The sequence below is a fragment of the Mesoplodon mirus genome (assembly GCF_964341445.2).
Source record: "Mesoplodon mirus genome assembly, chromosome: 9".
Classification (NCBI taxonomy): Eukaryota; Metazoa; Chordata; class Mammalia; order Artiodactyla; family Ziphiidae; genus Mesoplodon; species Mesoplodon mirus.
The window spans coordinates 9,533,628-9,677,806 of record NC_138985.1 but is presented as its reverse complement, the minus strand read 5'-3'; the positions used below and the strand labels follow the sequence as shown (position 1 = coordinate 9,677,806).

General features: G+C 47.2%; 1 protein-coding gene across 5 annotated transcripts; it reads left to right on the top strand.

The window, feature by feature from the left end:
* Window positions 1-51,926: 51,926 nt before the first annotated feature.
* Window positions 51,927-141,697, top strand: IKZF1 (IKAROS family zinc finger 1). Of its 5 annotated transcripts, none has more exons than XM_082632633.1 (8): window positions 51,927-52,081; window positions 65,407-65,460; window positions 73,628-73,747; window positions 118,087-118,347; window positions 123,937-124,104; window positions 127,188-127,313; window positions 130,088-130,222; window positions 137,310-141,697. In XM_082632633.1, the coding sequence occupies exons 2-8, from the start codon at window positions 65,421-65,423 to the stop codon at window positions 138,017-138,019; spliced, it is 1,560 nt and encodes a 519-aa protein (XP_082488759.1). In that variant the 5' UTR covers window positions 51,927-52,081; window positions 65,407-65,420; the 3' UTR covers window positions 138,020-141,697. The 5 variants fall into 5 exon arrangements, with proteins under 5 accessions (XP_082488759.1, XP_082488757.1, XP_082488756.1 ...); XM_082632629.1 differs by having other exon boundaries at window positions 51,986-52,095; XM_082632631.1 differs by lacking the exon at window positions 118,087-118,347 and having other exon boundaries at window positions 51,947-52,081.
* Window positions 141,698-144,179: the final 2,482 nt, after the last annotated feature.

Sequence of the window (144,179 nt, the reverse complement as noted above, 5' to 3'; positions counted from 1 at the left end):
TCTGTCTGTCAGGGATTTACCAATTTGATTGGTTTTTTCAAAGAAGTAACTGTCAAGCTCTCTGTTTCCTTATATCCAAGGTGTAAATCTTACGTATTTCATTTTTAAATTCAGTCTGACAATCGTGGTCTTTTTATTTGCAACATTTTCCGTTTTTCTTTTCCCAACTACTTTTATATGTGGGTTTGAATCAAACATTTTACAATTTATTTTCTACTTCTAGCACCTGTTCTTTGCTTCATTTTTCTCCTTCCATTCTTCATGTGGGCTTGATTCAACTGTTTTTAAAAATGCTTTCTCTTCTTTCTCTATTTATTTGATAGTTTTACAGTCTTTTCTTGTTCTTCAGCAGTTGCCCTAGATATTACAACACTCTTCCTTGGCGTATTTATAAGTATTTTACCACTTCCTAAGCAATGTCAGAGTTCCCTTCCTGCCTTTTGGCATATTGTTTTCATGCTGGGGGGAGGGGGGTAGCTAAACTTTTAAATGTTGAGGTAATTATAGATTCATATGCAGGTGCAAGAACTAATACAGAGAGGTCTGTGTACCCTGACCCTCGTTTCCCTTGTGGCAACATCTTGCAAAACTATGTATAACAACTACTGTACAGACATTGATACAGTGCACTGATCTTATTCAGAGTCCCTGGTTTACTTATACTTTGTGTCTGTGTGTGTGTGTGTGTGTGGTTCTATCAATTTTATCACATGTGTGGGTCTACCGGCAGCAGTCAGGACACAGAAGACGTCCATGGCCCCAAGCAGCCCTACAAGCATCCCTCATGCTGTATTTTTGTAACACCTCCCACCCCATACTGCTGCCCACCCCACCCACTCCTAACCCCTGGTGACACTAATCTGTTCTCCATTTTATTAATTTTGTTATCCTGATTTATTTTTTCTGTTTTTGAGTGCATTTCTTTGTATGGTGTTCTTACTGACGGTGGCTCTGGGTGTGACAAGACACACGTGGGACATACCGTCTGCTCACCACCACATTTTACCATGTTGACTGAAGTGTGGAAACCCCACTCCCACTTGTGTCCCTTTACTGTCCCCACTTTTAAGTACCGTCATCTTGAGTATCAGGTGTTGTTATAGTTTTTGTTTCCATTATCAAATATCATTATAAAACTCAATGAGAATGGTCTCTTGTATGTACTGGTATTCCTGTTTTTTCTTGTTCCTCCTTCATTCCTAACGCTCCAAAATTTCTTCTTTTCTCATTTCTTTTCTGCTTGAAGAACTTCCTTTAGACATTTGGTAAGGGTCGGTCTTTATGTGAGTAGTTCTGTTTAGTTTTTCTTCACTTGGGAATGTCTTTATTTCCCCTTCATTCCTGAAAGATCATTTTCCTAAATATAAAACTTATAGCTAACAGTTATTTCTTTCAGCATCTGAAAATGTGGTCTCCCATCTGCCTTCCATGGCTCCAGGTGAGAAACCTACTATCCTCCCAATTGATGTCCCCTCCAGCGAATGTGTTGTTTCTCTCTGCTGCTTTCAAGATTTTTATTTTGTCTTCAGTCTTCCCAAGTTTAACTATGATGTGCCTTAGCACGGATTTCTTGGAATTTACCCTATTTGTGATTCATTTGAGCTCTTGAATCTACAGGCTTAAGTCTCCCTCCAAATTTGGATGTTTTCAGCTCCCAATTTCTTTAGATCCCAAGTTTCCAGAAACACTTCTTTTTTCAGATTTGCTCTCTTTCTCCTTTCCTTCTTGGACTCCAGGGAGGGATGAATCATTTGTTATTGTTCCTCAAGCCTCTGCAGCTCTGTTCACTTATAGTTTAGCACACGGGTCCTGGCCTGTATTTGTGGACGACAGTTCCAATGACAATGTCATTTTCAGAGACTTTGAAATATTATTTCCTCTGGTTTATCTGGTTCTGTTGGTAATTCTGTTGATCCCTGCCAATGCTACCAGAGGGCACAAGGGGAGTTCCCTCCAGCCAGGCTACCTGATGCCTCAGGGTGGGGGAAAGTATTCTCCAGTCCATGGGATCCTCCTTATTGCCCCCCTCTAATTCAGCCACAAGCAACCCTTGACCAGCCCCAGAAGCTTCTTTGTTCCCACTCATCTTCCCCCCCACCCAGAGGTTTCAGGCAGCTTTGAAATTAAGTTGTTTTGTTTTCCCTCTGAATACTCCTAAAATTTTTCTTAGTATTTGGGTCTCAGGTTTTTTTTTATTTATTTATACTATTTTGGCTTCTTTCAGCCCTTGAATCTGGGGGCTGATGCCTTTTATCACATTTGAAAATTCTTGGCCATTACCTCTTTTTTTTAAATAATGATTTTGCTCCACTATTTCTCCTCTCCTGGAAATCTAATTACATATATGTGTAACATTTTCATCATGTCCCAAATGTCTCTGAGGTTCTTGTCTATATTTTCTATCCCTTTTCCACCTGGCTACCTTCGTCCAGCTCATCATCACTCCATCTATGCCTATTTGCTATCAAAGGCATCTCAATAGTTTCAATTATTATATTTTACATTTTAAAGATTTTCCTTGACACCTCATTTCCTCGTTCTCTGTTATTCTCCTTCTTGTTATTTAATTCCTTGAGCATATTAACTACAATTAAATTAAAATCAGTGTCTGATAACTCCAATTCCTGGATTTCCTGTGATTTTGATTTCACTATATGTTACCCCTACTGATTTTTGGTCATTTGGTCTTGACTCCAATTATATGGATATTACTAGTAATTTTGTGTTGTCTGCTGGACATTGTATATGAAAAATCTTACAGGCCATTTATGGCTCTAAATACTTTTATATCCCTCTAGGTAGGATTTATTTTTGTTACTGGCAGGCACTTAATATAGCAGCAGGGCAACTTAATCCCACCAAGGACAGAGTTGTTTCAATCTTTGTGATGCTGATCTGTTTCTGGTTTTGCCCCTGAGAGTCCCAAATAAAATCCTTGACTTAGCAGGGTCTGACTTCTTTCATGGTTTCTGAACTGTAATTTTGGTCTCTTCTACCCCATAAGACTAGAGGGAGCTCTCCTCCACCTCTTATTATAGAGTCCACCTATCTGCAATTCCCTTATTTTAAAAAATTTGAAGCTTTAAGTCTCTCTCTACTCTCCTGATAGGTCTCCAATGCCTTCTTTTTTTTTTTTTTTTTTTTTTTTTTTAGTCCGGCACTTCTAGTTTTAATAGGTGGAAGTTTGTTCATAATAAACTATTGACCATTATCTGAAGAAATTTATCCTTTTACCATACATTTTAATACTTGATTGTATTGGGTTAGCCAAAAAGTTCATTCTGTTTTTTCCAGAATTAATAGTATTACTTTACACAATCTTGGCTCTTTTTTTTAAATTTTATAACCAGCTTTACCTATTAGTGCTGTTACATAAACTTTAGTATAATTATTTCAGCTTCCTAGAATAATTTTATAGCACTTTGGGCTGAGATTTTTCAAAAACTGATATGTTTACTATTTTCAGTTTTTCCACTGAGAAATATGGCATAACTTACTATTAAATTTTTCTGTTAGACCTCTCAATAATGTTTCTTTTATATGTTCTGCACATATTTATTAGTATTATTAACAGATTATTTATTTGTATTGTGCTCTTATGAATAGAACTTTATTCCTAATTATATTAACTAGTTATTGCTGGCAACCAAGCCTGCTTTATATTTGGTAAGTTGGGTTAAGGGTTATAGTTACTTGTTATGAATTGTTTTCAATGTAGAATTTATTAAAGACATTAATATTCTAATCTTAATCAATATCTATGATGTTGATTTAATGTGTAGCTTTCCCAAGGTTATTTGTTCTGGAAAAGATTTATTTTTAACATACCCATTAAGATTAATATCTCATTGAGCTTGTAGTCTATAGACACTATTCAGAAAATGTTTCAACAGATCCTTAAAGTGATTTATATTCCTGGTTTAAGCCATTAGCAAAAGAAATCCCCACCTTGCAAATTTATAATATGTTTTTTATATATACACACACACACATATGACACGTTTATTCTATTGCCTTACATTTTAACTCTTTATAAACTTTTGATATTAGGTTTAGTCAAGATTATGAATTATGTTGACTTTGTTTCCAGGCTATGGAAATGCAAGGTGCCATGAATATAGCACATGAGCCTTTACACCCACTTGTGCATCCAAGGCAGATACCACAGATTGATGATAGAAAATACCTCTAATTCATCACAGAATTATTTCCCTTTGAGTCAAGATGTGGCTTTAGAATCTTTTACAATTTTGTTTTCTGGGCAGTTATAGAAACAGGTCAGAACTGATATACAGGATAAAACGTGTGCTGTCCCAGCAATAATGTTTGTCACTTAGATGACATATTGAATTATTTTATTTTATGTTTCATAAATAGCATTAACATTGGATTTAATTTTTAACTAATTTTATAATAATTAAATTTAATTTTCACCTTTAGTCCTTTGATATCTTTACATTCTCATTCTTGATTTCTTTCAGTTTATTTTTTGGTTGGCTGAAACAAATCTTTATGTTATTATTTAAAGAAGGTTTACAAATGGTATATTTTCTTTGACTATTTGGAAAGGTCTTTTTATAGCCTTCACAGCTTAATAAAAATTTGGTGGCACATCACATTCTTGAATCATATCATGTGCACTAAAAATTCTGTAGACACTGCTTCTGCCTTTTTTTCCTCATAATACTGTTACAGAGGAAAGCGAAGAGATTAAGTATGTTTATTAAACATTTGTGGGTGCTCCATCTCTTCCTTTTTTTTCTGGATATTTATAAGAATGTGTGTTTTTGCTGTTATCTTTGTAGTTCAAAAATATTGCCAGGGTAAGTCTGATAGATTTAATTGTATTAATTTTGCTTGTATATCAGTTCACTCCTTTATTAGTTCAGTAGAATTTTAATCTGCTCTGACTTTATTTGTTCCTTCTACTCTAACTGCTTCATTTCCTCCTTCTAAAACACCAGCAACACTTAGTCAGCTTTCTGTCTCTGTCCTTCATAATCCCCATTTTCTCTTCCATCTTCTTCATCTTTCTCCCTCTGTCCTCAGAAAGCTAGTAGAATTTCTCTCAGTTTTCACTTCACGTATTGATTTAATTTTCAACTGTGTGAGATCTGCTCTTTACACATATAACCAATTTGTAAATGTGCAAATTTAATTGGGTATAAAATTCAGTAAGGTTTAAACCCAGCTTTAAAGATAGTGACAGAAATATATGTAAAGAGATATAAATTATTTTTTAAAGGACCAAATAGAAATTTTGGTCTGAATTATTATCAGAAGTTAATAATAACTTAAATAAAAATTTTCCTTTCTGCAACAGAAGATTTGAGATGGCAGAGAAAAGATTCAGTAACCTTCAGGATAGAGTAATAGGAATTATTCAATATGAATAACAAAGAGAAAAGATTGAACAAAAATGAGCAAAGACTAAGAGACCTATGGTATAATATCAAGTGTATTGATTTATGGGTAATGAGAGTCCTAGAAGAATGAGAGGGCAGCATAAAAAAAATTGAAAAAATTAATGGCTAAAAACTTCCAAAATTTGATGAAAAACTATTTATCTACAAATCCAAGAAGTTTAATAAACCCAAGTTGGATAAACGCTAAGAGATGCACACTTAGACACAACTTAGTTTATTTTTTTAAAAGACAAAGATGAAGGGAAAATCTTGAAAGCATCACGAGAAAAAGGACTCATGGGCAAGAGACAGACAATACAATTACTGTTGTCTTCTCATCAGAAACTAGGAAGGCTGGAAGGACATATTCAGAATGCTGAAAGGAAAACTGTCAACTAAGAATTATATATTTAGTAAAACTACTCAAAAACGAAAGAGAAATAAAAATACTCCCAGCTAAAAAAGACTGAGAAAGGGTGTTGGCAGCAGATCTGCCTTTCAAGAACTACTAAAAGAAGTCTTTCTGGGCTTTCTTGGTGGCACAGTGGTTAAGAATCTGCCTGCCAATGCAGGGGACACAGGTTCCATCCCACAGGTTCCAGTCCAGGTTCCAGGGGACACAGGATCCAGGAAGATCCCACATGCCACAGAGCAACTAAGCCCATGCACCACAACTACTTGAGCCTGTGCTCTAAAGCCCATGAGCCACAACTACTGAAGCCCATGCACCTATAGCCCATGCTCCAAAGCAAGAGAAGCCACCGCAATGAGAAGTCCGTGGACCACAACGATGAGTAGCCCCCGCTCGCTGCAACTAGAGAAAGCACTCCCACAGCAACGAAGACCCAATACAGCCAAAAATACGTAAAAATAAATAAAATAATTAAAAAAGAAAAGAAATCTTTCCAGCTGAAAGGAAGTAGCACCAAAAGGTAACTGAGGTCCACAGGATGAAATACAGAGGACTGGAAATAATAAATATGTGGATAAATATAAAACACTTTAGTTTTTTCTTATTACTTTTCTTAACTTCTTTAAAAGACATAGGGTTGTGTAAAGCAAAACTTTATAATACTGCATTCTTAAATTAATAACCTATATAGACATGATCTATATATCAATAATAGCTCAAAGGAGGGGTGAGGGAAAGGAGATGTATTGGAGCAAAGTGTTTATCTGAAGTGAATTGTGATAAGATACATAATGTAATCCCTAGTGTAACTAGTAAGAACATAAAATTTTAAAATGTGGTAAAAAAATTAGAGAAATTAAAATAGTGCACTAAAAATATTTATCTAACATGAAAAAAAGCAGTAAAAGAGGAATAGAAGAACAACAACAAAAAAATACCTGAGACAAGTAGAAAGCAAATTTTAAAAACTGACAGCCATATATCCATCCATATCAGCAATTACATTAAATGTGAATGAAACAAAATCCCATTCAAAAAGTACAGATTGTCAGGCAATATAAAAGCAAACAATTACATGCTATCTACAGAAAATGCACTTTAGATTCAAAGACACAAATAGGTTGAAAGCAAAAGGATAAGAAAAGATTTAGAACAATAGCCATAAGAGAGATGGAGTAGAATACCATTAGCAGATAAAATAGACAGTAAAAGAAAGGTATATTGTTAGAGATACAGAGCGATATTTCATAGTGATAAAAGGGTCAGTACATCAGGAAGATATAACAAGTATAAATGTATATGCACTTAATAACAGAGCCAAAAATACATGAAGCAAAACTAACAGAATGGAAAGGAGAAGTTCATCAACAATAGCTGGACATTTCAATAAATCCCACTCAATAATTGATAAAGATAGTCAGAAAATGAGCAAGAATAAAAGATTTGGACAAAGCTCTCCACCGAGTCTACCTAACAGAGATTCGTAGAACACTCCACTCGTGGGCTACGAAGTACATATTCTTTGTCAAATACACAGGAAATATTCCCCAGGGTTCTCCATATCCTGGGCCACAAAACAACCTTAATACATTTAGAAGATGGAAATTATATAAAATATGTTCTCTGACCACAACTGATTTTAATAAGGAATGCACGACAGAAAGAAATCTGGGAAAAACTCAAATATTTGGAACTTAAACAACACACTTGTAAATAACAGGTGGGTTAAAGAAAAAACTTACAAGGGGAATTTTGAACTATTCTACATTGAATGAAAATGAAAACACAGATATCAAAATTTATGAACGTAGCTCAAGAAGTGCTCACAGGGAAATTTACATCTTCAGCATCTACATGAGAGAAAAGTGTCTCAGATCAATACCCCAAGCTTCCAGCTTAAGAAACTAGAAAAAGAGAAACAAACTAACCCTCAAGCAAGCAGAAGGCAGAGCACATGCACAAGCTACACTGGGCATAGGGCACTGTCATGCAATATAGGATGGAATACAGATCAGAGATCAGGACCCTTTTTCTTCAAAGGGCCAGAGTGTAAATAGCTTTGGCTTTTTAAGCTTTAGGATCTGTAGATCAACTATTCAACTCTGTAGTTGTAACATGAAAGCAGTCATAGACAGCTATTTAAAAAATGCAAAAACCATTTTTGGCTTATAATAGAATATAAATTAGGCATTGGACCAAATTTTGTCAGTGGCTACAATTTACACATCTCTATATAGATGATAGAAGATCAAAAAGAAAGGAGAGGGAGAGAGAGAGAGAAAGAGAGAGAGAGAGAGAGAGAAAGATGAGGGAGGGAGGGAGGAAGAAGAAAGAAAGATAAAAGAAAGAAAGAAGGATGGAAGGAGAGAGAGAGCAAGAAAGAAAGAAAGGAGGGAAGGAAGGAAGGAAGGAAGGAAGAAAGGAAGAAAGGAAGAAAGGAAAGAAATGAAGTCACTGTAAGCACTGAGCCCCATTGAGGAATGGATTATATCTTCTCAGTTCTGTACCCCCAGTCAGTGAAAACATGAGATAGCAGAGTTTAGGAGAAGTGGGGCATCTTGTACAGTCCCTAGGATGAAAAAGGAGAAGCAGCTGGCTTATCAGTAGTAACAGTTTCTAGAAATGTGATTATTTAGCTTTGGTAAATCCTAGAGGGAAAGAAGAAAAGATGCAAATCAAACAGGCAGTAACTGCCTATTGTACATACATTATTTCATTTCATCTTCACAAGACCCTTCATTTCATAAATATTTACGAAAGCTGAGGTCCACAGAATTTCCGTTACTTGCCCAAGATGCCATAAATAGAAAGAGTCCAAAACAGGAATGGAAGAGCTTTGTAGCTCCAAAGTTCCACTTTTTTTTCATGAAACTGAGACAGGCTGGGACCTCGGACCTGGGACCCTTTGCTGCAGTGCTTGCACCTGGACAGTGTCTCCTCAAGCAAGAAAATACAAAGAAACTATAAGGGACTAAAAATAATTGTGCATGTGCAGTTGGGGCAAATTATGGAGAACAAGGTACAAAAGACCAAAACCCAGCTGCTACTTCTGAAGAACCGGGAGCAAAAACAGGGTGTTGGGAGCCAAAGCAGGGCACTGCGCATTCCCCCAGCACTCAACACCACCAAAGCGGTGGGCAAAACACCTAAGCCACCCCTCTGGCCGTTCCCCTGGACACACCCCTACCCTCACCCCATGTAAGGAACAAGCTTGCCCCTCCTTGGGGATGGAACAAGGGAACCTACTTGTTCTCGCTCCCCACTACTGAAGCAGGGGCCCCAGTAACGCTTTGCCTGAACTTCTTGTCTGGCCACGTACCAATTTCTATTGATTGGGGAAGGCCAAGAACCCCGATTGGTATCAAAACCAGCCTTACTTGCCTTGTTGGCCATGATGCCATAGTTTGCTGTTTCCACCACTGCTGTTCTTAGGACTTCTCTTTCAGTATTAATACAGGGAGATCCCAACCTCCTCTTAGGGAACCATAAGCCTGGATTCTAGCAATGGCTCACTTCCAGCAGGTCTTCTTAGCTGTCACTCAGCATGACTGAGCCTCCAATATTCCCAGCTGTGTAATGGTCATAATGCTTCTGCCTATCTTAGTGGGTGACTAGGAAGAAGATCAAGGAAGATAATGCAAGCAAAAATGCTCTGAAAAGGATAAAACATTATCCAAATGATGGCAGAACTTTTAATCATCTTCAATTGGCTTTGGCTTTATTATTTTTTTTCCAGATATGGACACACCTTTGTGGATCAATCACTGTGCTCTGCAGGCGTGTGCAAGCTCTGTTGCGTGACTGTATGTGGCCCTTGTTTCTGAGCAGGCCTCAGTGTGTGAGAGATCTCTATGTGTGGGTGTTCAGATATCTAGGACGCCGTGTTCTGTTGCTAAGTCAAAATTTTACTGATTGGATTTTAACTTTTTTCCCCCTCTAGTAGCTTCTTCTGGACAATATTTTTTTCCCCTGGAAAACTGAGTACAAAATGAGGGTACTCACCACCTCCTCCTAAAGCATAGCATCATAGGAGGTTAAAAATTCCCACAAGAAGAAGACATTGTGACTCTCTCTGGTTTGGAATCTGATGAAACTCAGAATACTTAAACTTTTAGGCTAGATAAGCATCAAGAAGCTGCACGCTTATCTGGAAACTTTGAACTTTCAGTACCTATTGGGTAGGAAATCTCATGAGATTAAGTTTTGTTGCCCGATTTCCGAACTTCCTGGTTTTGAACAGGCCAGAAATTCTTTGAAAAAAGGAAAAAGAAAAGCCACTGTGGTGCCCGGCTCCTTCTGCCCAGGAATAGAGTGGAGAGAACCAGAGGGAAGTGTTCAGTGACCACCCTGACCAAACCTCCCTCATAGCTACCTTGGCACTGGCCAGATTCTGAACAACAGTAGTTGGATAACCTGTTGTTGGTAATATGGTTTTCCAATTTTTATTATACTTGGTGGTGATATCTTCCTTTGGAAGGGGGGTGGTGCAGCAGGCAGCCCAGAACATCCACTCTCTGAGTCTCAAATTCCTCACCTGAAAAATATGAACAGCGATGCCCACTTCACGAGATTACCATGGTGATTATTAATAAACCAAGACCCAGTGCTTGCAACCTCTCCTGTACTGAAATGCCCATCTCTTTCTTCTTTCTCCACCACTTTCCCACTGGGGGACTTGTTCGGATAAGGCAATTGCCCAAAATAAGATGGGTTATGTAATCCGCCACGTGCATTAGCAACTCCTGTGCATCAGGGTATCCTGCTGGGAGTCTGCATCCCAGAGTGGGGTGGGAGTGGAGGGGTGCATGTGGAGGAGAGGGGACGGTACCTCAGCCCACTCCTCCGTGGGATAAATCTCCGGGCTTCAGAGACGCCTCTAGAACCTGCCTGATCAACTTTGCTTCTCAATCAACATTTTCATCTGGACGTTTCTAAGAATAATTGTGATTATCTCTGGCTGCAATGCAATGATTGAAAAGCAGAATGAGAGGAGGGAGGAGAAGAGGTTTCTTCTTCTGTCTCCCACCTTTCCTAGATTAGGTGAGTGAGCCAAAGAGACATCAGTGGATCTGATTCTCATTTAATAGCTGCAAACCTGACCAAAGTTGGGCAAACAGGAAGGAAATTCAGGGAGAACTACAGAAGGCTCTCAGCACAGATGGTGTATGTTAAACTGCAAAAATCACCACATAATTGCCAATTTGGAATTTTTCAGAATGATAAATCTGGTTTTTTTCATCTGAAAATGTAGTAGGCAATGGTATCTTACTCTATCATCATGTATTATCATCTTCACCCTTCTCATTTCTCCTTATTCTTAAATGCCCCTGAAATTAGAATTGATGTCCATTTGGTGCCATTTCTCTCTTACAATCAGTGTGTGAGTATGTAAGACCTAAACCATGTATGTTGTGTTCATCATAGCATCGTTAACACTGGCAATATCTCAGCACAGAGGAAGCACAGAATAATTCGGTAATGCTGTTTTTACTATGGATTAAAGCCCCATGGACGTACGTGCCCTAAGAACAAATCTCCACCTTCTTCCGCCTGTGTATCCACCACTCTAGGGGTTGGCATCTGGTCTTCCACATAGCAAGTGTTCCATCCGTACCCAATAAGGGACTGAATGGACAGGAGCAGTAAACATTTACCCAGTACCTTCTGGAGAGAAAATAAATATAAGACAAGTTTCCCGCCCTCATGAGGATAGTGGAGAAGGGCTGATGCAGATACAGAGGGTTAGATAACAGTGTCGGGTGAGCGTGCACTCCATGCAAAGGGCACAGATAGCAAATCCTGGAGAAAACTCACCAAAGGAATGATGACAGAGGGCTGGGGACGCCTTTGGGGGAGGCTAAGACTGGAACAGCCCTCACAGGAAGGGCTGTAGGAAATGCACAGTGTAGTGAGAAGGCTAACATGTTGCCACGTTCTTTCTATGACAAAGAAAAACATAAGGCCAAATATAGTAAGTAGCAAGGGCATGGTTTTAATCCAAATCTATCTGACTCCCCAAAGACTATGCCTTTTTCCACATGGGGATGTCTTCTGCAGAAGGAAGAAGGAATTAAGGGAAGGGAGAATGGTGGGAGAAGGGCCTTGACCTAGACGGCACGGCTGGGGAAATAGAAGCTGAAATGGTAAGATGGAGTGGAGTTTGCTTCCAGGGAGACAAACGCTGGAATCAGATAAATGCCAGATGAAAGGCGCCTTCAACAGCAAGGTCTGCAGATTGGACCTTGTTGTGTCTTAGACTAGGGAATTTTTAAGGGAGGTTAAAAGAGGAATCAGTATTCTAGGAATATTAGGAAGGCTCTTACATAAGATAAATAAAAAGAGGAGAATCCAAAGTCACAGAATGGGGATGGTTGTAAGGGCACAGATAAATGGTGCCAAGAACTTTACTGAGTGAGTTATACATTCATTCATCCATTCTCTTAAGTATCTCTCAAGATGGTCTTCTACAGCAAAGGAACAAGACAGATGTGATTCTTTTTCTAATGGCACCTGCATTCTAGTGGGAGAGATAAGATAATGAACAAGAAAAAAGAAAGAAAGGAAGAAGGAAAGAAAGGAAGGAAGGAAGAAAGGAGGGAAGAAAGAAAGGAGGGAGGGAGGGAGGGAGGGGGGAGGAGGAAAGAGAGAAATCCAGCAGGTGGGAACCATCGTGAAGAATAAACAGGACGATGGGGCAGGTGGAGGGGCTGGTGGCAAGTGTGAGCCTGGGGGACAGGGAAGGCCTCTCTAGGAGACGTGACCTCTGAGTGGCTGACAAGCAGCGTCGGTGAGCGGGAGAGGGCGGTGGGGGCGGGTCAGGAGGGCCAGGGTGAGCAGCGCAGAGGGAGGGAGTCTGGAAGCAGGACTGAGGTCTGAGCCAGCAGGATGGGGTCGGATGTGGGGAGAGAAACAGGAATGCGGGATACGGTGGAGGCAGCTGTGCAGGTCCTGTGCTCTCCGCGCAAGTGGCGCCCGGGAAAGGGGCTCCAGGCTGATTTCCGAGTCAGGACAGGAAGGTGGCGGAGGAAGAGGTCAGTGCTTCCAGCCGAAGGAAAGAGGAAGTCTCAGGTTTTATGAAGAAGCCTAGGAGGAGGAGGAGGTAGCCTGTGACTCATCTGTGGCTTGAGGACTCTTTCTTCTAAGGGCAAAACTCTTTTCTTTCATACCTTGTGGAATTTCTGAGGTTGGAATTGCTGATGCCACAGAACCGATTTGCTGAGCTGGGGGCCTCGGGAAAGATGGTCACACCTACCTGGACCCGCCACGTGTCAGTGTGAAATTGACAAAGCTGCCAAATGGACAGGATTCTAGCATTTTCCCATCAGAACACACTTGACAGATTTTCAAGTTTAGTTACATAGAGACAGCTCACCTCGTTTCAAAATTGCTTTAAGGTTGACTCAGAGTTAAACAAAGAGACAAAGCTAGCAGATACATGAAGAACGAAATCAATGAGCATGAAATAGAAAGGAATGAGGGTGGTGGGAGGCATGGGGACAAAACCTCTGCTGAGAATTCTTGGATGAGACATAAAACGCTCAGGAACATAGAAATGGATGAAGTAAAACGTTTTGCTCCAAGCATCCTCGTCTGGTCAGAGTCAGGACAGAGAAGACAAACGTGGGATCCCACTGTCTGGTCACAATGATTCTTGCTGCTTCTCCGGGAAAATAAACTTCCTTGGGCCGGAACTTCAAAGGGGGGTACTTGCATAAGGAGAAAACTTATTACTAACATCCCTGATTAAAAATTTGCCAGTAGGGAATTCCCTGGCAGTCTAGTGGTTAGGACTCAGCGCTTTCACTGCCGGGGGCGCGCGGGTTGGATCCCTAGCTGGGGAACTGAGATGCTGCAAGCCATGTGGTACAGCCAAAAAAAAAAAATGCCAAAAAACAATCGCTCCAAGTAGCTGTTTCCTTCACCAATCCCTGGGGAGAGAAGAAATCGTCCTGCCAAATCAGTTGCTTTTGGGGGTGTTTGAGAGGCAGAGAACGGAGCCACTTCTGGCGATCTGGCTTTGCCCTGGAATAATTATCGGTTAACCTTGAAGCATCGGGCACTGCGGTCTCTGGTCTCCCGGGCAATGCCGCCTCTGAAGGTGTGGGTCAATTCTCAGCAGACAGGTGTTCCACCTGCAGCTCCGAAGAGGCTCAGCTTGTTCTATTTCAATTTGTAATGGAAAAAGAAAGAAAGAAAAATCAGAAGCGGGTCATCACAAGCCTCCCCTGTAAAAACACAGGTTGTTTTCTATCATCAGCAACCTGAGTTACACCAGAGCCCTGACACGTACATTTCAGGAGAGATTAGGAATCGCCTGCTACATTTACATAACATTAAAAAGCACTGTCTCCACGCACAAAATAAAATGAATCTCTTCCCATCTCTCCCAGGGGGCCTTGCCTGCGACAGAGTTCTGCCGGGCTTCCACTTCCGGAGCCCCGCTGATGGATGGGATCTGTGCCTCCTTGGCTTTCCCTGGCAGTGGCTGGATTCCCCTGTGCTCTGGGCAGCGAGGGAGCAACAGGCCAGGCCGGCGGGAGCCAAACCGCCTGAGAACACGCGTGAGGTGAGGCCCAGATTGCGCACCTCCTCCCCGGCATGCCTTGCAGCTGCAGGAAGCCGGCCCCCCCAATTCAGAAACCACAGCCTCCTGCGGGCGCCGAGATCCCCCGTTTTCTGTGCTCTGCAAAACACGCACGCCATCTGCTCTCTTGGGAGTGGCCTCCTTTCACAGTGTTTGGAGGAGCTGGGACTGGGAAAGGACAGCGTGACCTGAGCCCCGGGCCGTTGGCACTCCAGCCTCCCCATCCCCCTGGGCGCCAAGGGCACCCCCGCCCCCCGCCTCGTGCTGGACTGTTCCGTCTCCTAGACTGCAGCACTGAGGACGCTGCTTCCTGTGATGGGATCGCACCCCTAACCGCACGGCAAGGGTGCTAAGCAAACAAGGACCTGTGTTTAGCTGCCACTGTCGCTCTGGAAGCAGGGATGTGTCTCAGTGGTATGAGGAAGCAGGGGTCTCGGGGTTGGGGCCATGGCTGAGAGCTGTCGCCCCCCGCTTCCGCCCAGGGCACCCCCTTCCCACTTCCACCTGCCTGCTTCATCTGCTTGTCACTTAGGACTCAGCCCAGGGCCTGCATTGCGCGCCTTCTCGACCAGATGCTACCAGAGCCCCTCCTGCTCTTCCCGAGGGCCCCACTGGGCTGCCCGGGCCCGGGACCGTAGCTCTGAGCTCCTTGGGCCTCTGTCTCTGAGACCCAGCGAAGGGTCTGGCCATCCGTGGGAGGTACGGGGGCCCTGTCGACCTCAGCCATCGGGTCGCCAAGCAGCCACAGCTGGATTATTCCATACCAGGCAGGGGCCAGAGGTGGACTCCACAGCTGCCTCCTGAGGGCTCCCCGAGGCCTCGGGGTGGGGGGGGGTCCCTCCACAATCACAGCCAGCCGTCCCGACCACGAGGCCAGCCCCCAACCCCGGGGCAGCTGCAACTCCCAGAGCCAGTCAATCCCAAAGGCAGTCACCCCCCGAGGTACGGGACCTCTGCCCTTGAGGACCCCTCCATCCTCCCGGTGCCCTGGGATCGGCTGCCACGTGCAGAAGAGGCAACTGAGGCCCAGAAAGGTCAGGCTACTCTCTCAAGATCACGTGACCCGTAAAGATCAGACAGACGAAGCCATCAACGTTGAGAAATCCAAGGCACTGGGTGGTTTTCTGTTTCCCTGGCCGCCCACGAAGCCTGGCAGCTGGGCCACCTCCCAGGGCCTGCCCACAGTGTGGTCTCTCGGGGCCCGGGTGCAGGAGGCCCCGCCAGTACTGCTCCATGGTTGTGGCCTTGAACTGTTGGTTGTTTCACCTTGACTTTGTATTTAGTACGTGGGGTGGAGGGGGCAGTGGAGGGTGTGCCAGGGGAGCCGTGCTCCCAGCTGTCTCCCCACCCACCCACCCCGCCCTGCCGCCTGCTCCGGGACCACGCCCCGCCCTCATGGCCGCCCTCCACCCTGCGCTGGGACCCGGCCTGGGTGTGGGACACAGGGACCTGGGGACCTGGGGACATGGTTAGGCACACACAGCTGTGGGTGGTGCCCTGGATGCTGGGAGGTCTGCAGTTACTCCCTTGAGTATCCCCGAGGCCAAGGGAGATGACCTCAAATAACAAATAAAACCCTCGTGACAAGTTGAGAGAGAGACCACAAAAGAAAGAAAACACATCTTTCCTCTTTTTTGCAAAGGAGCCCACGTCTTCAGTTTGCACAGGGCCCACCCATTACGTAGCCTGCTTTGCCCACCCGGCGGGTGCCAGGACACCTGCTCACCCGGGACACAAGGTTATGGACGGAGTGCTGGCTCCTGGGGTCCACACTGTCCGGGACTTTGGCTGATGTTCTCCTTAAGGGATAGGTTGGGTCTGGAGGAGACAGACCCACCTGCTTCCTCTCTTGCAGTTTGGTTTCTATACGAGCCAGGGTCCCGGCGGCCAGTAAGTTGGGGTCAGGCCACCTCCTACTCAAAGATGCAAGGTACTGCCAAGGATTTAAGAGCTGCATTCTCAACGCTTGTGGCTAAAATAAGGCTGCGAATTTGCATCTGCAATTATTTATGCCTGGAAATAAGGAAGTGAAATTCCCACCTACTGGAAAGACAGTGACAAGGGCCCCTCCCTGGGGCAAGTGTGGCTTCGGGCCACGCAAACAGTGCCTCACACGTGTGGGGAGGCTCGAGGGCCATGACAGGCAGCTGCCATCGTGCTGGTGTCCAGCAAGATAGGGACCAGTCTGCGTTTCCGCATCTGAGATGTGGAAGGGGCATGGACTTCTCGGGGAAGTGGTGATGGTTGGAGGAGACGACGCAGGTCTGCAGGAGGCCTGTGCCCACGCAGGGACTGTCACCTGTGGCTCGTGCCCTCCAAGGTAACTGGTCACTGGCAATCCTGCCCATACGGGACCTTCTTGTGGTGTCCTGGGCTCTGTTAGGCTCAAAGTCACTTTGGGGAACGCGTCTCTGTCCTTCACGTCCATGCTGGTTTCCTGTACAGGGCCTGCCTCGTGGGCTGCTTCAGTTCCTCGCAGGGAGCAGCCTCCTCTGAGCTGACCTGTGAATGACCTGGATTCCGTGGTCACTGCAGGAAGGGGCCCTGAATGGCTGACACCACCGACCACAGTCATCAGTTACAGGACAGGGATGTGATCCATTCAGAGCCAAGGATGCTTCCTGGGGCCTCTGGACAGAAGAACTTTGTCATCTACAAGAGCTTCAAGGGTCAACATCCTCCCTTCCTCTGAATGGTACGACGGAGCCCCTGGGTCTGGATGTGAGGGCAGAGCTCACCTGAGCAGGAACCACCCTGTGGATTCCAAGGATGACACCATAGAAGGCTGACCGTGGGCAGGGAGGATCTTTGATGTTCTTGCAGATCTGCTGGGTCTTCTTCTTTCTGTGTTACCTGTTGACTTCCTATTTGAGCTGATATATTTCCTATATTGTTTAGATATAAGTTTCAGGTTTGTTTGTTTTTTTTTAATTTAAAAAATGTTATTGAGGGACTTCCCGGGTGGCACAGTGGTTAAGACTGCACGCTCCCAATGCAGGGGCCCCAGGTTCAATCGCTGGTCAGGGAACTAGATCCCACATGCATGCCGCAACTAGGAGTTCGCATGCCACAACTAAGGAGCCCACCTGCCACAACTAAGACCTGGTAAACCAAATAAATAAATAAATAAAAATTTTTAAAAAATGTTATTGACTTGATAGGTATTCAGATGTATCTCAGGGTTGTTCAACTTATATTTCGATTAAGTCATGGGTTAACTATTAGTTTCATCTCTTCTTGACCCCATGATGAAGGAGAGCATCTCAAAGTCCTTAGATGGATAAGTCTATGGACCATGGGATGGACCCAGCCTCTCTGGGAAGAGAATACCCTGTCTTGAGTGTGGTTGCGCACCTGGGATGATATGAACCTGGCGCCTGCATCATACCCATCCCCTGGATAGACAGTCAGTCTAAACTATGAGGCCAAGTGGGAGATGGAGGATGTATGTAGTAAGGGGAATTCTAAGATGATCGCCAAAGGCCCTTTCCCTTATATAACTTCCTTCCCTTGAGTGTGGGTGGAATTTGTGAATATGATGAGATACCCATTAGCATAATTATGTCATGTTATATGGCAAGATCGTTTTTGCAGATGTTATTAAGATTAACCATCAGTTGGCTTTCAGTTAATCAAGAGACATTGTCTGGTTGGACATGGTCTCTTTCGATTTGGCTCTAGAGGCCAGAGACAGGAAGTGAGCGACTCAGAGTGTAAGAGAAATTTGACATTAGGGACATTCTCCACTGTTGGCTTTGAGAAGGGTGGGGACCAGGTTGCAAGGACCACGGGCAGCTGAAAGATGCTGGCAGCAGTCACCTGCTGACAGCGGGGAGGAAAGGGGGACCTCAGTCTTCCAACCATAAGCAGTGACCCTGCCAATAACCTGGACGAGCTGAAGCACGTCCTTCCCCAGAACCCCCAGAAAAGAACTCAGTCCAGCCGACACCTTGATTTCAGCCTCAGAAGATGCTGAGCAGAGAAACCCAGGCGCACTGTGACCGGGCTTCTGACCCATTAAACTGTGTGCCAAAAAAAGGGGGGGGGAATATTTCTAAGACTCAAATTGTACGGCACTTTGAAATACAGCAATAGAAAAGTGATACAGGTAGCCAGACCCAAGGCCCTTCTTTCTAAGCTTCCATCCAGGGGCCTACAAAGCTGTTTGTGCCTGAGCTTTACGGTTACCAGGGAAAATAGAGTCTTTTATATATTTATTGAAGCTGGATTTTCATTATTGGTGACCAAAGCCCTACTATAGCCCTTAAGTTCATTTAATTTCTTATCTTATGATACATTTCAAGGAATAAGATGACCTGGACAAGGAGTATTGACAGTTTTAGAAAGCTTGATGAGAATTTTTAATTGTTTCCTAAAAGAGTGTGTCAATATATCCTGTCATCAAAAAGCCATAAATATGCCAATGTCAGCATAATATTTATCATTATTGACACTTTTATGTCATATGATGTTATATAGGATATTAATTTGTGTCTCTGGGGTTTTTTTTCAACTTTCAAATTGGATAATGTATAATCAACTTCTGTGAATTGTCTGTTCATTAAGTTTGCCCAACTTTCTGTTGGAGCCCTAATTTTTTTCTTACCAATTTTTATGAGAATCCATATTAAATCTCTTATCATACTTACTGAAAATATTGCCCAATTTGTTTTCATTTTATTCCTATTGTGTACTTGCTTGATAGAAATCTCCTATGTTTGTGTTCTATATCTGTTATTTGCTCTCTTTATAATTTCTTATATTGGATATCAAATTTTTGGAATTATGCCAACTTTCTGATACGTGATTTACCTCTGTATGCATTTCTGGGACTTTTCTATGTTATTAGTTTTTCAAAAGTAACTTAGATTTATTTATTAATTTTGCTTTTGTGCATTTTTTCTCCTTTTCTCCTATTTCTCAGGAGTTTCTCAGTTGCCTGTGACAGAAACCCAATTTGAACTGGCATGAACCACCCTAGATTCTCATGAAAAAGATGCTTGAAGAATAAATAAATAAGTAAAGAAATTAAAAGATGCTTGAGTGAGGGACACTGGCAGTCCAGAGGTTAGGACTCTGTGCTCTCACTGCTGAGGGTCTAGGTTCGATCCCTGGTCAGGGAACTAAGATCCTGCAAGCTGCTCGGTGCAGCCGTAGGGAAAAAATAAAGGTGCCTGAGTGGTCTACAGCTTTGAAGAAGAAGCTGGACCGTGGAGCAGGGTGACTGCGGGTGAAGAAGGCTTGGGCAGGGAATGCTCTCTGCCAACCTCTGTCTCTTTTTCTCTTAACTCCCGGATCTTGGTACCTGTTTTTTTCCCAGTGGCTGACATTCCTCTGTGCTGACGAGGACACAGGACCATGAGCAGACACCTTCCAGCCCATCACCCAGGGCGTGGAAAGTCTCTGTGCACAGTAGCGTGCAGGAAAGTCCAGGGAAGGCCTTACTGGTGCAGCCTTAGAGAGTCAAATTCCAGTCGGTGAGTCTTTCTGCATGAAGAAATTTCTTGACTGTCGATATTGAGAAGACTTTAAATTCACCACTTTAAAGCTGAGCCCTCCATGATCCAAGCCTCCTGCACATGAACCGGGCCTCAGACTGACCTCAAAGCTGAAAGCAGAGGTTCCATCCCTGAGCAGCACTGGGGGCTCCATGACAACCCCCGGCCATATCCCACGTTCTCCACAAATGACCACGGTCACCTGCCACAGGTGGAGAGAGGGGATTCCCCTGACCACTGCTTCTAGAGAATTCCCACATCTGCCATTTATTCTCAGAAAGAGATGTGGATCCTTAAATCCGGACTCCTTGGTCAGTGGGCTAGAGTACAGGTTTCATTTGACCAAATCCAAACGTTTTGGATCAAGCTTTTCTCTATTATTATGATCAAGAGAAGGGAGACCAGGAAAACAGCATTCTTTACACAACTTTGCCTGAATATCGCTGTCTGTTTATACTATTTACCACACAAATTCCCTAGGCTCCATTCTTCCTGAACAAGTTGGCCCCAGCATCATAGGGGCCACATTGCGATACGTAATGATACATTTTAAACCACATTTTCTGGAGGAGCAAGCTTTTCTCAACTTGGTGAAAACTTCTGTTTTTCAATGTTAGTTAGCTTTATTTGCATTATTTGGGGCTTTGGTTTCAGTCAGCACCATTAATAATTTACTCTTGGACTTAATGGTGCTGTCGAGGGGATGGAGGAGGTCCAGACGGTGTGAGTGCCCTGTATGGACAGCTAAGGGCATCTGGTGTGAGTTGCCAAGTGCATTGCAGGGTAATAAATGTATAACGAGCTGGGCCGCCTTGCGTGCACAAAAAAGAACTCTGACTTAAGTAAGAGAGGCATTTCCATTGTCCTGCCTCTGCTCTCTGGGAAACTCCCCAGCCGTGGAGCTGCTCAGACCCCACTTCTCAGAAGGAGCAAGGGGTGTGTGTCCACGGCCAGCCCCAGCACCTGCAAACCCTGTGTTGTTTCAGAAACTCTGCTTCTCCATCAGTTATTTTCATCAGGAGAGATCCTTAGCCACGTTCCGGATCGTGCGCCATGTGACGCACGATCCGGACGCACAAACAGGGCTCTGTTCTCCTCCACATTTTCCGATCTCACGCATTTCGCTGGGCCAGGACTAAGCCAATCCAGGGCCGCTTGTGGATGTGAAATGGTTAAACAGTAAAAGCTCACAGGTCTGCAGCTATGGGTGATGGGGGTGACTCTGCCCACTGGAACACATTCACAGTGGGGAAGGATTTGCCCTCCACACACTCAATCCAGAGGAGTCATAGCTGTTCACAGGTCACTCTACTCATGCCCAAGTAACAGAAAAGCTGCCAGAACATTCCAGAATGGGAGGAAAGCCTCTCCCAAAGATTTAGCAACAACCAAAGCCATTTGGAGTGGGTAACTGCACTTAAAATGTGAGTATCCATCACTTGCAGAGAGAGAAACTTAGCGTCTTTTTCAGTCAGGGTAAAAGATGCTACACCAGAAAGATGGCCTCGTGAGGGGGATAGGGAAGGTTGGAGGGAGGGAGATGCAAGAGGGAAGAGATATGGGGACATATGTATATGTATAACTGATTCACTTTGTTATAAAGCAGAAACTAACACACCACTGTAAAGCAATTATACTCCAATAAAGATGTGAAAAAAAAAAAATAAAAAGAATGAGCTGGGAGCAGGGGGCAGCCTGAGCAGCATCCACGAAGGAAGTGGGCCTGATGATTCAAGACACCGGCCAAAAACAGGGCCCAAATATCCCATTGCTCCCAGCTGACAGCCTCCCCCCATCCCCTAACAAAGTGTGAGCAGTGGGTAGTGTCAGACACTCTGCAAACTAGCTACAGTATTTTATACACCTGATTGGCATCTATAGCGAGCCCCACTGGGTAGACCCCCCACCCAGCATTCACTCCGTCTGCAAACGCCACACTGCAATACTTCATGATGACTTTCAAGCCACAGAAATCATGGAGGAAACTTACTTTAACTATAGTAGGAAGACCAGGAACACAGCATTCTTTACAGAACCTCACTTGACCAGCACTGTCCCTGCTATTTCCTATAGCGTCCAGGATTTCCCAATTTTAAAAAAGGTGAAGCCAAAGAATTAGTGCTGGGTTGTTTTCTGCTATTTCAGTAGACTTAGGTCATTTCATTGCATCCAACCCAGCCCTTCTCCCTTAGGTAGGAACCAAGGGGGCATTAGGCCTGCCTCTCTCCCAAGAGGCTAACCCTGTTGGTTAGGGCGGAGACGGGTCATTTTCAAGGGTGGGCCATGTTATGTGCTCAGGGGGAAGTGGGAGGGGCTAGTCCATCACTCTCCAGCCATTTTCTCTGGAGCAAAGCATGAGTTTCTCTTCCATCACAAACCCTGTGGACTTTTGGGATGGCAGCCCTCCAGAAGGCTGGGTCCTCCTGCCCACATACACACAGAGGAGCCCAAGAACTGGAATTAGCCTCCATCTTGAATGAAGGACCCAACCTTGATTTATTCATCCAATAAACATTTATTGAGCACCTGCATGCATGTAAAAGAGAAAAGCTTCAGGATCCTGTCCTTGAACACTGGTAACATAGCCGTGCTCAAAACTGACTTGATTAAACCAAGGTCGGGGGTGGGAGGGTGCATATCCAAATGGTTCCACCCTGGAAGAACCCAGGGTGTCACAAAGGGGGCTTTCTGAAATGTACTCTTCCCATCATGAAGAGCAGAGTTTAAACACTTGTCTCTGAAGATGGAGAAAACATAAGCACAGCTGTGCAGAAGTCAACACATTATGTTCTTAAAGAATAACATGCTTAATTAAGTGCATGCCATGTGCCAGGTACCCTTCTAATCCCTTTATGTGCCTATTTAATCAACTCAACCACACTGATTGAGGCCAGATCGTGTGCCAGGCATGCTTTTATGTGCTTTAGAAACACTAATTCGTTTACCCCTCAAAGCCACCCTATGGAGAGGTACTATTATTATCCCCATTTTACAGAGGAGGACACTGAGATCCAGAGAGGTGAAGTAATGTGCTCAGGGACACACAGAAAAGAAGAGGAAGGGCGAGGACTGGAATTCAGGCAGACTCGCTGTGGACTCCATGCTCTTAACTATGGTGCCTCCTCCCAGGTGAGGGAGCAAGTGCCAGGCACGGAAGCAGGAGGGGGCAGAAGTGGGGTGTCTGCTTCAGTGAGAGCCTGTCCCCGTTACCCGGTATATAAGCAGGGAGACCATGGTAGCACCTTCAGCTGGGCTGTGTGGACGAGGAGAGAGAAGAGAGTGAGAAAAGGAAAAATAAGTTCATACAAAACATATGTGAGTTCAAGTCTAACTTCACCAACTGACCAGCTGCTCTGAGCCTCAGTTTTACTCATCTGCAAAATGGGGATAATAATGTCTGCCTCCCAGAGGTGTCATGGGAATTCAGTGATGCATAAAACCTGTTCACACAAAGGTAGTGAGCAAAACAAATTTTAGTCACTTCTCATAACCCAGGTCCCTCCCTCATGAATGAAGGTTTACTGTGGAGCCAGACAGGACTTTAAACTGCTCCCAGAGCATCTGCGGTGCCTGCAGAGATGCTGCTAATGGGTTCTAACAAGACACAAACATACAGGCCATTCATACAGAGATGTAACCAGGTAACCCTCGAAGACCCTTCTGCTTCAAACACTTGAGGTGCTGGGAGTCGAGATTACCATAATTACGGCCGTTGCATGGTCATTGCCAACACACGGATCAATACTTGTGGAAGAAAATTCACATTTACATTGGGAAATTAAATGAAGACTATCTTTGGGCAAACTTTCTTTGCCTTACATACACTCCATTAGCAGGAAATGAATATATTGCATGTAATACACACATATTTAAATACAAGTAGAAATCAATTATTCTTCAATTCTTTTTTTTAAAATTATTTATTTATTTTTGGCTGCATGGGGTCTTCGTTGCTGCGTGCAGGCTCTTTTTAGTTGTGGCGAGCCGGGGGCTACTCTTCTTTACGCTGCATGGGCTTCTCATTGCGGGGGCTTGTCTTGTTGCAGTGCACGGGCTCTAGTCACCCGGGCTTCAGTAGTTGTGGCACGTGGGTTCAGTAGTTGTGGCTCACGGACTCTAGGGCGCAGGCTAAGTATTTGTGGCACACTGGCTTAGTTCCTCCGCGGCATGTGGGATCTTCCTGGACCAGGGCTCAAACCCGTGTCCCTGCATTGGCAGGCGGGTCTTAACCACTGTGCCACCAGGGAAGCCCCTATTCCTCAATTCTAATAAGTTTGGAAATAACACTTTTGGAAAAATGTTATAGTCACATTAGAGGAAAGGGGAACTCTCTTTGTTTAATTGAAATTTTCATAAAATTAAGTAGAAGATTTGACACATTTTCAGATTTTCCAAATGGAATCGTTTTTCTTTTTTAGACAGAAAATTAGAAAATAACTATCCATATGTTGCTGATGTCCAAATAGCAAAAAATAGCATTAAATGACAATAGCAAGCAGCTCCTAATATTGTCTATAGATGCTGTAGCAGTCAGTACAGAGGATTATATAAGTGAGATGTTTGGGAGAGGGGATAAAAGAAAGGTGAGGCAATGGTGATACATTTTTCTAAACATTTTTCTAATCTGATTTTACAATGGCTCAATTACTCTCTTTTACACTCCATTTCCTCTGTGCCTCTAAATGTATACAACTCATGAATGTGATCCACACCCCCTGGAATATCACCTATCAACCTCTATACCTTAAACCCCAGCACCATGGGGCAGACCTCCTTCATCCTCTTTAATGGCTGGGCTGATCGATCTCATTAATTGGCAAGATCTATTTATTTCTTTTCTAATAAATACTTCTTAATTCAATTAATCTCTTTCCTAGAGGACACGCTAAATCTAGAGATTGTGCTTTAATAGCAGAGGTACCATGATGCGGGAAGATTGCTATAATAGCAAATTCATTCTTTCCAGAACATTAGCCCAGAATTTCTAATAACCTCGCAGGAGCAATCGGGTTTGCACAGGAGCACAATGGCTAAGTCTCTGGCCCAATTTATTCTCTTACACAGATACAGACGCTAATTCACAAGCTTGAAATGTGTCCGTTTTAAATTGGGAATTTGGAGGTCTTCTTGATAGAAAGCAGTAAAGTAGTATGCTCCAATTCCAGGTATGGCTAATGGAAATCTGATTCCTAACTGTTATTTAATTACTTGGATATTGTGTGTTTGGTTTCTGTGACCCATTACATACTATAACATCTTTATTTAAATGGCACCTCAGGTCATATTTTCAACAATCTATTAAAAAAATAACTGAGTTATCTATAACAAAGGAGCTCATTTATTACTAACAGTTCTAAACTGAATAAATTCTTCTTTCCCTTTTAGATGGTCAACAAATTAAGTAATCAACAAATGTTCCTGTATCACTGTAGAGGCAGGAGGACCATTGTGTGCCTCACACTGGCTGGCCCTGGGCTTCCTTGCAAACACTGACAGAAAGAGAATGTACACCTCCTGTGCCTTCTCCTGTTCATTTCTTTATAGATCCAACTGCTGGTTCCTGCATTTTCTAATTATCCCCGACACTCATACTGAAAATGCCATTCCTGAAGCTTTCGGAGAAAAAGAAAACCTACTAAATTTACAGATAAGAGAATTCCACGTAAGAAAAACTTGCATTGAGGTAGCAAAGGGGTTGAAGACGTTTCAGTAAAATGAAGGGTCCAGCTCACTCCTGCGGAACAAAAGGAGACAGAAATTCTCTGGTGTCTTGATAATAGACCAGGATTACAGAGCGTGATTCAGGCTCACAGCTAGGGTCACCCCAGCCTCAGGAGTGACTCACTCCCTTCACCCCCCCACCCCTCTGGAATCTCTCTTCCTTATTCTCCAAGGTCCAAGGCATCAAGTCTTCTACGCGGGGGAGCTAGAAAGCATGGGTGTGTTTGTTTCGTTAAACAAAGACACATCCTTTTCTGAAAAAAAATACCAATTTTAAAAAGCCCTTTTTAGATTCTGTTATATGAGAAATGTCAAAACTTGGGAAAGAAAATCCTTAAATGTACATCAGCAGGGAAACGAATAGATCAAAAATGACGTGTCTGCATTACAGACTAATACGCATTTTAAAAAAGAATGAAGTACAACTGAATATTAGAAGTTGGAAAATTATTCACGACATGTTCAATTTTTCTTAAGTATTGAGTAGACACAAAATTATTAATATACATAAAGTACAATGAATAGCCAACTAACAGCCATGAACCCACTTGGTGCATTAGGAAAACCAACTATATCGTTACTTTGAGGTCCCCCTTCCTAATCTCATCTCCTTCTGTGCTATGTTCTTTAGAAAATTATTCTTATTTCTCACCATCTATAAATAATATATTTAGTTTTTATGTCTTTGGACTTTACAGGAATAGAAATTTACCTTTTATATTCTTTGTGACTTGCTTTTCCCATTCAAGAAGAAGTTCATGACATTCATTCGTATTGATGTGTGATGAAGTTAGTTCATTTTAACTGCTATGTAGTACCCCCAGTTTTTAAAAATATTCACTTGCCAGTGGACCTTCTGGTTTCTTACAGTTTTGTTTTTACAAAGAGTGCTACTTTATATTCTTGAATATTTTAGTTTTTCCAATCTGGTGATATGATAATATGATTTTTAACTTGCATTTACCCAATTACTAGTGAGGTTGAACATCTTTTCATGTGTTCAGTCATTTATGTTCTCTTTTGTAAGTGCCTGTTCAAGCCTTTTGTCATTTTTCTATTGCTTTATAATCGACTTTTAAAATCTGATTTGTAGGAGTTATTTATATATTCTGAAATGAGTAGTACACGTTCTTTATAGATTCTGGAAATGACTATGATATGTATGTATTTGTGAGAGAATCCCTCAGTTTGGAGCTTGTCTTTTCATTTTCTTTATAGAAGTTTTTAATATTTTCTTTTTTTAAATGTGCTTTTTGTGTCAAAACTTTCTTTACCTCAAGATCATGAAGAGTTTTTTTCTATATTTTCTTCTGAAATAAAAGGTTTTTATTTCACAATTTGGTCTTTAATGTCTTCATTTTAAAGGAATGGATTGAGGAAAGGGTTAACTTTCATTTTCTTCCTTCTGTAGGTAACGAATTATCCTCTAATTATGACTTACTGAAAAAACTTTCCTTCTCCATCATTTGCAATTTTAGCTCCATTATAAATTGTTTCCATGTATGTATGAGTCTATTTCTAGGCTCTCTGTTCTGTTCCATTGATCCACTTGTCTATTTCTGTACTAAGACAAGACCATAATAGTCACTGTGTTATTCATAATAATTCTTGTTAGCTGATCAGGAAAATAGTCCTGCATTTTGAATCAGGATTTTCTTAGCTACTCTTAACTTGTGGATCCCTTCCACATAAATCCTAGAATTATCTTTTTGAATTCCTTAAAAAGGTAGAGATCTGACTGAGATTGAATTGAACTCCTCAATCAATCTGGAAAATTGACATTTTTAAAATATTGAGTTATTCAATCCATGAACATGGTACATCTCTCTATTTATTTAAAAGTATGATGGTAAATTTATCTATTTATCTATTTTAGTCCTGTGTGTGCAATTGTATTTCTATATTATGAGGCTATTTCTCAGTTTACAAGTTTATTACAAGAATTATTAAATTTTTCTGACAATGATGTAATAACTCTTATTCTCTCATAATTCCCTTCACCTTAGAGTCTCTTTTGTATGATGGGAATGGAGCTACACTTCTTTGTTTGTTTGTTTTGATCTCTATTTGGCTACAGTATCTTTTCTGATAGTTTCACTTTCAATCCTTCTGAAATCTCTATGTTATATCTATTATTAAAAGCCTATATAGCTTTGTTTATTTTTAAAATCCACCCTCAAAATCTAGTTTAATCTCAACTAGAGAATTTAGCCTATTCAGTTTTATTTTAAGTAATGACATGTTCTGATTTATTTCTATCATTTTGCATTTTCTGTGTATTCTGCCATTTTTTTCTTACTATTTTCTTGTTTCCTTTTGAACTGTGTTTTTCTTTACTACTAGTTTGACAGTTACATACCTTATTCCTGTTTTTTTTTTTTTTAGTGGTCACCATAGAAGTTTTCATATGAGCACTTAACACATAAAGTTAATAAACACTTTTACCTCGATTCAGAAAATGTTAGGACCTGAGGCTCCTCAATTCCAGTCCTCTTCCTTATGGTTTACACGCTATTGTTGTAGCAGGAGCCGAACAGAGCCTGGGGCCAATGCCTTAGAGTTTGTCTGGACGATTTTTTCCTGAAGCTGAAGTTCATTTCCAAAATTTTCTGTTCTCCCAGGATCTTCCATCACCAGCTTTGGATGGAATCAGAGAGCTCATCCACAGGCTTTTGTGAAACCAGAGAAAGTGACAGGAGGAACACACTGCACTTGGATGCATCTTTACCAGGATGAAAATGACCAGGGAATATTCTCCTCATACCTTACCTGCTCCTGGCTAAATCCAATCCACCTGGGCTCAGAGTGCAGCAGTCAAAGGCTGTGTCTGTTAGCATCTTCTAGGTTTGGGGGCTCTATGTAGTTGTAAGAATATTCTAAAGTCCTTTGAAGAGAGGGGAACTCTGAGGCTCTTAGAGGAAGTGACTGAGGTCACCCAGGAGTCAGTTGGTAGGACCAGAAATAGACTTCAGGTCTCACTCAGTTCAGGCAAGACAGAATGTTCGCTTTGATGCTACCAGAGAGAGAGAGCGAGAGAGAGGTCAACAGACACCATATTTGTGAAGTCGATACAAGAGAATTATCCACTTAAGAACAGTTCTTTCTTCTCCCCTTCTACTCAAGCCCATCTGAAACTCCTCTGCTGACTGGTGTCACTATTAGGAATATTCCAGCTACAAGAAGTCCTGAATGGTAAGCACGGCAGCTGCCGTCCCCCACAGCTGCAGCCACGTCTTCGTCTTGTGATTTCCGCAGCGCTCAGCCTGTGCCTCTTGGTTTCTCCTTGCCCTGCGTGCTGAGTGTGAGAAACTTCTGTGTGGGAGACTTTGTCTTGAACCCTTGGGGCGTGTGCCACCGCCGGCCTTTCACTCCTGAGTACACTGGCATGAAGGACAGCTCTGAAACGGCGTCAAGACAACTCTAGGAAAGCACAGGGAGAAGGCACACTTCTGACTTGCCCCTCACCCAGCTCTGAAATCCCAAAGGCAGGGCTTCAAAGAACAGAGAAACTCTGGAGAAGAGATTCGTCTTCCCTTGGTTTCCTCCCCGGTGGGGCAGGTTGAGGCCCTACACACCCTGCTCCTAAAAGAGACCAAGGCCACGCAGCAAGGTGAAGCTGTGCTTTCAGATTGTCTCTCTTTCCCAGAAATAAGAGGTTACAGAGAAAACACAAATGGAATCTAAATCTGGCAAGATTTGCAGAACCTCAAGGTTTCGCTGGGTCAGGAACAGAGTTAAAATAGTCTCTCAGGATGAATCCTGGCCAGAAAAATAGAGACAAGTGAAGGGCAAGAAAATGCATAGTAAAATTTCACTTTTTTCCAACTTCCTGTTTGGTTTCACTGCTTTTCTCTGAATCAGTCATTTCTCCCACCGCCTTCATGGCATTTCTGATGAGCCAACTAGGATACCAGAATCCAGGGGATTGCAGAGTGGGGAATTTTCACAGGTCTGCTCATCAAATCTGTGGTAAAGATGGATCCTGGCTGTGGACCCTGTGCCACAGAGCTGGCTAGACCAATTCCTATGATGCAGAACCTCACTCCTCAGCACAAAATATGGCCACAAACAAGCCTTGAGGGGGACCCAAGAGGCCAAAGAGAAGGAACAACCGAGGGTCACTTCATCACCAGACACTCTCAGCTGTCCCCAATGAGCAGCTGCTCTCTTATTTCTGGAAACCTCCAGGATGGAGACATCCCTGCTCTCCCCGATGGCTACCTCCTCTCTGTCCGACACTTACGTTCATTTCCCTCAGGGCCATCCAGCCTGTTCTCACCCAGTTCCTCCTTCTCTTCTGATGCTCTTATTATATTCTAGGGTCATGACTTAAAAATTCCATGTACCTGTCATTCTGGTCATAATAATCTGCTTTTAAAGGACTATCTAAAGAAATTCAACTGCCCAAGGTCAGCAAGCATGAGAATAACCCACACTCTGAGATTCTCTTTTAGGACAAGAAGTCAAGTTCCGTAGGCTGCAAGTAACAGAGACCCACTCAACCTGCCTTAAGTAAAAAGTGTGTTCTCATGTTCTTTTGTTTCTTTGTTTCTTTCCTCATAAGGAATAAGGGGTGTCTGTGATACCCAAAGTCAGAGAGGTCCTCCGGGGCTTATCAGACGTTAGAACCAGGAGCAGGGAAGCCCCTACTGAGCCCAGCCAGGAACCTCGGCTGTTCCCTCCTCAGCAGCAGGTCTCACCGTGTCTTCCCTCTTCCTCCCTGAGTGCCTTTATTTCTATGAGTCTGCAAAATGCATTTCCCTGTTGAGGCATCTACATGCACAACCAAATAGAACTACCTCAACCTCAGGCTCATGACCTTCCTTGGATATCAATCAGCATGTCAAGTAACAATTCCAAATTCCTGGGGAAGAAAATCTAACTGGCCCATTTTAGGTTAGGAGACAAACCCTAGTCCAATAAATTGTGCCCAGAAAGAGGAGGGACTTATGGATGAAATAAAGACATATTCCCACCTTGTATGGGTGAGACCCATGTGGGCTCCCACTACCCATCTTTTATGAGACTAGCAAATGACTTTCATAGCCTTAAAGTAATTGATAAGCTTTATCCAGGCCACTGTGTCTAAGAAAATGGCCGCTCTGGAACTTTGGAGGAGAGATGCACTTGCATTCTTCCCATACATTCTTAACTTTGTTAAGACTACACCTCAGGGGAGAGAAAATATCGAGTGGGCCTGAGCCCTCTCTGGGTATGACCAACGGGAGCCCACATCCATCAGCTGGGCAGATGCAGTGGTAACATACCATGGGTTAGGTCACCGATGGATCAGTTATTAGTCTCACAGTCCCTGGGTGCAAGTTTAGTCCCAATATCAAGCCCATACCTAGTGTGTGCTGCTGACCCCAGAAATGTGTATGCAGGACAGTAGGACAGCCCCCCACCCATTGCTTGGAAGAAAATCACAAAGCCCCAGTACTCTGGATCATCTTTGTTTGTAAAGGTGAAATTAAAACGTGCATTAAGACTTAGAAGGTGGATGACCAACAGAATATCAAACCGTAATTATGTCCAAGTTTCAATAACATCTAAACCACCCAGTGCATTGTCTCAGTCTTTTGGAACTGCTACAACAAAATGCCAGTGACCGGGAAGCTAATAAACAATAGAAATTTACTTCTCACGGTTCTGGGGGCTGGAAGTTCGAGATCAGGATGCCAGCACGGTTAGGTAAGGGCTTCTCACTGTGTCCTCACATGATGAAAGGGGCTGAGAATCTCTCTGGAGCTTCTTTTATGAGGACACTAATCCCATATGTGTGGGACTCACCCTCACGGCTTAAGCACCTCCCAAAAGCCCCACCTCCTAATACTATCACATTGGGCATTAGGAATTCACATGTGAATTTGGGGGGGGACACAAACACTTATAAAGAAGCCCCTGATGTCCTTGGGGCTTTATTTATCTCCTCTTTATAGCATTGATCATCCAGAATGGCATTAGATTTCATGTTTGCCTTCCTCACTAAACACTGGGGCTCTTGAGTGAAGGCACCATAACTTACCATGTCATAGGCTTAGAGTCTGGACCAAGACCTGGTATGTAGCAATAAACAGTTGACAGTAGATGGATGGATAAATGATGTATGGAGGAAAAGATTTAGGAGTTGAAGGCTGAAAGAAAGGAAGGAATGGACTGAAAAGAAAGGAAGGAAGGAAGGAGAGAAGGAGGGAGGGAGGGAGTTCCATGGCAAACATGACACCAGAGTAAGCCTTGGTGTCATCCGTCCTGTGGTTCAGCTTGGCAAGCAGGTGTGAGCAACCTCCTGGACCAAACAAAACATCAACACAGTGCTGCTACTTGGCTTCACCCAAGAAACCAACAAGCTTGACCCCCAGGCTAAAAGTTCCAAATGTCATGTTGCTTTGGGGATTTCTCTTCCCCTCCTGTGTGCCCCTCTCCTCTACCCATTTCCTCTACTCCAACAGTGTCTTCTCCACATCAGACAGGGAGGACACTGTTATGGTCATTTGTTTTTGTGAGGGACTACGTTTCAGTGTAAACGTGCTCCAGCAGTTTTAGTCCAGTGGTACTTAACCTTCCTGGGTGGATGCATCATAGGCCTATCGATGTCCTGATAAAAGCTACCACTCGTCTTCTAGGAAAACGCACCCCTACTGCCCCTCAAATGCACAAACTCCGACACCATTCCAGGAAGCTTCTGGGGCTCACAGCCTTGAGATCTGTGGTCCAGGGCTACTGGACTCTGTGTTATTTGGCTCAGGATATTTTTTAATGTTAAACTTCTGCTCTCTCATTGGTAAAGTACCCAACTTAGAGGACTGTCAGGCACAAATAACCAGATGGGGAGAAAGATGTTTCGCTGATCTGAATCATACCTCAAGGTGCAGGAAGGAAAGCCTTGTTGATCTTCCTGGTAATTGGGAGAAGATAAGGTACCAAGGATGGAGATGCCCTTCTCCCAACCCCTTGGCCCCCACCTGTCCTGCACACACACACACAAACACTGGCCATTGGACAAAAGTGCCAGAAGACTATCACCTCTGGGGAGCAGCCCCCATGGATGATTGATATGAGTCAATGGATCAGCTGCTCAGCTTCCTTCAGGTGGAACACCTGGGCATGCTCCCTTGTCTCCCAGAAGTCCCATGGGGTGAAGGTGCATCTGCCCACAGTGTCACCTGTGCACTCATGCACCCATGTTGGCCTCCTTCCCTCCCCAACTCACCTTCCAGCTCTGCCACCAGGGCCTCCTGGGACCATCTCCCAAGAAACTACCTGTATGTCAACCCTTGTTTCAGAGTCTGAATGAACACAAGCTGACACAGGTGGTGGCCAGAGCTTTGAACTATCAGATACGGTTCTGAGAGAGCTTTATAAGATGGTCAACAGATTTCACCATCAGGTTCAGTATCTGGCCTCCTAGAAGAGAGGAGCAGGAAGCAGGTGAGGGTGTGGCTGTGCCTGGGATGTAGAGGAACAGAGGGTGTGGAGAGCTCACCTCCAGGCACCTGAGGGTGTGGCCATGACAGGAAACAAGGTGGGTCTGTCAGGCCACCCTGATGGAATGCCCCAGGGTGGGGGGCTTACACAGCAGACCCTACTTCTCACAGTTCTGCAAGCTGAACATCCGAGATCAAGGTGCTCATAGATTCTGTCCTTGGTGAGAACCCTCTTCCTGGCTTGTCAATAGCCCTCCTCACTGTGTGCTCACACAGAGGGGAAACAGACAGGGGGTCACTCCTCTTTTTCTCCTAAGGGCACTAATCTCATCCTGAGGGTCCCACCCGTGTGACCTCCTTTAAACCTTACTACTTCCCAAAGGCTCCACCACTAAATACCATCACAGTGGGAAGTTAGGGCTTCAACAAAGGGATTTGTGGAGGATATGGATACTCAGTCCATATCAAAGTGTATAACTGTTTTAGTTAAAAACTATGCATTGTTTCAGTTAGCGCTTAATCATGTTTCTCAGATGGCATTTGCTACCCAGCTTGTTGCTGTTGTTTGAAGTAGCTGTACTACATCATCAGATGTCTGATCTGTGGAGCTCATTTTCCAGGGGGCAGCGGCCACTCTAGCCATGTGTATTTAGGGGAGGTGGGTCCTAGACTGAAGGAGCCCAGGAATTTAAGGGGAGGGAGGGAGCCCAGAACAACACCACCAAATGCCTCTTTGCAGACACCCTAGGAGACTCTTCCAGTCAGGATGTCACCTTTAAGCCCTTAGGGAGTGGCTCTCAAAAACCATCAGCAACAGTGTTACCTGGGAACTTGTGAGACATGCCAATGAAGGGCCTCACTGTAGACCCACTGCAGCATGAATTCTGAGTAGGCACCTGCAATCTATTCCAACAAGCTCTCAGGGTGAGGACACGGGCTCAAACTGGAGAGTCACTCCCCAAGGGGGTGGCAGTCCTAGAGGGGTTGTCCTTGTAGGTATAATTTTCTAGCTTTGGGGGTTTAGAACCAGAGGAGTGGGGAGTTGAATGCCTACCACCAGTTTTTTTTTTCAACATCTCACACCAGACAGGTTTTCCTCAACCCTGATCTCACCCAGCAGGTGCTGGCATCAGTGGTCTGGACCCTTGTTGAAGATTTATGAAGTCAAGAAAAGAAGCAGAAAATGTCCCAAGACTTGTGAGCAAAAGGCAAGAGGAGAAGCCAAAAATCTTTCTGCCAATCTGTCATCTCTGTGCAACTTCTGACCCTCCTCTTCCCCAACCACAATCTCCCGCTTCCACACAAGTCTGGGGTGGCCTTCAGTTCCTGAAGGTATTCTCATGCTTACTTTTAAAATCTTTTTGTTAATTCCCCCTTAATTCCTGTGGTTTTATCAGGTTTAATTTGAGGGTAGGGAGCCAAAACTGTTGATACACCATTTTGTCACCTACCCTGAGAATTCTAACACTATAGGTCTTGAGACCTAATTTTCTAAAGCAATCTACCCGTGGCATTCTAAATAGACCAATCACTTACAGCCTTCTTTTAAATAGCCCTTTTTTAAAATTGAAGTATAGTTAATTTACAATGTTTTGTTAATTTCAAGTATACAGAAAAATGATTCAATTATATATATATATATTCTTTCTCAGATTCTTTTCCATTATAGGTTATTACAGGATGTTGAATATAGTTCCTGTGCTATACAGTAGGTCCTTCTTTCTTATCTACGTTAAATATAGAAGTGTGTATCTGTTAGTCCCAAACTGCTAATTTATCCCTCTCCCCACCCCAGCCTGGACCTTATTTTTTAAATAAACATTGAGTAGAAAGTACAGAGATGCCCTTTATACCTCTGGTCTCCACACACTCATACCCTCCCCACTATCAACACCCCCAAAAGATGGTACATTTTTTATAAGCCATGAACCTACACTGACACATCAATATCACCCAACGTCCGTAGTTATAGTAGGGTTCACTCGGTGTTGTATATTCTATGGATTTTGACAAACGTATCACGACATGTATCCACTATTATAGTGTCATACAGAGTCGTTTCACTGCCCTAAAATCCCCTGTCCTCTGTCTATTCATCTCTCCCTGCCCCCTAACCCTTGGTAACCACTGTTTTTTTTACTCTCTCCATATTTTTGCCTTTTCCAGAATGTCATATAGTTGGAAGCATACAGTATGTAACCTTTTCAGATTGGCTTCTTTTACTCTGTAACATATACTTAATATTCCTCAGTGTCTTTATATGGCTTGATAACTTGTTTATTTCTAGTGCTAAGTAACATCCATGTCTGGATGGGCCACAGTTTATTTAAACACTCACCTATTGAAGGACATTTCGGTTACTCACAAGTTTTGCCAAATATGAATAAAACTGCTATACATACACACATGGACCTAAGTCTTCAACTCACTTGGGTAAATACCAAGGAACACACTGCTGGGTCATATGGTAAGAGAATGTTTAGTTTCGTAAGAAACTTCCAAACTGTTCTACAAAGTGGCTGCACCATCTTGCATTCCCACCATCAATGGATGAGAGTTCCTGTTACTCCACATTCTCGTCAGCACTAGATGTTATCAGTGCTAGAGATTTTGGCCATTTAAACAGGTGTGTAGGTGTATCTTATTGTTGTTTTAATTTGCAAATCCCTAATGACGTGATGTTAGGTATCTTTTCATATGTTTATTTGCCATCTGTATCTCTTTTTTTGGTAACGCGTCTGGCTCAAGTATTTGATTTGTCACTAGTAATATAGCTGGTCACTAGTCTTATAGCCCATGAATTGACATTGTTAACCCCATTATCATTTTTACAATCATCCTGAATCCTTTTTTAAAGTTGGCGACTATATTTTTTCCTCAATGAATAAGTAATGGTTTAGTACATAATGACTTATAATTTCTTAAGTATCAGAAAACACAAACAATTGGATCCAATTGTACTGACTAAAATCACTTTTTACTTTCAAAAGTACTATTTAGTTGCATTCTTTCCAATTATAGCATACATCTCATCTCTTTAACATAGAAAGCTTTAGCTTTTAGGTCACAGCTGGTTTTTTTTTGTTTGTTTTTTTTTTTTACGAAAACAAGTAAAACCCATGAAAAGCTTCCAACTTCTTAATTTTACACTAAAGTTTTATTTTCACCAACTAGATGAAGACCATGCACTTTTCAAGAACAACAACAACAACAAAGGAAACAGACATTTTAATACAAAATTATTTCAGGGAAAGAACATACATTTAAGTAAATAATCATGGGTGATAAAAACACACCAGAGTTCCCCTTATAGATAAATTCGAATATCCCAAAATGCAATGAAAATTGACATTAAGATATGACATTAAGATTGACATTAATGCAGTCAATGAAAGAAAAAACAGATAAATTGGACTTCATCAAAATTTTAAAATTTTGTGCATCAGTAAATCAAGAACACTATCCAGAGAGTGAAAAGACAACCCATAGAATGGACCAAAATATTTGCAAATCATGCATCCAATATGATTCTAGATATTAGAATATATAAAGTCTAGTATATAGCCAGAATATCTAAAGTGTTCAGAATATATAAAGAACACTTACAATTCAAAAACAAAAACACACACAATCCAATTAAAAAATGAGTAAAGGACTTGGATAGACATTCCTCCAAAGAAGATATACACATGGCCACCAAATATATGAAAAGGTGCTCAATGTCATTAGTCATCAGGTAAATGCAAATTAAAACCACAATGAGATACCACTTCACAACCATTAAAATAGATATAATCTAAAAAATGGAAATTCATGGGTATCAATGAGGATGTGGTGAAACTGGAACACTTACACATTGCTGGTAGGAATGTAAAATGGTGCAGCTGCTGTGGAAAAAATTTAGTAATTCCTCAATAAGTTACACATAGAACTACTACATAACCCAGCAATTCCACTCCTAAGTCTATACCCACAAGAATTCAAAACAGGTACAGTATCCAAACAAAATCTTGTACACAAATGTTCATAGCAGCTCTGTTCACATTAACCAAAAGGTACAAACAACCCACATGTTCATCAACAGATGAATGGATAAACAAAATATCACACAGTGGGATGTTGTTCAGCCATAAAAAGGAGTGAAAAACAAATACATGCTACAACATGGATGAACATTATTCTCAACAACTTTCTAAGTGAAAGAAACCAGACACAAAAGGCCACATGTTGTATGACTCCATTTATAGAAAATATCCATAATAGACAAATTAATGGAGATAAAAGCAGATTAATAGTTGCCAGGGGCTGGGGAGGGGTGAATGAAAGCAACTGTTTAATGGGTATGGGGTTTCCTTGGGGTGATGAGAAAGTTCTAGAGATGATGGTGGTGATGGTTTACAACACTGTGGATGTACTTAACACCCCTGAACTGTACACTTTAAGTAGGTTATGATGTAAATGTTATTTGATGTGTATTTTACCACAGTAAAAGCAGTCAAATGCTTCAAAAGCATCATCTAAATTTGCTTCATTAGCCAATTTTATTTCAGAAACTAGTGCTTCCACTATGTAAAAACAGAAATGCTCTGTGTTTAAAGCTTATTTTCTATGGGACAGTTGTAACGTTTCCCACCTTCCTCTCATGTTCTAAAGAGCATTTTGTTTGTTATACTGGTTTGAAAAGTATGTCTAGTTTTTTTAGTTAATATGGCTTCCACGGGTGTGTGTTAAATCTTGGGGTTCAAGATGTGTGACAGATTCATCATAAATGCTGTTGAATACAAACAATAAATGCTAGAGAGAGTGTGGAGAAAAGGGAACCCTCCTACACCGTTGGTGGGAATGTAAGTTGGTGCAGCCACTATGGAAAACAATATGGAGGTTCCTTAAAAAACTAAAAATAGAACTATCATATGATCCTGCAATCCCACTCCTGGGCATATATCCAGACAAAACCATAATTCAAAAAGATGCATGCACCCCTATGTTCATAGCAGCACTATTCACAACAGCCAAGACATGGAAGCAACCTGAATGTCCCTCAGCAGATGAATGGATGAAGAAGATGTGGTACATTTAGACAATGGAATACTACCCAGCCATAAAAAAGAATGAAATAATGCCATTTGCAGCAACATGGATGGATCTAGAGATTGTCATACCAAGTGAAGTAAGTCAGAAAGATAAAGACAAATATCATATGATATCACTTATATGTGGAATCTAAAATATGGCACAAATGAACTTATCAATGAAAGAGAAACAGACTCACAGACTTAGAGAACAGCCTTGTGGTTGCCAATGGGGGAGGGGGTTGGGGGAAGATGGAATGGGAGGTTGGGGTTAGCAGACGTGAGCTATTATATATAGGATGGATAAACAACAATGTCCTCCTATATAGCACAGGGAACTATATTCATATCCTATGGTAAACCATAATGGAAAAGAATATTTAAAAAAAATATATATATATATGTATAACTGAATCACTTTGCTGTACATCAGAAATTAACAAAACATTGTAAATCAACTATACTTCAATTTTTAAAAAAAGAAAAGAAAAAATAAATGCTGTTGGAGACATATTTATGGGTCTTTCTAAATTTTGTATACCTGGGTTTTATTTACCAGTGTGCAATAAACTGTCTTTCACTTTTCCAGTAAAGTTGATAATTAAGCTATCAAAATATTTGCATCTAACACTCTTGGACTCATGGATATCTTAGAATTAAATTAATTTTCAAAACAGTCTTTGCTTATTGTATACTTTTCTTTTTCCTTATGAATTAATCAGTTATCATGATGGTTTCCAACATAATTTTGACCCAACTTAGGTTCTTGTTAACACTTTTTTAATTCTATGAAGCAAATCAAATGAGGTATCTCAACTACAATTTTTTACATTACATAGCTTTATCGATAATATTAGATATTACTAATAATACTGTAATACAGTCAAAGAATATAGAAAATTATTAAGAAGAAAGTATAAGTCACTCAAGAACCTCTCACCCACAGGTAATGTTAACATTTTAGTGAGAGCCTTGTAGATATATATATGAAAAACCTGTGAAATGCTTAAAATCATTTTGCAATTTGAATTTTCACTCAACTACTCATAGTGCGTATCTTTTCATCTCAAAAAATCATCTACATCATCTACTGTTACAGGAACTACTATAAAAACTACTCATTTATAGGAACATATCAAATTTTATCTTGTGATGAACATTCAGTTTGTTTTCAATTTCTGTTTATAAAAACCTCATTCTAAAAAACCAACTACTACGTATAAAATATATAACTAATGAGAACCTACTGTATAGCACAGGGAACTCTACTCAATGCTCTGTGGTGACCTAAATGGGAAGGAAATCCAAAAAAGAGCGGATATATGTATACGTATAGCTGATTCACTTTGCTGTACAGCAGAAACTAATACAACTTTGTAAAGCAACTATACTCCAATAAAAAATTAATTAAAAAAAAAGAAGACTCAGAGTACAATGGAAAGAAGAAAAAAAGAACCAACAAATCATACACACACACACACACACACACACACACACACACCCCTAGTTCTTGAGCATGCATTCCTTGAAGTTACAAAGTACAGTTATACATTTTACGTTTTGATTCATATTGACATGCAGTGCTCAGTGGTGCACTAATCCACCCTATGAATGCCACCAAGGAGCCCCACTTTCTCCACCCCCTTAACAGCAATCTTTGAGGTGTGATAAATAAAAAGTCATATCTTGCAATATATTTTAATTTTCATTTTTTAACCGCTACTAAAGCTGAATCTTTTTCTTGTATTCAGTGGCCTTTTTGTTTCTTTTGTAAGTTGTATAATGAAGTGATTTGTCCGTTGCTTATTGAGTTACTTCTTTTTCTTTTTTTTATTAATTTGTAAGAGCTCTTTGTATATGAGCAAATATATGTATATATGGACTTTCTTTCATATGCATTGCAAATATTATCTCAAGCTATCATTTGTATTTAAATAGTGGTCTTCTTGCCTTCTTTTTCTTTCTTAAAAAATGCTGTCACAGAAATTTTCAAATATATACAAAAACAGATAATCATATAATGAATCCCCATATAGCCATCACCCCCATCAACAATTATCAAAGACGTTACGAACCTGGTTCCATCCCTCAACTGCTTTTTTGATTTATAATTCTTGTTGTTGTTTTGCTGGAGTATTTTAAAGCACAGCTCATTTTACCCATAAATAGATCAGTAGGCATCTCTAACTGATAAGGACATTTTGACATATAACTACAAGACATTTTCGCAACCTATCCATCTTTAATACTAAGGAAATTTCACCGACCGTGTGAAACTTTTTTGGATGATATGTATCCGTTTCAAAATACCACCCCCCAGGTCATTTTGCTTAGGCTGTTTTGCCTTTTTAACCAGAGGCAATTTCATCTATTTACTTTGCATAATTTCTTATGCACATTTCTATAATTCTTATCATATTCTCTTTCCCTACAAAGAATTTTTGCTCCACTCATATGTTCTCTACACTTTCATCACATTCTCTTTTCTGAGCATCAGATGATTGTAGGCCTTTGAACCTACACACTGTTGTAATTCTGATCTTCACGGCCTCTCTTCAGTTTCAGCTCAACATTTCCAGTTGAAGTGACAGGGTTTGCTGAGATCTCAGGGTCTCCCTGCCAATTTTCCATGTTGTAGGCATTTACATAGGCATTTGGGGAAGTCATGGGTTTTCCCCAAAGCCTTTCCTACTTACCAACGGCCTAGCTCACAGCAGAGTTCAGAATTTCCCTCATATCGATACACTTACTTTAGTCTGATATTAACTCATCTTCCTTAAATCTCCCCTTGCTGATGCAGGAGGCAGCCTTTTCCAAGAGTTCTGATCTTCACCAGGTGTCTCTCTCCTTTTACTCAGGAGGACTTTCCCAGGAAAATCCTGCCGCAAGCAAGAAACTTCAAGCTTCTCTGCGAGGGCACTGCACAGATCAAAGGCAGGTGGATCTTTCTCTCTAGCACATATCTGTTTTACTTACGTTTCAGGTAGGAGAATTGTCTACTTCTTCACTCCTCTCACACAGTCCTGAAGTCAAACCATCCAGGTTTGGCCAAAGAGGCTTAGTCAGTATAGGTTAGTAGGTGGTGTTGGTGCATGTTCCAGGGTGTGATAAGTTCTGACTGCTTTTGGAAGAGTTAGCCCTCAGTGTTTGGGGATTTCTGGGAAGCATGGCACTAAAGGACAGAGGGAGGGTGGACTTACAGATAATGGGCCAAGAGCCTGCAGAGCTTTTTGCCAAGGCTGTTCTAAGGTCTATGCAAGCCCACAGAAAAACATTGCCAAAGCCAAAATCAAGTCATGGAGGATCATTCTGGGGAGACCACAGAGACCATCTTGTCAACCATTCCAATCTTATGACCAAAGGAACTGATGCTTAGGAAGGTGACCTGAAGGACTTGCCCAAGGCTGGAGAGAGAAGCATGACCAAAACCAGGTCACCTGACTCTAACGAGGGACACTGTCCATCTACCCAACCAAACCAAACTGTCTCTGGCTGGCGACATTTTCCAACCACCCAACCTCTACCAAAGCTCAGAAGGCCAGTGATGCTTCTCTAAAGCATCTCATCTTGTCCAGAGCCTAAAATCACCTCAATGGGGTTGACCACCATGGTCAAACTAATTCCAAGGGACTTCAAAGATAACTTGCTCCATCTGGGGTCCCATCAATTGCAATTCTGGAATCCCTCATCATGGACATCAGGAAGATGGGACTAGATATTGGCTTGTTGAATGAGGTAAGGTCTACTGAAACAAAAGAGAATGGTTGGCCTAGGATAAAATGAAAAATACACTTCAAAGGGAATAGACTACTAACCCTGCTGTCCTCTGGAGGACCCAATCCAATGCTTCAATTCCCTCCTACCCTTGGCCTGTCTCCGTCCTTAACGTACTCAGTCTTTTGTCTGTGAAAAGACAACAGGATTGGGTCTTTAAGAGAAGAAATAAATAGTAAGTAGTTCTCCAGGTTTTCTGCAGCTATGTCTCATATTTGACAATCTCACACTCACCGACTTGACAGTCTGCTTTTGCTAATCCATATGCATATAAGGTGTATATTACCCCCACGTCTACGAGATTCTCACTTAGCCAACGACATCTGTCTGTGAACTGTCACGAAATGCTAGAATGATTCTTTTTCTTTTGTGGTGTCAATTCCTCTATCTGTCATTATGAACCTTGTTAAATACCCTCTTCCCTCCCCTTATGAAAGGCATGAACTGAGTGCTAAGTTTCAAACATACCCCCTTAGCTCATCCAGATGGGGAGAAAAAAAGCACATCTAGCTATCTACTTAATCAAACATCTACTTTTACTCCATCAACGGGGAGGAGGCCCTTTTGTACATTTAACAAATTCAAGCAATTTAGCAACTGAGTTAAAGCCTATGTAAAGTACTTCAACAACATGGGAAATAAAGACACTGGTCTTCTGTCTTAGAATTGGTTAATGGAAGACGTGAAGTCTCAAAGCGCGCACAACCGTGGGTTCTTACGGAGCTGCCCTAATGCACTGCTGGGAAAACCTTGTGAAGTTTTCCATCACGGGGGGAGGTGGGTTGACAGTTTTTGCCTTTGCTGTCAGTTCCACTGTGGGAGGCTCCTAAATTTATTATATCTAGGAAATGATTCTGGTGCAAGCCTATCCTGGAGGAAGCAAAGAAGCAAGGCATGCAGCCCGCTCTTCCGAATGTATTGTCTGTTATTACTACAAGGCTGTGGGCTGAGTCTTGGCAACTCCATGGGCAGGGGCCTTGGGCGCTTCTCGGTCTAAACTTGATCAAGGGGAGGCATAGCAAGAAAGAGGTCCCACTGGCCTTTCTTCATCTACCAGCTTGACAAGCCCTAGCTAAACAATATATTCAGAAAGTTAAATGGAATCGTCACAGTGGAGCAGCAGTGTTTTCCACTGGTGTGAATGTCTCCATCAAATACCATCTCTGCTAAGTCATCAAAATGCTCAATACCACCTGTTAGAAGATCAGATGTCAAATATTACTTTTGGATCGTCAAGAAAGAGCTTTGTCTCTTTTTTTGCAATCTCCTCACTTTGGGAGGGTCCATCACCTCAGTTTCCTCATCCACAAAATACGAATAATAGCGCAGTCCAACTTCCTGGGGAGGAGAAGATAGATGAGTGCTTTTTGCTGACTAGCTCAAAAGCCACGCAAATATAAGTCACTGAGTACTGCACACGCTGCCTTGCTGCTGCTGTAGGCGCCTGGAGCTGTCACTGAAGCCTGCGAGGGCTACAGGAACCTACAAGAAATATGCTCTGGGAGAGCCAGGTCCAGTGTCTTTTGGTGGTGATGACTGAAACGCTGTTGTAGTGGAGGGGAAGCTGCTAAGTATATGGTTATCGACCGCTGGACTTGGACTTGCTCTGAGAAGCCTGCTCCATCAGGCCATCCAGCTCAAAGGGCATCAGTCACTTGGTGCAACACTGTGTCTCATGGGCTTAATGGTATTGGAATCTGAAGGGCCAGAAGCTGCCCTTGGAAGTGAACAAAGGGCTGCTCACAGGCCGGAGGAGTGAGCAGAAGACGGACCTGACTTTTGCTTCACAAATAATCTAATAATAAAGGAATGAAACCAACACGCAGGTTCTATTGATCTATAATAGTGATTGAATGATCAATAAATGCACATCTGCACTCTACAACTTAGCAAATGGAGCCAAATCTCTCAGTTATATCCTCAGGTTAGTTACTTGGTTTGTCACCTTTTGGTGATCGTGGAATGTGTCCCCAACTACAGTTAATCATCTTACAAATGCATACAAATCCCCCATCTCAACTTGCACCAAGTACTAGCAATGGCCTTTGGTATCATCTATCAATCAATACATTATCCCTTCTCCCCAAATGCAGGGTCATTCACTACAACCTATTGGAAACATGCTGCTTGGCAGACAATGTTTATGAAATATAAGCATAGAAAATAAAGGGATATTATAATGAGAAGTCAACCCTTCAGTTTAATTGCAAAAGACTGCTTGAGCTAAAGGAAATAGTGTATTTGAGCTCTGAAGTGGAAATAAAGTTGCCAGTTTCTGAAATGCATATCATAGAAAATGAGTTCTTTTTCTTCATTAGAAAAAACATATCTGCAAGTAATAAGAATATTATGAATAAATACTAAAAGAATACATAGCCATTGGGCTGTGAGTAGCTACAGAGTACATTATATCTTTGAATAATTTCTAAATCACCGACGTAGAGAAATACTGAGTCCTGGCCTTGGTAAATCATAATCTGTGTTCTTATCCTATAGAAATGAAAAGGATCATCACCCCCCCACAGCCAGAACAGGAAAAGTTTATTATGAATCTGAAGTGTTGCATTTTTAAATTATTCTTTGCCTCCCTTTTGAAAAATAGCTTGAAAATGAACAGAATAATATATGTATAAGGATAGTATGAACTAAATTGTCAAATTCTCTATAGACCTAAGGAGGGAAGAAATGTGGAACTTGCTGTGCTGAAGTTGTTGTTGCTAAGGAAGCACTAAATAGGTGAAGGCGAAACCCTACGATGTGCATGAACTTGGTGCCCCAGATGGACGGAGGAACAAAGAGAAGGTAGGTCCTTCCAGCTCCGAAGCCAGGAAAAAGCAGTTCCTATGCAAATTTGAAAACAAAGATGACAACTCTTTGTTGTTTGACTTAAACAAAATTGTTTTTCCTGAGTTAGAAAAGTCAGATTAACCCTTCAAAATCAGTACCCATAAATGGAAATATCAGTTAACTGTTCTGGTCACTGTTCCAGCCACTGAAGAAACAAAGGAAAAATATTCTATCTTCCTAGAGAGTAAACAAAATACGTGTTAACTCTACAACATGGTACAGATGATAAGGGTTGTAGGGAAAAAAAGTAAAGAAAGAAGGAGAACAGGAAATGCTTGGGTGGGGGTGGGGGGAGGGTTGTCGTGCTTTACAGAGGGTAGAAGTGACAGTCTCTGAGCCAAGATAACATCGGAGCAAAGATTTGAAGCCAGCAGGAGGGCAGGCAGGCAGGTACCCGGAGGACAGTGAGCTGGTCCAGATGCTTGAAAAGTAGCAAAGCAGAGCAAAGTGGCTGGAGACAAGTGAGCAAGGGCACAAGAGCTGGACATGAGACATGGGAGAGACGTGAGGAAGGAGAGAAAAATCACACATCCTCAGGACTTCGGCTTTAGTCAGAGAGCGCTGGCACACTGTCCAGCAAAGAAGCATGCGATCTGACTTCATTTTTCTCAGGCTCTCCCTGGGTGCTGTGAGGGGCGAAGACAGAAGCAGAGAGTGACTAGGAGGGCTCACAGTTTGCAGATGGAAGGCGATAGTAGTTTGGACCAATATGGTTGCCATGGAGATGAGAGGAGGTTGGATTCTGGATACCTGTTGGAAGAAGAGCTGGCACGAGGTCTTGGCAGATGGGATGGGAAGAGAAGGAGGCATCCAAGATGACTTCAAGGCTTTTGGGCCTCAGCCATTTCCAGTTGCTATTAGATAAGATGAAGCAGTTTTGAGGGGAAATATCAGGGATTTGGTTTGAGCCCATGGTAAATATGAGATGCCAATTAGATCTCCAGGTAAGGTGTATGAAGCCTGATTTCAGAGGGAGGTCTGAACTGCAGATGTCAGGATACACGTGACATTGTAAAGTATGTCTGGGGTCTTGTCTGGAGAGCTCCAGCATTTCAGGAAGGAGACGGAGGAGCCCATGACACAGGGAAAAACCTGGCAAATGTGGCCTCATGAACATCTACCTCCCTGATGTCATCAGGTCCAGAAGAAATGTTTATGGGTGTTTTAGGTAAACTTTAAAGCCCTAGATCAATGCTCACTTACTACTCCTGGAACCAGCTGGACTTTGCACCAACCACTTTGAGTTAATTCTTCCCAGCTCTTCTCAGATAAAGAAACAATCAATTTGCAACTTGGTCAAGGTGAGTCCCAACTGCGAGCCTACAAACCCCTTTCAGGCACTTGGCCTTCTTCCTCACCTGCTTTCTGCTGGATGTCACCTTCCAAGAATCCTCAAGGACCTCCCTAATCAGGGGAAAGGAAAGAGAGGGGACTAACACGGATTACCAGGCAACAGGATTGAAGATTTACATCCAGGCTCTCAACCACTCTTTAAGCCAACTCCATGCAGCACGATTGACCTCTCCTGTCGCAGATACAGATAAGAACGTGATGCTCAGAGAGGTGATGTAATTCAGCTAAGTTCCTACCGTGGCCTTACCTGGAGCTGGGAGAGACACCAAGATCTTCAGGACAGTGTCCACTATAGAGCCCCAAAGCGCAACCCCTTCTCCAAAACCATCCCAATTCCTCTACCGATGGGACCGGAAAGATTTATGATGTATTAACACTGAAAAGAGAAAGTTGCTATGACGCTACAAAAAGAGCTAGACTCAATGTCCATGTACTTTACAGATTGGAAAGCCCAGTCACAAACCTTCATCTTTCCTGGACGTGTCGATCTGATCCCTTTACCAAGACTGGTGCTGCCAAGATTGGTAACTTGGCCTCAGGGGAATAAAACACTGAAAGTGACCTGGAAAGAAAGACTTTCCACCAGTGGGAGGAGGATGTCTTAAAGGTCAATGAGTCCTTGGAGGGATCTCAGCTCTCTGCCGGGAAACAGGGCATAGGCAGGGGACAGAGCTGAGAGAAGTGACCAGATTTGTGTTCCAGCCCAACCACTTAGAAACCGAATACTTCAAAAGTATCGAACACTGATTCAGTGCTAAGTATCCATTCAAGGTTGCTTAGGGCACATTGACTCAATCAGACTGTGGACGTTACTGATGAAGATTTGACTGTTGGTGGTGGTGGGGTTATATTCCCATTTTACAGAAGAGGAAACTGAGGCTTCGGGAAGCCTAGGAGCTTGCCAAGCTCCCAGACGCAGTTTGGTTCCAGAGTCTGGCCCTTAACCTTCAACCTCGGGCAAGCCACGCTCTCTGAACTTGAGTATCCTCGTTGCGTTGTTAGACGGAAAATAATCTGGCAATAATAGGCTGGCAATGTCCTCCACAGAGCTGGGCTCAATAGGGCTGTTTCCTGAACATGACTGTTCCACTTTGGTTAATTGTCTCTTTGGAGGAAACTCTTCTAAAGCCCCCGCAGGTAGAGAAGACCAGCACCTCCTACACTAGCTCGAGGACCACTGAGCAGCTTCACCCCCTGTGTGTCCGCAGCCTTTGTGTCTGAGTTTACCACAGCGCGTTGCACGTCAAAATGTGGTTGTTCCCACTTTTCTGGATTAGCAATTGGAGGCCCTTCAGGGATAAAACCACATCTGATGCTTTATCGGGCCTATCTGTCTCTCAAATACCACCTGCAAAGGTAGGTGCTCAATGGATGCATGCTCTTTGCGTAAACGAATAAATGCATCCCACCGGAAGGTGTGACACCACCAGAAATAGTGTTCTAATCCCGATCTTACCCCATACAGTCAGTGGGGGGAGGGTGACACTCAGCCCTCGGTTTTCTTTATCCTAATCTGTTCAGATCACTTCAATATCTGCTTTTCTTTTACTCACACAAAACATCTTTAAACCTTTTCATTGGAAAGCTTTTGGGTGAATCTATCTTCTCCAAATCACTATATCTGACTCAGTTTGTTTTTCAGTTGCTTCTAACCAAACGATATTGATAAAAAGTCACTGTTTTTGAGAGTCTAAGTGTATTCTTCTTACAAATACCAAAGGGAATAAAGTGAAAGAATTATCATAAAGTGGGAAGGATTTGGTTGTCAGCTGCATCACATCCTTGATTCAAAACCCAGCTGCACTGCTGCATTTCTCTGAGTTTCAAAACCAGGAGCCACGGAGCCTCTGGAGAGGACATGGCGCACCCTGAGGGGTCTCCTTCTGGGTCCCCAGGCATTTCCCACCCAGCTGGACGTCTTGGCTCTGCATGAGCCACCTGCCACACTTCCCCACCCCTGAGTCCTGGCTCTTCCCTTCCAAACCCAAGGAGTGAGCCCCAAGAAAAAGGGTCGAGGCCTTGCCCCAGGCGGGAAAGCTTTGGTTTTCAAAAACAGAAGAAGCAGAAGCTGGAGATCATAAAAACTGGGAAAAAGAAACCAGAGAAGCACAGGCCCTGTTGCAGAAGTTTCATCCCAGTCCTCGGTCTTTTTCCTCAAGTTCATGATCCTTTACACTATACAGAACCACAAGCGTTCTGTATGAGTTTCCCACTACAGAAAGATAATAGAATTTCATTTTTTACAGAAAACTTTACCTATTATTTAACAAGATACTTACTATTTAACAAGATACTTACTATTTAACAAGATACTTATTATTTCTCAACTGCTGGAGGCAAAGGGATGCTAATTTTATTGCTGTTTAATAGATTTTCTTAAAGAGGAAAACACCATCATCATCGTAATTACTTACATACATTATCTCATTTAATTTCACTGAATTCTAGCAACACCATTGGAAAGTAGGTATGCTCTGCAGATGACAAACTGAAACTCAGAGAGGTTAAGTAACTTACCAAGACTCACACAGCTAGTAAGAAACAAAACTAATAACCACACTTATCACCTCAACTATCCTTTTCCTCTACAAAACTCACTCTCCTTTAAAATGCAATCCAGGCTCTGCCAGAACAAAGCGCCAGTAACTGACTCCATTATTATAGTAAGTTCTGAATACATCGACTTTGATTCATTCTATAGGTGTTTTTATTCTTTTGAGAAGATTATCTCGAGAGAAAAAAATGGTAATTTAGCAATTATTGTCTGAATGAACTAAGCTATTTTTAACACTCTAACATGGAAACAGCTATCTATCTCTATCTATCTATCTATCTATCCACACACACATATATATATTTCTAAATAAACAAAATGACACCTATAAATTTTTAGAGGATCACACCTGTTTCAATTTCCACTGATACGTTTTCTCCTCCAATGTGTTTTTTAATGTTTATCGTTTTTAATTTATTTTTTATCAAAAGATTCTTTAAATTATAGAGTGCTTTACAATTTAAAAAGTTTCACACACATGGTTTCACATAATCCCATAATAACCCTTTTTTTTTAACCCCCTACCCCTATATAGATCCTCCAATATGCTTTAACTGTTGTCTTTAGCAGCTTTAACTTCTGATGGAAGGGTCATCTCTGGCCCCACGGAGCCTTATCCACAGACCCAGGTTACAGGCCGAGTTCCTTCTGCTCCACGTCTTTGCAGTGGTACATGAGACTGGCTAATAATAGTAGAGTTCATCATAAATAATAATTACTGCTCACAGAGTCCTCCTCTCTGCTATGGCAAGAAGCATACGGCAAGGAGTTTTGTATGTGATCTACTTTATTCACCAACAATTCCGGGAGGTAGCTTGTATTATTACCGTCAATGTATAGATGGGGGAACTGAAGCTCAGAGAGGTTAATGACCTCGGTCAAGGTCACACAGCCAAACAGTCTGGGCTCCTAGCCTCATGCTCTTCTGCCTCAGGAGGCTTTGCCTCGGTGGGATGAACACATCTGAGTCCTTGACACGCACTCCTGGGGACCATGGCACACATTTAAAGAGAGGAGCCCGGGGGGCGGAGCTAAGAGTGCCGCACTCATCCAAGGTCATGACCCCTCCACCGCGTGTCATCTGCCTCCCTTGGGGCCCTGCACCCTATGTTTATTGCCTCATTGAATCTTGACAAGGACTCTATAGGATGAAGTAGCGTTTATTTCTTTTTCAGATAAAGAAGACGAGGCTCAGAGAGGTTCAATAACTTTCCCAAGGTCACACAGGTAAAGGAAGGACTAGGAATTAAGTCAATGAACCTTTTACAAGGCCACCCTCCTCTGGGCTTTTAAGCATGGAGTTAACTGTCTCGGGCTCAGCACAGCAGAATTTCAGGACGAACCGAGTACTAGTGTCGCTGAAGTGGTCCAGCAAGAACTTGGCACATGCTGTTTGTAGCTCAAGGATGGTAGGAGAGACTTCTCCCAGGGATGGCAGAGGTGAAGGTGGTCCACAGGGCCCCTGGCCCCGCCACGAGCAGCCTCCGTAGACGGGCCACAGCCTCCCCTGGCCTCGCTCAGCTGCCCGTTCCCTGTGCCCGGAGGCACTTCTCTCCACTTGCAAGACCTGCCCAGCCTCCCGCTTCGAGGCCCCGGGGCCCTTTCTCGCTCTTGCCATGGAAGGACGCGGTCCCGTTTGTCCTGCTCGCAGGGATGCGCCGGCGTTGGTCTGAGCCTTACCGAGGCGCCCCTGCAAGTCTTGAAAGGCCGCGGTCTTGGCTCGTGTAACAGACCCTCCCCTGGCGCCTGGGCGGGGGGTGGGGGCGATGCCCAGCACAAATCTGTTGAATTCATGACTCCCGCCCTTCTGCTCGAACTGAGCACCCTCGCCGGGCTCCTGCCGGTGGGGCCTGCCTGATCAGAATGACGGATTCCTCGCGGAGGGCGAAGAGGTGCGCCATCAGAGCCGGCATCCCCGTTTGAATCGATACTCAGCGCCTAACACTCGCGCTTCGGGGCTCGCGGAGGGAGAGGCTGAGGCGCAGAGAGCCGAGGAGGGGTCACAGGTTTGCCTTCCGAGCCGCCCGCGCCGCCGCCGCCGCCGCCCTTTCACACTCGCGTGTGCACACAGGCCAAGCCGGAAGGCGCGATCCTAACTTGTGCCTCGAGCGGGTGGGAGGGAAGAGAGACGAGAGGTATTCCATTGGTTGTCTGGGAAAATGAATTGCACCTTCCCCTCACTTGCGGAGGATCAACTTTTCCCACCCCCTCGGGTGGGCACTCATAACCTGGGGTCGCAGCCAGAACCGGGGAGCCAAGTGGCCCTAGCTGGAGGGAAGCGAAGCCGGGCGGGCAGTGGGCTGCCCTAGACGTCGGGAAAAGTGCTGCACGGGACCCCGAGTGCCCCGGGCGGGCGAGCACGCGGGTGCCCCGACGAGCGGCCCGGGGCGCAGGGTTGAGGGTCCCCGGGAGGGCGCCCCGGCTCCAGCGGCCCTGCACGCGTCGTCCGCGCCGGACCCCCAAGGGTTAAGCGCGGGCCCCGCGGCGCGGTGGCAGACACGCCAGCCAGCCCGGGACGCGGAAAGGCGGTCACCGCCGGCCGCGCGGGGCCGCGGCGGGATGCGGCGCTGGAATGAGGAAGCGCGGCGGCGCGGGGAGGGCTGGGGCGCGCGGGCGCGGGGGTGGCGGCGGCGCGCCCAGCGGGCCCGGCGCGGGCGAGCGGGCTGCAGCCGGCGGCGGCGCCAGCAGGTACGGCCCGTGCCCGCCGCCGCCCCGAGAGCCTGGGCTCGGGGGACCGGCGTCCAGCCCAGCGCGGCGGCAAAGTTTGCGCGCGCGGCCCCGGAGTTGCGGTCGGGACGACGCAGCGCGAGCGGGCGACCGGCGGCAGGGGCGGCGCGCCCCGCCCCGCGTCCCGCTGCGAGCCCAGCTCCGAGTTCCGCGCCGCGGCCTGTCCCCGTCTCTCTCCGAGCCCCGCTCCGAGCCCCGCTCCGCGTCCCGCCCCGCTCCCCGCTCCTGTCCCGCTCGGTGCCGGGACAGGGCGCGCCGGGACCGGCTTGGCGCCCAGCCCCAAAGTTTGTGGAGCGCTGGTCCGCGGGGGCGCGGCGCGGAGCCCAGGTGCGCGGCCCGTGGGCGGCGCTGTGCGCGCGGGACGGGCCGACCGGCCGGGAGCGCGAAAGCCTGGTGGCGGCCGGCGGGGGGTGGGGAGCGCAGAGGAGAAATGGGGAACAATGCGAGTGAGCAACTTCAGGAAGTCATTGTGAAAGAAAGCTGGGAAGAGCTGGGCGGCCGAGCGAGCCGGGCGCTCTGACAAGTGCCTGCGCGGCCCGCGCCCGGGGCGGCGTCTACGGCGACGGTCCTGGGTCCCCGCGGAGCGCAGCCGAGCCCGGGCGGGACGCTTGGCCGCGGCGAGGGGGCCGAGCCGGCGAGCCCGGCTCCGAGGTTGTTCTTGGCGCCCGAGGATCGGTCTTGGACCCCCAGAGTGCGACGCACACATCCACGTGAGTGTTTCCAGGTAGAATTTCCGTAGGAAAACTTGGATTAAAAGAGAGAGAGAGAAAGAAAGAAAAGACGAGGCGGTTAGATGTGAAGTACTGGTTTCGCTCGGGTCCGCCTTTCCTCTGCGGGGACAGTGGGAGCGCTGACTTTTGTCAGAGCCTGGGCCACTTGGTGCTGTGACTGCAGGTGCAGGGCAGGCCGGCCGGCCGTGGGACACCTGTGAGCCGCCCCGCTGTCCCCGTGGGGAGGACACCGTGGTCCCGGTCATGTTTAAATCGATCTACGCTTATATAGTGAGATCACGGAAGTCAGCCTTTATAAAGTCATTCATAACGCGCTTTCTTATTTTTGACGTGAGAGCTTTTTGTTTATACTGTAAAATAAATAGACCGAGTCTGAACTTGCTTTCCGCAAAATCGGAATTATCCCGGTTTGAAAAGTTGGTAGTACTTTTGCCGAGTGCCGTTTTGGCTGTCAGGTTACGAAACCGCTCGGTCAGAAGGCGTCGGGTTACTTGCGACTGTGTTTGAAACGTGTTTGAAAAATTCGTCAAGGATCCTTGGTGATTCCTAAGGAATCTCCTGAAGGTGTGATTGCTTTTTCTTCTAAGTTGGAGGCACGGAGTGTAGCATCTCGAGAAGCAAAGAGGGTTACGATTCGATTTGCAGGGTCTGATCCAGCATTTCCAAATGCAGCTTTCAAATGCAGTTTCCATTCTGTCTCGACTGCAGCCCCCGGAGTGAATGTCAAGGCCTGTGCTTCCCTCAATTTCAACACTCAAAATTCCCCACCCTGCTCCCCACGGGGTATTTCAGCTTTGAGGTACCTTATTTTAAACTTGGAAAGACAAACTGGTATTGAAGAAAGATCTCCTTAACCTTCTGTTAAAAGTTTAAAGAAAAGGAAACTGAAAATATTTAATATGCATAATATTTAAACTTTCATGGAAATTTCAGTGATTTTAAGGATTGGTTCACTTTGGTTATAAGTTGAGGGGAGAGTGGAACCTGCAGGAAATGGTCTGAGCCTCTTGAATTCACTGCTTTGTTTGAAGATGTTTATTTGATGAGGTTATTTGGATTCATCTTTTATATGGGATTTTTAAAGTAATAATTCAAGTATTATGTATATTATATGTGTTGCAATTGTTTCAGTGACAAATTAGATTATTTGATATGTGACTTAAAATTTAAGCAGTCACAGATATCTCTAACCGGAAGATTACTTGCTTACGTTCCAGATTATACAGAACGTGTTCAAAAAATAATTTGTGTGCACAGATATAAATAATGATGTCGCATTTTAAAATCCTATACAACTTGGGTTTGATATAGTGTATCCGATTTCAAAACTTCCCATGGTCATACATGTTTATACCTTTTTTACATGGGAAAAAAAATGTGTTTCCTGGCCTCAAAGTCCACCAGAGCTGAAGACCAAAACATGTCACTGAGTTAAATGGTCAGGTTTTCTTCCCGTCCTGTTTCTTGGGGATAGTTGAAGGCAGCAGTTTCAGAAACTCCTCCTTGCTTCTTTAATTCATCAATATTTTAATAAAAGTGCTACATCTTGGGAAACTACATATCCTCGGAAATTCAGAAGCATCGTAACAATAAAAGCCCATCATCACGGCCTCATGGGATGAGCCCACAGGTCCGTGAATCAAAGTATGTTGCATTGGGGTCTTTTGAGAAGTATGTCTGAAGTCTCCTGAGAGAAGGTAACCAGTGGTTTCCTTGCAGCCATTTCCCTTGTTGAAAATTAAGATCACAGCCAAGTTCCTGGCCAAGAGGCTGCAGCCAGCAGTGCCGGGACCACTGTGTCTTCCTCACTGGAGGCCTAGATTCTGAGGATCGTGGTTCTTTGGTTTGGGGATCTTTTCCCCTTGGCTTGGATGTGCGTGTCTCACGTTGGGTCATGTGTAGGAGCATATTGTCAGTATAAACGTCAAACTCTTGAAGTTTGAGAGGACCCGGTGTATATATCCAGTCTACTACATGCCATGCTGTGAAACACCTCCACCCTGTCCACGTGTCGTGTGTATCCTTCACGGTTACATGTGTATTAATAGATACAGGAAATCAAGGCATTATGTGACCATATGCACACAGACGCACACGGGGAGTACACACAGCGTGGGGAGAGACGCAGGGGGCAGAGTGGGAAAGGGTTATAACATCAAACACACCTGACCTGAGTACTAAAGCCCCTCCTTTCGGGGTTTGTTGGTTGGTTGGTTTGATTTTTACCTTTTACTAAAACAAGACAGATTTTCCTGCTTGGAATGGTGCATTTAAGCATAAGTGATGCTATACTCTGGGTGTCTGCCTCGCGTATTTTCAGTTAACCCAGAACTCATCAAGGGTAGCAGCGTTCAGAGGCATTTTTGTTTCTTTTTCCCTCCTCTAATATTTGTCATTATGAAATAATTTCACTACGAAATAAGTCTTGGTTTTGTTGCCTTATTTGAATGGAGATTTATATCAGTGGATCCAGCTGACAGAGTGCAACCCTTTGGGGTTGACTGGCAGCCCTTGCTATTTCTCTTTTTTTTTAATTATTATTTTTAAAATTTCACTGAAGCATAGTTGATTTACAATGTTGTGTTCATTTCTGCTGTTTCTACACACGTTTTTGGGTGCTGTGACTCCCACTTGTGGCCATAAGATGCCGCCCCTCCGGCCCTGATGGTTACCGTTAGTCCCTGTCTGGTGTCGGTCCGTTTGTACCTGCAGAGCCCTCAGGCGTGTGTGTAGCATCGTTCCATGTCACTGGAGAAAACACAAGATGTAAAAGCGGCAAGTGACCCCTCCTTTGAGGCTGACAAGGGGAGAACCGTTGATCCAGTTGACACCTTGAGACGGATCATTCTGGTTTTGCTCAGAACAGGCGCATGTACACGTGTGGTCCAGACCTTGGGCAGGTTGCATTTCAGAGCGTAGGCATTACACACACACACACACACACACACACACATATCTAAAATCCAGATGAGGAGGGAGACAGGAATGGGGTTCATCAGGGACGTGGGCCTCCCAAAGCAGACTCGAGCCACACCAACAAAACTGGTTTTATCATGGGGTCGACCAGATGCCCACCCTGGTTTCTCCACGGAGACCTGGCATGTTGCTCGCTGCAGTGTAATAAATGTCTCTGCACTGCAGGTTATCTTTCGGCATCTCCTGTTATATATGTTCACGTCCTTCCATTTTCAGTGTCGTTGCTTTAATAGCTTGTGTTTGACATCACTTTGAAATGTTGGATGATATTCTAACAAATATTTGTAAGATGTTATGAAACATTAAAAGTGAAATCCTGAGCAAACAAAAGAAGCTTTGCAGAGAGCCCCAGGGTGGAGAGGTGGGCAGGGCCCACCCTGCTTTGGTGTGTGTTTGGTTGGGGGCCGGGAGTCACTCCTGAGCAGGGCCTGGTGGGGAGGCAGCCCGGGCCTCCTCTGCAGGAAATGGCCTCATCCCTTGAGTCCGTCTTTTTTTCCTTCTCCTGTTTTGCTGCAATGAACAGGTGGGTGGATGCCTTGGGTGCCTCCCATGAGCCACCTGGGGATGAACTGTGAAAAATGCTGAAAACCCCGAGTTCCAGGCCTGGGGGCCACCTGCGTTCCCCGCCACAGGCCTGGCTGTGTCTCCCTTCTCCCGGGGCCATTTGTTTCTGCCTTTGGGGCGCTCAGAATGCCTGTTGACTAAAAGAGATCCCTCTCCCACCCACCGCAAGCCCGCCAAGTCAGACGTCCTAATCTGTGAACCCGTTTTGGTCAGGACAGGAAGCACGGGCTCCCTTCCTGCCCCTGTTTTCCTGAGAGAAAACTACCTTCCCTCCTTTTTTGCATACTTGGCAAATGGGCCCACCTTCCTCTCCGCCCCAGTGGAAGGCGAGAGGGCAGTGACGAGGCGAAGAAGACAGCAGGGTCCCTTGCAGGTGGCTGAGTCCAGGGGCTTCTGCGCAGCTCAGGGTCCGAAGGCCCCAGGCCTCCAAGGTAGGACTGGGGGGCAGCCCCCCTGGGTCTCCAGGGGCCACAGGCTCCTGGGCGAGATCGCCCATTTCTTTGCGGCTTTTCCACAGATGGGATGTTCCCAGCGTGCACTCTCCTCCTTCCCAGGGCAGCCTACGACCCAGCCCCTGCCCGGCACCCCTCCCGTTGTCTGTCCTGGGTGATGGAGAGCCTCATTACCTTCCATGTGTTCTCTCTCTGCTTTCGGGGGTCCCCGCTTCACCTCCTGATGGCTTACGGCGCAGGGCCACGGCTTAACGAATTGCTGAAGATGGGCCCCAATGAGAGGGAAAGCTCCTCCTTCAGCTTTTCTCATTCAAGTGTGCAATGATTCGTTTTTCTTCGGCAGTCAGCTCACTGCTAAAAGAAATCTGACTCTCTTCCTGCCATGTTCGCGCCAAAAGTGAGGTCTCGTGGACGTGCAGTCGGCGCAGGGCTTCTGGGGCGTGTTGAGGGCAGGTGCCGTGTGCGAGGGTCCCAGCTCTGTGACTGAGTCCCTTCCCTCCCTCCCTTCTCTCTGTCTCTGCCGCTGTCTCTGCATCTTCCTTCTGTCTCTCGTGTGTGGGGTGTTTGCAGAGACACCTCAGAACTGCATAAAGACTTTGTAGATGACCTTACACATACTGAAATAGACATCTGGGCTCCATTGCTGAGTTCACGTGCTAAAACGGACACTCTAAAGCTTTTTCGGGCAGTTTGAAACTGTCTAAAATTGAACAGGACGGTTTGGATTAGAGTCCTTTTCTAAAGCGAGGGGTTCCACAGTGAATATTGATTCATCGGTTTTTGGTAAATTTTTGTTGTTACATCAGACTTTCACTAGCACACTTGGAGCATATGAAATACCACACAGGACACCTCCTTAGATCAAATGGGGGAAATGTTTAATTTAGAATCTTTAGGAGAAATGAAAATGAGGGATTGATCTCTCGTAAGCTGACTTTGGAGGCACTCTGAAATGAACTCCAGTGCTTTTAATGGAAACTAGAAAGTGCCGGCAACCCCCTGGTGTGAGCCCCACTCTGAGCCTGAAAAAGTGACCTTTTCTTCCTCCTTTGTGCTGGGTTTTGTGTAGGGCAGTGATATTCAAAGAGATCCACAGTGAAAACGTATTGATAAATTGTGTATCCTACTTCATTAAATTGAAAATCATACTGCTAATTATCTCAGGTTGTTAGAGATAAGGCAATTAATTACCATTTAAAAATGGTTTCGAAATTTCTAGTGCATTTCTACTTGCGTTTTCTCGCTTCTCTCTGGAGTTGTGTTTCTTTAACCTGAATTTCAAGAATTTTCAGTTTAATTTAGAGCAGATAACCTTTTGTAAAAGAAATGTAATTTGCTGGGAAAAAAAAGTAAAACATTGAAAATAAATAACTTAAACTTATTTAAGGGCTGCAGAAAAATCTGACTGTAGTGTTTAAAATGAGTTTTCCTATATTTTGCTCCCTGATGGATGTGAGCATTTTCTGCCTGATTATACATAAAGATGTGCTGATTTTGTAGGCCAGAAAACGAGGAAGTTGTAAGCCTCTGTGAGGTTCTACTGACGACACCCACCCCCCGGGTTTGCACTGTGGGCTGAAGGTTGTGGATGACAGAAAGGACACCAAGCAGTCCTGGTTGGGCCTGATACCCACTAGGAGAGCACATCCATATGGACCTTGTTACATGTTCTGTTACGTTGGGCATTTTGTCCTTGGGATCCTACAAGGTTTGGGTTACAGGATAGCTCAGCTCACTGTCCGTCACCGAATACAATGGAAATCTAGAACTTTTCTTGCTAATTTGGTCCAACTAAAGAACCCATTCAGAATATCAAGTGGTATTCTTCTCTGTGATCATTTTAGTTACTGTCAGTAGCCTCCACTGTTACCAAATCATTGATACATTTGTACTTCCTTTACCCTTCTCAGACACAGCTGAACTTGACTTCGGCTGACCCATTTGAAGCTGGGGTGACCAAAGTAAATTCCCAAAGTCCTGAAGCTGCTAAGAGATTAAGCTACGATTTAAGGAGCCTGATTTTTTTTTTTTTTTTTTTTTTTTTTTTTTTTTTGCTGTACGCGGGCCTCTCACTGCTGTGGCCTCTCCCGTTGCGGAGCACAGGCTCCGGACACACAGGCTCCGCGGCCATGGCTCGCGGGCCCAGCCGCTCCGCGGCATGTGGGATCTTCCGGGATCGGGGCACGAACCCGTGTCCCCTGCATCGGCAGGCGGACTCTCAACCACTGCGCCACCAGGGAAGCCCGGGAGCCTGATTTTTGAATTTACATTCTGTGTACTATGAACTTGGTTTTGAAAAGTGGATGGAGATGATTTTTTAAGAATTTTTATAAGAAGTTACTTCATTTTAATTCATTACAGCTGATAATTTAATTCATTACAGCTGATAATTTTGGGGTGTTGTAAACAGAAGTGATCTCAGAATGCAAGTCCTTTAGGGAGAATTTCCCATTAACCTGGAAACCACATGGCCTTAACATGGAGAGTCAGCCATCAGGATGTCTGCACCCATTTCTCTCTGGAGCCAGCATCCTATGATGCTCTGGAACACATTTTCTCTCTCTGTTTGCATCTAGATTTGTAGCTCTTGTTTCCCACCAGCTAGGCAGGTGAGACTTTTCTAAATTAAAAAAAAAAAAAGTTATATGGTAAACTGGATGGTGTCCTCAGTGAGAAAATCAACAATAGCTTTTCAGTTGTTGTTAATAAATAGATATGTATGGATTGCAAACACTGGGTATTCCTGTGGGGATTAGCATAATTTTACTTCCTTGGGTCTAAATAACATAAATATAGCTTTAAAAAGAAGTCCAATGGCCTCTGTAGAAACCTCAGTACGACAGGTATGTTTTTCGGAGTGTTATGGGTGGACAGGTGGATTTTCCTACCATATACAGTTTTAATTTTGAATTCTTCATGTCCACATAAAACTTCACTGCTAAGAAGGCAAGAAGAGATACTGTATTCATGACAGCATCTTGCCTTGCTGAGTAAAAAACTGAGTGCATATTGTGACTTTGTATTTATCTATTTTATTAAAAATGAAAAAAATCTTTGAAAAATAATAGGAACACAAAAACTATTCCTGGGTTCCTCTGTCTTTTCACTTTATAATGACAAGAGCTCAACACTTACGAGAATATCCGTGTAAATAATTATTTTAGTCCAGTTCCTACATTTTTCTTTAAGGATGGAGATGTCACTTTTGTTGCACAGCCAAGCATGAAGTCTTCTAAAATCGGGAAGAAGGTAGAAGAAAATGATCTAAACTTAGACTTTTTACTTAAGTGATGAAGTGTAAAAGGCCATTTATATTTAAGGAAGTGACTTAGGAAATGGCCTCTGAGGACGGCCAGAATCAGGAAAAGTCCTCTAAAAGAGTATGTAAATTCTGAGTGTGTCTGTCTCTCCCAGGGTTGCTGAATAAACAGCAGTTACTGTTAGTAGTTTGAGAGGCAGTGTACAGGGGTGTACACATGAGCGGGTCCAGACACACAGCAGTTGTGCAGTGCTGGACCTTCCTGGGGCACTTGAAACCCAGCTCTGGACCTGTTTTGAAAGCACAAACTGTCTCCAGCTCCGTTTTCTGTATAATTTTCTGATTTCTAATATTTTGCATCTGTTTTTCTGCCTCACTTCGAGACAGGTAGCTCCATGATGGCTTTTACAAATAGCCTCTTGGTTCTTTTCATTCTGTATTAAGTCCCTCCTCACTAAGCATGTTTTCAGACAGCAGCGTTTTCAGCTGTTTTTTGAAGAGGCTTCCCGAGTTCCCCCTGACCCTTCCTCTTTTGCATATCAGTTCCTGCCCCTAGAAACAAAATGTGAGGACAGATTGCACATGGGAGCTAATTTGCCCTCAAAAAGCAGGTTCACAGCAGAACAAACCGCTGGAGGAAGAGCTCTCTGTAGCTCAGTTTTAAAAAAGGGTGTGTGTGTGTGTGTGTGTGTGTGTGTGTGTGAATGGCTCAGTTAAATATGGGGGAGGGGGTGTGTGAAAGCCAAATTGGATTCCCTGCCATCCTGTTTAAATCTTGTTTTTCATTGTTATTTGCACCAGCCCTAATCTCTGTGGAATAATCATGAAAATGTGTAGATTGGCAGCTAATTTTTGAAAAATGAAAAGACTCAGAAATGGAATAACTGGGCTCCGAAGTTGTTACGTTCTCCCGACCTGTTTTGTCAAGTTGTTAGGAAGACCTCTGTGGTCCTCAGAACCAGACACAAAGACCCTGCATATTGCCTTTGCTTTCTCTTGGAAAGTTTCCTTTTTTAAGAGACAGTGTAATTCACAGTGATAGGGTACATGTGCAAAAATAAAATCTACCAGTCTGAAGATCAAAAGACTTTCTCTCAGCAGGAATAATGGGTTTTATTAAAGAGGTCTGTGACCTAAAACATTTTAAATAGATTATAGGCTTGGCCCGTGTTCCCCCTTCAAAATAAGCGTCATTGAGATTATAAGGAAATAACCCCAAACGTAACTCTAGTGGAGTCACTCATCAGGGAGGAAAATAACCAATAGCATCCATTGGACCAAATAACCAGAATTTAACTATATTGTAGAAGTTTTGTGATGAAGTTTGCCTTAATTGCAGAGTATTACAAAGAACATGCTTATTTTCTGTGAAGATACAGGTAACACCCATTCCTTATCCATTTATCCATTTAAAATTTGGGACCGCTGCCCAGGTGGTCCTGGGTTCAGATCTCAGCTCTGTTGTCTGTTTAGATGTGTGGCCTTGGGCAGAATACTTCTTTCTTAGCCTCGGTCTTCTCATCTACAAAATGGAAAGAATAATATGGATTATGTGTCATAATAAGAATACAGTTTAATTGTAAGGATTAAAGATGCACACTTAGCAAATGGGGATTGAATACTAGATCTACAGTGGACACTCTGCCGGGAGCTCAGATAAGACAGAGGACAATGTGGGTGGTGTCCAGGCCTGTGGGGATTAGCAGTGAAATGCCAGGCGCATGGTAGTTGCTTCAAGAAAGCGAACTAACCCCAGTATCGTTTCCTTTCCCTCTTTTTCTGGCATATATAAGGCACTCAAGAAAGGCTATGAAATATTTCTGAACAGGAACCCACCCATGTGGTTCCTCATAGCACATTTGTTGTGCTGTGTACTTAATTCTTTAATCGCCATTCATCAGGGTGGCTTGGAGAGTCATCGAACTGTGGTTCGTGACAAGCATCTGGCTTTTAATTTTGACTTCATTAATCCAGACTCACCTTTTTGGACTATGGAAAAGCCCTGGTACCTCAGGGAACGTGCTGTGAGGGGAGGCGGCTGAGGAGGGTCCGGGGACCCCTGCTGTCCCCAGCTCTTCCCACCTGGGTGGTCCTCGCAGGCTCTTGCCGAGCCGTTCTTCCAGCTGCTGGCTCTCCGGTGGGTAGAAATGGGGCCACTCGTCCTGGAGATGTGCCCAGGCTCCACACTCGGAAGCGACGGCTGCCCGGGGCTGTTGGATGCTTGTCCCCGGGGAGGCATCCAGGTCCCAGCCCCCGTGGGTATGGGAGGAGGAAAAGAAGGCGAGGTCAGGGAGGGGCTCCCAGAAGGTCTGGCTGTCCCCCTGGCCTGGCCACCGTGGAAGCAGGATGCTGTGGGCCTGCTTCCATCTTGTGCTTGGTCCTCACTGTCCCCCTGTTCTCTAGACTCCAGAGAGCCGGTGGGAAGGGAGAGATGGGCAAGTCCCAAGCGGCGGCAGGGGAGTGACAGTCCTGACCGCAGGCTGTGCCTCCTGAAAGGACAGTCCCCGCTGGCTGCCCCTTATCTCTGCATCTGTTTCCCCCGAGTGCGGGATTCAGAGCTGCTCACTCCCAAGAGACAATAAAAGCGTTCACGTCTGTGAGAGCTGCCCGGTGACGGTAATTTCCTGAGATGGTTGTGTTTTCTCCCATCAATATGTTGGCTCTGGCCTCAAATCACTGGGGCTCCCTGTGCAGAGCAGAATATGGCAATGTTCCCGTGAAGTAAGTGTTCCCTCTGGCATCTCCCTTTACAGGCCTGCTGGTCTTCGTCTGGGTTTAGGGGAAGGTTTGTGAAAATAAGGTGTTAAGTCCCTTTTGCGATAAACTCCTCTTCCTGACTGCAAGCCTTTTGTACTGAGATCAGATCAAGCCTGAGTCCCATTTTCCATTTGACACTGGGCACCGCTTCCACGAGTCTAAAAAGAAACACAGAGCCTGGGCCGTGCCTGTGTTCCCGGGGATGGGGTTATTTCACTGTCCCCTTCGAGACCCTTCCAGGCTGCCCCTTGGCAGCTTCTTGGTCTTGGAGGGGGTGGCGTTTCCCCTCCCTCAGACACTTTTCCATTGTCGGATTATTCCTTGGTCTTTGCCTAAAAGCAAAGTCACTTTTACAAAAAACTCACTACTTTTTGGCCCCAAGAGATGCAAATTTCGACTTTGGGGAAGTTTGAGGGAGCTTGTCAAGCTACCCCCCGAACCACCGTGTGCTGTCAGACAAGACAGGCCACGGAATCACAGGGCCGGCGTGGACTGCGCCCTAATTCTTACGAATCTCAAAACGATGGCGCCCACAAAACGTTGGTCCAGTCAAGGGGGGGCGGCCCGTAAGCACAGCCCCAGGACTGCAGTGGCTTCAGGCCCACACACAGTGGGTCCGTGTAGGGTCGGTAGAGAGTGCATTGGAAAGTCTAGGTGAGGCTGAGGACCTAACAGTTCCACGTGGGGGTTGCACACATTCAGTGAACATGGAAACAGTCCTGTGACAGGGATCCTGCATCCCCTGATGGCTGGGGTCGGCTCCCTACCACGCCCACTGTCCAGAGCACCAGTGGACACAGAGGCAGGGCTGGATCCAGGAAGGGGCCCTCGCCCTGCCCCCTGGGAACACACAGGCGCACACGCCCGCCCAGCAGAGCCGGGCCTGGGCCTTAGCCACGGGCCCAGAGCATCCTTTTGCTGCTTTGTGACGTGTTCTCCCGTCTCCCCACCTGAAGAGACCGACGCACAAAGGGGAACTGGGAGTGGGTCGATTTGGCCCCGACAGTGAACCCAGAGGGTCCAGAGGGTCCGGTGGGCTGGAAGGCACCTTCTCCGGCAGGACCGGGGTGGGTGGGCATCGGCTGGGCCTCGCGAAACACCTTCTCTGTTTCCTCGGAAATTACTTGAATATACAGTAGGGTATTGAGGAAATCAGTCCCTGCCACTGAGCAGTGCGTAGTCATTAAAACAAGAACGTCGATGCCTATTTATCAATGAAAAAGATACGGGTAGTGTTAAATGAAGAAATTGTTTTACAACAGTTTATTTGGAATGTGTTTAGTGTCCTGTTCTTCTGAAAAGTTCTGTGTGTACACACACACACACATACACACACACAGAAAAAATGTAGTAGTCCTAAGTAGTGGAAATTATGGGCATTTACTTGCCTCTGTTTTAAAACAGTTGTAAAATACGTATCACTCGCACAGCAGAAAAAAAGTTCAAAGTCAACAAAATAAAAATTGGGAGTTAGAGTACCATTTGTTGCTGCAACATTTGAGTTCTGTCTACTATATGTGGCCCCGCCAATATGGGGACACTTTAGAAGTGGTTTGTGATATTTCACTGTAAAATACCGTGTTTGTCTTCAGAAAGCTGAATCTTGTATTAATGCTGCACAGTGAACACAAAGGTTTTTCTCATTTGAGTCTGTCTTGTTTCTTTAGAATTGTTTCAGCACGTTTCAGAAGAATCATAGGTTTTTTTACCTTTTTTAACTGTTAAAAGGATGTGAGACTTTGGGCACATTGCTTTTTGGTGACCCTAGACAGGTTTCATGTTTGCTTCTGGGGCTAGTCTGTCTGGCTTTGCTTTTGGTGGACCCTCAGTCTTGGGGCTGAAACACAAGTGGGCCACTGGGGCCATTTTCCCTTCTGGGGTCACGGACTGTACCCCTAAGGCCCACACTTGCCTTGGAAATTCGAGTCACAGCTCAGACTAGTGCAATGGCTTTTTCAGTAGTAGATGCAAACCGTTCCCCATCCAGAGCCAGTGCTGGTCATCCGTTTCCTCTTCCTGACTAGTACCGCCAGGACTGAAACTGAAAATCTGTATTCCGAGTGCACCATGATGGCTGTTACATACACACACACGTGGCCTCTGTCTGCTCAGAGCTGTAGCCTCCCCTGAGAGTGTCAGGCCCCCTGAACCTTCCTTCGCCGTGTAGGCATCTGCTGAGAACAGGCCTGAAAGCGCAGACACACACATCTGAACAGGAGAGACAGAGGTGGTCCCCCAGAAGGAAGTGACCTGATTTCGAGTCAAAACAGGCTCCGCTGGCTGGTTGCAGAAGGCGCTCTTCTGAAGGTTGTCCAGCAGAGCACAAACAGGCAGACTTGGTGGAGGTCATCTGCTACTGGGCCCCAGCGTTCCTATCCACGGAGCCTCCAGATGTCACCTACAAGGGGTACCTGAGACCTGTGGGGTGCAGGCCAGGACCCTGAGCGCAGAACGCAGCCATCCCTCCCTCCTGCTCGGCTGACGTGGCCTCTGCCCGGTGTTTGTGGTGGCCGCGAGCAGAATGGTCCCCATCGCCACCCAAGGGCAGCTCCTCCAGGCTCGCTTTCTCTCCCTCCACCTGCCTGAGGAGCCAGCCACGTGTCAGCAGAACAGGAAGGTCTGGGCGCTCTCCGGGTCTGGTTTGGGTGCCGTCGTGAGGTTTCCTTCTCCCCGCCTCAGAGCCTGGCAGAGTCTCAGGCAGGGGCCCTGAAAGAGCGGGGGACAAAGCCAGCGGCGCGAGGCCCATCTGCCAGGCTGGAGGTGTATCTATTATTGATGGACGGAGCACGGTGGCTGCTCATATATGCAGCCCTGCCTGGGTAAATGAGACATTCTTCAGCAAATTGCTTCGTTTTTTGATTGCTGATTGTACGCGTGTCACCAAGCTGACTCAAGGTTCATCGATGCATGCTCAGTAAATTAGAAAGAACATAACTGTGGATCAGCCAAGAGAATGAATTCTGTGCCTACAATGACCCAGGGCCATTTAATTTTCTGCTTAATTTTGTTGCAGTCAGTTTGCATTTTGGGTTATTATGCAGTAGGAAATTAACAATAAATAACAAATTTGGTCCTCCTGTCCTCGTAATGATATTTTTATAAATCTTTGTAATGCTGTTTTTCAAAGGATCAAGGTCTGTGCCAGTCTGATACTCCAGCGAGTGTGTGAGGAGGAAAATGCATTATTCTTGGTAGATAGCCTCGCTGTTAAAGAGCTCAGCCCTTATCTCTCTTTCTCTCTCTCGTATCTTATGAGTAATTTGCTTTCAACTAAAATCCCTTCCTCTCTTTCTCAGATAACCCGAGGACCATGGATGCTGATGAGGGTCAAGACATGTCCCAGGTTTCAGGTGAGAGCTGGCGAGATGCCCATACGGGGAGTCCAGGAAGCCTGCTTCAGTGGGCGCCCAAAGCCAAGGTGCTTGCTGGGGGGCGGGGGAGGAAGAGGGCTGTCCTGCCAGAGGAAAGGCCAAGATGGAATTGGTATCCATGTTTCGCTTCAGCTCTTAGAGATTATCCCAATGCGGCCACCTGGACAGAAAAATCTCCCTCCCAGATAAAACTGGTTTTCCTGTTACATCTGCGAGTGACTTGGAAAGGATTCAATCTATGTTGATACTCTTGGGGGGCAGAAAGGACGGGTGACCTGCCCTAGAGTCCAAACACAGGCCAGTGAGGGTGCTTGAAAGAGAGAGAGAAAGATGGAGGGAGGAGGGGGAGGGGGACAAGGAGAAAGTCGATTGGAAAACAGGGTTTGGGGCACAATTCAGGATACTTGTTAAACGTGGCAACAACACTGCCCCAGTCACCGCAGGTTTATTTCAAGCCCTCTTGGACATAGCTCCTCCCATCCCGGGAGATCCAGGGCCTGGGGCAGTCCTGGGAGATGAGGCCCAAGGTTGGACCACGCTGTCCTGCTGGGCGATGCTCGTGCGGTGGACCCCCCGCCCGTCTAGCCAAGCCTGCCCAGCTCCATATTCACAGACCCAGGAAGCCCACTGTCTGGCTAGCCCTGAACCTAGATGTGTCAGCAGCAGTCGGGTTTTCGGTATTTTATATTCTTCAGTCTCAGGCCCACGGTCAATCCCAGGTAAGCCTCTCTGCTAGAATGGCCCATGTGGTCCTCTGGGCATGGCCAGCCTGCCCCCATGGGTTTTCAGTTTGTGACTGAATTCTGCATCTGGGCCTCGGTCCGTCCTGGTGACGGATATCAGGGCTGAGCGTGTGGCTGCCACGCTGCCTGCTCGCTGCTCCCGGGAGATGGGCAGGAGGGGAGATTCAAGTTCCCTCCACCTGGAGACGGCCTCCTGCAGCCCACGGTCCCCCCTGCTGTGTCCCTGCCACTCCTGTCATTTAGAAAGTCTGGATTGAACTCCCCAGGCTGTGAGGTACCAGCAGACTCCTGGCTTTTCAGCTGCCGCATGTAGGCAGGTGACGGACAGTTGGTGGACGTGAACATTGGTCAACACGTTCGGCCTCATCTGCAGAAACGAAAGTTGTGTTGGATTAATCAGCCCCGGAGACGTGCTCGCACGCAGGCACCGGGCGTCGCTGCCGATGCTCGCTGCAGCGTTGGCGCTGATGCTGGGACACGTTGGTCCCTCCGTGCCCTTGTCCATTCAGCTCTGAACAGTGAGGGTCCTGTGGACACAGGCATGTGGGAAGACATCCAAGATGTACGTGAAGGTGAGAAAAGCCTGTTTCAGGATGATATGCAGAGTATGACGCCATCCTTTGAAGTGAAAACATGTCACACACACACACACACACACACACACACACAGACTTTCCACGTGCCTGTATATACGTCTAGGAAAATTCTGGAGTGATACTTATTACACGTGCACTTCCTCTTAGAAGACTGAGGATGGAAGGAAGGAATGGGTTAGAGTAGAAGGGGACGGAGACTTTGGTCTTCCGTCTTCTACCTGTCAGCATTGTTTGGATTTATTTCCCTTAAACACAGCCTTTGTTTCTTAAATGTAAGTAGAACAGCAACAACAATAAAACTATGTAAGAAAACAAAAATGTTTGCTCTTTGGAGCCTGTCCTTCGGCTTGGCCAGGATCTGATAGCTGCTGGTAGATGCGGTCTGAGCTGAAGGACAGGTGAGTCCCATTCCCTGGAATTGCAGACCATGGCTAGAGGTGATGAGAGGGTCAGAAACACGGGATGTTAAACATCCCAAAGGCGCAAAGAGACCCCTTCGTGGTTTCTGATCCTCTGTGTTCCCTTGTCACCTTCTTCTTGGGTGGCTTCCAGATTGGCATCTTACATGATGCATTGAGGAGGAGACCCCTTGGATCCATGCAGACTCTGCTGTCCCAAAGGCAAAGCCGAAAGCCCGAGCCTGGGCTGGCATCTCTAGAAAGTTTTGTAGGAGAATGGCCAGTCAATATTCGGATCCCCTTCTGCTATTTTTCTTGCCCTTAACATTATGCTAAACACTCAATTTGTTTGGAAGTGCCTGAAGAGAAGGTTGGCAGGGGGTGGAGTCAAGAGTGAGGTTGGCCTGAAAAAGCCAAACTCTTCTTTGGTTTAAAAAAGATTCAAGATTTGGTCTGCAATTTACTTCTGCATACTCCTAGCAAAGGAAATGTTACTTTTAGTACTTTACACAAATAGTCCTTTGGATTGTGTCAAGCTTGGAGCATTCTAAACAGAGATTGGAGCATTTAAAGAGTTGTGCCCTTTTTTAAAATATATTTTTAAAATTTATTTATTTATTTTTTGGCTGCGTTGGGTCTTCATTGCTGCACGCGGGCTTTCTCTAGTTGCGGCGACAGGGGGCTACTCTTCATTGCGGTGCGCGGGCTTCTCACTGCGGTGGCTTCTCTTGTTGCGGAGCACGGGCTCTAGGCGTGCGGGCTTCAGTAGTTGTGGCACGCGGGCTTAGTTGCTCTGTGGCATGTGGGATCTTCCCAGACCAGGGCTCGAACCCATGTCCGCTTCGTTGGCAGGCAGATTCTTAAGCCCTGCGCCACCAGGGAAGCCCACATTGTGCCATTTTTACTAAAGATTTGAAGCATACTTTTTCTACTTCTTGCTGCTTCTCCAATACAATCCTTATAATGATCACTTTTCCGTTTTGATTTCTAAAATGGAGGAAGGTGGCAGTAAGTTGTAGAATAAGGATGTACACTTAGCCAAACAGAAGTTGAATTTTTGATTTATATGAGGAATATGTTCTGAATCATCCCCTTTTCCCACAAAATTATTCCTTGTTATATGCTGCTCCCAAAAAAGAAAAATAGATTTTTTTCTCAGTTGAACCCTATGAAATTGCCACTATCACAGGTAAAAAAAGTTCCAACATCAGCAATTTCATAAGAGTCCACCTAATCTATGTGTACTACTCCCTTGAAAAATAGAGAAGTACTTAATACCTAACTTTTTTTTCAAACTACCTGTTTCTTTCTACCCTGGGGTTTACCCTAAATGTGGACTGAGCCCTGGTTTACAGGGTCTTGCATATAGTAGACACTCAATAAATATTTACCCACTTGCACCCACCAGAGTCGGGAAATGGTGTTGAATAGGCTTGGAGGAGAGTGTGTCTAAAGCAAAGCCATCCTTTCCTTTAGGGCACATCTCCTTCATTCTTTGGGTAAGTTTTCTATTGCTTTCTCTGTCTCTTTTTCATTTGGCACACTTTCCAAATTATTGGTTATGCGTGTGGTTTATGGTTTGTTTTGGGTCCTAAGGGAAGAGGCAGCCTGTGGGAGGACGGGAATTGTGAGGCCCGTATCAGCACCTCATCTGTGCCTCCAGCTCTGAGACCTGAAACTGTTCTCCATGCCTCCTGGACCACTGTGTGTCCTCTGCAAAATGGGGGACTGGAGCCAGTTGAGCTTAGAGGATGCTCAGGCTCCTGGGGCCCTATGGGATGTTTTCCTAGTGGTTGTTTGTAATGTTCGTTGGAACAAGGAAATAAGAACTATGCTCTGTAGACATCCATTGCCTGCCTGGGAGATGGGGCTCATCTATGTTGAAGTGTCAGTGCAAATGTTAGTCAGAGTAAGTCACATTGATTGAGTGCTTGATATTGACCAAACACCACCCTCAGCATTTTTCTCCTTTCAACTTTACAAGACCCCCGTGAAGAAGACACAGGGACCATCTTCAATTCACAGGGAGCTGAGACTCACAGTTTCAATAACCAATCAGAAGTCCCATGGGAGCCAGACGTGGCACTGAGCAGGAGCTTCCCCACTATTCTGTAGAGTCTATTTTCTGAGTTGTTATTTACACCCAGGAATTATGTTCTCCTGGGTAACTGTGCATAGTAAAAGCTCATCCACTAGGGAGAAAGGGAATCACAGAACTTTGTTGGGTGAATTATAATCTACTTGAGGAATATTTGCTTGCTGTTGATAAGCTAATTATACAATTTTCTCATCTAATTTGCCCAAAATGCTTCTCATAGGTAAAGCTTTATTTGAAACATGGGTAGTAGGTAACTTACATAGAAATTGGTAAGAAGTTTCTTTCATTTTTCTGAATAAATAAAATGACCTCTCACCTCCTAAATTCTTCCATTTCAATACTTGATTTCTCACTGTCTACAGTTCTGCGTGTCTGTGTGACATTGTACATGCACTTGGGGGACATATGGGCACTTGGTGCTGTGCATACCTCTTTCTATAGGATGTTACATTTACAAAATAATACCGTAAGCTTATTTAGCATATTAGCATCCATGCACTTTATTATTTTATCCTCACAACAACCTTGTGAGCTAAGCCAAAATCATGTTTTTTAGCCTCATTGTACTCTTGAGGAAAGAGACTTAAAGAGGTGACTTATGATGGAATCTGTCTTATAGTTGGTCAAATCTGAGCTGTACCCCGTGTCAACTAACTTCTAGTTACAGTGTGTTAATATCTGCTATGTGTTGACTTGATTTAACAACTTCATTTTCTTATCTTTTATCATGGTGTTGTGTTTTATACCTGGTGTTGTATTTTAAGTGGTTAACTGGGTGAATTGGTTTAAAAGCAACACATAAAAATATGTTTGCTCCCCGTGAAGGTTTTGATGAAGTGGTGGAGGTTCATCGTGGAACTCTCCGGCAGGGAAAGGATCCCAGGGTCGCTGAGTACCGAGGCTCAAGCCAGTGATTAATGCCTCAGTAGCCGCTGCTCAAACTTGGGGGCTTTTAGGCAAATCAGATGAGCTCTTAAAAACCATCACAGAGTGCAGGCCAGGTGAGGCTGAATTCCAGCAGGGCTCGTGACAGGCACGCGGCTGTCTCACCTCGCTCTCTTCCAGTACTGACTTGTTACCAGATGTCCCTGCACACGCCGAGACTGATGTTTTATTCTCGCTTCTTCTGCATGGGGAGCTCCTGTGGATCGACCCGGCCCAGGGTATTTAGAATCACGGCCCCTACCGTTTCCATTATTCCTTTTTCTCCCCCGTGTAGGAAACAATGAAAGCACTGAGATGCTGCAGGACTGCCGGGCTGTAGCTCAGCACAGGAGTCCAGCCAGACGGAAGCACGCCTAGGATCTCACCAAGTTCTAGTTGATCTTGTTCCCAAGAAACGAATCGGCTAAATTTGAGAAAAGATTATGTGGATGCATTTTTCACATGAATGGAGGAGAGAGACCACATCCCTTCACTGGATGAATCCCGAATCTTTACGATGCTCCCTTGGTTTCTCGTGCCTGGGTATCTAAATTGATCCCAGAGTTCTCCAATGTCATCATCAGGAAGCTCAGAATTAAAAAAAAACAAAACAAAACATGAATACAGTCTAGTTTCTCAGTGTCCCACTCCCAGCCCGTAACCATGACAGCTGGTTAATCAGAAAGGCGAACGTGCACACCCCACACTCTGTACCTTAATGATCTGGTCAGTTTGTGGGGCCAGAGTTCCCATGGTCAGTTCTGTGGAGGCTCCTTGGGGGCCTTCGCAGAAGCAAGTGGCCTGGGCCTCTGGTCCTTCAGCCCTCCCTACCCTGCAGTGTCCCCACTTTACACAGAAGACGGGTTTCGTATATTGAAGTTCTGTGTAAGAACTAGAGATTTTCACCCGAAGTGAAGTAAGTCAGACAGAGAAAGACAAATATCATATGATATCGCTTATATGCGGATTCTAAAATACGATACAAATCAACATACCTACGAAACAGAAACAAACTCACAGACGTAGAAAACAAACTTATGGTTATCAAAGGGGAAAGGGGGGAGAGATAAATTAGAAGTTTGGAATTAACGGATACACGCTACTATACATAAAATAGACGAACAGCAGGGTCCTACTATATAGCACAGGCAACTGTATTCTAATATCTTCTAATAACCTATAATGGAAAAGAATCTGTAAAAGAATATGTGTGTGTGTGTATAACTGAATCACTTTGCTGTATACCTGAAACTAACACAATACTGTAAATCAACTTTACTTCAATAATTTAAAAAATATATTATTCTTACCAAAAAAAATTGAAAAAGAGTCCTCTGACCACCTCCCTGAAGTCCTCAAGGTTTGCAGACCATAACTCTAGGAAATCAGAAGGAAAAAAGAGTTGTCGGTTGGTCATATGCTTCCTGCAGGCTCCTGTTCAGAACTTTGGCCCACCTGTACAGGTGAACAGTAGCACTGCGTCTTGAGCTGTTGCTACTTTTAAAGTCTTCCTTTTAGGGTGATGAAAATATTACTGATGTAATGCACATTTAGCGTAACACAAGCACTTCAATCAATTTCTCTCTGGCCTTTGGCTTTTCCTTGGGAAATTCTTATCATCCTGCCCCACCTTTAACTATCCATCTTGTATTGGCTATCCAAATATACCCAATAATGCTATTTCTGAAAGTATGCCAATTGAGGTAATTACAGCTAAGCTGGAATATTAAACTGTGATGTCTGTTTGCTAGAGAATGCGATACTATTCCCCAAAGCATCACCTTGGTGCCTTGCAGCTTCTATTTTAAATTATTCCTGGAAGGGTCATCTCCGGTGCTGGGGACGCTTGCACTGGTCCTGCCCATCCCCTGAAGGGCCGTGTCGCTTTTGCAGGTGGTTTATTCAAACAAACAAGACGATTTCACACTCTGCCTCTCCCTGTCTTCCAGGTTTGCCCTCATCATCATCTGTGCGCTCTCCTGCAGGTCTGGGCTTCTGTGCAGGAATAGCCTTTGTCTGGGATGCCAGGTTGCCGGCCCAGCCAGCAACCCACAATCCCAGCCCATCCCTTTTCCAGGAACCTTCCTTGAGGCTCCTCATCCCTGCTTGTCTTCCACAGCAGTGCTCATGTGCTACTCTGCATCCACTGGGGGCCTCACCAGCCCTTTCCTTGCCTGGGTTTATTGTCTCCTAACTCAATTTTAGGTAACATCTATGTTAGAAGGTACAGGGGTTTCCATTTCAAAGGAGAAGGAGCATTTTCTACACATCTAGGCTTCCCAGTATTGAGTTCTTGGGAGTGGGAGTGATTTCCCCATTTCTGGAGCTTCCAATGAAACATTTTAATATAGTCAAAAATAGAGTCGGGCATCCTGTAAAACCCTATCTCTTTTGGTAAATCCTACTTTGTGAAGCAACTTTTGGAGTTGTGTGGATTCTGTTTTGTTTTCATATTTTGAGGATAAAACTTCCCGGTGGCCGACTCTCTGTGCAGGCGGGGCAGAATCGTGTTGATTCCCTGTTCATCCTCCTTCCAGACTTCCCGGCCCTATCAAGTTAATCAAATCGGGCGGCTGGCAAAATACCTAACCCCTGGCTCTTGAAAAAGAGAGTGAACAGACCCAGAATGTGTAGCTCTGAGCAGGATGCTCCATCTGATGACCTTAAAATCGAAATAATATGAGGATGTGGTGAGCAGGCTTGTAGGAGGCTAAAGTGGAACAAACTTACAGGGGAAAATTTGGCCCTAACACGTGAAGAGGCTTAAAAATGTGGATGCCTTTTGACCCAGGCATAAAACTCCCGGGGTTTATACTATGGTGATTCTTAAAAACGTGGGCAGAAGCTGTCTGTTTGGAGGTTTACCACAGTGTTGTTTCATTAAAAAAAAAAAAAAAGATTGAAAATCTAAGTTCAAAAGTAGAAAAAGGATTTAAGTAAATCCTAGTGTGCCCATGCAATGAAGTATTACACAGACACCACAAAGTTATGGAAGTAGGGCCACTGGTTATGAGAATGTCTAAAAAAAGTGCAGTTTATTTTGATCAAGAACATATGTCACCACGCATTATCCATCATATATAAGTATCCATGTATGTGTACACACACGCACACGCACACACACACCACAGTTTTAATAGTGGTGATCTCTAGGTGATATGTATTTTTCACATCTGTGTCCTCTCGGTTTTGGGTGTGGCAATGATATTATTTTATAAAAAGGAAAGCAGGTTCTAATCCCCAGAGAGAGATGTGAACTCAATCCAGTAACTCGAATGAAGCCAAGCCACGGTGAGGCCCAGGCTGTCCCTGCTGACCCATTGCAGCGACCACCACCCCAGGGTTGACCATGTCCCCAGAAACTCAAGCTCCTAATTACCTCCTCAGGGAAGGAAAGCCCCCCGGTGAGTGACACCCCCGACGATGGCGATGAACCCATGCCTGTCCCTGAAGACCTTTCCACCACGTCTGGAGGCCAGCAGAGCTCCAAGGGTGATAGAGGACTGGGTAAGTGGCCTCCTGTCCACAGACTGTCACGTGCTCTAGTCCTCCTGGACCTTTGTCTCCTTACAGTCATTTCACCTGTGGTTTCCCCTCCACCCCCATGTCAAGGAAACACGAAATGCAGGACGGGGCCCTATTGTATGCAGGACGGGAGACCCAGCTCAGTGTGGTCTTGAGTCCCATGTGGGAAGCCACGTGGCCAAGCTGCGGAGCATCCCCCAAAGCAGGCACATCACTGGCCTCCTGTCCTCAGCGCACTGCAGCAACATCCAAGTTGATGGATTGTAGATAGGGAAGATTATCCATTTTATCCATGTATAAATTATCCAATTTATCCATTTATTGCCATTATGTGTAATGGCAATAGGGCTGTTCATTTTCATAGCTGTGGTTCAGAAGGAGCCGAATCTGGCCATGTTAAGTTATCCTTCTCATCTCTGTTTCTTGAATGTCCAGTTTAACTGACAGTAGAAAATTTGACAAGTAGAAAAATTTTAATGTTAAAAAAAAAATCTAGATAATCTTGACTAGCAGACATTAAACACGCCTCCTCCATAAAAGAATGTATATGGAAGTATCTGCAATCTCTCCCCTGGTTAACCTACCCAGGCTACAGTTCATGGTGAGAAATCTTAATCCACCCTCTTTAAGAAAACAGAGGCCCAGAGAAAATTCAGTGAATTAGCCAAGGTCACATAGCAGGGTCAGAAGGAGACTCAATTTCTGACTCAAAGACTGGTTTTCACTCCATTATACCCTATTCTCATCAGCTCATGAGTCAACAGTTCCTTGGAATACCTATCTTTTTTCTTTTTATAAAGATAAAACTGTGATGTTGAGAGCCACTTATCTGCACAAAAGAGTATCATGAAGGGTACACAGGTGGACATGCGGTAGGACAGGTAGGACAGATCTCACGCGGATCAGCTCAGAAGCGCCACAGCCAGGGAGGGCACGTGGGTAAAGTTCTCGGGGTTCTGAAAATCGCCAGTGATTTTCCTGTAGGATATCCTAATGTGATAACTAAGAAACATATTTTGTATGTTTTCATGTGTCTTGGAAACCAAATAGACTCTGGGTATTATGGTTCTTCTGTTTTAATTTAGCTCTACAACTAGCTGTACAAACAGACAAAGATAGTGGCTAAAGCCCTTTGACGTAGGTGAACCAAGAAAACAAGTACGTTTCTGAATTCCTTTTCCCTGTTAGAAAATGTGTATGTGGGTGAGCAGGGGGAGAGAAGAAGGTTTGTGGGTCTTGCCCTTTGTTCCACACACAGCCTTTCAGGGTTTCCCAAAGCTGAGACCCAAAGGAGCATGCTTTCTTGTAACTGATGCCTTTATGTTGAAGATTGTCTTCTGTTTATTACAAGAGATACTGGTTTGTCCTACACCCTGTACTGCTGCAGAGTTTCCTTTCAAGGCACATTTACATAAATTAAAAGATCTAATTTAAATAAAAACATTAGGACAATGAGGGTGTGTCTACATGACAAAAACTTGCAAAGGCTCAGGGACCAAAAGGCAGAGGAAATTATGTGGATACGGACCCACTAACCATTTAAATGAACCGAGAACCCAGACATCAGCGTTAGGACTCTGGGGTCATTATGGAGAAACTGCGGAGCCCCCCACCGCCACCCCCGCACCGAAATCCCTGTAGCTGCTGTGCAGGCTGACAGCCATAGTCACCTTGGGCAACCTGTAGAGAACTGAAAGTCGGGCCGGTTCCTGGGGAGTGAAGAAGCGTCCACTTGCTGTAGGTAAACAAGCCTTCGTTATAAATGCCTTCACGGTCTACATATACCACCCCTTAAGAACTTCAGGTTGTGGGTGATCTGCCTTGGGAAGAGGTCATCAAGCCCCCGGTTCCAAGGCTGCGTTCTGGTGGTGACATCCGGGCTGGGTCCTGACAGAGCCCGTGCGGGCGTGGCTGGTACAGCCGGGGGGTGTGATCTCCCGCAGGCTCTTTCCAGTGCTTGGTCGCCATGCGACACGATGCTCACCCACTTCTCCTTTCAGCATAAGGTTTCTAAAGACTGAATTTCAGAGTTGTAAGACTTCAAACGCCCAAGCATCCTCTTTCCTTGGTTTGTAAGTAGCGGCTGCCGTGTGGACAGGCAGGGAAAGTGGCTGGAAGTGGGGGCCAGGGACAGAGACGTGATGGGTCACTGCCAGGAAACTAGAAAGGACAGGAGCAAGACAGCGGGCAGGTTTAAGGGGACAGGTGAGCGGGAGCGAATCCCAGGAGACCGAGGGGTGGAGGGAAGCGTCAAGGGAATCGACTGCTGCTGTTCGCGCTCGGCCAGTGAGCGTTAGAAACCAGCCTCTATGGTTTTTGAAGGAGATCAGCTGGCTTGAGTAGGCGGTGCTAGGTTGTTTATTAAAGTAATGCATCTTAGGTAGCACTGAACAAATGAAGTATGTCAATAGCATTAGGAGACCACTTGAAAAGATGGGGAATTCGAAGCTGGAAGGAGAAGGAAAGGCACTCAAAGGCGTGTTTCCTCAGCTCCCTGGGAAGAAAGCAAAGGAAAGAGGGTCAGGGCATAGACAACAGGAAGCAGTTGGGGGCCCCTCCCTGCTCGGGGGGCCCCTCCCTGCTCGGGGGCCCCTCCCTTCACAGAAGCAGGAGCAGCACAGCACAAAAAGGCAGAGCCTGGGAGAAGGCACCGGGGATGGTGGTGAGGAGGCCGGAGGCTGGCCCGGGAGAAGGTGCCCCTGGGAGGGCAAGGGTGGAGCCTGGGCCCCTCCCAGGCAGACCTCCGAGCCTCGGTGCCCTCATGTCAAACGGGCGGCAGCATTGGAACTCAACGCACAGAATGGTCTCCAGGGGTAACTGAAAACATGCAAGCACGCTTTGCTGAAGACAGACCCACAAAGTCAAAAAGTAAGATAGTAAAAGGCAGAAAAAGATCTTTTAAAGGTTTATGGGCAGAGTGAAGGAGCCTGTTGTAGCTTCCCCTGAGAGAAGGGAACAAGAATGGATAAGATTTGCAGCACCAGGCATAGAAGAGGAATTTATTAATTAAAAACATGGGATCCAGAGAACAAGCAAACCGAAAACACAGCCAAGAAGACGGGGGAGGGATCAGTTAGGAGAGGGCAAGACCGAGAGGGACATGGAGGTGCTGGCTACCCCCAGACCCAAGGTCCAGTCACGGGTGCTGGCTCCTCCGGTGGAAATGTCAAGGAGAGACGGCGAGAGGCCAAAAGATGGGGAAAGATGGGAAAGCCTTAGGTGAGACTAGATCACTGGGTGTCTGTTTTAGAAAGAGCCAAGGGGTGCCCTCGTTACCAGTTTTAGACAAATCGAATCCCAACCAGGAGAACAGACCTGAGTAATGAACACGTTGTTGGGAAAGGTGGGAACCAGCCCCCTGAGATGGGGAGGCAACGGCTCACTGGTGGCAGGTCATTCCCAGCACGAGAGACGTAATGGGTTTGCGCCTCAAGCCTTCCCCCAGTCTTGAGGGAAGTCCTGCAGGACCGTGTGGAAAGGGGGTCAGAGGAATAAGGCCAAGGCCAAGGCTGTTGCTCTCATCTGCCTCCATTTTCTTCTGGGCCTGAATAAGAGGAAGCAAGGGTCTGAAGTGCAGCGTGAAGAATGGAAGATAGACACAGGAGAGAACTTCCTGGCCGTGAGGGATTTAGTCATCAGGACAGTCTACTTAATGAGTTGCTAGCTCGTTCTTCTGAAGTGGTCTCTGTAAAAATGAGAGAAATCTCGCCTCTCTGAAGTGGTTGTGTATGAAACTGCTGAAACGGAGGATGCACTCAGTGACCTCCTAAGGCAACCCCCAAATTTACCCCCAATCACCCATGGCAGGTGCCCTAGAGAAGTGGAAAATGGGTCGAGAGTTCTTCTGACAGCTGTGGACCAGGGGTGGTTAAAAGTGTCTCGTGTAGAAATGATGTCAGGACGGGCATGTAACAGGACAGATAAGCGTCGTGAGTAAAGGAACGAAAAGCTTACTTCTCTTCCTCCTTTATTCAATAACCCGTACATTGCTTTCTTCCTTCAGGCGTGGATTTTTACCCATTCCTGCCTGACTCTCCCTTGGCTTGTGTGGGTTTCCCTGCCCTAAAATTGGGCAGGGGTCCTCCAGCGCCCGCATGCTATATCAGTGAGTGCACAGGCCTGGAGAGGAAGGGTGAGGACTGCAGGCTGGCTGGTTCCAGCCCCAAGAGAGACTGTGAATAAAGTCAGAAGCCCCTTCCCCTTTGCGTGTAGATGGCTGGCAGGGAAGGAGGCTTGCTGGGCTGGAACAGAGGGGACAGGGAGAGGCCAGAGATGGAGAAGAGAGATTTGAGGCCAGAAAACCAGATGGTACCCTAAGAGAGATGCCTGGCAAGGGTAGCATTTAACGTAGAATCAAAGGGAAGACCCAGGAGCAGGAGCCCAGTCATGCCCAGGGGGTGGTTGAATTAGCCGACAGCCAAAGACTTGAGGCTGGTTTGAGGTGGAAGGAGGCTTTCCAAATGGCTCGGTCGGCTCCATGGACAGACAATCAGGATGACCTTGTGTAGTAGTCACTCGGATGCAGAGGGAGATGCGGGGTTGGGTGCCTTTGAATACGGGGTGATGACGTGTGTTTGTGCGTGCCCTGCCACATTCTAGAATGTTCTTCCCTTGCTCAGGACCTACACCCAGAGCAGGGCGGCAACAGCCATTGCTTCCTGGGTGGTTTATTGTAGGACCTAAGTCCTGCAGGTCACATCCCCCAGAGTGGTGTTTGGAGCATTTTTTTTTTTTTTTTTTTTTTTTTTTTTTTTTTGCTGTACGCGGGCCTCTCACTGCTGTGGCCTCTCCCGTTGCGGAGCACAGGCTCCGGACACACAGGCTCCGCGGCCATGGCTCGCGGGCCCAGCCGCTCCGCGGCATGTGGGATCTTCCGGGATCGGGGCACGAACCCGTGTCCCCTGCATCGGCAGGCGGACTCTCAACCACTGCGCCACCAGGGAAGCCCGTTTGGAGCATTTTTGAAGCTGAATTCTTGCATCAGCTTGGGTCCTTGGGTCCTTCCCTTGGAAGACTTTGACCAGAGTTTGATTCACCCTAGCAAAAATGGAAAGAAAAAAAAAAGTAGAAAAAAAATCTGGCGTTCTTCCCCCTGGAATCCAGGAAAATGATTGTGTCTACACATAAATTCTCTTTTTTGGTCCATTCACTTGAAATAAACATTACTTTATTCCATCATGAGTTCCAGACCTAAAGTGTGAATCGTAAGAGGATTCATATATTTTTCACTGGTGATTCTGGTACCAGATCTCACTTTTGTTTTAAAGTTCTAGGCAGGGCACCAAGATGGTGGCAGGACAGTGGGTGAGGGCTGTAACACCTCTCCACAGCCTGGGTGGGTGGGAGATGCTGGAGAGAGTTTTTCACGGTGGAAAACAGTGGGCTTTGGTCTAATTGGAGCTGGGGCGCTGGCGTTTGAGTACGGATGCTGCGCCCGCTTATCTAATCAGCAGTTAGAGGAAGTCGTTTTTATCTGTGCAGTGCATCTCCTCTGAACCGAGAAACCCCATTTGAGCTCGGGAGAACTATTATCTTACAGCATCTGAGCATTAGCTGCAGCTGGTCTCGAGCTTGTTGGGATGGGATGTGCGCTGTGAAACAGCCTCACAGAGAAACCCGTCCAGGGCTGAACTCCATCCAGGGCTCGGGTATCTTGGTTTCCAGATTTCTTCTGAGGAACAGCTCAAAGCATGTCATTTAGATTCGTGTTCACGTCTCTGTTTTATTTAGTTCCTTACTCCTTTTGTTGTAGTTGACACATTGTGCAGTGCTTTTGATGGGGCACCTTTTAAAGATCCTGTCCTCTTCATGTTCCAATTTGCTGTCTCTGCCTGGGGTGCCTGGTGAAGACCACAGAGGCTACCATACATCAGCAAACAAAGAGGAGGCCAGTTGGAAAGATTCTCATTTTTCTGAATTTCCCAAAACGTGAGATACAGCATCCAAAAATATATATATATATTTTGCCTACTGTCTAAGTCTTTCTAGTTTTGAAGAGGGACTATTATGTAGCAGGTTCACTGCTTCCCATTTAAAAGTAAATGTTAAGTTTTTTCTGACCTCTGTTTTGTGGGGCAGTGCAAACCACTTGGAAATCATGATCTTTGTGGAACATCAGGACCCGTTGGTACACGAAATTAAAATAAGTGGTTGTGTGCTGCATGGGGTACCATCCTGTACTGGGTTTTGGTGTATAAGGTGACACCAGGCAGCAGAGGCTTCTGTGTGTAGTGCCTTGGGGTGTGTGTGTGTGTGTGTGTTCGTTCTGTGTGGTAGTCAACAAGACACCACAGTGGGTCGCTTGGAGGAGCATCTCTGTGCCTGGGGCCCAGCTGCAGGGATTCCGTCCTGCTGGCCCTGGCAGGTCGCCTCCCTGTGGGGTGAGGGCGTCACCTTGCCCATCGCTGTAACCTAGGGCGAGCGCCAGGGGGGCGGCGGGGCCGCGAGGTAGGGGCATCGGTGTAGCGGCAGCCGTGTGTGTCATCATCACCCATCAGGCACGCTGGCTGTGAGATCTCTGCGGGATCTGGACACCAGATGAGCACGTACTCAGGTCACCTCCTGGCAGGTGACTTCGGGGAGAAGCACCAAGGCGGTGACCTCACAAGACGCCGAACATTCCCAAGAAAGAAGGCACACGGGAAGCAGCACGTGATCGGTGTGGCAAGACTGGAGGGTCTCTGCAAACTCTGGGTCCTTCCCAGCGGCTGGAGAGAGCGGGATACGAGGAAAGGCCTGGCTGGAGGGTGGAGGGCTCGTGAAGGTCCCCCCACCAACCCCGCCGTGGTGAGGGCTGGCCCACCGGAAGGATGTGCTTGGGGACGAGGGACTCGCGGCGCTGAGCTGTCAGGTCATCTGAGGGCCAGTGTGTCCTGCTCGTACTCGGAGGTCAGTGACCACACGGTTGGAAGCTGTCAAGGTGTGTGTGACCGAAAGCAGGGCCCCTGCTGGAGGCCAGGCTGCTCCAGGCCTCGCACTCCTGTCACCTCCCCACTGGTAGGTGGGACCGCACCGTTGAGGTTGGCTTTGTGCTTTGTTTGAACTTGTGTTTCTGTGACTCTTAGGACATGAGGACCTTCCATTCAATAACAGTAATATTGACTGAGCCCTGCTCCCTGGCTGGCTGATGCGGCTGCTGCCTTGCTGACCTGAGCAGTTACAGCTTGCAGACTAATAGCCCAGCCCCGTACGGCCCGGCAGAGCGCTCACAGGGACATCAAGTTCTCTCTAAAGAAAGTGGGCAGAAAGGCTTGTTCCCAGCTGGGCTGGGAGCCGGGGGGAGGTGCCCTGGGGAGACGCAGGCAGCTGAAGTTCTCACAGAGGCGCGAAGGTGAGTCACGTCTGACCTTAGGAAACGGGTGGCAGGTGGGCGGGGCGGGAGGGGGTGGGCCACGTCACAACCAGGGCCCCCGTGGCCAGCTCTGGGAGCGAGCTGTGGGCTTTGGAGGGGACCCCGCAAAATGTTTCCTCCAGACCGGAGTGCTGGCAAGATCATCTGGTGACAGCAAACGGGGAGAGATGTCCTGTGCCTGAGCCGGGAGGGGCCGGGTGGGGAGGCGATTCCCAGCAGTGGCCACGGCGTGTGTCCACGCGGCGTGGGCACGTGAGTGAAGGGACTGCAGCGTTTCTCTTAACAGAACGGGAAATGGACACAGAGTTGGGGTTGACTGGAAGTCCGTTGACAAGCTTGTGGCCAAGGAACTGTCTGGAAGGCAGGGCATGGGAGGGGTGGACAGAGCTGGTCTGGCTATGCCAGGAGGGACGCTGAGCACCAGGGCCTTGGGAATACATGCGTGTGATTGTCTGGAAGAGAAAGCAAGGGAGGAAGCAGAGAATGAGTTGCTTGATCCGGGTACAATTTTCTGGAAAGAAACATGGTGTAGAAGTTGCCGGGATAGAGGTTTTAGGGAAGATGCGAAGCATGAAAGGGTGGACGGAGGGGCTGGGCAGGGGCCTTCGGGAGTTGGGTGGTAGCTTCCCAGAGGGCTCGGCAGGGGTGGAGGCCCAGCTCGAAATGTAGCAGAACAGGAGGGGCCGGGGAGCTCAGGCAGCTGGCAGACAGTAGGGATGCAGGGACGAGCCGGGAGCAGGCTGCGAGGATGCAGCCGGGGAGGATGCTCGGGGTGGCCTGTGTCAGAGGAGGATAGTTAAGTCTGTTAGAAGGCAGATAGGAAGGAGTGACTGGAGAGAAAGGACTAATATATGACAGCCCAGTGGAGCCCCAGCACAGGCAGGACCAGCCATCCAGGGGCTGGGCTGGGCTGGGGTGTCTGCCTTTCCTGTCCCCCACCAGGCCCTTGTGACCCTCTCCCCTCCTGCATTCAGTCTCCATTCGGAAATGCCACGTCCGAGGGGCCCTCCCTGACCTAAAGTAGCAGCACCAGCCTCTCGCTCTTCACCTGTCCCCACTTGCAGGGACAGTGCGCCCCTGGGCTTTGCTCAGTGCATCCCAGCATCCGGGGGGCGCCCAGGACGCGGGCACCGAATGCATGGGATGGTGGCCCAGCTTTCTCAGGCAGAGAGCTGGCAGGACAGCAGAGAGAGCTTTTAAGTTGAGGGGGAGGAATTTAAGGCTGCACCCGAATTTAAGGTTCATCGCGTGGATTTTTTAGGCCCCTTTTCTCAATGGGCGCCATCGGTATTTGGGGCAGAGAGGCCTTCCTGGGCTGACTGTCCTTCCTCCCCCAACCAGGGGCTGTTTAGCCACCTGTGTCCCACCTTGGCCCCCTCATCGTGATGCCCTGGTGTCACCATGTTTCCCAGCTGAGAACCATCTAACCTGAGCACCGCCATCCTCACGGGGTTCCATGTGTCCACTCACACGAGCTTCACACTGCAGACGGGCGTTTTGTGGCCGACTGTTTAAGGTTTTTTAATACAGTCAGTAGTGTCCCAGAACCGGAAGTATGACTTTTTTACAAAGGGAATAACCTATAGAAAAACGGGGCCCGGAGAGGTTGGAATACCCCAAGCCTGGCATTTCTAACCAAACTTCCAGTTTTCTTTTTTTGTTTGTTTTTTGTTTTCTGAATTTTATTTATTTATTTTTTATACAGCAAGTTCTTATTAGTTCTCTATTTTATACATAATAGTGTATATATGTCAATCCCAATCTCCCAGTTCATCTCACCACCACCCACACCCCACCCCTGCTTTCCCTCCTTGGTGTCCATATGTTTCTTCTCTACATCTGTGTCTTTTACTTCTGCGTTGCAAACTGGTTCATCTGTACCACTTTTCTAGATTCCACATGTATGCATTAATATACTGTAGTTTCATTTTGTGTCTCCAAAGGAGTGTGTGAACTCAGAAATGCTGGTTATTTTTACAAAGAGAAACCAGTGACCGGCTTCTGTCCATCTTCTTCTGACAACCTAAATTCAGGATCACATTGTACCTAGTTGGTTTACTGAGGGCAATAAAGATAGATTCTTACCTATCAAAGAGAGATAAACAGTATGTTCTGTTCCAGGGTTTCGGTCCCCATTTTATTCTCTGCTGTGTTCCATCTGTATTGAAAGCATACTTAGCTCTGGGGATAAAACAACCAACCGACATTTTGTTAACTTTCCTTCTACATGGGGTTTCAGAAAGAAATGGAAAAAAAAAAAAAAAAAAAAAAGCTTTTGAGCTGTGGTTGCCAGTTGCCACCTGTCCTATCTGGTTAGGACATTTCTGATTTGGGAAGTGTAAATATAACCCAGAAAAAAAAAAGCTTCCCCTCCTTTTATGCAAAAGTAGAAGCCTAAGCAGAGCTGAGCCCTAACCATTGCCCTGTAAAGTTTCCACAGTACCAGTTCGATGAGATGAAAACACTTGCTCGGTTGAGCCAGGCCCCAGGAAGCCGCCTTCCTGGTCCCACAGCCGTGGGGCGGGGTTGAGGCCGAGCCCACTGTAGCCGCCAGATAAGCCCAGCACCCTGCAAGGTCTTAGCAGGAACTGCAGTTCACACGTTACCGCAGAGCCGCTCAAAACTGTAAACGCTTTGCCTGTTAGGACTTGGCGGGGGACAGGAGCTTACAGGCAACTAGGAGCCTGTCTTCAGGTTCTCGGGCTGGAATCAAAGCTTCCAGGCTCTGTTTATCTATTGGTAGCCAGCAGACTACCGTGATTGGAAGGATTTACACCAAAGAAATGGGCAAATGCTACAAATTAGGAATTTTTTCTTTTTTTTTTTTTTTTTTGAGAGCTAGTTTACCCACATACAGTGGCTTAACTCTGGTTGTAATGTCTTGACAGCTCCAGTGGAAAGCAGGAACTATCTTGCTGATGGCTGTGTGGGGTGGGTGTTTTTTGGAGGGGGTGTTAGGGAAGTCTCAGTCTGTTGGGGAGACCGGGGGCAGTGAGGGGTAAATGCAGCTTGTCCAACACAAGTTGATTCCAAGTGACATTTTGCTGTTGATGTCACAAACTGGAAATGTCACAGCAACTAGATTCTCTGTATTAATAAGTAGAATGCTGCTTTAGCAATTTAGTTTTGCTGCTGGGGGAGTGTGATTAGAAAGGATTCTGTGTCTTATTTATGAGAGTATTATTATTATTTTTGCTGTTATTTCGGTTTGAAGAACTTTAAATGCAAAGCGAGACTTGTCTGCATTCCACCAATATGTTGCTAAATTACAGTGATTTTTCCAGGAAAGCACTGGCCTCATGCTGTTCTTCAAAACACATGGGATTGAACTTGGTCTTCTCAAAAGTGTTTTTGTATTGAGTTCCTTGGATGAAACACAACCCTGAGATGTGGGTACAGATCTGGGAGGTGACCTCTGTGATGGTCCCTAAGTATGTGGTGGCTCCACTGGGACATTTTCTCAGCAAGGGCCCAGCATGTGTGAGCGGCCTGGGGAGCGATTGGAAAGCCAATCGCCATGGCAGGACCAGAGAGGCTCTTTCCAACATTCACGCTCGAAGCACCTGACCCTGGCAGCAGCTGGATTAACGGAAGAGTCTTCGTGCCCTACTTTGAGGAGTGAGTTGAGCTGAAAGGATCTTTCAGCAGGTCTAGGGCGTGTCTTGCGAGGCTGCCTGCCAGGAGAACACTTCCCCTGCAGGGGATGTGGCTGCAGGCTGTTGATTTCCACTGAAATCACCCGGGCCTGATTCCGGTGAAGCCCTGAACATCCGGTGTCTTCCCCGCAGGGTGGGGTGTGATGGACGGAAGGCCTGCAACCCTGGGGCCTCACTGTGTTGACAGAGCGCGTGGCAGAGGCGGCCACTTTCCTTTTCAGAATGAAGGAGTGCCACACTAGAGGTGAAATCCTGCTGAAATGGGAAAAGGACTTTTATGACAGCCCTGCAGGCAGCTCTGTGATTATTTTTATTGCTCTTATTGGAATCCGGCAGAATTTTGCTCCTGTCACAATATCTCTACTCTGTCCAGTTAAACGCAGTAACAATAAAAATTTAACTTCGCCTGGACTCCCCCCAGCACTTCTGATGGGCCTGTCCCCCCGACCACCGCCGTAATATTAAATGATGACGATGAACTATTATCCGGTATAGAGGGCGCTTAGGTAATCCTAGCGTTACGGTTCACGCGGCCTTTGGCGAAATTCATGTTCAGTAGACAGTGCTGTGGTTTGAAGTGAGAAAGAAGAGAAGGGAAGGGAAGGGAAGGGGAGAGAGGAGGAATGGCTTTGTCAGGATCCACACGGCACGTACAATGTCAAACAACTGCTATTATTACAAATATGTAGACTCACTGCTGATTTTTATACTTGAAGCCAGGGCTATAGGTGTTAATTAACAGTTACGGGTTTGTATTTGTTCATTTGTTTGTTTTTCCCATTTCAATAGCTTTTTTTTTTTTTTTTTTTTTTTTTTTTTTTACTGATGGAGTATCTCCTAACAAGGCATCCTTAAAATCAGCCTGCCCTGTGCATGCACACACATGCACACTCTCTGCAGGGGAGGTGTGGGGTCCCTCCAGCCAGGTCCTCGCAGACAGCTGGACCCCAAGCCTTCTGAGACATGGTGACCTTGAACAGCCCTTGTTTGGGGAAAGGTTTCATGGATGAAGGACAGCCAGCATTTCTGGAACATATTTGTGAAATCTGGGAATCACCTATTCCAGGGTAACACTGTCCATGGACTATAATGAGACTCACATAGATCATTCTCAGTTTTCTAGGAGTCACATTAAAAAAGAAAAATGGCACAGGTGGGACGAATTTTTATATATATTTTATTTAACTCAGTATGCCCCAAATTTTATTATTTAAACGTGCTCTCAGTATAGACAATCATTAATGACCATTTTACCCCTTTTTTCTACTGAGTCTTTGAAACCCAGTGTGTATTTGAGGTTTACAGCACATCTCAATTTGGATTGCGCATGTTTCAAGGCTCAGAAGCCTCCTGTGTCCAGCGGCTACCTACTGGGTGCAGCAGATCTGGGATTCTATGGAAGTATGTGTCATTATATCATAGAAAACCTTTTACAATTAATTCTTGCTGAAATTAAGCCCCAAACTAGTCTTCCACCCTCTAAAGTAGTTTTTAAATCAGTTTTATCTTCAAAACATTTTCTCAATTGTCATCACAAAGGAATTGGAAATTTTTCATCTTAGTTCTGGTTTTGGCCACATATGATTTAGAGAAAACCTAGGTCCAGTTCCTTTTTTTTTTACATCATTTGGATTTACTTAACGTAGCTCTGTTTCAGCCATAGGTTTTGTAGGCATTTGATTAAGTACGCAGTAACAGGAATAAAGCAAAATGTAAACATGTAAAATAAAGTAGTTTTCCAAAGCATAGTAGCTGCATGGAATACAGAAATCTACTGGGTTTTTTTTCTTGTTTTAGTTTTCGTCCATTTGTTTTATTCTCATGCACTCTCTATGGTCCTTTTGGGTGGTGGGAAATCCTTTTGAATGTTTTGAAGCAAGGCAGCTCTTTGATAGACATAAAGCCCATTTCCATAAGCGTGCCATTAGGACAGGCACCACATGAACTGAGCTCCAAACCCGGGCGCCATCATCGTGGCGAACTTGTTTGCAAAAATTGTGGAGGATGAAGCTTCTTGATAACTTCCTAAAAGATGCTGCTGCAACCTGATGAAGCAATGGGGCAGAGGTGGTGGAGGGGAGGCTTTTTGCTTTTATTGTAATGTGGGAAAGGGAAGCAGCCGGTGCCTATACTGCACCCTGAGAAAACAAGCCTGGGGTTTCATCTCGGCACCAGGTCCTGATGCCCGTGCATGGGGCACCCTGGCATCCAGCCAGGCTGAGCTGTGTGCAAGCCAGACCCCAGCCTTCCTGTGCAAGGACGCCTCATGCTTACTTACTGGCTCGCTTCTTGCATCTCAGGAGACAGCGTGTGCTTATGTGGCTGCTAGGTTTCCTGAGCACAGCAGATCCAAAGAGCCACAGAGGCAGCACTGTGGCTTTGATTGTGCTTCACTCCCTGAGGCTTTTTTTCTTTCTTTCCTCCTGTCTTTCTTTCCTTCTCTCTCTCTTTCCTTCCTTCTCTCTCTCTTTCTTTCCTTCCTTCTCCCTCCTTCCTTCCTTCCTTTTCTCCCTCTCCCCTTCTTTCTTTCTTTTTTCCTTTCCTGCCAGTGTTTCTTCCTTCCCTTTTTTTTTTTTTTTTTTAATATTGATCTTGGAAACAGTTTCATCAAGGTTCTCGAACTTGGTTCCAAGGACCAATAACGGAAACCTTTAGCTCAGGAACAAAGTATCTTAGGTGGCCTCAAGGAGAGGCTGCTCCAGTGCCCTCGGGTACCGCACGCCTGTGCGATAAGTAACCTAACGCGGCAGTACAGTCGGCAGTGACGGGAAGCCTCACAGCCTCCCAAGTTCAAGGTCACTGGCTCTTGCCTTTTGCTGCTTGTTAAATGGAATAGACAGGGATGACCTGGTTCATGATTTGTTGAGAAGAACCACGTCTTTGTACAAAAGGGCTGTGCCAGGAAAAACCATCGTGGGGAAGGGTTGCCTCTGGAGCTGAAAAGCACACCTTCCCCAGCTCAGCGCACGTGGAGGAATGCTGTGCCACCAGGCTGGGCTCCAGGCCACTGCACCTGAATGCATATGCCCAGCACTTGTCCTCAGGGGCCCAGATTCTCCATCGCTCGCACTCACATTGTAGCTTCCGCACCGTCATTCCCTGCTGAGCCCCAAGCACCTACTTTTAAATATTTGGGGCAAGGCTTTCTTTTTCTTTTAGGAATAGTTAAAAGTCCATTTGGAACCTTAGACCTTTGCATGAAAGTGTTGGCTTAGTCTGGGGAATGCTATTGTTTGGTTCAAAAACACAGTTTGATCGTAAAGTAGTGAGAATTGTTTTCTGGGTTGACCTAAGTTCACCCTAAAAAATCACCCCCGGAAGATGATGAGTCCAGCTCGTTGTAGGTTGGAAGCAGAGCTCCCTGCATGCACTGCCTGCATCTGCAGGTACATGGAATGAATCAGACGTTTTCCCTAAGTGCATTCTGTGTAAGGTAGTATTTAAAACTGGCTTGCAAAGCACGGCCACCTTGCTGTGTGTTTGCCACGCGCGTCTCCTCGTGCGTGGGGGATGGACAGGCCACATCCTGTGCGGCTCCAGATTCCTTTCTTTATCCCTCCCGATGAGTCCTTGATGAAGCCCTTTGGCGCCTGTCTCCCCCATTCTCTTTACGGGTTGGTACCGTAAGGACCTGTCAGCCACATCTCACCTCTGTATCCGTTGTACTCTGGGAAATATATTTCACAACTTCCAAGCTGTGTACCTAAATTCACCTGAGCACACCTGGCCTTCCTGCACTCCATCAGTGCTGAAAATGCAAAACCAGCCTAAAGATGCCGTGAGGCACATGCGCCACCTTTGGATGTGACCCGCCCTGAGGGCACCGATGCCCAGTGCCCGTGCGTCGCGTCCAGCTAGGTGTCAGGGTCCCTGCAGGCAGCACTTCTCCTGCTGCTTCTCCAGCCCGTAACACAACGAGGGGAAAAGCAGGACGTAATGGACATCCTGACACTCAGAAATACCAAATCCAGTGTATTGTTAAAATCCTCTTTATTGTGTCTGTTCATGAGACTGGCTGTAGAGATAGAAAATCATTTCAGTTGAAAGTCTGGAAACAATATTTTAACCATTGAAGGAAAATAGTGAACACAAATGGGAAGGAAGCAATACTTAACACAGTTGAGGGGAAAATAAAATGTCATCCAAAACTTTAAATCAATATGTATGGGAAGTAAAAGGGAAATGAATATTTTCAGGTTTGCTGTATAATTAGGATTTGCTTTGCGGTCCAGAGTCTGTGAAGGGCCCCCCCTCTGGGCTTCTCTCACCCCTTAAGGGGACAAATAATCCGAATTAACAGCATCCTGGGATCCCAGAAATTATTAGCACGCCCTACACGGAAGTGCCATCTTTTTCAATGTTTACAGGCATAGACTATGGGTTTGTTTGATCCTCTTCAGTCTTGAAAATTGAAAAGAAATCCGATTGCTCATTGACATGGTATTGAAAACTGTATTGTCTTCAAAGTGCTATCACTGAATCCATCCCAAGCTGCTAGACCAGCTGTCATGGGGAGTCAAAGCTGTGTGAGAAGCGGCATCCACAGGGGTTAAATAGACAGAGGGGCCTAAAGGGTCCCTGGTAGGTTTGTGGCCAAATGGTTAGCCCAGGTCCTAAGCAGTGTCAGCGTTCCAGATGGCAGGGGAGCAAGCTGGAGGTGGGGATGGAGCCAGCCTTGGAGGACTGATTAGTGAGAGAAATGTTTGTTAATTACCTGCTCCATCCCAAGCACCCTGCTAGGCACAGGGGCGACTAAGAAAGGTAAGATTCCGGGGCTCAAAGAGTTTACCTGCTGGTGGGAGAGAGGAAGGATGCAGCTGAGCAGAGAGAGAGGAATAGTAAAAAGGGAAAATATAGAAATAAAATATTTCCTCTTGTCCGGCAGACAGTTCTGCCTGGTTATAAACGTCTGCTTCATAGTAATGAAAACGTTTGGCTTGATGCTTTGAAGTTCATGACTGCACTGACTGCGATATGACCGTTCCCCTGGGGAAAAGGTGAATGGGAGCATCTGTCTGCACGTGCTTGAAACCAGGCCAGTTTAGGAAAGCTCCTGAGGCTGACTGCTTCCGCCACCCCAGCACTCACGGAACCAGCCGTGCACACAGCTTGCTTGCTCTCTGCTCTGTGTCTGCGGTAGGGGTGGATTCCCAGTCCCATAAAGCATTCCAGACCAAAGTTCCTGAGTGGTCCTGAGCCCAGGGCTCGGCATCCTTGATAGGGGATGGTCGGCCTGTGTGGGCACCTCGTGAGACAGCCTGCTTGAGGTTTCAAGAGACGCTGAATGTTAGAAAAGCCTTGAAGGAATCTTCTTCTGTCCAGAGCCATCCCTGCTATAGCAACACTTTCTCCGAAGTGTGGGAGCCCCACCAAGCACTGGAGACGGTAGACCAGGCCCTCGAAGCACCTCCTTCTCCCAGCCAATGTGTTCTGGTTCCCTCCGAGTGTGTGAAAGAAACAGGATCGTATATTTGCCCCGCCTCTCCTCACTGTTCTCACGGTACCTGGGCATCGCACGGTGTGCCCAGGTCTCCTGAAACCCGGCACCAAAGGGCCCCGCTGGCCTTGGCTGGGGACGCAGGTGAGAGAGAAAGCCCAGCCTCTGACCGGAAGATGAGCTCCCCTTGGTCCACATCTACCTCTGTCCCCAGGGTGCGAGGGAAGACCGCATGTCAAAGCCAATTTTGTTACCCTGCAGGACTCTCTGCTGTTAGTTTATAAACACGTGGGTATAGAGCACATCTTCTGTCCTTTTGAACTTTAATGTTCTAGTTCTGTGGAGCAGGGGCCACGTAGGAATAGAGCCTGCCTTGATGGGGTGCAGGTTTCTCCTAGAGGCACAGTCGGGTCAGATGTGTGCAGCCGAGACTCGGGTTCACCGCCAAATGAGAACTCAGCGTCCATTTCTCAGAACAGCCCTGAAGACTGTCTCCCTCCTCTTGCACCTGTGCCTTCGGTGTTTGGAGTCTCACGTGCTGTTGGGTACAGGGTGTTTCCCTTCAGCCTGTTAGGGTCCTTCTGGAAGGACTGTGGGCTCCTCATGCAGGGACGGCGGTGAATAAGAGGGGGCCTCCCTTGACATGTCGGTACCTCAGCAACTTTGCCTGCTGAAAATGTAGCCTTTTTAAAAAACATTCAGATAATCTAGTTTTTTTAAAAAGATGAAATGAGCATACCTGTGCTGCTAATGACTCCACTCTGTCTGATCCCTGATTCCCTCAGGATCTCTGCCCTGCTGTCAGGACAGGCAGATATAAAAAGGAGGCAGTTCATGGTAGTTTGTCAGCAAACCAGGGCTAAGGTCAAAGTCTTGCTTTTAAACCTAAGTTTTTAAAAGGTTCTTCAAAGGAGCAAAGCTCACGCCGTGCATCAGAGCAAAAAGCAGAGAAATATCCCATTGCTCCCACTGAAATTCTTCCTCCGTGCTGTTTTATTCTAGGTAAAGCTAGTCTTGCCAACAGCTGTGTCTATGAGATCTTTCACTGAGTTTAAGTTTTACTTTTGTAAATAGAAACGTTATCTTTAAACAGATCGGTCCACTCCTTCAATCCAGAATTTCCACAGCTCAGTTGAAACGTCAGGTGTCGTGTCGCGTAATTTCGTGAACCATTCACACGCCGGTGGTGCACCATAAAGACAGAAAGATTTCTTAGAAAGTTTCAAGTGAAAGGGAAATCAGGTAGAAAGTGTGCTTTAAACTGTTAGGTACGTGGATGGTCTTCTTTGTGATGCTTTGTGCAGTCATCACGGTTTTGCTGCTGTGACTGGATTCCCAGCTCTTTGGGTCAGGAAGGCTCACATTCCAAGATGCACAGAGAAACAGGGGGAGCCTGGAGGGCAGGATGCTTTACTGTCATCGAAGGATGAGGTATGTCCTTTTCTTCATTTGGGAAAAATCAAGAAAATGCCACGATTTCCCTATGAGATGCCAGAGGCGCTTCCAGAAGGATTCCCCTTTCAGAGAGACCCACCTGTAGATGCCCATCCGTCGGCTGTACCTTCCAAATAGTCCAACAGGGAAAGGAATTCAGTTTTTAAGTTTGTCAGAAATTTTTAATTATTGGAAATCTTCAGCTGCTGCCCCTGGGAGTGACGGGCCCGACTTCTCGGAGTCCATGGAAAGAGCATGTGATTCCCACAGGAAACAGAAAACGAAGACACAGCACGACTGATGAGCGATTTCAGGAGATGCCCTACAAACTGGCTGTTAGCACACATTCTCCCCTCAAAACAAAATAAGAGTAGGGTATGTACATTGAGAAACAGTTATTTTTGGCACAGTCTTTGAGGTCAGATACCTCTGTGAGGTGCCGCTTCCTCATTACTATGGCACAAAGGTCAGAACAGGAGTGCGGTGGTTCTGAAACCATGGGCGTCAATCAGAGCAGCTACGGAAGCTCCACCCACTTGTGGAAGGAGGCCGGCCGCCATGTTGACTCAGGAATGAATGGATGGAGCCCAGACGGATCCCGTGGCAGGTGTGATCACAGCAGGCAGCTCTTCTGAAGGTAGACGAGGGAAAACGTGAAGAAAACACCACATGAGACAGGACCGCACAATGATGATTTTATGCATCGTAGTACCCACTCATTGAATAACATGCACCAGAATCGTGCCCTACGGATACCAGCACCCTGCCCTTAAATGACGCACAGTCAGTTGGAGGGAGACAGAGTGTGGACAGGTGGACAGGTAGGCATCACCCTCTCTGCTTTACAGATGAGAGCGTTCCCAGCATCTGCCCAGCCGCTAAAGGCCTAGAAGGGAAGTTGGTGCTTAGAGTCGTCCGGCCTCCTTGGGCAGGTGGTGGGTATACAGTTAATGAGCTTAATTAACTGATCTTCAAATCACTCAACCTGTGTGAACCCAACGTTTCTGATCTTAAATCTTGCATTCTTTTGACTGTTAGTTTTACCATTTTTATTTTAACTGGGTGTGTGTATGATCTTTGTCACCGTTCAAAACACAAGTATTAGCTGAGTGACCGTACTGTCTTGTATTCTCAATGGGATTGGGAAAGTGGTGAGAGACTGTGGTCCTGATCGCTGCCGTCCAGCTAGCGTCATCGTGCCGTATTCGCAGAGCACGGAGGGAAGGGTGAAGAGGATGAGGAAGGCAAGGCCAGCCTTCCCTAGCGGACAGCATACACGAAATGCTGCCGGAGCTAGAAGACCCCACAGAACAGGCCCGGAGCGCAATCAGCTTTGATGAGAAGAGAGTAGGCTTTTGAGAAGACATGACATATATTCTGTTCCCTCAAGAATGGGTAGGATTGTAAGAGCTCGATGGGAGAGGGATCCGGTGGGGGACGTATCCGTGGGCCGAGGAAGCGTCACTGCAGCTTCGGTGTCTGCATGGGCCGAGGCGGACCCTGGTCTGACCTCAGAGGAGGTGCTCTGGAAACGTCTTCCCTGGGCAGTCACAGCCATGGGTGATGGAGATGGGGCGGGGAGTCTCTGGCTTAGCTTTCCCCCAAATGATTGCAAGTTGAACCCTTTATTCCGTTGCCTTTCAACAAGAAGTCTCGTTACCTGGATCACCCTAATTGAAACCCTATCACATTCAGGGCATTCATTCTTCGAGGTGAAGGCGTGTTCTAGGAGCTGTGAGAAAGGAGTTCGGGCCGATGGGAACCCTCTGTGCAAAGTTTGAGTCCAAGCTTTGGAAACCAGACAGCTTGTCTTATTTATTTTACAAATTCATCCAGAAAGCTGTCGGTTTGAAAATTCCAAAAGTAGGGATGAGAACCCACGTGAGAAACAATTGCAATGATCCCCAAGTCAGACGGAGGTGTTGGAGCAGATCTTACGTGGATGCAGTGGCAGTGAGGGGGGTGGCCCTGGGTGGGCCCTGTGGACACGCAGGCCTGCGTGTCACTCAACATCACCTTCGTGACCACGTGGCTTTGAGGCGCCTCCCCCCACCCCTTCCCGAGCACCCAGTACTGCCGCCCTCAGCTCCAGAGGCCGTGGTGGGAAACCCTGGGACATGGAAGCCCCTTCAGGGATCCCAGGGGTCACGGCCATGCTCTGTTTCTCAAGAAGGCAGTACACACCTCCCCTCCTCCCCTCTGTTGCCACCTCCATGGGTTCTCCTGGTGCAGAGGCCAGTTCACCTCTCAGGGCCCATCTGGGAATAGAGTGAATTGAGCAGGTGAGACAGGTAAAGTCTCTGAACCCATTGTAGCCCAGGCCGTGGTGCTTCCCGTGACCTGGAGACAGCATGCAGGTGCTTCTGCAGCTGGAGAGAGACCCCTCCAGGACTTGGAGACAGGCAGATGGGAGGGTAGTTCTGAGAGCGTGTCCCCAGTAGACTCGGCCGGCGGCCCTACATCACGTACAGGTAACCGCCTCGGTCTGAGCCATTGGAAGTGTGTCGCTGAAGTGTAAACATATTTATGCTGTTAGATTTCCCATCATTTTCTGTTCTTTCATTTCCTCTCATTTGCATTGGTTACTCATAAATGTAGATCTTCAGTGCGATTTGTACAACCGCTCTGTGTGTCAGCCTGTGAAAAGAAATCTTGGGGCCAGCCGAGCTGCCGGGGTCGCTTGGTCCCCACATGGCCGGGTGCCAGTGGTCAGTTTGAAGTGGGATCACAGTGGGCCCGGCCTGGGCTGCTGGCCACCAGCAAACAGGGGACAGTGGGCTTATGCTTCACTCACTTACTGTTGAAGAGCTGCTTTTGAACATCCTAGCTGTGCTTTTTAGCAGAAAGGTCTGGTGTCGTCACACAATGACTCTAGTTGTTTAATTCAATTTGTGGATTACACCTCTGAGCAAAACCAACCAATTATAATCTTTATAAGTTCTGATTTGAGATCATTGAAATACTCACCATATCACCATAGTCCATTAGATACTTTCCCTTTTTATTGTCTATTAATAGAAAATACCCAAGCATCGAGCGCCTTGCAGTTTTATGATCTGGGAAGGGGTGGGTTTAACCATTATACTCATTTTTTTAAAGTTTAAAAAGTCGTTTCTCATGAAGAGAAATCGTGTGCCTTAATAACCTTGAGAAACGAAGCTTTGCATGATTACACCTTAAGGTTGAAACACATTTCATTTCATCGTTTCCCAGAAGGGGCACTGAATTCACCCATTTCCTGTTTTTCATCTCAGAATGTTCTGTATTTCCTCCATATATCTGCTTTCCTGGCAGCAGGACCCTGGAAGCAACTGACAGCAAACTCTTTTACCTCAGATGTTTGGACTTGGCACGTCGTTGCCATCAGATCTACAAGATCTCTGCACAGAAGAGGAAGCGTGAGGCAAATTCGCTGTCCCTACTGTGCGCAAAATCGTTCAGCCAGCTGGTCTGTGAGCCCCTGTAATGCTGGGCCTGGTGCCAGGTCTGGTACCGGGTCTGACCTCATGGTCACGGTTCTCATCCACAGGCCACCTCATCCAACATCTCGGTCATGTAGCATTTGCTGGGGAGGGAGCATTTCTTCACAACTAAATGTTCTAAATTACTCAAGCCTACTCCATTTTACTTTCATTGTGTTTTAACCCTTCTGGATAAGGAATCTTTGCTAGAACCTGCTAGACCCCCCGAGATCCTTTTAAGAGTATCTTGAATATGCTCCAACCTTTTCTTCTTAAGTCCTGCTCACTGCTGTAAACACTTAGACCCAGCATGTTAGAGACAGCATTGCATGCACACGCTTGGCAAACTGTGAGCCCTGCCAGCAGGGAGGTTTGTATTATCAGGGCGTTCACTTACTCATTCATTTATTCATCCCTTCAGCAGACATTTCTCACACCTGCAGCGTAACGTACAGATGACAACTGTGCAGTCTTCTTGTGGCCAGAAAACTTAGTTGCATGTGTCCAACCCTTAGGTCCTGAACGTGGCTTCAGAAATAGTCATTGTGTGTATGGAGCTTATCACTAACTGTTGCCTAAATGACCCTGGCCTTGAATTCTCTTATCTGTTTGGATAGTATTTTCAGTCTCTTTCTTGACTTTCTAATTTGCAACTTTTAATCTGCTGAGTGTTAAGATACGAAAGAACCACTTAATCGTTTCCACGGCTGTCCACGACGTGGAAGACAGATGCCCCCGCGGAGTGGGGAGGGACTGACTCACCCATGAGTAAACAAGTGAATTTTGGCTGAAAGGTTTCCTACTTCTCTTTTATTGGTTGTCTCAGAGGTCAGTGTTACTTTTTTTCTCCTTCCTGACCTGTTGCTGTGGGTCGTTGTAGATGGCCGCATGGCTTCTGCGTAAGGGAAATGTCATGGGCATGAGGTCAGTTAGGGATGCTCTTGAGTTCCCCAAGGTTATATTTCTAAGTTTTTCAATCTCTTTGATCTTTATTCAGATGCTTCCAATTTAAGTTTTTGTTGTGCTTCTTTCTGTCCCTTAAACCGGCAGCCTCCAAATCAAAATGAAAGGCTCATAGTGGGCAAATGAAAGGCTTTATCTAGTGGGCAAATAGATCTCCTTATTTCTTTATTAGAAATGTTATTTTACTTGGCTCTCAACCATGACATACCTTGGAATAATTGGCAACCTAAATAGGAATATTTTGTCATTGCAGGGGGTAAAACTTTCTGTGAATTCCACGTGTGGTGTGTATCTTTCCATCTTACATACTGTTAGGCTTTTTAAATACTGGGTTTTCTGAAAATAAAATAAAATTGCTTCTCAGCAAGGTTATGGCTTCCCAAATCTCCCTTCCTTGCTTCGATGGCAGTATCTCATCACAGAAGTCAAGCTGGAGAGCCGGGGTCTGGAGGGGCTGCAGAACTGGTTGGCGGCGATGCTTCCCCATGGGACATGCCTGGGGCCATCCTCTTCCCCGCCGTCCCATGGAAGTTGCAGCTGCACTTTTCCCAGACTTCCAGGGCACTTGACAGAGAGAGGAACCTGCTTTTCTGTACCCTCAGCCGTGCCGGCCACAGCCCTGGCCAGAACGTGCTGTCGTAGCCTTCAGACCCTTGACCACCACCGCCCCACCCCGGGGTGGGCGGGGCTCCTGCTGTGGGCCACCCACCCACCGTGCATAAGTCCGCTACTGTTTCCTTTTCCCTTGGCCTGTGAACCCCGTGAAGCCTGCAGGGTTTGCACTGATGCTTCTGAGGGAGAAAGAAGTTTGCCATCCTCTCTCCCATCCCCCTCCAGCCACAATGCTGGGGACTCTCTGATGTCACCAGATGCAGTGACTTACCGTCGAAGCCAGTCCTCCGGTGGGGACATGGGGTCTCTCTGGCCCCAGAGGCTTTGGAAGCCTCATTGCCAAGGACCCAGGGGCTGCATCTCTGCTCTACATGATCTGTTAGTGAGTCTCTAAATCTGCTGCATTTATTGAAAAGTGTCCACAAGCCTTTTGCCTGTTTCTCCTGGGACCTCTGTTACAAGGAGGGAGACCCATTCATGCCAGGGACGCAGCCTGTCCCAGAGCCAGGAAGTGTATGAAAACTCTGAATGACAAAGGGTCCAGGGAAGGCGGAATTCCCTCCGGAGCATCTGCAGCGGATGGCGCTGGTTGGCAGGTTCTACCCGCGTTTATCTGTAACTCAGGACCTAAAACCCCAGGGCTGCCTTCTGTGCAGATGAGCGTCCTCTTGATCAACATCCCCCAACTTGGAAGAGCTCAGTGGTTCTCCCAGCCCGGGTTCCCTCCAGGGCAGCTGGACGTGAGTGCTGTGAGCAGACAGTTTATTTCATTTAAAAGATGAGCCTGTGGAAGGGGGAGCGGAGGAAGGCAGTGGGCGGAAAGCAGGAGGGAAAACCAGTGCGCAGGCGACCACCGTCTCTCCAGGGCGTTCTGAGCGCCAGGCTGGGGGCAGGCGGGGCATGCGTGGCCCCCTCCCCCCACTGGCCGAGGGCTGCCCCACGGAGGGTGAGCATCTGCTTTCTGAGATGAGAAACCAACTTACCAAAACCCAAGGGAGAAAAAGGGCTCAGGGGTCACGGGCCTTTGGTGACCCTCTTGCATTGCCGCCCTTTGTCCCAGAATCGGAAGGGACAACGCAAAGAGTAAAAAAGGTAAACAGCGCCCGTGGTGACGGGCTGTGGCCCCGGGGGTGGGTGTGGCATCCTCGGTGGTGCAGAGAGTTGGCACCACAGGTCTTCAGCATGAGCTGGTTGAGTAAACTGAAGTTTGCCCAGGAAGGAAAACGCTCAGTCTCGGTTTGACGTGGATGCTTGGACCACGTCAGGATCAAAGCATCACGTGAGGGGTAGGAAGGATGGGAGTTGCACCGTCATCTAGAACGTTCACCCAGGAGGCCCGGAGGTGGAGTCCTGGGGTCTTGGGTGGAGATGGAGACAAGGGCCTCGACCCAGGACAACCGTCTCCGGGGCCGCAGCCCCTCCCGACCCCCCCTGCACCCCAGGGGGCGTGCCCAGGGGTGAGGTGATACCCACAGGCTGAAGGTTGGCCACCGTCTCCTCGGGACACGGCCTCTCTCGGCTTATATTCGTGTGATTCAACATGTGAGCCTGTGAAGAATAACCGGAAAGGACCACTCCTGGGAAGGTGCTCCTGAAATGTAGTCTCAAGAGATAATCAGCAGTGTTCTATAAGAACAATAGTAGTTCTTGGAAAATAGGGAAGGGGGAAGAGAGTGCATTCATTTAAAAACCCGCGCCTGGGAGGGAACTTTCCATCTGCATTCAGAGACCTCAAAGGCAGGCCGGTGGGCCTCCGCCCCTCAGACACACGCCGTGGAAACGCTAGATAAGGCGCTTTTCTGAGCACCCTCCAGGCTTCTCCGATGGGAATGCCTAACACAGAGAACTGCTGCTGGTTATCTCCATGCACAGAAAACGCCGCAGATGAGTTAATTCACAGTTTCTTTCTCATTTTTCCCTTGATTCCATGCTTTACTCTCGTGGCCTGTTCTCATTTTTCAAAATGGTATTTGCAGGCCCCAGAGAGGAGCTGCCTGCGTGCACCTGTGCTTTCTGTACCTTTCTTCCACTGTTTTGGGCTCGGCTCTCAAACTCTGTGTTTGATGACACAAGGCAACGTTACCATGTTTTTAACTCTGGCTTTTTAAATACAGGAGAAAAATAACAGATTGGCCTCCGAGAATTACTGGGAATTTCTGGATCTAGTATGGTTTAGTGCAGACATGCAGGTGACCCTTGCACCACATCCCCCGGCCCCCTGGACCACAGGGCAGACGTGTCCCTCTCCCTCCCGGGCTGAGAACCAGGAGATCATCCTCTTGTAGAAGTTCTGACTGACATGCAAGACAGGGTGTGTGAGTGTCACTGTCTGTCTCGGGGGTGTGTATATGTGTGTGCCTGTGTGTATGTTTGTGTGTATGTGAGTGTCTGGGTATGTGGGTGTGCATGTGTGTCTGTGTATATGAGAATGTGTGTGTTTGAGTATAAGAGTGTGTGCGTATGGGGGTGCGTATGGGGGTATGTCTGTGTGTATGTGAGTGTGTATGTGTGTAAGGGGGTGTATCTGTATGTGTGTGAGTGTGTGCATATGTGTGTCTCTGGGTATGTGAGTGTGTGTATGGGTGTGTGTGTGAGCCTGTGTGTGTATGTGACAGTGTGTGTATGCGTGTGCCTGTCTGTAGGTGTGTGTGTGTGCGTCTGTGTGTGTATGGGGGTGTGTGTGTATGTAGGGGTGTCTGTGTGTGACGGTGTGAATGTGTGTGTGCACACACACTCTGCTCAGCCGCCCCAAATGCAATTCCTGCGCTGCTTCCCTTTCTGTCACTTCTCCATAATTCTCTGCACTTCGGTTGGGCTGCCGTCCCGGGCTTCCTCTTTCCCCGCGTCCCTGTATTTCATTACTCGCCCTTGTTCCTCTTCTAGGGCTTGTACGACACAGCCAGGAGGATGTGGAAACGCAGTTACGATATGACACGCGGGCTGCCGTGTCACAATCGCGCTCCTGGGCTTGCCTCCTGGAGGCTTCGGGATGAGACGGGAGGAGGGAGGCACGGAGAGGGGAGAAGACAATGCAGAAGCGCTGGCGACGCCCGCGCGCTTCGCCTCTGAAGCCTGGAGTTTCCCGCTAACCGAGGCTGCGGAAGCCTGCGGCTGCCATTTCTGCTCAGGGAGCCTGGGGCACCCAGGAGCCCCTTCCCGAGTCAGAGCCTCCTTGCCCCGGGCCACGCTGGCTCCCAGCTTCCCTGTCTGACTGTCTGTCTGTCTGTCTGTGGGCTGTTCGTCTCCTCCGCGTCCCCTCTGCCCAGGCCCCCCAGCGCGGCCCCTTGGGCTGGGACCTCGATGCTCCCTGTGGCCTGGGGGCCTCATCTCAGCTTCCAGGAGCCTCCAGAACCCAGCCCTGCCCCGCGGCGCCCCGTCGTCTGGAGGACCTCCGCCACCCACGCGGCTGCCCCGTGTGTCCGCTGGGGATGCCTTCTTCCCGCTTCTCATTCTAAATGTGCTCCTTCTGGGACACCAGGCCCCGTGTCACTGGCTCCAAGCTGGGGGACTCCCTGGTGCTGGGCCCCCTGAGGTGGGGGGGCCTCTCTCCCCCTGCCCCTCCTAGACTTCACCTTCCTGCCGTCAGAGGCCCTATTGCCCTCCCTCGGGGCTTCACACCACACTCTGCAAGGCCTGAGTGTAAGCCACGCCCGAATGCTAGGTGCCCAGACGCGCTCAGGGCCTTCTTAAACTCCTTCGTTGCCGGCCCCGGGGGTCTTCAGAGGCCAGAGCAGCCCTGGTGGGACCCAGAGGAAGACGGTGAATTGTTTCCCGAGTGATAACCCCCTGATCTCAGGCACCAGGGTTCAGTCCGCTTTCCCGTCAGACGGGCCTGGGCTGATCAGGTGAGCTGCAGGTAGCAGACACCCTGGGGGGTGGCGGGGAGCACCGGGTCCCAGTCCCCACCGGCAGCCCTGGGCAGGGCAGGCGGCCTGTCTGAGCCTATTTCTCCATTTGTAAAGTGGGGTCGTGGTTTCCTCATGGGGCGGCTTCAAAAAGGAAAGAAACGGGTGCCCAGAAAGCATTTTGCACAGTAGGTGGAAGCACACCCCGACGGGAGGGGGCGGGTTCAGGCCGGGCAGCCCCGCCCTAGCTTGGTGCAGCTTGGATGTTGAACGGGAAGAACACGTGATCTAAACTGGTCCTTTCCACACGTTTCTCAGTAAATGGTTTTGAATCACAGAGCTGGCGGGGGCGGGGGGTGGGGGGTGCCGGGGGGCGGGGGACACGGAGGAGGAACCTTCCTCATTTGAAAGAAATGTTGCCCGAGGGAAGGACAGGACTTCTTGAGAGACCCTAGTCCTAAGAAACGGCTGAAACCTGCTGGGAAGCCCCGTGTGATGTTTCAGGTTCTTGCCGAGAGACGCGAGATGTTGGCTGAAGAGCCGGGGTGCGGGGCTGCTGGGTAATGAGTGCGGGGTGTCTGTGCCCTGTGACTGCGGGGCCCTCGCCCTCCGAGGGTCCGCACCCCCGAGCCAGCCTTGTGTGCTGGTGCCACATCTGAGGGGACCCAGCCTGAGGCCGGGCGACGCTCTGGGTCCCGGAGCTTCTCGAAGCTGGAGGGAACACAGCAGGACTTCTTTCCCCAAATCCATGTCCAGCGCCCTCCCTGGACTAAAGCTCTGGGATCTGATCCCCGAGCTTTACAGGGAGGGTGGATATACTGACGTCGCATCTGTTAGGCACGTGGATAGTGAGATGGGTGAGAGAAGAGACAGGAAGAGCGGGAAAGCTTTAGAGTTCCGTAAGAGAAGAACTATAGAACGCGGAGTATTCAGGCTTAGTTTATCCAGGTTCGCAGTGAGTCCACACCAGACACTGAAGAGCTTGCGGCGGCCGCATCTCTGGCCCACGTCTCCCCCTGTGTGAGTTTACTGTCCAGATGCAGGGTTCCCAGCTGAGAAACGGAGGCAGCAGGGACCTCACCGTGACTTCTGGGCACAGTGGAGATGCCTCTGACCACGGGGCTGGGCGGAAGTGGGACGGAGCGGGGCCCGTCTGTGCCCTGGGCACACTGTCCTTCGAGTGTGACGGTCAGCATGACAGCCTGGCTGTCTGCCTTCGAGGCTGTTTCTCTGAGCTGCCTTTGTAAATGCATGGGCAGGAAGAGCGGTCTTTGCCACTGACGCGCACACGCACGTGCATAGACACGCACGTGCACACGCGCACACACGTGTGAGCCTGGTGCACAGGCCAGGGGCGGCCACCCCACCACGTGTCAGTCCTGGCCACTTGCCCAGCCTCGGCCCTGTCCCCCGGCAGATGCCCACGTGCTCGCAGACCCGAGGTGCCTCCTACTTTCTGCCCTCTTCCATCCTGGCCCCTCGCCTGGCCTCACCTCACCCCCAGCTGCTGCCCGACAGCATGCTTTTCGGCGGAGAACAGGAAGAGATGGGAAAGGCGGGGTGAGGGCTTGTCTCCACCCTGGGCCGTAGGGCACGAGCATCCTGAGCAGCCTGTCCTTACAGATCAGCATCCTTGAAGACAGAGCGCGTTGCTGCTCCCCCGGGCTCGGGACAGTGGGGCAGCGGGCAGAGCTGTCCTTCCGGGCCCACCTCCCCCTGCTGAGTCACCTCTTGCTTGGAATTCTGGCAGGGACCCCTCTGAGCTTCTGGAAGGGAGGGACGGCAGGGGACCCGCCCTGCGTGTGTCCCGGGGGAGATTACTTTATCTCCGGCCTCCCTGAAGCATGGCCTGGGCTCCTGGGATCTGTGGGGCTTGACACGGTGCCAACTGCGGGGATGGGAGGGAATGGCCTGGAGTGTCTGCAGAGCCGGAGGGGGCCCTCCCTTCACCCCTCTGCCGACAGATCAGCCCGTCCTGTACCTCCTCAGTGTGGCAGAGGTGCACACAGCAACCGTGCTTCAGGGGCCAGGCATGTCTAACCGTCGAAACACCGCCTTCAGCCCTCACCGCTTCATCTCGCGCTGGCAGCGACCTTCAGCCCGTTGCTTCAGTAAGAATGTGCCCCGGGAAAACCACAACTGAAACACGCACAGTGTTTACAGTCACATCAGCTAAAGCACCTGCGGGTACACCCTGCATACGCCCCAACGGCCGAGAGCTGTCCATCCCCATCCCTCCTGTCTGTGTGGCCAGGGATCCAGTCACCCATCACCTGGTCTCCTCCCATCCTCACGGGGCCTTGACACTGAAAGGTGGCCCCGTGCACCTGTGCCGGCCCCGCCCACTGGCACCGTCCACATGCCTGCGAGCGGTCTGAGCAAACTCTCCCTCCCTTGCTGTTTCGGCCTGTCTGATCCAGTATGAATTCCCCTCACCGGAACAAGATTTGGAATGGAAAAGAAAAACAAAATAAAATTCAAGGTTTCACCTACACCCAGGCCCTCACACTATTTCACCCTCCCCAGGCCCATGGTGAGACTTCTGTGGCTTCCCATCGCTTCTCCAGCCATCTGAAGTTCCTACAGCCCTTATTTACTGCCTGAAAATGTCCCGTCCCTTCTCTCATTTTAAAGCTTGAGCTAAGCTCTCTTACTCTGTTTTTATTAAGTTTCCGTGTTCTCCTCTTCATGGTTTTCTTTAGATTATAGGCGTTGGAGGCGAATTTTAGAAATTTCATCTTGGTATTTCTATATACTTGCTATCTTTGAATAGGCAAATACTATTTTTACCAATAAAAAGTTATTTTTTCTTTGAAAAAAAGAGAAAAAGCAAGAAGGACACAACATTCTGAAAATATCCCTAAATCTATTCTTTAACCTGTTGAATGTTTCACCCTAAATTGCAGTAAACCCTATCTGAGAGGGTGGCTAGGGGGCGATTCCAAAAGACACCAAAGCAATGACTTCAAAGACAGTCCCATAAACAGAATCATCATTTCTGAACCTGTCTGTTCAGTTGTGCTCTTCAGAAGAAGAGTCTTTGCTTATCCACGTTTCCCTTTCTAAATTACAGGTTTATCCATCCGAGCTTTTCCATGCTCTTTAGTTCACTGTGAACACTTAACATTGTACTAATGAAATGTAAACGGAAATAGGGCTGGTCCCCAGCTGGTCTCCTCCTTGGAGAGGATCAGAAGTTGGTTTGTCCGCGTCAGCTCATCAGGCTGTTGGTTAGCTCTGTGTGTTGTCTGCTCTGGACGGCAGACCCAGCGGTTGTCGTGGGAAGGAACGCCAAATCGACTTTGACCATTTTGTCGCTTTCCACTTGAAACAAGCAAAACTGCCCCACGACCTGGCCGTCAGCTGGAAACCCTGTAAGGGTGAGTGAAGGCCTTATAAGGTCACCCCAGCTCCATTCCCAAGTGGAGGTGAGGACCTGCCAGGGTGTTTGGGGTGGGAGGGAAGCCTGCCTAGACTTGGGTTTCCAGGTGCCAAGGGCATGGTCCCTGAGGGTGTCTGTCTTTCCTAGGCACTGTCACGGTCTTGCAAAGCACCAGCCCTGTTGTTTTTCCCGTGTATTAAAAACTTGGTCAGTGCTAGTCGGCTCTAGCTAATCCCTTCAGCCTGAAGTCTTTGTTGACGAGAAGATAGGTGTTATCATTGGTCCTCGTTATCCACGGCTTTCCACTGAGAAGAGGGACGGCTGAGGAGCAGGGCCTTATAAGCGTTACAGTGCATCTGCACGTGGACCCGACAGAATAGACACGATGATTCCGGTTCTGTGGGTGAGGGCGCTGGGGCTCAGGGCAGCTGGTGCCTGACCGGGTCCACGTCCCCTGGGGGGACAAAGCCAAGTGTCCATCCCTGCAGCCCCTGCACCCTGCTCTCTCTGACAGCACTCCTCCTTCCCAGAAGTTGGCACAGCTCCAGGTTCGGGGACGTCTGGGGCGTGATGTGACACAGGCAGGAGTAGCCAGAAGACCCGTTTGAACAGAAAGGTTGGGCCCATGTGCTCGATTCTCTAAACTGAAGTCAAGTCCAGCACTTTCCCCAAGACTCACTCGACCTAAATGACCCACTTCCTTGGAGCCACACTCAGACCTAAGAAGTACAGCGCCTTCTGCTTCATACTCTGCAGTTCCTCCTGGAATGAAATTCTGAAAATGTCCAGGTCGGACGGTTGTCTCCAAAAATACGGAGTTTGTTGATTCAATGACCCTGTGATGAACCCCTCATGTCCTAGGTCTTGTGCAGGAGGAGAGGAAATGTGAGAAGGGAGCAAAGTGCCCGCAGCCTTTGATCTGATCACGGAATTGGGCTCCAGACACACCAGCTTCCAGAACCGGGCGTGAATCCCAAGGGCTCTGGAGTGGAGATGGCGCAGGCTGTCGTACCGAGAGAGAGGGTGGCTTCTGACCGGTTGCCGAAAGGGTGGGAGAGCAGAGGGTCCCCTCGTGGGGCGGAGAGGCATTGCTAGCTGAGCAGGTCGGGGGTACGAGACTTGAGGCCAGTGGCCCTGACATCTGCACAGGACACGGATCTGCTTGGACGAGGAGGACGTCTCCATACAGGCTGCAAGGCGTTTACAAATGAGTGCAGCTGGTGGTTTGGTTTTTCTTGCATTTTTCCTGCAGGTTCATCCATTTGGTTGTCTGAATAGCATCACCAGCTGGGAGGGTCATGGTCATTGCTGACCCGTCCTAGAGGGATTTGGCCCAGGACTTGGGGGTTTTGTCTCATCACAACAGTGCAGACCAGTGGAAACTCTGGACGTAGGTGCCCTGATAAAGGCAGCCTGTGGATGAGGATCTCAGGGCGATGGGCAGGGTGGATTGGAAGCGGAGCCTGAAAGCAGGGTCCCCAGGGTGCAGGTCATCCCCATCCCTGTGCCGGGCAGTGGGCAGGAAGCCCTGGCAGGATGTGGGGCGGGGCAGGGCAGGGTGCCGCCCTGCGGGGCAAGGCAGCGGCTTCACGCGTGTGCTGGCTGCGATGTGACTGCAAAAGAGTCGGAGAGACAGAACTCAGAGAGAAATTGGCCGTGGAAGGCCAGGGGTGGGAGTGAGTCCATGCGGCCAGATGAGAGGACCACTGGTACATGGGATGAAAGGCAGAGAGCTGGGTCTGAAGAAAGTCCTTGAGCCTGGATTAGGGACGGAGCCCAGGAGACCCTGCAGCCAGGGGGCTCTGGCACATTGCTGCTTCCTGTGTCCATGCAGGACACAGGGCTGAATAGACGCTGGGTCCCGGAAGGCTACAGGAAGGATCTGGAGCGGGAAGTGGGGTGTAGCAACAGGAGCCGCTTGGGAGTGGCTCAGCCTAGGTGTGAGGCCTCGGCCAATGTTCGTGGCTCGGTGTGCGGGGTCAGACTAGCTTCCTCTTCTGTCAGGCTGGAAGGACACCCCCTTCCTGGTGTGAGTGGTCAGGAAATGTCAGCGTTCTCTTCCCCAGAAAGACACAGAGCCCCCTAACATAGAGGATGGTCTGGGGACAAATATGCACCCCAGAAACGTCTGGGTGTGGCCGAATCGCAAGAAAATCTGGATCTGGTACCTGTGCAGGATGTAACCAGGTCCCTAGCAGGAGAATGGCCTGGGGGTTTTGGCCCTCGGGGGGGGGGGTCCCTGGTCCTCTCCTTTGCCCCCTGGCCCACTCGGGGACCCTGTCGCTAGGGCAGTGACAGGGTGAGGGTGCCCTTCCCTGAAATGCTAGATCTGCAGGTATCGCAAAGGTCACTGCAAACCATACTTACACAAGTTAATAAGAGACTGCTGATCTGGCTGTGACCGACAGGCTAATATGAGTTAAAGAATATGTAAAAAAGTCACATGACTGCACATTTCTAAATTCTCCTAAATACGAATCTGAATGTGTTCACACTGAAATCGTCAGAGTCTTTTTTTTGACTTGGAAGTGGGCAGACTTCCTCTCTCCCCGTTTGAAAATCCCAAGTATGTTTTCATCTCTCCTGAAGGTTCCAGCAGTGTGAGAAGTATATAATTATATTCTTTATAGTTTGCACAACTAAAGGCAAACTGAAGAGTGTGGTTTTGGGGCCTTTCACCTCTTTCCCAGAATGCTCATCAATTGGCAATCTGAATAGGGTTCAGAATCTGAGACACTCCCAGCATTTTATACAAAAATGTTCGTGACAACTTGGGGAATAAAAATTCCTAGCAAATGAGCTCAATTTGCTCTTGGTTCTAAGAATATATTTCATGAAGTTTAGGAAACTTAACAAGGTTCATTAAATCTGTTTGTATCTGCACCTTTTTGTGAAACAAGAGCCTGAAATGTGGGGTGAAATTTACTAGGGAAGTGAAGACAAGGCTGAGAGTCAAGGAGGCATCACTTCTGCCCCCATGGTGAAGCTTCTAGGACCAGCCAGGATTGTGATCAGAGACACATCAGGTCTGCACCTGTAACACAGCCCCCCAGGTGCCTGGGGAGAAAGGTGGTGTGGCTGATTTTCACACTCGTCAGACACGTGGACACCATCAGAGTGCAGGGTACTCATGTCAACAGTCCAGAGAGAGCAAGAGACCCTGACCACCATGCCCACCATGCATTCTCACTGCCCATGGGCAAGGGGGCCGGGTGTCCGTGCACAGTGCAGCAAGGGGAGGGGGGCACACTTTCCAGACCACTCTCTGGTCATCATTTTGTTGTGTGGGCAATTCCTTTTTTTTAGTAAAGATATTTATTCTTTATTTTATCATTTTTAAGTGAAGTACAGTTGTTTTACAATATTGTATTTGTTTCAGGTGTACAGCATAGAGATTCGGTATTTTTTACAGATTATACTCCATTAAAAGTTATGACAAAATACATGGCTATAATTCCCTGTGCTACACAATATATCCTTGTTGCTCATCTGTTTTGGGTTTTTTTATTTTCATTTTTATTTTTATTTTTATATTGGAGGAGAGGTGGTTTACAATGTTGTGATAGTTTCAGGTGTGTGGCAAAGTGAATCAGCTCTACAGATACATACATCTATTCTTTTTCAGATTCTTTCCCCACACGGGTCATTACAGAGTATGAGCAGAGCCCCCTGTGCTCTGCAGTAGGTCCTTGTTGGTTACCTGTTTTTTACACAGTGGTGTGTGTCTGCTAATTGTGCAGGGGATTCTGTAGGTAAATGCGCTGTAGCTGTCACGCGTGGTGAGTGTGTGTGAAGCTGCGGTAACGTTCTCGTGGTCCAGTGCCTCTCCAGCATTGTAAGGGAGGGAGCACAGCTCCCAGAGGCCCTTCCGGCAGGGAGAGAGTACTGACTCTATGCGTCAATTACATATGGTCTCAGATTCACCTGTTTCCCTGCCAACCACCAAGAGGGTACACTCCAGAGCTTCCTGGAAGCCCCAGCCTCCTCCCTGTGACGTAACGATAGTTCCTGCCTTGGAGGACCTCGTGGGGACTAAAGGCAGCTTGTGGAAAGTGCTTATAAGTCCCTGGTGTTTACAGAGCCCCTGGCGAATGCCTTCCCCGAGGCACTGGACCGACCAGAGTAAAATGGGATGAGATGGGACGAGAGGGGACGGGGCAGGATAGGGTGAGTTTTCACGGTTCCCTGCTGTGCATCATTTCCCCACAGGGGGTGAGAGCTCGCCTTTTCCTGAACTCAGAAGCAGGTAACTGCAGGAACATGTATGGTACCCGAGCAAGGGTGAATCCTTATCGGTTCAGCTTTCCTCAGGGAAAGCACAACAACTTTATAGCTACAACTGTTTTGTCTTTTAAACTTTTTGTAATTTGAAGGGAATCAAATCTTTAGGACAACAACTTTCAAATTCATTTGAATCATACTAGGCAAAGAACTGATGCTCTTGAAGAATGATTAACATTCAGTGTCCGACGATGTGCTGTAATATTATTTATATTCAAAGGTAATGGGTGAAATGGAAAGCATTCTGACAGAATTCCATACTTGAAGGCTTACGCTCTGATCACCGAGGATCTCTGCAAGTGTACATCTTCTCCCAGCGAGGCAGCTTTTAGATGAATGCTGTTCATCATCACGCCTGGCCTGTAGCTGAAGGGGTACCAGGAAGTTCACTTTCAAATCAAGTCACGCTCGAGCCCCCTATCAGCAATCTCAGCCGCATCTCAGGGAATTGGGGCAGTGACGTCATTTAATCAGAGAACTTTATATTATGTCATGTACTGTGATGTTCCTGATTGAAAAAGGTAATGCTTACCTTTCAAAACAGCTTAACCTTTTCTCCCTTATCTCAGATGGTAGCACCCCCATGACACAGAACGACTGAGGTACCAAAAGTCAATACAAAGGGTCAGAACTCAGTGAAGACGATAGAATTGCAAAGGGCACTGTGAAACGAGCATCCCATGGTTGACTGTCTGCAGACCATGGAGCACAGGTGCACCCAAGTGGACCACCTGAGGACAGCTCTGCTGGGTGGGACACAGGTGGTGACTGTTAGATTCGGATGCTCAAGGAACAAAAGGAATAGAGGGAGACCAAAGGCTTGTTAGGAAATCATTCATGTAGCGACTTCGAGGAATAGCTTTGGAAGTGTCTACCAGACTGTTTCCCCATTATCCCAGCATTTTACTAAATTTTTCATGAGGAAAAAAAAGGGAGGCTCTGTGGTCCGATAAGTTTGGAAAACACTGGTCTAAGCACACTTCAGTAGGTCTCTTTCCTACAGGAAACTCTGCTAATTCAGTAGTTCAGCAACACGTTTAACTTAGCAGCTACTCTGTATGCATAACTCAGACAGTTACTGGGGGGTCACTCCAGCAGAGAAAACTCTGTGTGTGTGTGTGTGTGTATGAGAGAGAGAGAGAGAGAGAGAGAGAGATGTGCGGTAGCTATGACCTACAAAACCGAACAAACTTGGTGATTTGAGGTGGTGATAGTATTCATGAAGGCAGCTGATAAGGAAAACCCACAGAAATTGGTAGCTCGTTTTGAGGTAGAAAACACGCATTTTTCTCCACTCAGTGTGTTGCATGAACATTTTCTAATTTTCTGTGAACACTTTCTAAGAAAAAGCTGAAGGAAGAACATTTGCAATGCAGTCAGCCCATTAAGAGTCACACTGCTTTTGTGAACATAAGCACTTTCCCAGGAGACGCTTGGCTGTGATGCTGAGATCTTGGACCTGTTTATACCAACTCCCCTGAAGGGTTTCTCAGCAGAGAAAGTTCTAGAATGTTCTCGGTTGCAGCCCCTACGATGTTCAACGCACCAGACGTTGCTCTGCAGTGCCTGTGTGGTAGAGTGCCTTGAGCTCAGACCTCTGGGAAGTGGGGTCCTCTTTCGGGGCAAGCACTGTGTTACGGTTTCAACCTTCTGTCTGAGGGCTAACGGTACCAGATTAGTAACTCAATAATGGTTTTGGGTAATAGTACTTTCCTTTTAAAAAACCATGCTTTCTTTTAAACTCTCACTCTGTCTCTCAGATGGTGTTACAGCCCAGCTTTCTTTTTGCCTTCTCTATTGCAGTTGCTTATGGGGCTGACGGCTTTAGGGATTTTCAGGCAATAATTCCCAATTCTTTCTCTCGTAAGTATACACTTTGCTTCTAGAAAATGGTAACGTGTATTCATTTCATACTCAGTTTCCATCGTGTAAATGTTGTGAATGCATCTTTTTCCATCGCCTTCCTTCATACTTGAAACAATGAGATCAATTAAATATCAATCACGCTGTTTATTAAAGATCGATCATCGAGAGCATCTCTTACACACTGAGGTGTGTACGCCTGGTTCTAGACTGTTGGGTATACTATGGAGCATTGCCTTTTGTGGTGGCAGCGCAGTCACAGTAAGGGTAAACGTAACGGTGGTATCGACAGAATTGTTACCTTACTAATGCTGTTAAACAGCTTTGTTACGAATGTGACGAGTATCTCCTCTTTGTTGAGTATGACGATCACGGCCAGACTTTCTGCCACCGTTAAATAACCCAACATACTTTCAAGATACCTTTTACAGTTTTGTAGGATGGAGAAGGATACATACCGTCCTTCTGTTGCTCTGAAGTATTAATTTCAGAACCGAGAGAGAAAAATCACGGGGCTTCAAGGCCGTTAGTCCGTGGTCCTCACTTCCTGAGCAGACACACTGAGTGCTTTTGCGTGCGGGACGCTCCTGATCTGAGCTGTCAAACCAAACACAGATGTTAATTTCATTTTTATTTTTTATGTATTGAGAGATGATGAATGATAAATATATTTGGGCAACATCCCTGAAGGGGTATGTTAAGGAGTGGAAAGTGCTTTTTAAAAATGTCCAGAGAGCTGAATATTCAAAGTGGTGCCAGTTGGCACCTTTAGGACTTAAGTCTTCAGAGCCTGTATCAGTAAATTATCTAATATTAAAGCAACATCAGAAGACAGGCCATGCTTGTTAATACTGTAACAATTATTAATATAGGCTGTAATCTAAAAGGTGTCAGGGGGCTTCCCTGGTGGCGCAGTGGTTGAGAATCTGCCTGCTAATGCAGAGGACACAGGTTCGAGCCCTGGTCCGGGAGGATCCCACATGCCACAGAGCAACTAGGCCCGTGAGCCGCAACTACTGAGCCTGCGCGTCTGGAGCCTGTGCTCCGCAACAAGAGAGGCTGCGATAGTGAGAGGCCGCGATAGTGAGAGGCCCGTGCACTGCGATGAAGAGTGGCCCCCGCTCACCACAACTAGAGAAAGCCCTCGCACAGAAACGAAGACCCAACACAGCAAAAATAAATTAATTGATTAAAAGGTGTCAGTAGCTGTTAAAGATAGGTTTCTGACATCCTGGCTATCAAAAGCTCTTTGGTACCTAAAGGGTTTGGCAGTATCAACCTAAGAATATCCCTTTTCTCATAACCTACATTGACTGCTTTTCCAATATAGAGAATGGACTTGAGGACGCAGGGAGGGGGGAGGGTAAGCTGGGACAAAGTGAGAGAGTGGCGTGGACTGATATATACACTACCAAATGTAAAATAGATAGCTAGTGGGAAGCAGCCACATAGCACAGGGAGATCAGCTCCGTGCTTTGTGACCACCTTGAGGGGTGGGATAGGGAGGGTGGGAGGGAGATGCAAGAGGGAGGAGATATGGGGATGTATATATACATATAGCTGATTCACTCTGTTATACAGCAGAAACTAACACAACGTTGTAAAGCAATTATACTCCTATAAAGATGTTTAAAAAAGTTATAGAGATCTTTCTCTTACTAATGCTCCTTTGAATTACCTTTAACAGCTTGAAATTTATTTCTGTGAGATCTATATGCATATATATATACACGTGTATGTGTGCATCTATATATGTGTGCTGGTACGATTATATAAAACGTTATACTAGGACAGATAACTGATTTCGAGATGAACAATCACATTGTTGAACTATGAAAAAGTCAAAAGCACTTAAGAGTAAGATAAGGCATTCTAAGATGTGTTTTCATTAAATCTGAGGAAGGTTTAGGCTCGAGCACCTTGTAATATTGGAGCAGATCCTTTGGTGAAGACTTCAGTCTGTAAAAAATTGCTACCTCTACAATACGTGGAGATACTGTAAGATAGACGGTACAGGTTTCGATACACTTCCTGTCTATATATTTATACACTTGGGTTCACAAGGTATTCATATCTCTCTCTCTCCTCCTTCCCCACCCCCTCCCACGTACCCAAGTTGTAACTAAATGGCTGTTGACCTTGAGGAAGTCTCCACCCAAACAGCAACCCAACTGTTCTGGGCCAACATCACCACCTAGTGGTCATAGTGGGAAATTGTCCTCCTCACTCATCTCTCTATTTTTTCCTTCCTGAAAATTAAAAACATAAACTGTTTGACCCCCTCTACCTCAGTTTGTGTCCCTTGTTACCTGAGGAAAATGTAAATATACTTGTAACTCATTCTTTGTTTCATAATCTTCCTCTTTTGTCTCTCCCTGATTTCATTCCATTTAAAACCTAAAACATCAAATAAGGATAAACGTATTCTTAATCATACATCTTTGCAAGGGAAAAAAAAAACACCTGCATTTTAAATAATATAAGTTATAATAAATGGTCTCAGTAACCTTAAAAATGCTTCAAAGTTTTCATAAATCCTTTAGAGGCAGTGCAAAAACTTCGACACATCTTCTCTGCATCTAAAATTTTCGTTTAATTACCCTCATTCAAGATATCTCTTAAATATTTTTATTCCATTTGATTTTTTACTAGTCGTCAGTTGCAGGAATATTTCTGTCTCCTGTTTGTTCACTTAAAATATTGAGCATTTTGAGCTTACCTGGCTTAAACTCACAGTGACAGCTTGGGGATATCTTTTCAGTGGAAAAATGCTCTCAGAGTACCATTTACCTCACCAGGAAATATAAAGACACATTCGAAAGGAAGAAGAAGATGAAGGGGAAACAGAACCCCTTTGTGAGGCGGGGCTGCCAGTGTGCATTATTCCTGTGCATTAAAATGATTTGATTATTCATGAGGTCATATGATGCTTGGCAGGAGACCCAGGCCCCGATGACCCCGAGTTCCCTGGATTCTCTCATTGCTAAACTTGTCTAAGTGCTAAGGTTCAGAGGTCCAGGGTCAACTGGATCTGCCCTGTTACTAAACACATAGAAGGCCTCTGAAATACATAACAGCGAAACTTTCATTTTCCTGAATTTTCAATTGCATCAGGGAAGGAAAGTGGCTTTTGGCTCAGGATTTGAAGGCATCCACTCTTCATGCAGCCACGTTTATTAAATAATGACATTGGGGTCTCGTCCATTAGCTCCCGGGCGTCAGTGGAAAGGCTGCAAGGTTAGGCCTGAGCCAGAGTGTTCTGGGGTCAAGAAACACAGACGTCCCCATTTCATGTTCTAGATTTAATCACTTCCATTCAGCACCTTACTGAGTTTGACATTTTTCTAAGTGGTGCGAGGATGGAGTCAGAAGATATTTGTGAGTATAATCCCTGTATTCAAGGAGAGTATAACATTTTACAGGAGCAGTACTGCGGATAAGCAGTTTGGGGTCCAAGGAAACGGAGCCAAAGAAGTGGTTTAGGAATTCCGAGGAGGGGAGGGACATAGAGACAGCCTCCGTGGGGTGGACGTTACACTAAATGCAGGTTAGGGAGGACTGACCATTTCCTGGAGTTGATGACGGGCGGGTCTGAAGAAAGAAAACGACGGGGCTGGTCCTGTGGCGTTCTCAAGAAGCGGATGCAGGAAGCCTGCTTGTCCCTTTGGGTGGGCTCTGGGGTGTTTGCATGTGAACCTGCAGGGGATGGACAGCACCTGTTCCCCGTCTCCTCCTTCACCAGCGGGAGCAAAGGCTGGTGCTGCTGACTCTCAGCGGGCGTAGTTCAGAATCACGGGCCCACAGCGCTCAGACCCGAGGACCTCCCCGCACCAGCGCCCGCCCCTCTGGCGCCTTGACTGGGAGCCTGGCAGCCAGAGCCTGGCTGTTGCCCTCTGCCCTCGGGCTGCTCAGAGGCCTCCCGGGGCGGGTGCCCCCCTGTGGAGGGACCTCCGATCCCCACTTGGCCGCTCTTCCTGCCCCCCTTCGTCCAGGAGCTCGGGGTGGGTGGCGGCATCTCTGCTCTCAGCCGGAGGCTTGTGTCTCTGAGCCGAGCATGTCCGGGCCCCTCGATGTCCGCTGGGAATGGGCTTCAGTGTCCGCCGACTTCCTTCCTTCTGACCCTCTCCGGGCTGCGCTCCCCCATGTAAAGGAGGCGTTCGGCCTGGCTGGCTCCGGGGACTCTAGATGTCAATAACAGGGGCCCCCGAGACTGCAGCCTCTGCTACCCTTTGCTCAGGCCTCGTCACTAATCAAGCTCATCATCACCTAAAACCCCCGAAGCCATTTTCACACTTACCGAAGTGGTGAAGCCAAGACACCCCTGTCCGAGCTTGTGTTTCTGAAATGTGTATTCTACCTTAAGTGATGGATGTCTGTTAGATTTTGACCTTTGAGATCTGGTCTGTGTTTGCCATGTCTTAAGACAGTTCCGTGGCCTGATTTCCATCATCTACGAAAATAATACGCATGTCGCCTGTATTCGCCTCTCTGTCACACGAGAGGCTCCGTTTTTACAGACGCAAGGGTAGGGGGTGCCCCTCTTCCATGCAACCAGCACCCAGCCTGCATTTGTCCACAAAGAGATGGGAACCTTCCCCCAACACTGAGAGAAAATGCACACGTGCTTGAATCTGCTGAGCCCATGCTGACGTGTTGCCCTCTGGTTCTCACCTCCACTCCCAGCACCCTCGGGCCCCCTTTCTCCCCTCTTACTTGCCACAGATCTCTCCTGTCACAGTCTGGCCTCAAATTCACCCGCAGAGCTCTAGCACGCTTCCAGCCCTGCATCCCCGGCATCTGGCCTCCGGCTTTTGTGACTCAGTGCATCACCGTTTGCTTACCTGGAGCGCTCTGTCCAGTTCCCATTACTTACGCTGCCTTGACCTTGCCACTGTGATCCAGGGCCCCCCAGTCTGGGGGTCTGCCTACCTTTTTTCCGAAAACCAGAACATCACAGGATACTGAATTTTCTTTTTCAAGTTTGGTCTCTTCTGGCACCAAACACATCTACCTAAAATCGTACGAGGGGACCCACGGTGGTCGGAGGCTAGTTTAAAATAAGCTCTCTTCAGCCTCTGGTTTTCGGCTCTGTGAACAGAGTCCTCAGAGAAGCTGTCACACGGCAGCTGGCCCGCCTTCGTCAACTGCTGTCGGATGAGTGACTGGTGTCAAGGCTCCTGGCTTGAGGGCGTCTGTGATATTTAAGGTGACATCCGTCCCTCAATTTTCACCCCCGCTGTCCTCACCCCGTTCACTCCTGACGCGCTTTACCTGCTCTGCCGGCAGGCTGCCCGTGGGACCGGGACGTGTGTCCTGATGGCAGAAACCTCAGGTCGCCCGAAGCTCCCCTGTTGCTCACCAGGAAGGGCCCGCACTTCGTCATCGACACAAGCCACAGGGCCACCAGACGGTCACACAGACACCTGTCTTCTTAATGCAGAACAGGTGGGAGTTTGGGGCAAGTGTTAATAAGTCCTGTACTGAGGTGTGTTTTGGAGCAAGCAAGAGTCAGTTCCACTGAGCTGGTTGCCTCTAAACTTATGACCTGGAGCTGAGTGCAGGAAGATCGGCGAAGGGAGTTATGCCAACGCTTGTTCATCTGCATGGGTCCCTTCCTCCGTCCACAGGGTCCTTGGCCTGCGCCCTGGGTCCCAGCTCCGGGCGCTGCAGAACCTGCCACACCTACAGTCATTTGCCCCGCTGTGCTCTGAACTGGCCCCATCTCATTTTCAAAAGCCGTGAGACAGATGATTAAAAATAACCCTGGTGAAGGAGCGCAGACGGCTGTGAGCGTTCCGGAGCAGAACCCAGTGGGCAGGGAGGCCCTCGTGAGTTCGCTTTGAGAACGGGATTCCAGAGGGCTCCGGGGTGAAGCGCCTTCACGTGATGGTACAGCTACCGTCCTTACCTGTCTCGTCTCCTGAGTTCGCCATGTCGGTAGGGCTTGGTTCCCTGTCTCCAGCAGCTGGGAGAGGTCAGCAGGAGGCCACTGAGATGCAGGATGCTCCCGGGTCCCTGCTCTTCGGGATCTAGTAGGGAGGCTCACCTGGACACGCCCACTTCCTGGAGTCCTCGGGACAGTCTACTGTGATGCAAGGACGTGATGGGAAGAGATATCCCCTCACTTCTGGGGTCTCCAAGTCCACAGTGGGGGTGTGGCCCGTGTCCCAGCTCGTTCATTCCGTTTGCTTATTTGTCTGCAAGTCTTCAAAGATCTGATGGGCAACCTGGGCGGTGTGGTGGTTAGGAGCGTGGGCGCTGGGGCCAGGCTGCCTGCAGTATCTCCCAGCTGTGTGACCTCAGGCAAGTTGCTCGACTTCTCTGTGCCTGGGCATCTTCAACTGTAAAATAGGATAACAGCACCTCACTTATAGGGCCGTTGTGAGGGTTACCCATGACAGGGCAGTTAAAGCACCTGGCACGCGCTCCATGCCGTGAACATTCCTGGGGAGCCCCCTCAAGGGGACGGCTTTGTGGGAACGTGCTTTCATTGGCCAGGCCAGTCGCTGGCCTCAGTTCACTTTACATCTCTTTACCCACTAAATCCTCTCAAAGCCCCTGCCGGGCTAGTGTGGATGGTTCCCGTTTGTACAGATGAGGATTGCCCAAGATCTCAGAGCTTATAAAGAGTGGAGCTGAGATTCCAAACCGGGCATTTTGATTTCAGAGTCTGGGCTCTGGGCTTCCAAATCACGAGAAATGTGTTGAGTCAAACGACCTTGGAGTGTTACTGGCACAGTTTTTCTCAGAATCGAGTGTACATGGAAATCCCTCGGGTGCTCATGTGCAGAATGCCCAGGGCAGGGCCCACCCCCCAGACTTTCTTGTTCAGTGGGTGAGGGTGGACCCAAGAGTCTGCTCTTCCAGCAAGTTCTCAGGAGATGCCAGTGCTGCTGGTCCAGGGACCACACTTGGAGAACCCCCGACTTGCAACGTCGATCATAGATTTTGTAGCCATGGTTACGGTCGATCTCATTGATTATTTTTTACCTGGCAGAATTTACCTACTTCCTGTTGTTCACGTCTAGAGGCTGTGATGAACGTGAGGCCTCTCAGTGTAACTGCAGTTCCTCCCGGTCATCACAATATTGGATTCAGCCATCCATCATCAGTTGGTGTTTCAGAAGAATGCAAACCAAATGTCTATTTTCTTTACCAAGAAAAATACATGAATGACAGAAATAATGACTCTAAATGCAGAGTAGACAGTGGTTATTGTACTGTTCACCCCCATGCACACACGAGTCTTGCTTTCTGAAAAGCTAGTGCAGATCTGTTACGTTCACCATCATGCTGGTCAACCCTTTAGCAACTGGAAGAAACCTGAGGAATCATGGCACTTCTTTAGGACACAGGTTTTATTTTCATCATGGAATAAAAAGGGTTTAGAGTGACCACGTGCCAAAGAAAAAACAAACAAACAGAACTCTTTCAGGAATCTTTGGTCAGAAATCTGAGCGCGTGTTTGCTGAGTTTTGTCTCCATGTTTATTCATACATGAACGAAGGAGAGGTAGCTTATGCTTTTCCTTATGCTTAAGGGGACTTTTTCAGGCTAGATAAGCGCTTCTTAGGGGGTTTTGCCAGACGAGGTCCCACACCTGGGGGGGCTACGTGATCAGTACTCACCTTCTGGCGTGAGGCGTCTTCTGGCTCACAGGGTGTCGGATTTGGCCTCAGGTCACTCCAGAGGGGCCCAGGCTGTCACAGTGGACCTGGTGACCTTACCCTGCATAGAGGTCCCCCCCCACACACCCAGTCCAAAGCGAGAATTTATAAATTCCATGCATTTTCACCGTCTGCCCTCCAGACCTACAGAGAAGGCAGACAAGGCTCCCAAACCCGTGATGCTTGCTGCCATGTGTCACAGTCCCCTGTGGGCCGGTGGGTCCAGAGCCCGGGCCACTGTCCCCTGGTGTCAGCTGCCAGGAACCTGTGTGTAGAAGGTGTCGCTCCTACCGGGTTGTCTCTGCTGCTGTGCTGTTCTGTTTTTGCGATGACACTGAGTGGCCCCCTGTGTTGTATTGTCTCTTTCAGCTGGTAATGTTAAAGTAGAGACTCAGAGTGATGAAGAGAATGGGCGTGCCTGTGCAGTGAATGGGGAAGAGTGTGCGGAGGACGTACGGATGCTCGATGCCTCCGGAGAGAAAATGAATGGCTCCCACGGTGTCCAAGGCAGCAAAGCTTTGTCAGGAGCTGGGGGCATTCGACTTCCTAACGGCAAACTAAAGTGTGATGTCTGTGGGATAATTTGCATCGGCCCCAATGTGCTCATGGTCCACAAAAGAAGCCACACTGGTAAGGCCTGGCGTAGTTCCTCCTTTGGCGGCCTGGAGGGGCCCACGGGGTGTCACAGAGGACAAGGCCCTTCCCGGCTGAGTGTCCTGAGTGAGGCGTAGCCTCCCTATTCGGGAACAATATTCAGAAAAGGACTTCTGAACATGCACCCATTCGATCCTATATATTAAAGCCGTAAACAGAAAGGAAAAGGTAACAGGTATGCAGGTTCTGACAAGGGCCTGAAAGCATACTCTCTAAATATTGGCGGTGGGGCTGTCAGGTGGTTCACCCTTAAACACATGAGACAAAGCAAGATAAGAGGAGATTGATACGCTGAAATCTACTCCTCCAATTTTCCACTAAGAAACCCATGAGTCAAATGTGCATGTTGGGGGTATCCAAACTGACAAAGGCTTGATTTTTAGAAACACTCGTTGAATGGTGGAATAGCAGCAAAATTTAGTCTTTCAGAAAGAGTTCTGTTTTCAGATGGCTTATCCTCCAGCAGGTGACACTCCCACCAAGATGGTTTGGTTGCCACTAGATTCTACCTCAAATTGGTAAAGAATTGAATACCCAAACCCCTGTCCTAGTGGACGGGGCAGTGGAGGCTTTGGCAGTAGAGAACAGTATTCTGTGTCCAGAAAGGAAGGGACGCAGACACTCTTGTGTCTGACGGCTGCACCCAGGCTCCTGACATGTTCTCACACTGGGGGCTGGAGGAGTAGGGTCTCCGTTCTGCCCCGTCCACACCCCGCGGGGTGCACAGTCCTGGTGGGTGACCATCCCCACCAGGACTGTCACCACAAGTGGCACTAGACAGGCTTCAAAATAAAATGTTAACAGGTCGCATCTTACCTAAACTGCATGCATAAGGTGTCTTTCGAATTGAACAGAAACTTTAGTCTTCTGCCCGAAAGGCGGAAACAACACCATAAATGTGCCAACTCCATTGGTCACTGAAAGTTGGGGCATAAAACATACCATGAGCCGTTGCTGCCCCAGAGGGTGGCATCTTAGGTCATCGTAAAGCCAGCGTCTGCCCCTGTTCTCCACAAGAGGAGAAAAACAGACCGATAAAGGCAGACTGAAGAGGCGGAGTGGGTTTTGTAAGCCAGCTCAGGGAAGTGAGGAAGAACATCACAGCCTCCTGTGATTCTCCCCAGGGGCCAAACGCTTATCTGATTATCAAAACTGAAGCAGGAACTCAGAAGATTCATGGAGCAAAACAGCTGGGTTGTCAGGAAATGCGGACCTTTGTGGAGTTGTCATTTTTGTATTTGAATCAGGCAGTTCCCAGAAAAATTTCTGTTTGTCATACATCTGGAAAACCGTAAAATATGTTGATTTTCAGTCAACGTTCATTTTCGGTAAAAACGTAACTTCTACAGTTTAGCAGATTTTGCTTTTCCTAATGTGCCTCTTAATCCTCCAATTATCCAGTGGAATGTCCCCGCCACATCCAGCCCCAAGGGAAGCTCACAGGAGAGTAGTCAGGCTCCCCGCTTTGTAATGAGGTGGAAATTAATGTGAAGGTAGGTTACGTAGTGATAGACCCTTCACAGGTTACACCGGGACCCATATCAATTCATTCCTGATGGAGGAACAGTCCTTGCAAATGAATTACTTTCCTGCTAATTCATGTAAAACCTGACTATACAGTGAAAGTTCTCTTCAATAAATATTTGATAACTGAATGAAATGCTGGCATACTAAATGGCCAAAATATAATGACTGCCTGCCCTGATAAAAAGAATAATTGCATTTAATGAATAAACCTGCCAAGTATGGATATGCAGAGTAGACCGGCTGTTTGCTGCCCACTTCTGCTCACAGATAGTGGCTACGGGCCAAGTAGGTGCCAACACATGGAGTCTTTCGCTTACAGAACGAGTTCATTCCAGAAAGAGAGACATAGAGACCATCAGTTTTATGGTTCCTGCCTTGACTTTTATTTAAAAAAAAAAAAAAAAAAAAAAAAACGAAACAAGGAACTCCTGATTTGCTTTCATAATGCTTTTCCACTTTGCATAAATATAGTCATAGGTCGATATAGAAATAGTTTGGCCAAACTAGGCTTGAATAAATAGACATGCTAGGAGGTTTCCACTTTCCTGGAATTGGAGTGGAATGTATCAGAAAGACATGCTTTGCTAATCACCAACCCCGTCCTGAATTCTCTAACATGTCAAGTCCCCATAAATCACTGGGGTGTCCTGTGAAAATGCAGACTCTGGTCCAGACCCTGAGGACACTGGGAGCATCCGTAGGTGGTGGGACGTGCAGTTGACAGCGGACCGGAAACAGTGCCATTTCAGGGGGCCCTTCGTCGGGGAGCCTGGGCTCCACCTAATGTCCCCCCAGAAGCCAGGACTTGCCCCTGCCGTCACCGAGTGGGATGAGCGCACTGGGGTTTCCTTCTGGAGGACTGCAGCTCTCTGGGGCAATCTCCCACATCACCGCCTCCGAGAGAGGCCAGGGCTGCCCTTGTGTGAGTCGTCCATTGATGACACCATTTCACTTCCCCAGTTGTGCTGCTCAGTTTCATTTTTTTAAACCCAAGTGTCATTGTAACACTTTCCCGCCAACCTCTGAGGGCTCACGGGAGAGTCAGAGGGAGGGTAGTGGTAGAGGACCGTGCAGTAATCTGATTCTAAGTGATGGGTTTTTAACAGGAAGCCTCAGGAAAAGTGTCTGAATGATGGTTCTTCTGTCCGGCCCTGCGCCCACTCCGTTCCCATCTATAAGGCGGAAAGGCAGAGTCACCGTGCTTTGTAAATACGGCATCGCACTGGGTGCTGCTCCAAGGCACAGCTGCAATAAGCCCAAGCGAAGCCTTGTAGTTCAGTGTATTTTTTAATTCACTTTCTTCTGATATAGGGTCAGAAATTTCATGATGTGGGCATCCGTGGAGACTTTCTTTTTTGCCCAATTAAGTTATGCAAAGGAGCTCAGACATTTCTTACAGGGAGTCTCTGAAATGACAGATTATAGAGTTACTGGGATTAAAAACTAAATTTTGAATTAATGATATGAAAACCCTCAACCCAATTAAATAAAAGGGAATACAGCCTTGGAGGAACTTGGTCTACCTTGGCTACCACCAGCCGTGTACGTGCCGGGGGCAAGCGATCACCAGTAGAAGTACACAGATATCGTGGGCTGTGTTCTGCCATCTAGCTCCGGGGCCCTGATCCCTTTCCTGCTAACACCCCCAAAGGGAAATCACCTTGAGTTGAACTCCGTGTTGTCACTTCAGGGAACGCTGTCTTCCAGTCCCCAGGCCCTGTGATACATATTCATGCCAGCACAGCAATCAGAAACAAATAGATTTCCAGGAAAGCTTGCCAGCAGGATTAAGACACCAGGCCCAGCAGGATACACGAGAGCCGATGACTCAAATTAGAAGACAGATTGCACTCTCAAAGACACGGACCCTGTCTTTCCTGCCTGCCCTGTTCTGCAGAAGGGACGCATGGCTGGAAGGATCTGTCCTTTACTCACTCTGCTGACTTGCTGTCCTGCACAGACGCTGGCTGGACGGCAGGGTCCAAGCTGGTGTTCCCTCCAGCCCGTCCGACCTCAGGAGGAGCCCAGCCAGCACCTCGTCAGCACAGAGGGGACGCTTCACAATGTGTGGGGTCACACTTAGGCATACTGGTCACCAAGAGTGGCCCACGTCCTTGTCACAAGCATTTTCGTGGCATGAGACCACCCAGCTTTCCAGAACAGCCAGCCTGAGGGTCCCCCTGCCAGGGTGAGTGGGTGGAAGCTTTTCCCCTACGAGGTCGCCCTGGGCTCTTCTTCCTTCTTTTGTCTGCTTAGAGTTAAGCCACACACGCGTGTGTGTGTGTGTGTGTGTGTGTGTGTGTGTGAAGGCTCAGAAGTGTTTCTAGTAGGTAATTAACAATCTCTATTGGACGCTCCTCGGGGCTGCCTATCAGCTATTTTAATCTCATCCAGTGTGGCCTCCTGACTCAGAGATGTAGGGAGCTATAGTGACTTTTATAATCACCTTCCCACCTGCTGGACTTCCTCTGCTCAGCCAACTCCAATCTAGATCTAGATTTGGGAAAATTCTGAATATATTCTGGTTAGTGTCAAGATTCCAAATGGTTTATAATTGAATATCATTGTAAATTAGTTTCAATTTTTCCAGTAGCACATCTGTCCTGCCCACTTAAAATTAAGAATGATAGTAATCATGAAATCCAGAGGTCAATATAGACTTTTCAGTTTAATCTGGTGTAGAGTTTAAGGGAACCAGATATGCTTCTACTTAATCGCTTTTGCTAAGTGCTGTCTTGTTCACCAAAATCATGTAAGCCAATTGGGAAAATTAACTGTACATTTTAACACATTCTTCTTCCTGAAGAAAAAATTGTCAGTAGGAAGTGCATTTTCATGGTATCTCAACACCAGATATTGTGGTCATACAGAGCTCTTCTTCTTAAAAAAAAAAAAAAGGAAAAAAAAGCATTTGTTTTTAAAGGAGCTTTAATGCTTACTTAAACATGACAAATGTATCCCTGTTTTAAGTGAGAGTTACATAAAAATGTTCACCGATTTTAGATTCTGAGACCTATGACTACTCAATAGCATATTTCTTGAGCACAGATGCCTGTTTATTCCTTTGTTGGATGCAGAGCTTGGGGACATGAGCTGACACACAGCAGAGGGTCCAGTGTTTTTTTGTTGTTTTTGTTTTTGTCACCACTCCAGTGTAGTGCCACCCCTGAAAGAATTCCTAATGACAACTAAATTGCACCTCTTAGAATATTTGTACTGAAAATATAACTGTCTTCTATGAATATGGATAGAACAATACTAGCTTCAAGGTTGTAGGGTTGTGAGGAAAGCAAAAAGCCAGAAATCTCAGTGCAGGTCAGATTTTGAGATTCTGGACTTCTCTTTGGACGGTGCAGACCTTCCCTCCAGTGTCTCAACTTCTCATTTTATTCAATCTTTCTCTTTCTCTCTCTCTCCCACCCTCACACTCTGTCTGTCTCTTTCCTGATTTGCCTGCATAGGGACAGACAGGTAATGGAGAAGAAATTGAAAGGGAAAATACAGGGAAAATGTAAATGAAAAGAAGTTATTATAACTGTTATAATGAAGTGCCTTTCATTTAAATATAAGAATGTAACGGTGAAATGAACTTGTGATCCTGAAATGCATTTTTAATGAGTTTCCTTTTTATTTTGCTGCTTCAGTGGCATATTTTAAAGACCCTTTGAAAAAAGCCACATTAAAAGCCCCACCAAATGCCACAACACGCAAAATTGGATATTGGTTTATTCCAAAACTGCTGATGAGGAAGAGTGGCTCTTCATCACAAAATGTTGCAGTCACTTTATTTAAATGAGTTTGAATTTGCATTGTGATGTGCCATTCTGATTTAGGGAAAAAAAATTAGATTTTCAGATCAAATTGACCCAGCCAGTGAAGCGTTAAGGAGCTGGCAGGTTTAGTCTGAAAGCCTCGTGTTCCATCAAACCTGCAGCCGGTGGAAGTCACCGGGCCCGCGGGAAACAACTTTCTCACCCCGTCCTCCCCTCGTCCCGGCGCCGAGTCCCGCTCTCACCGGCTCCCTTCCCGTCCCCGCAGGAGAGCGGCCCTTCCAGTGCAACCAGTGCGGGGCCTCCTTCACGCAGAAAGGCAACCTGCTGCGGCACATCAAGCTCCACTCGGGCGAGAAGCCCTTCAAGTGCCACCTCTGCAACTACGCGTGTCGCCGGCGGGACGCCCTCACCGGCCACCTGAGGACGCACTCTGGTAGGTCCTCTGGGCGCAGCGGGGCTTGGCTTGGGGACTGCCTGGCGTCCTCCCAGGGGTGCCCTGCTCCCGGGACACCGCTCCCTCGGGCATCGGCTGCACCTGACGGAGCAGCAGTGCCCTCCCCCATGTGCTCTGAGGAAGTGGGTGGGGAAACTTAACACGTACACGCGTGCGCGCGCGCACACACGCATGCACACGTCTCATCTTAGGTAGAGTATTTCAAAAGAGGCCTCCTCGTCCCCTTGTGCCAGGTAAGTGGGTTTCTCTTTTAAAGGATTTTGCCCGCTCGTACTTGTCCTGAGTGTGCTGCCAAAGCCCCAGAGTTTCCAAATATGTCTCTCAATGTTAACTGTTAAGCCACCCTCGCTACTGTTTCATGCCGAGCGTTTCGGGAGTCATCATGGGGCCAGTTTTCTTTGCAAAGGTGGTAGATAAGGCGAGTCTGTCCTGATTGGTGTTGCCTGTTCCCTGAGGGTGCGCTCCCGACTGGGCCCAAGTGCGACGGTCACGCCAGAGGCCAGCCGAGCCCTCCGTGGGAGAGGCCAGTTTGGGGCTGTTATGAGATTTTAGTAAATGCACCCTGGGTAGTCAGGGTCTCAGCAAGGTCATGGCAAACGAGAATGTCCCACAATATTCGAAGCGTTCCAGCCTGAGAGCATAGATCCACCTCTGAGTAGACTGTATCTTCTGCCCCCGGAGAAGCTTCCTGGGTGTTTCATGATCTGGTGGCCCCGTAATCTTCCAGGTCAGAAGAAGACAGGGTAGGGAGCGTGTGCCGTGCCAGCACGCCACCCCGCAGGGGTATTTGACATCACGCCCTCCCCAGCCCCGAGAGCAGGAGGAGATGGGCCCTCGCCCCTGCCCTCAGGGAGCTCACTGTCCAGACTGTCCAGACCTGTGGTGGGAGAGGAAGAGGCTGTAGACCAGCTCCCCCCCACGCCCCCAGGACAGCAGCACAGGAGGCGCCCCCACCAGAGGAGAGGATGTGTGTCCCTGGGGAAGGTTGGCTTACGCTCAGGCCACTCTCCCCAGAGGTTATGGGTATAGTTGATGCCAGGGTTGGGGCCGCTTCCTCGTCACACATTTACTGGGCACCCCGGGGAGGAGATGGCAGAGCCGCAGCGTGTGCCGGGTACCGTGGTGCGAGCATCCGAGGGGACAGCGGGAGCGCGGGGAGGGGACAGTGAGTCTCGGGCGGGAGGTGTCCATCCAGGAGGAGCCAGGGCTCGGGTCCAGCCACAGGGCGAGTTTCTAGGCTCACCTTCGGCAAAGTTCCCAGTGAGCGTGTGGTCCTGGAAAGGGAGGTGCTGGGCATTTACAAGTGTTGTGGGGAGGTGGTCCCCCTCTGGTGGGTGGTGCTGGCAGGGAGTCAGCGGAAGGCCTCAGGGACAGTGGGGGGGGCGGGTCCCGGCAGCCCTGGGTCTCAGATGCTCGGCCCGGCCATCTCCCCTGGTTCCTACCTCCTTCCTGACCGTCAGCGTGGAGGAGGCTCCCAAATGCTCTTAGAAAACTGGGATGGTGTAGGAAAGCTTCTCAAAATCTTCCGAGAAAGGAGCCACACGAAGCCGAGGAGTGGCTTCTCCACAAGGAGAGGTCAGCGGGGGTGACTGTGGGGCTTGGGCCCTGCTGAGGGCTGGGGAGGACTTTGCTGCAGGGGACAGGAAGACAGGCGGCTCCCCCAAAGTGGGATGATGACGCCGTGACAGTGAGCATTCGCAGATGCTTACACGTGTGGCTCAGAAGGAGCACGTGTGTCGTCCCCCCAGAGGTGGAGGTTTGCAGGGTCTCTGTAGGCTTCAGATGTGACAGTGACACCGTCTGTGTACAGAGTCTACCAGGGGGTCTAGGGCAGAGAAACTTCACAGGTGGCCTTCACGTGGAGTCAAGTTGACATCATCACAGCAGTAACCCTGCATTAGAGTTGTAGGATGCACAATATCCCCTTCAGTAGAAAACACAGAGACTCAGCCTTAGCTTGACAGCAACCATACTGTCATCATCCCTGGGTCACTCTGACTGGCAACAGAAATCTCTCCTGCGTATCAGTTCTATGGTGAAGTTAGAAATATCTAGTGCGGTATTTTAGCTTATTCTGGCTCCATGCCTGCTTATTTCATCTGAGGCATGATGGTATCCTGCTCCAAGTATGGCTGATTATATATAACAGTGGTAGACTTTGGACAGTTTATTTCTATTAGGGATCCACTGATGAGCGAGCAGACAAAACTGTGGTGAGAAAACCATCATCGATCCAGGGCTGCTGGTGATTCTGCCGTCGGAAAGTGCCACAGACACACAACTCCTACAAAAAACAAGACAATGACTTAGGTTCTACAAGATGATTTCACTAGAACGAAATGAGGACTTCAGCCTTTGTCTGCAAATGCAAATATGGTCACGTTCTAGTCCGTTGTGAAATGGCGGCACCCCCATTCCGCTAAAAACCACCATCAACCTGGTAGCTTTCTCTGGCAACCAGTGGTGGCCTGAGATTCCAGCTATAGGATTTGTCCCATACTGATAAGAGGGGCTTGGGTAGTCTGGCAGGGTGAGGAGGGGTCCCCCTCCCTTCTTCTCTGCTTTCTTTGGAAATTGCAAGCTTGGCTAGAGACCTGCTTTCCTGCAGAATAGTGGAGTTGAATTCACTTTGGTTGCATCACGGTTGTGGCCATGGACAAGAGGCCAACTTTGGAGCTGATCTGTATACTATCCAGCCAGCTCGGGCCTTCCTCACATCTCTGCCCTGTTGTCGGGCATCCCTGTTATAACACTGCAGTGGTTTCTTTCCTCCAGTTAAAGTTCCGACTTTGTGATTTAAGTAGAAGAGAATTTGTTAGGCAGTGAACAAGTTAAAATGAAAAAAGGGTAACAGGAGTTCTTGGTACAATCAGGAAACCCCTGGGCATTCACATCTTTAAATTCAGTCAACTCGACGGAGCCCATAATGCTTTTAGCTCTCAAGAGCAGAGGTGTTTTTTTTTTTTTTTTGCCTTTTTGGTAAAAAGTGTATTGCATGCCTTCCCATGACACGTACGGCCGCTATTTAATCGGGGTCTTGAACTCCATTGTGTCTCCTGCAGTTGGTAAGCCTCACAAATGTGGATATTGTGGCCGAAGCTATAAACAGCGAAGCTCTTTAGAGGAACACAAAGAGCGCTGCCACAACTACTTGCAAAGCATGGGCCTTCCAGGCACACTGTACCCAGGTAAGCACCGAGGGCACAGGCTGCCTGGCCTTGGCTCCCCCCCCCTCCCCAGCGCGGGGGAAGGAGGGCCCCCTGCCCGCTGGGATGCAGCTGGACCGGAGCACAGGCCTGGGAGCCACCACGGCTGGGATGGAGGGACGTTTTTGGCCGCTGAACTCTCACTAGGAGTGCCCTGTGCTTCCCAGCTTTCCAAGACCTCCTCTTACCGGGGAGCATGTGACCTTGAAATCCCTTCCTCTCGAAATCTGGGGAAGCTTCTAAGATTGTAGTGACCCTTGAAAGTCTGGGGGTTTCTCATGTCTTTCTGGTTTTTGGTGTTTTGGTTTTTTTTTTTTTAACCTGGAGTATCGATTGCTTCTTTGTGCTTAGTCATCAAAATAAGATGTGAAATCTGGTTTTAAAAATGATTTTTTCATGAAGTGGATCAACTGAGAGCTTTCAGGCCGTGTTTTCATTCATCAGTGTCCGCACCTGCCTGGAACATGGGATGATTGGAAGAGCCTGACTGTCTGTCGTTTTGCAGCTGTCACGGGTTTCAAGGGAAGCTTGCTTTTCTTCCTCATGTGCTCTGATGCTTCGCTGTGTATTGCATCTCGAGATAACATTTGGCTCTGATCTGAGATAATGTAAAGTGAAAGATGTAAACAGAGAGAGTGTGGATCCATTTAGTCCTAAGATGCAAATTGATTCCCTTTGGTGATCAGATGGTTTGGGGTTCTTCATGATGGCTTTCTGTCCTGTACTCAGATGAGACGGCTTCTCGTGTAGAGTTAGTGCTGGTTGAGGATCCATAAAAGCCAGTGGAAGTCCTGCAAGGCTACACCAGGTCTCGGGCAGGCAGTGGGTGGGGGTCTCACTGTGCTGGGCTGGTTGACCTGTGCCCTCTGTGCATTTCTCATCACCCATCCCTCCCGGGCCCCCCAGGACCAGCCCCCATGAGCACTCAGATGGGCCCTTAATCAGGCTCACCCCTCTCCATCCCCTTAGGTTGGAACCATTCTTTGGGCTTAGGTACAGACAAAGCCTAGCTTATGGGATGTAGCAAAGATTTAATTTTTCTGAATATGATTTTATTTAGGAAAAGGCTTTTTGGTCATCTGTCATAATTTCCTAATGTCTCTGTGGAAAACATGAGGTTCCCTTGAGCCTTAGGTGCACAGATTGTGTTACAAGCTTAGAGAGAAATGAATCCAATGGCAGAAGAGTCAGTGGTCTGGGAGTTCTGGGCTCGTGGCCCCTCACTGTGCTGTCTCTGAGGGTCTCAGGAGGCCCCATGGCCTGGCAGAGAGGAAACCCAGCTCGAGGTGCTGTAGGCGCCCTGGACAGGCCACGGGCCCATCTTTGCAGAGAAGGATGGATACGCTGGGAAGCATATTAGCTTGATGGATCAAAAATACTACCAGTTCAATTGAATTCTATGGATTTTATGGGTACCCCTCCTATAAATCAGGGTGTGGGCTGTTTGCCCATTTAATAAGAAACCCACATTTCCAAGGCTAAAAAATTACATTTACCAGCAATAATAACCAATTTGAAATATATTTTTTCAAAGTGGCGTTCATCATGAAGCAATGAAGACATAAAATGCTTAGAAATAATCTTAGCAGGTCACGCGCAGTCCATGATGAAGAAAGCTAGCAAACAATACTGGGGCCAGAAAACATGGAGGAGTCACAGGGAGAGAGGCCTGGACACTGCACATGTTTCCTCTGGGATCACAGCATGGTTTTAGCATGAAATTGGTCTGTCAGTCTTATTGGAATGTTACAAAGTGTATCTGGAAAAGTAAATGAGGGAAATGGCATTTTTTTAAAAGAAGAGTAATGTCTAATGCTGTATTCAAATGTAGCTGTCATCTGGACCTCTTTGAAGAATAGACAGACAAATCAATAATAGAAATGGATAAAACTTCCAGAGACCCTGTGATCCATCAGCCTGTCCCGTCTGAAAAAGGAAGAGGCACAGGGCAGTGGGATTTCAATGGACTTTTCAGAACCCGTGTGGGAAGAATTGATGTGCCATTTGGAAGATAATCAGTTTGCATTTTTAGCTTCTCATAGCTTAGGAGAAATTGCAGGGAGATGAAAGAGCAATGTTTCCAAAAATCCAACCATAAAAACTAGAACACGGATGGTTATGCAGGATACAAAGCTGTGTCTTCAATTACAGAAAGGGATGACATAGAAAAGCACAGGTTGGCTAGAAACACTTCCTAGATCAACATTCACCTCCACAATTTCTAGATTTCCTACGGTGCATGTTTTTTGATTTTCCAGTTTGCTGTGTTCAGTGTCCAGGAGCTCTGAGTTCATTCCCATGTTACCAGGATTGGCTGCAGCATCTTTGTGGCCAGGTTTCTCCTGCACCTCTGTTCACTGTGCCAGAGTCTGAGCCTTAGATCATTTCTAGCTGAGAGTTCTTTGACTCTCAGGAGGGCTGCTGTCAGGATTGACTGAATTAGTGGATTGGGGTGTATTTGAAAAGTTAAGAGGACTTGTCAAAGGGACACAATTACTTAATCACAGTCCAGCTTCTAGGGACAGTGGTGGTGCTTATTCCCTGGTCTTGGGGGATAAGGCAGGTGTCATTAGCAGGTGGCTCTGGTCAGCCTCCATCTGGCTGGCAGGGTTGCTAGGAAGATTCAAAATAATCTCCGTGAAGATCCTGCCTCTTGTAGGCGCTTAACACATGTCATATTTAACACTGATGATGAGACTGAATCCTTTCACCATAAGTGCTTCTAAACTGGTCTTTCTAACTGTCTTTGACTTTAGTCATTAAAGAAGAAACTAATCACAGTGAAATGGCAGAAGACCTGTGCAAGATGGGATCGGAGCGCTCGCTCGTGCTGGACAGGCTAGCAAGTAACGTCGCCAAACGTAAGAGCTCTATGCCTCAGAAATTTGTTGGTAAGAGTTAAACGTTTCCTGTCTCTTAAAAGAACAACCACGCGGGTGCTTTAGATGGTGATTAGTTGAGGGGAGAAGAAAGGAAAACATATCTCATTTTTTAAAAAGCAAACATTGGCAAGCTTAACATTTCTCAAATATCCCGGAATGGTTTTCCAATAGGCTTCTTAAAAATAACAGACCTTCTCCCAGGAGTTGTCCTTAGAGGTGGTTCGCAGCGTCTGGGGCACTCGGTGAGATCTGCCTGTGGACGCTCTGTGTCCATTGGGGGTGGCCTGTCAGTGAGCACAGGGCAGGGGGTGCATGGCCCGGAGAGCAGCCTCTCTGAGCCTCAGGTGCTCATTTTTCAGAAGAAGCTCATAATACTCCCACATGGGCTACTTTGAAGGCTAAAAGGGCAGAATTGCAGGGCAACTGGTGCCCAGCAAGGAGATACCTCTGACTCTCTACCTGTGCCAGGTGCTTTCAGGGTGGGGCAGCCCTTCCTCTAGGAGGTTATTGTCCAATGTAGCCATCATCCAGCCCAGATACTGGAAGTTCAAGAAGGATGACACCTGGGCAGGCGGGAGGGATGAAGAGCTCTGGGCTGGGGACCCAGCCTGAGGGTGTGAGTTCACAGCCACACTGTCACCTTCGCAAAGTTAGTCAAACTCTCCAGCCTTGGTTCCACTCTTTATGTATATAAAGGGTTTTATGAACATAGATTAACACCAAGGAAGTGAGAACATTTAGAAGCCCTCAATGTGAAGATAATATCATGAAGATAATGTAGAAAGAGGAACATAGAGGAGAGGGTCACCTCCAGGGAGGAGGACTGGGGGGGGAGGGTCATGTCCAGGGAAGAGGATTGGGGGGGAGGGTCATGTCCAGGGAGGAGGACCAGGGGGGAGGGTCACGTCCAGAGAAGAGGACTGGGGGGGAGGGTCATGTCCAGGGAGGAGGACCGGGGGGAGGGTCATGTCCAGGGAGGAGGACCAGGGGGGAGGGTCATGTCCAGGGAGGAAGACTGGGGAGAGGGTCACATCCAGAGAAGAGGACCAGGGGGGAGGGTCATGTCCAGGGAGGAGGACCAGGGGGGAGGGTCATGTCCAGGGAAGAGGACCAGGGGGGGAGGGTCATGTCCAGGGAGGAGGACCAGGGGGAGGGTCACGTCCAGGGAGGAGGATCAGTAAAAGCTTGTGAAGCTGACAGTGACCTGTCACTGGGAGGGAGGAAGAGGATTTCAAGACATTTTTGACAGTGGAAGAATGGAGGAGGGTTCTAGGCAGATGGATACAAATACAGAGAAATGGTGATGCCGTTTGGGGGCTGGAGGGGGACGTGTGGACACGTCCGACAAGGAGGGCGCGTCCTGGGGTGACTCACGGACCCTCAGGGAAGCCATAACAGTAAAGCCCGAGTCAGCTCTGGCCACAGGTGAATGGCCTTGGAATACCTAGGTGAGAAACGTAGCCTCAGTGCAGTAGGCAGAAGAAAGCACTGGCGTGTTTTTGATTGGAGCCACGTCTTGGAAAATAGAGAGCTCGAGTGCCAAAGATTGACTGGAAATGCGAGGACGGTGGGGCTGTGGTGGAAGGAGGGAGGTCTGGGGGCCGTGCCGGGACTGGGGGATGGAAGTCATGAGTCATGGGGACCCATGTGCCATTGACAGGTTCTGGGAAAAGAGTCTGGGTCTGATCTGCTTGTTTTCAAGGGTTTTCAGAGTGACGTCCCGTGGGAGCCTGGGAAACGTGTGTTGGGAGAGGGCGTGGGTCCAGCACGGGGTTAGTGGTCAGTGAGGCCTGGGCCAGCTGCTTTCCTGCAGGAGGAGGGCAGGACCAACAGGAGGCCAAGTTCTTGGGCTCCATCCTCTCTCTGACACTTAAAACAGGCTCCATTTTGATCAGGTTTTAAGTAGAGGCTTGTCATAGGCTGCGGGTTGGGAGGGGTGGGGGGAGGAAGGATTCAGTTAAAAAACACTTTTGCAAACCACCGGCTGGAGACGCAGCCTGGGGGAGTCGCCCACACAAACCTGAGCCTTTAGACTGTTGCGCGGGGGAGGCCTCATGTTTCCTGAGCAGAGGCGGAGTGACGTGACGCGGAGGACCGAGTGCTGAGGGTGGGATTTCAGGTAGCACCGGGTGGAGGTGAGGCTGGGGCCCCTCAGCTCCTCCCTGGAGGCCTGTGTGAAGGGGGCTTGGGGGCCGGTGACCAGGAGAGATGGAGCAGCACGTGTGCCCGAGGATTGTTGACAGTCACGGGCCCTGGGGAGCTGGGTACCACTTCCTCCTTCAGATGAGGAAAGTGAGGGATGTCAAGAGCTTTATAAATGGGCGTTTCAACCCCTGCAGCTTACGGAGACCTCAAATAACTCTCTGTGAAACTCCGCAGCAGCCTCCGCGGGTGAGACCACACTTTAGGTGTTGTATTGAGATTTAGATGCTTTCACATTAAAATAAATAAATAAACAACACCAGAACCCCTCTGCCTGATCAAGCAAAGCTAAGGTAAAAAGGAGTCCCTGGGGAGATGTGGACAGCACAGGAGAAGTGGCAAGGTCCCAGGGGGAACAACAGTAGACAGTAGGACAAGGATGGCAGAGTGGAGATTGGAAAAAAGGGCTCAGAACTGGCTGTGTGTTCTGTTAGGCGTTTCCCCAAGAGTTTGGTGATTGGCAGTTTATTTCTAAGATAATGCCTCTTCTTGCCCCCAGATGACTACCTTACCCTCATGTCAACTTGATGGGGTTTTCATCAACCACTCCTAACTTGTGGTTTCTCCATCTCTAAAATTAAAAAGGAGATGGACCTCTAACCTCTAGAAGCGGTCTATCTTGTATATAAATTCAGAAAGAGTGTGTAGGAATGCAGCTGTTACCGTACAAGCTGGCAGGGTATTGGTGGGGTTGAAAGAGCTCCAAGTTTGCTCTCAAGAGAGGCTCAGACCCAGCCCTTCTACTACTATTTCTATTTATTTAGAGTGATCTCTTAATTGATTGGACTTTACATGCTACTCTTTTCAAGAAGCTTCTGTAGGGGTTCTGTTTTCCTAATTGTTTTGTGTTTGAGGAGGTCTGCCTGCTGCCTTTCTACTTGAAGAGCATGCTGACGAGTATGTGATGTCGGTCACTCTTTTTTTTCCCCTGGCAACTTTTTAGGTCTTGCCATCATGACTGAAGGCAAGATTTCCATTTTCTCTCTGATACCTGAAGAGTTTTTTCTTTAACCTAAAAGTTAAATACCCTAACTGGGATGTGTCTTGGTGTTTTTGCATTCTGAATAAAAATTTCCTGACATTTTAATCTGGGGATTCCCTTCTTTGCTCTTTTATTTCTTGGAAATTCTCTTTTCTATAAATATATATTTTGTTTCATCTGCTGTGATCTCTCTTCAGAGATACCAGGTGTCCTTATGTGGGAGAGTTTGTCTTCCATATCTGTTAGCATTTCTCTAAGTTTATTTTTTTGGCTTTTTCACATTTATTCACTGTTATTATCTTGTGTTTTTCCTCTATGTCAGTAATTCCATTTTTAGGGGTTTATGTTCTATTACTTGATGTTTCTAATCCATGTATTAATTCTGTAATAATACTGTCTGGACCTCATTTTGTTTCCTGAGATCGAAAATCTCTGTTTTCATCTTATTCTGTTGTTTTAGCCTGCCATGTTTCAGTATCTTTTTTAATTGAATCCGTGTCACAAAGCAATTATGAGACATTACTTCTCTTCCTTGAATTAAGCTCTTCCCTAGGATGGGCTTAATGGTCTGTGTTTTACTTCCTTTCTTCCCTTGTCTTGCTAGAAAATATCTTCACAGCAACCATGACCTTTTCTTTTCATCTTGCTTATTCAGCTTGGGCTGATAGAGTTTGATTGACATGTCTACATTCTTCCTATTGTATCTGAGATTTTTTTTTTTTCCTGTGAGAGCTATTGACTTTTCTCAATACTGAAAGAATGCCAAGGATGGGGTTGGGGGAGTTCAGGTGAGGCAAAGTGCAGTCTTTGTTAAAAGAGTTCCTCTCTGCCCTCTCTCCCTCGTTCTGAGACCTGGTTAAATGCCCTAAACCAGTTATCACTGTACTGTACCTGGTTGGGGAGTATTTCCCACAGGGGGCTGCTCTGGTCCTTTGGGCTGTTTCCTCCCAGTGTACAGCATTGAGGACTTAACTCCTGTCTCCCATCCAGAGAACCAGCCTCAACGCTCACTTGGCCAGGGTCACCTGGTCTCATTAGCAGAGGTTTTAACTGCTTTTTGATCAGAAGTGGAAAAAGACACCTATTTGAATTGATTCTCTATGGATATGAGGATATTAGGGAAAATGCTGAAGATTTTGTTGATTCATACTTAAGGTTTTTGTAAGTGAGATCAACAGCCAAGCTTTGCCATGTATCTCATGCCAGAATTTTCTTTCCTTGGTCCTTGATTTTCTATACACATGTATTTCATTAGACTACGTACCTTTCTTTAGTATATCGCCAGAGTGAATGTTGCGCGATTTTCTCACTGTGTGGAATATTAGGGAAGAGAAATTCTGTGGGTGGTTTCAATATGCCACGTGAGTCTGGAATCTATGTTGTTGTTTTTTTATTTCCTACATTCTTCTGTTGTTGATTCCCAGTTTTAAAAACAACAGATTTCAGTGGTTGCTTAGGAAACCACAGAACCATGACTTTGGGAGAAACAGGATGATTAGGTGGGAAAGCACCATATTTGGTGGAGCTGTAAGCACTTTTATACGTATCAGAATTGTCCATGAAGTCCACTCCCCTGCCCCCCCCCCGCTGGGGTTTGGTGGAGGGATAGACTGAGATACCAGCCAGAAGGGACTCCTTCTTCTCTGAGGTTAATGTAACCAGACACTTGGCACCTCGACACAAAAACAGGGGGAAAAAATCACGTGGTTTCTGTAATGCTACTCAATTATTTCTAACCTTAAATGGGGAGAAACGCCACTTCTGTGATCCCTGCCACTCAACTTATGTAGAAATTCCATTCTGTTCCAGTTCTGCAGAGGGCGTGGCAGTCCACTGACAAGTTTCTTTGTGTCGTCCAAGGGTCACATTGTACTGTTGTCAGGGCATGTGTCACTCCTGACCACCAGCAGATTTGACTGAATGAGAGCCAGGCCGCTGTATGATACACATCCCTAACAAAGCAAGAAGTGGGACCTAATGATGCTTTCTAGTATGATGGGGCATACTCCTGGACAGTTATCGAAGGTTACAGACATTTTTCAGGATGATTAATAAGTCTACGAATTGTGGAGCAGTTTATCCTTTCGTTGCTAAGAACGGCTGCAGACCGTGCTGTCAGGTGTCGGTGTGGGAGGTGTGGGGGTCCTTGCTGTCACCAGCTGCACCAGCCACCATCAGCCATAACCTGGACCCTTGGGCAGCCGGAAGGCATTCCTCACCTTTGCCTCCCGCCAGTGACCGAGAAGGGTGCTTCCTTCCTTCAGACCGTTCTGTCTTCCTTCAGACACAGTCTCTGTGGGGTTTACCCAGCCTACTGATCCGCCCGGGGCTCTGGCCACCTTCATCCATCCCTTCAAGGCTCTAGTCTCCCTCTCCTCTCGGTATCCTCTTGCTGCTCCCCGTGTGGGACACACTTCACGGTCTGCAGCTAGCTCTTAGCAACAGAAGGATAAACTGATCCATACTTCCTAGACTTATTATTAATCCTTAAAAAAATCTGTGACCATTGATAAGTGTCAGGAATATGCCTCATCATACTAGAAAGCATCATTAGGTCCCCGTAGCAAACCTTCCTTTCCTTTCATGCAGCTTCTCGGACAGGGATGCACTGCACGTTATCATGTGTTAATGTCTGTCTCCCCTGTGGGCTGCTGAGGATGGGGACCACTGTTCCTTGTTTGCCATTCCGTCCCTCCTGTCTGCTCCACGGTGGACGCTTGGTGGACACGTGGTGCGAGAAGGAAAGAAACAGAGCGAGGGGTGAAACGTAAACAATTCAGACCTGCCTGTGGATGGCCTCTCGTCCTGTGACTTATTAACTAACCACCGCTGAAAGTCAAGTGAATCAATGGCCCTGACAGTGAGGGCAGACAGTTCATTAATAAATTTGCTAATGAAGCCATGGTTTCCTACTGAGCTTAGAACCAGTATATCGAGAAGGTGTATCTTCAAGTCTATTCATTTTATTTCATTGTGAAAATTTATACTTGAAAGTTAATTACAAGAAGTCAGATCTTTTCTCAAATGTCCCCTTTCCAGGGGAAGCGAGCTCGCCGCCTTCTACAAACTGTGATATTAGATCTTAAGTTTCTTGAGGCTAAGCTTGCTGGACAAGTCCTTGACAACAATTCTCGGGCATCGTTCACGCTCAGTAATTGTTTGAAAGGACAAGTATATGTCACCCCTGGAGCCTCCTTGCTTTGCTCCCGGCTCTCCACCCCGTGACTGCAGCACAGGCTCGGTGCTGCTAAGGCTGGGAGGCGAGAGTGGAATTGGAGGCCAGGCAGGATGTAGAGGCCGGCGCGTCTGATGATGCTTTTCACGCTCACGCAAGTCAGAGCCAGCTTTGTGCTACTGACAAGACTCATACCATTTCACTATAAAGAATATACAGTTTTCGTATTTTTGATTAAGCCTTATTCTAGCGTATTAAAGATGGGAATTTAAAACATACAAGATAATATTATTTTAAATAAGTACGTCGCACATTGTTGTAATCGTATAATTATGTTTTAATGAAATAAATCTGATAAATTAAGCAGCCATTGTAAATTTCTTACAACAGTATATTGAAAATACATCGTTTAAATATTAATGTTAAATAGAAAAATGTTTCTAACATCCGGAGTAAAAGACACAAGTATTGGTCTCATCCGTTTGAATATATGCTGTTTAAATTGGCACACCATCCTCGGTTCCCCGATTCATTTATTGATCTGTCCAGACAAATTGGTTTAAACGCCGACCCCGGGCAGAGCCCCGTGCCAGGTGCCCGGCAGGCAGAGACGCGTCAGCTCTCCGCCACGTTGGAGGTGCTCCCGAGGTCGGTGCCCCCGCAGGTGTAGATGTCAGCTCTTGCCGCCGGGCGCAGAGGTAACCTGGGCCTCTCTGACTGTCCCCCGCTTCCCACAGGGGACAAGTGCCTGTCGGACCTGCCCTACGACGGCAGCGCCAGCTACGAGAAGGAGAACGAGATGATGCAGACGCACGTGATGGACCAGGCCATCAACAACGCCATCAGCTACCTGGGGGCCGAGTCCCTGCGCCCCCTGGTGCAGACGCCCCCGGGCAGCTCCGACGTGGTCCCGGTGCTCAGCCCCATGTACCACCTCCACAAGCCCCACGCCGAGGGCCCCGCGCGCTCCAACCACTCGGCCCAGGACGGCGCCGTGGAGAACCTGCTGCTGCTCTCCAAGGCCAAGTCCGCGTCCTCCGAGCGCGAGGCGTCGCCGAGCAACAGCTGCCAAGACTCCACGGACACCGAAAGCAACACGGAGGAGCAGCGGGGCGGCCTCATCTACCTGACCAACCACTTCACCCCTCACGCGCGCAACGGCCTGTCCATCAAGGAGGAGCACGCGGCCTACGACGTGCTGCGCGCGGCCTCCGAGGGCCCCGCGGACGCGCTGCGCGTGATCGGCACGAGCGGGGAGCCCCTCAAGGTGTACAGGTGCGAACACTGTCGCGTGCTCTTCCTGGACCACGTCATGTACACCATCCACATGGGCTGCCACGGCTTCCGAGACCCCTTCGAGTGCAACATGTGCGGCTACCACAGCCAGGACCGCTACGAGTTCTCGTCCCACATCACACGGGGGGAGCACCGCTTCCACATGAGCTAAAGCGCCCCCCCGCCCGCGGACGGCGCCCCGCCCCCCGGAAGAGCATCCAGGACCCGCGCCAGCCCCTGCGCGGGCAGCCGGGATGGACCGACTGCTGTGCTTTGACCTCTAGGTCGTGTTTCGTTTTGTTCTGAGTTGGTTTGCTTTTGAAAACAAGGAGCTTTTCTTGTTAGATGCAGGGTTCCGTTCGGAGACCCCGAAATGCTCTCTTACTAGACAATTCTGTAGACCGCTGGCTGAAATCCCCTCCCCTGTTGCTTCCTAGAAATTGCTGGCCTCCAGATGATGGGTCATTTTCGGAGAGAATTTTATAAAAACAGGCGCAAGCCCGGGAAGGAATGAGCCGGTTCCGTGCTAAGCACGGGATTCACGCCCCAGATGGGGTTTCCGAGGTCCCAGGAGCTGTGTGCACAGCCCCTGAGCTGTGGTCGTGAGCTGACCCTGGGGGTGAGTGCCCCTACAGCAGGGCCGGAAGCTGCGTGCATGCAGGGAAGACAGGCCACAGGTTGTAAACAAAGATAGGATTCCAAGTCAAATTCTGCACATTGTTGGGGACAAGTGACCATTGGGCAGAGGGAGGGAGGGATTGGAGAGCCTTTGGTTTCATTCTCGATTTCCAGACCGTGAGGTTGCTCAGCCCACAGCTAAGCCTTCCGAGGCCTGTCGTCACGTGGGATGAACTCCTGTTCCCCCGGGGCACCTGGGACTACTGTCCTCTGTCATACCGGTACTTTGAAGGGCCCCCTCCCCAAAACCTATCACTACATTTTTAACACCAGTCCTGAAATTTGAACCTTAATTCCTTCTGAAACGTTCAGATAATAAAATCCTCCAGAAACCAAAATTTTATTCTAAATTCCACACTCATTTCTTTGGTTCTGTGCTCCTTCCCCGCTGGGTTCTACCTATGACCAGAAGGGTATTTTCCCTGCAGAAGGCCCGTCCTAGACCTCATTTAATGTTTTGTTTGCAGCCCCAGGCCTGGATTTCTTACCGTCAGTACATTTCTTACCCTGCTCGCTGTGTATATTATTCTCATTTTAAAATCCGTAAAAGGATTCAGAATGACCCTTCATTTTTAGGTCAAGGAAGTTTGCCAGGTGAAGTCCGGGAGATGCTTCTTACACACAGCACCTATTTGTTTGAAACTAAACTTGCCAACCATCTGAAACTCTCTCCTGTAACGACAGAGCTGCACCCTGCATCCACGTAGGCAGGACGCACCCGTCTGACTCGGGACCATCTCGTGACCAGAACTCGAGGTCCAACAGAGGCAGGTGGCCCCCGAGGTGCTCTCTGAGGCTCCACGAAGGTGTCCGTGGGTTCTCATCCCAACCAGGAAGGTAATGCTGTCATCAAGGACATTCATCTCAACCATCTAGCAGAAAGGGCATACAGTTTCAAAGGTTTCCAGTATTTGTCATCACCAAAAATATCCAAGGTGACCATGAAGAAACAGGAAAAATTGTGCACAAGCACCTCTGCATTTCATCTAAATCCAGAGTTCTTGGGCTCAGCTCTCTTGACATTTGGGGCTGGATTCTCTGTCACAGGGGATTCCCCTGGGCATCATAGGCTAACAGCACCCCTGGTCCCTACCCGATAGATGCCAATAAGACACCGAGTTGACTACCAGAAATGTTCCCTGGGGAACAAGCATTGCCCCTAGTGGAGAACACTGCTCTAAACGAATTCTAAACCAGTCAAGGGTCTGGAGGTCTTCCAAAGGGTCTGGAAGGGTCTGGAAGGGCCTTCAAGGGTCTGGAAGCCCTGCAAGAATGTTCCCCATCAGCAGTCTGGAGACTGACTCCTGTTCCTTTGGATTCATTATAAATTCTCTCAATGAATTATCCCTCTTCAGGCTTCAGAAACATACCCTCTCAGGTGCATTTGAGTTTTCTGGAAAGGATGGCGTCCCAGCATCCTTGAGGCATGGGGTTCTTTGCTTACAGAACCGTATGACATTTTGAACCTGGAAATAGACAAAGTTGTCCTAATTGGGGCCGTGACACACTGATGCACTGGGGGAGGGGTCAGAGGGAGGGAGGCTCTGGGCTGTGGACAGTGTTCGTTCCATTTGCAGCTGCAGAGAAGGAGCCACCTCAGCCCCGAGAACATACATAGTCAAGGTGAGAGACTGCTTAGACTTCCACTCTGTAGGCCAAGTTCACCTGCCCTGTTCTTTCCCATCCGGCTCCACAGGGTCCATTGGCTGAACGGAGTTATATTTCCCTGTGACTTCAAACAGCTGGATCCACCACTGTAAATAGTGGCTACAGGAGTTCTTTTCTCCAGGGCTTTTCCCTCCCTCTCTCTGCCTTTTATAGCCAATATAACTGTTTATTTACACACCTTTTGTTGTGGTTTTCTATTGTAATACCATTTTTCTTTCAAACTATTGTATTTAAAGTAAGGTTTCATATAATGTCAACAAGTAATTAAATTATGTTTGAAAAGCGGCCATGTTCTGTACCGAAAGCTGTTAATGTTTTTCTCCTAGCTGGTAAAAGTAGGATTTTGCATGATCTCACTCCCTTTTGTTCTGTGGTTTGTTCTGCTGTTTGATGGTGTGAGTGTGTGTCTCGGGGACTGTCATGGATGCACTAGGTTTCATGCACTCTCGTTGTACTGAAAATAAATATCCACCAAAGGAGGGGCACCAGTAGCAGGTGGATTCATTGATCAAAACGAGAAATCCCTGCTTGGCGTTCCTGCCCCTCCGTGTCACCCAGCTTCCCTCCACATGAAACACCTGGATGCCCGCTCCTTACCCAGGTCCTCCTGCATCGTGTACCTTAAAGCACGGGCTTGTCCTAGTAGAAGAGCCACTAAAAAGAATTGTGTTACCATTGCTTTATTGCCCAAGGGCATGTCCCAGCACCCAGCGCTTCAGATACCCGCACGTTTCACTTCCAATTCAGAGTCAACCGCAGAATGAAATCTCAGAAACTTCACTGAGAAAGACAGCTACCTGTTATGGAGATGTGAGTTCTTTTTCTTTCTTTTCTATTTTAGTGTTTTCTTGTTTTGTTTTGATTGTGACTCTCAATAGTGTCATCTTCTTGCCGAAACAAAAGCGAGATGGAATGAACTGCTGTAGACAAGTCATGAAGCAAACGTATCTCTCTCTTGCACTTCTTAAGTTCCAGCAATAATGAAGGGTCACCACTACTCAAAACCCAGATCCCGCTCCTTCAGTTCAGTGTGTGTGTGTGTGTGTGTGTGTGTGTGTGTGTTTTACTTTAAAATGAAGCAAAATTAGAGTTATTTAAGATATACAGACATCAGAAAAAAAAAAAAAGCACATAGGCTGTCGGTGCCGTAGCATTCACTGTGAACCCATGTAACGAGATATGAATATGCAATCTTGTTTCCAATACTTTCTAATACACTTTTTTACAATGTTGTGGGTGATGACTGTTCAGGGTTCAGTTTGTTTGCATCTAACGCAGCTTTAGGTGTTCGGCTGCCATCCTGGCAGTTACATGTACAGGATTGTAAATGGGAAAATGCAGTTGTATTTCCAATCTGCCTCTATGACGATGTTAAATTATTTCTGTTTTGCTGTGAACAAGGGGTGTACCCCTGGAGGAATAGAGTATCCTTTTGTACACATTTTGAAATGCTTCCTCTGTAGTGATAGAACAAATAAATGCAACAAGTACTCTGTCTGCCCTATCCTGTGAAGCCCACGCTAGTCTGAGAGAAGGTCCTGCAGAGCTGCCGCCTGCTACAGAACCCCTCCGGGTCGGAGGAGACAGAGGTGGGCTTGGGGGCGGGTACGGTACAAGTTGGAGTCTTATGTGATCGTCTGCATACGACGTTGCTGCCAGAGCATCCGTTCACTTCAGCCCCGGGCCTAGCTGTGCTGGGCTTAGGGTACTTGTGGGTTTGAGGGCGGGTAGAAGTCGTGAACAACAAGACATACACCCCTGGCTCTTCGTAGAGCAGTGCTTCATGCCGCAAGCAGCGGGCCCGTGGCCCGGGGAGCCCAGAGCAGTGACCGCCTGGTGGCACTCCCCCTGCAGAGCCGTACACGTAGGGCAGGGGCGCCTCAGCTCTGCCGCAGACCCGCACTGCTGCAGACTCTCGGTGGTGAAGACCCTCTGGTCCTTTTGGACAACTAGCCAGACATCCTATGGGTTCAGGTCTACTAAACAAGGTGAAGTGGCCAAGTTTCCATGGTCCAACATTTGACCCAAATGGGGCGAAACTTTAATGAAATCCATAGACTGTTCCGTTTCACATCAGGCTGTGGCATCAGGGGCTCTTCCTAAGTGGTGTTGGCCGCGGCCACATCCCTCAGCGGCCGTTCTCACGGTGAATGCCTCCTCAGGCTACGGTACTGCTGCTGTGCCCGAGTTCTGAAAGAGCGTGTGGCTTAGAGAGACGCGAGGACACGCCCATTGCCAGATCCACCCCACCGTTTCACAGCTGTGTCCTGTCATTTCTCAGTGATCACAGGTCCAAAAAATAAAGAAGGCTTGCATCAACTCAGAAATGACCTAGGCTCAACCTAAGGAGAAAAAGTGACTCAAAAGCGTGGGGTTAGACCGTGAGAGTGAGGACCATGAGCGTGTCTGTGTACATCTTACAAAGCTTAACGAGTGTGTGTGGAAGGGATCTGAGGAGCGCTGCTGCCTGCCCTCCTCTCTCCAGCCGCCCTGGTGCCCGTCGACTGAGCATGGGGGTGGGGGCGGGGGCATCCATCCTGGATCCCGGGACGTGGTGACGAGTGAGGGTGAGCTTTCAAACACCCACTTCAAGAGCCAGTAGCAAGACGAGACTTCATTTCTTGGTTTTCACTACCTTTTATTCTAGTTGAGTCCTCCTGAGAATGATTCTTCTCAGCATGTCCTTCTGAGGCTGTAAACCATCCTCTGGGGCCCATTAACCTTCCTCTGGGCCCCTGCGAACTTGTAGCGAGTCAGTGGTATATCCAATCCATGCGCCCAACCCGGTTGGCCCCATTCTGGGGAGTCTGACCTGGAGGGTGTCCCCTTCTTGGGGTGACGGTGAGGACCAGAGCATTCCACCTCCACACCTGGGAGGGAGCGGAGTCAGCATCGGTCTGCCTGGTTGGCCCCAGGAGGACTACACCTGATTCCAGGTGGATGCAGCAAGGTTCAAAGAGCCGGCGGCCGGCACGGAGGGCCCGGAAGAAGCTGAGTGGAGGAAGCGAAGTACGGACGCAGCTCTCACACCTGACACTGTTCCCAGCGCACCTGGAACAACCTGGCACATGCTGGACAGCTCCCTCTCTGATGATCCCCATGGGGCAGCCCTGGAAGTTTCCTGCATGTGGTTTATCATCCCCCCCACCCCCTGAAAACAGCTGCTCATCTGCAGTCCAGTTCTATTCCTGATGAGTGCTGTGCTATATTTTAAATATTAGTGTGAAATCTGGGGAGCTAAACATCAGAATCCGGGGTTCAGATGCCAAAGATTTCTGATCCCATTTCAAATTAATTGGTCATATTTGCTGTCAAAATAAAACGTCTTGGTGGTTCTGTGACTCCTTGGTGAGGTTGTGCATTCTCGTTAAAAGCATGTACATTCTCAGGGAACAGGATCCCTTGGACATTGCCAAAAGTCTGGTTTTTTTCGTATGGCCACCTCTCAACTCCAAACACACAGCAGAGCTCAAAACAGACATCTAGGAGCTGGGCAATCTGTTGAAGACTCGGAAGAAGTTCTCAGACCACTGACACAGGAGTTCAATATTCCTCCAAAGCCCAGGGCATCGCTCTGAACCCCGCTGGCCTTTCTCTGCCACCAGAACCCAGAGCAGCAACCCTGGCACAGCTGTTGAGCAGGGGTGGAGCCCGAGTGCTGCCCATGTAGCATTGACCTTCTCTGCCTTTCCCCAGAGAACCCAGGAACGAGGGGGAAATGGATTCCCTTGGCTCCTGGAATAACAATTCTGCCTCACAGCCAGGCTGCCGTCCTCCCACTGGCCTCTCCCATCATTAACCCAAATTCCCAGTTCCTGGCTCAAGGCTGCCTCTGGACTCCCTAAACCATGCCACCTTCCCCAGGCCCCAGGGCTTCCAAAAGTCCCCCATGACCCTGGTTCTCAAAGGCAGCTCAGAATCACCTGGCTGGTTCTTTAAAATGCAGTTTCCAGAGACCCACTCCTGACCGTTCTGGAGCTGGAGGT

Coding starts and splice junctions, on each gene's coding strand:
- IKZF1 (XM_082632633.1), top strand. CDS start 65,421: ATGGATGCTGATGAGGGTCAAGACATGTCCCAGGTTTCAG. Junction 65,461..73,627: donor AGACATGTCCCAGGTTTCAG/GTGAGAGCTGGC, acceptor TTACCTCCTCAG/GGAAGGAAAGCCCCCCGGTG. Junction 124,105..127,187: donor CCACCTGAGGACGCACTCTG/GTAGGTCCTCTG, acceptor TGTCTCCTGCAG/TTGGTAAGCCTCACAAATGT.